At 43.3% G+C, this 144,179-nt stretch overlaps 3 protein-coding genes and 1 long non-coding RNA gene across 5 annotated transcripts in view; 1 reads left to right on the top strand and 3 right to left on the bottom strand.

The window, feature by feature from the left end:
- The window catches only part of IL20RA (interleukin 20 receptor subunit alpha), a 9,703-nt gene extending 1,898 nt beyond the window's left edge, over positions 1 to 7,805 (bottom strand). Inside the window, exons 1-5 of the mRNA XM_009950030.2 lie at positions 7,678 to 7,805; positions 5,021 to 5,199; positions 3,845 to 4,020; positions 2,121 to 2,265; positions 1,524 to 1,663 (exon numbers count right to left, since the gene is read on the bottom strand). Of these exons, the coding sequence (XP_009948332.2) occupies positions 1,524 to 1,663; positions 2,121 to 2,265; positions 3,845 to 4,020; positions 5,021 to 5,199; positions 7,678 to 7,751 (714 nt within the window). The 5' untranslated portion in view covers positions 7,752 to 7,805. The remainder of the gene's footprint in view (positions 1 to 1,523; positions 1,664 to 2,120; positions 2,266 to 3,844; positions 4,021 to 5,020; positions 5,200 to 7,677) is intronic.
- Positions 7,806 to 49,662: 41,857 nt separating this feature from the next.
- Positions 49,663 to 53,774, bottom strand: IL22RA2 (interleukin 22 receptor subunit alpha 2). Its single transcript, XM_009952695.1, has 5 exons — positions 53,711 to 53,774; positions 52,658 to 52,808; positions 51,664 to 51,842; positions 50,240 to 50,409; positions 49,663 to 49,818 (listed from the first exon to the last, which is right to left on the bottom strand). Exons 1-5 carry the CDS (start codon positions 53,772 to 53,774, stop codon positions 49,663 to 49,665), a joined length of 720 nt encoding a protein of 239 aa, XP_009950997.1.
- A 9,341-nt stretch (positions 53,775 to 63,115) lies between these two features.
- IFNGR1 (interferon gamma receptor 1) lies at positions 63,116 to 89,200 on the bottom strand. Of its 2 annotated transcripts, none has more exons than XM_086461201.1 (7): positions 89,169 to 89,200; positions 77,607 to 77,721; positions 77,031 to 77,203; positions 73,281 to 73,441; positions 72,369 to 72,546; positions 71,185 to 71,300; positions 63,116 to 64,592 (listed from the first exon to the last, which is right to left on the bottom strand). In XM_086461201.1, the coding sequence occupies exons 2-7, from the start codon at positions 77,648 to 77,650 to the stop codon at positions 64,098 to 64,100; spliced, it is 1,167 nt and encodes a 388-aa protein (XP_086317327.1). In that variant the 5' UTR covers positions 77,651 to 77,721; positions 89,169 to 89,200; the 3' UTR covers positions 63,116 to 64,097. The 2 variants fall into 2 exon arrangements, with proteins under 2 accessions (XP_086317327.1, XP_086317326.1); XM_086461200.1 differs by lacking the exon at positions 89,169 to 89,200 and adding an exon at positions 88,663 to 88,758.
- Positions 89,201 to 99,817: 10,617 nt separating this feature from the next.
- On the top strand, positions 99,818 to 120,523 carry LOC147416018 (uncharacterized). Its single transcript, XR_015184267.1, has 2 exons — positions 99,818 to 100,042; positions 120,403 to 120,523. It is a non-coding gene; the product is annotated as an uncharacterized LOC147416018 (long non-coding RNA).
- Positions 120,524 to 144,179: the final 23,656 nt, after the last annotated feature.

Here is a 144,179-nt window from a genome sequence, read left to right as displayed (position 1 = left end):
AAACTCCTGGAGTTGACGTTTAGTCTGCTAATCGAGGGAATTTTCACTAAGTAGCCCTTCACGTTCTTGGACTGTAAAGAGCTCTGTCCTGCTAGCTGTCCAGGAGAAACCAAGGTATCTACCCCTACCATGCCTTGCATCCCAGGATAAAGAATAAGAAAGACAGAGAATTATCACCAGGGCCTGTAGTGACAAGGGGCAACAGTTTTAAACTGAAAGAGGACAGATTTAGACTGGATATAAGGAAGAAATTCTTTACTGTGAGGGTGGTGAAGCACTGGAACAGACTGCCCAGAGAGGTTGTGGATGCCCCACCACTGCAAGTGTTCAGTGTCATGCTGGATGGGGCTCTGAGCAAGCTGATCTAGTGGCAGATGTCCCTGCCCACAGCAGGGTAGTTGGATTAGATGATCTTTGAAGGTCCCTTCCAACTCAAACCACTCTGTGATTTCACAATTCTGTGATAAAGCTGGTGCCTTGCCAAGTGCAGGACGTGTCGCCGTGCACATCTGAACACACTGCAGCCGCAGCTGCTCTACTCCTTTTGAACCCTTCTGTCTGTTTTGACTGTACACAGTCCCTCTGAGAACTTTTCTCCTACCACCTCTGGGCTGCTCTAGATTTCTTCAGAAAGATCAGCATGTTGAAACCAACTCCCTTATACCTCCCATCCCACGGTGTCGTGCAAATTGGATTAACATCAAAACGTTCATTCATTATTGTAATTGCATATTTATGATTGAGCAACTTGTTTAGAGATAGCTGTGAGAAAGCTCTGCTGGGCTTATGAGCTGGAAACAAGAAACATTTCTTAGACTTTATGTGTTCTTTGTAAAAACTAACGAACTTTGCAGCTCTAAGAAACTTGCAAACATTTTTGCATAGAAAGTGTATTTGGGCTGTCTAAATAACAGACTGCGTTTGTTCATACATTTTTGTGTGTCAGGGAATGGTGCAGTATTTGAAAGTATTCCTGAAATACAGATTAAATTATCTGTATGATGCACATGAGCTAAATCCTTCACAATCACAATTAAGTGGAAAAATCTGGTAATACACATTTATAGTCCAAGAAAACATCATGGGATTTCTTTTCTGCTTAATTATCTTCCCTTCTTATTTCTCAATTCAACCAATTAATAACTTTTGAACACTGCTTCTTCCTAGATAAATTTAGGGAGCACTGACTTCCTAACAGAGGTTGCCTCAGTGCACCTCAGACCTTGCTTATGGCAATGACTCTTCCGAAATGAACAGCTCTGTTCTGATCCTCATTAGTTCCGGTCATCTTTTCATATTTGGTCATCTTTTTAGACATAGTTGCTAAGTTGACTTATTACTCTGCTTTTCTTGCATTTAATAACCCTCAATGTGATGTTCTTTTCTTGACCTGAGTGGCGACTAGAGCTTTTATTTGCAGCTAGCCATGGTTTCCTCTCAGCTGACTCGGAGCCCCAGAAAATGCACAGCTCTACTGTGAGTGCCAAGTTTGGCAGCAACCTCCTGCAACAGAGAACACTTACCAGGTTTGTTGGATGCTTCTGCTTGCTGACATGAATATACCTGTGCACACAATAGCAGGTAATTGAAATAAAAAGGACAGCCAGTATGACAGGCAGAATATGTCCAAGTATGATCGTTATAGTCTCATCTGCTGTTTTATCTGTTAACAAAACAGAAGTTTTCATTGTACTGAGCAACTTTTTAATGTATTCAGATACTAATGTGTGCATTCACCACATTGCTTTTTAGATATGGGATGCAAACATTTCAGATAAACAAGGAATTTGCAGGAAATTTTTTTAAAATGACATTTGAGCTACAGGACACATTTTTATTATTACGTAAATTACAAATTAAATTCTAAAAAGAAATAACAACCCCTCCCTCAGGTTCTCCTGTTGCTAACTTCAGACTGACCCAGCTCTGCCACTCCCAAATCTCCTTCAAGGAGAAAAAAATATTCTCCATCCGCTACTACTCAAAGAATGCAGATCCTTTCCTTCAGAGGTACTGACGTACCTTCCAGTCAGTAGATCCCAGCTATGTTTTACTAAAGGCAAAAGATTTTTTCATCGGTACTTGCATCTTCTTTTTGTCATTTGCCAGCTTATACATACCTTTCAAGGTATCAATGCAATATTCTTTGGAGAACCCACTGTACAAAAGTGGTGTGGTGACATGTATCTGTGCGCTGACACAATAAGCTGTTCCCGGTTCTAACCAGGGCACAACCAAGGTGTTGTTGCTGATGGAGAACCACCACTGGAAGACACAAAAAAAGATATTTTTTTTTCCCCTTTAACTCCTCAGTTACAGAAAGGTAAAGATCTTATATACAAAATGTGTCACAAGCACACAAATTTTCTGGAAAGAATAATGATACTATAAGAACTGCCAGCTGCATCCTTTTTGTCTGAATGCTGTCACAACTCAAGTTATTTATTAGGTCATGTCCTCTCTGAATATTTTATCTTCCATTCAATCATTCTTCTACCACTACTGAACAACTTCATGTGTTGTATGAAGCAGGACCATGTGCCACCACTAGCCCACATTCTCATGTCGATGTTGCAATAGAGCTAAAGCATCACTCCAGCTCTGTCCTGACACATAGGCCGATAAAAGGCACAGAGTAACAGTTCCACAAAATCTTTCAAATTGGGATGTTCTGGTAAAGGAGGTAAAGGAGGCTGAGTGTTATACAGACCTTAGAGTCCAAAATAATTGCTATTTTTGTCTACCTCTAATTGCTGATCTTGACATTTTAATACCCCCTTTGACAAAAGGTGACCTTTTTGGCGTGAAGTTTCTGTGTCTTTTCAGGAAATTCAGAGATTTGCCAAACAGAGATTGTGACTGGACGATGGGAACAGAAGAATGAATGTTTTTGTAACTGATCACTGAACTCTTCCTCACCTACCGTGTTTACTCTGGGAACTACTACTTGCTAATGAAACGTAAATCTGCAGAGACAGACAAATGAAGATGTTCAGATGTGGTGACAAAGGATACACTTCATCACGATGTATTGTGAGTATTGTCAGTAGACTGACTGGCTGAGGATTTGTTCTGCTGACAAAGACTGGGGACAGGCAGCAAGCTGAACATGAGCCAGCTACATGCCCCTACAGCAAAGGAGACCAACAGCACCCTGGGCTGTGGTAACAGAAGAGGAGGTAGATGGATGAGAGAGATTATCGTCCTCCACCCAGGGCTCATCAGACCACATCTAGAATACTGTGACCAGTTTTGTTCCCCCCAATACAGGGAAGACCGGCAAACTGTAGTGGGTTTAGTAGAGGATCACCAAGATGGTTGGGTATGGGGCACTTGCCCTGTGAGGGGAGGCTGAGGGACTGAGTTTGTTGCACCTGGAGAAGAAGGCATGGCTTCAGGGGGACCTAACAGCAGACCCCAGGATGTCCCAGGGAGGTCATCAAGGAAGATAGAGCCAGGCTCTTCACAGTGCTGAATGGCGGGAGGATAAGAGACAATGGACATAAGTTCAAAAAGTGAGGTTCAGATTGGACATAAAGAAACACTTTTTTCCCTAAGAGGTAAGTCGAGCAGCGGAACAGATTGTGTGGTCTCCATCCTTGGAGGTTTTCAGGATGCAACTGGACAAACCCTGAGCAACCTGGTCTAACCTCACAGCTGATCCTGCTTTGAACAGGACTTTGGACTAGAGACCTCCTGAGCTCCCTTCTAACCTGAATGATCCTACAATTCCTATAAGGCTATGAATCCTGTTTCAACCCTTGCTGTTACGGACACAAAGTGCATTTCAGGAAGCACAGAGCACAGATTTAATAGGCAGTTCTACAGCTTTGTCAAAGCTTACCCGCTTCTTTGTTTTTTTGTTGAGGACAGACACATTATATTGCAGGCCAGGATACACTTGAAGCAGAGATACAGATTCTCCCTCAGGACTTCTCTTCCACTTCTCAGGAGCAGTGAGAATGACTGAAATAGACTTCTCGGTAGAAGATACACTTACCATGGGCGGATCAATTTTAGCTGGAAAAAATGAACACACACAAAAAGCAGTCAAATGCAGCAAAGGCACGCTGACTTGACCATGCAGTTTCTTGAAGTGAATGATATCAAATTTTTGTAATGCTTTGGGGAGTCTAAGTAGGACTTCAAACAATTCATTTATATTGGTAGAAAATTATTTTATCAGATAACTAAGAGGATCTTTACAGTGAGAAGGTGAATTCTGACTTGGAATTTTGCCTAGGAATTCCTGTTTCTTCACAGGATAAACAACCTTGAAACTCAATTTGCTAAAAGAAGCTAAATTACCAGTATGTTCTCAGATTATCTGGCACAGATAAGAGATATTATGCTCTGAGTACAACTACTGCTTGGTTTAATAGAGCCTTTTCAAAATCAGCGTTCCTTATGCTGTGGAAGTGCCACAGCTTTTATTTGTCTTGAGTAAAGCTTTACCAATGTATAAAAGAGTATTCATTGTATATAAGACCATGTATATAACATGCACACCCCCAAATTATAATATTATTATTCAACTACTTCTGCCAAAAGCATAAATGTGAAAAAACTGCAAAAAAATGTAACCTCATGTTAAAATTAAACTATCATATGCTATGAATCATAGAATCATAGAACGGTTTGGGTTGGAAGGGACCTCAAAGATCATCTAGTACTAATACCCCTGCCATGGCAGGGACACTTCTCACTAGAACGGGTTGCTTAAGGCTCCATCCAACCTGGTCTTGAACACTTCCAGGGATGGAGCATCCACAACTTCCTTAGGCAACCTGTTCCAGTGTCTCACCACCCTCAGGGTGAAAAATGTCTTCCTTGTATCTAGTCTAAACCTGCCCTCTCCCAGCTTCCCACCATTACCCCTTGTCCTATCACTAAATGCCCTTATAAAAAGTCCCTTCTCAGCCTTCTTGTAGGCCCCCTTCAGGTACTGGCACATGCAGTCTGAGCACACAGTATTAATCAAGACCATTGAACATCTGGCTGTGTGATTAGCTTTCCTTACTGTCTGTAAGAGGGTTGAATCGTGTGGTCTCTATCCAGTCAGAGCACATCCCATTTAGGAAGGCTTTAACGCTTGCATAGTATTGTTCTTCATAGTCAGAGGTCTCACTGGAGAGGTCACACCATGTTCTGTTGATATTCCTGCATTCTGGCTTTCTAATCCATTTGCCAACACCGTATCTATATCAAAAGAGAAAGGCACTGTACAAAAGCTACTCCCACAATATTAGTCACCTGATATAGCACAGACACCAATATTACGGCTGATACAACACTTTGCTTGTTTTGTAGAAATATGCAATTTCAAGGAATTCCCAACTTCAGCTGAGATAAAACACAGGATCTCCACAAGTTTTTAATGAAAAATAAATCACAGTAGACCCTATCCAGAAGAAGAGGCTTATTCTGGTTTTGGCTGGAATAGAGTTAATTTTTTTCCTAGTAGCTGGTACAGTGCTGCGGTTTGGATTTAGTGTGAGAATAATGTTGATAACACACTGATGTTTTAGTTGATGCTAAGTGGCACTTATCCTAAGTTAAGGATTTTTCAGTTTCCCATGCTCTGCTAGTGAGGAGGTGCACAAGAAGCAGGGAGGGAGCACGGCCAGAGGAAGGGAGCACGGCCAGAGGGAGGGAGCACGGCCAGGACAGCTGACCCACACTAGCCAAAGGGATAACCATACCACAGAACATCATACTCAGTATATAAATGGGGAGGAGTTGGCCAGGAGGAGTGGATCGCTGCTTGGGGACTGGCTGGGCATCGATGAGCGGGTGGTAAGCAACTGCATTTTGCATCACTTGTCTTTCTTGGGTTTTATTTCTCTCTCTTTTTGCTAAATTCATTTTCATTACTATTATTATTATATATTATTTTGTTTTAGCTATTAAACTGTTCTTATGTCAATCCACAAGTTTTACTTTTTTTTTTTTTTCCCCAATTCTCCTCCCCATCCCACTGTGGGGGGAGGAGTGAGGGAGTGGCTGCGTGGCGTGTAGTTGCCAGCTGGGGTTAAACCACAACAAGGCCATATGGAACTAACTGGGATGTTTCTGATACCAATCAAAGTCCAGTTTTGCTTGCATAGACCAGAGACCTCTCAACTTCAGTCTCCACAGCTTTAGTTTAAACCCTAAACACACGATAACAGAGTCAGGATAACTATTTATACAGAGACAAAGAGTTCTGTCAGAATGCTCAGTGGCTCATCCCACTGTACAGAGACAGATGATGCTCAGGGTCTCCAAGATGACTGAACAGGAGACTACTCATGCCTGACTGTTACTTCTCTTTCTCATTTAAAAGAAAGACTCCATTGGAATACAATGAACTTCAAAACCCTTCTAGTTGAAAAAGAGGCATATACCTGCTACCAACAATGTCTCAGTACTGACCAGCTCTTATACACTAGTAGAAGAAATAAAGATTTCATTGGAAAATTTCTGCCTGGATTTGCTCAGAAGCTCCAGCTCCTCAAATTCGCATCATTATGAATTCCCCTTTGGCTGCTAATTAGTAAGGGCATGTGGCAGCTCCTACATGACTGCAGGACAACATCTTCCACCTAGCTCAAGCCCTCACTTTCCTAGGTAGGTAAGGGCACATATGAATATTTTTGTAGTCAAATGTGAAAGATGGCCATACGTATGGCTACAGACTCTTCTGTGGACCAGCTAAGCCAGCATAGCTAGTGCTCCCTGCTCCTTTTACCTTCTACACAATTACCGTTCATTCCGTAATTACCAAGCACTCTCCCCTTTTCCAGGAGGTGGACTACGTAGCTCGTCTGTGAGCACAGAGGCCAAGATCCGAGCAAAAGATGTTGCAGTCTCTGACTGTAGAAGCAACTTCTTGCTTTTTTTATTAGCCAGTTCAAGTTACAGGACACTTCTGGAGATCTACATTTGTTTTAGTGTCATGAAAATAGAACTAGATGAAGGGAATGGAAGTATTAGGGGTGAAGACTGGGAGCCTTACATCCCACCCATGACAACAGTGTTACACCTATTTATAAAGTAAACTTCCAGCACTCTCCTTCAGAATGACCCAGTGTTTTCTTGGTGGGCATAAAGGAGATGGATGCTGGTCCTCACTCAAACTCCTTGATATCCCACAAAGGTGCAGACCTTGGAAAGTTAAGGGCTGATTCCAATCACATTACTTGTTTTTCTACAATACTTGATAACTTCAGTGGATTTTCTCCTAGACTAGAGGCTTGTGGGATCAGAAGAAACCTGTGGGCGTTGGTTCTGTTAGAAAAGACCAACAAAACACTGGGCACAGTTAATATACAGTAAAACATACTACATCTCCAGATCCATTTACATGTGTGCTATGTGTCAGATGCAAATCCACAGCACAGTCCTCCTTTGTCCTTCTGCCCCACTTCTCAGGAGTGCCCCTGAAAGCTTCCATGTTGCACCCTACTCTTCTTTCATAGGAAGAAATAAGTCTCCTTCAAATTTTTTTTTAACTGGACCTGAAGTAAGCAATACCAGAAGAAGAAGTTAAAAACCATATTGCTTAAGTATAACCCACATTTCAGTTCTCCTTTCTTTACTTTTTAGCAGCCCTATCTTGCATAAAGATTTTTTAAATTATTATTTAAAATGCTAGAATAAAAGCCAGCAGGGGCTAAAATAAACAAGCCAACTTACACTAGATACTTCACCTTGTAGAGTACTCCATCTCCCGCGCCTTCTGGTGGTGACCAGTGAAGGACATTCCTCATGTTTACAGATTCAAAATGTACATTCCTGGGGTTGGGCAGAGAACAATACAACTCTCCTGAGAAAGAAAATAAGAAATGAACAACATACACTAAGAATCTGCAAACAGATACGCTTCCAAGTTAACCAAAAAAGGTATTTATTTTAAAGCAAGCCATAAAATCCCACATACTGCGTTTCTTATCATTAAAAGCACAAGGTTGTTGGCCATGGAAATTAAGTTTTCTCAAAAGTGTCCCTAGCTAATGCAGTCCTCTTGTTGCCCCACAACACTGGTACTGGACCCAGCTTGTGAGACAACACATAAATTCCAGCCGTATGAGTGTGTTTTTTTCCCTAGCAAAAACGGCTTTGCCATTCATGACAGACATTGTCTTGGATATATCCAGGGACTGGAAGCTAAAGCTAGAAAAGTTTAGCTTAGAAGAGACACACATTTTTAAAATTGTAAAGGTATTTGAATATCAGAACAATTTAACACTGGGAACTATAAGAATATCTGTGATGCTTCAGTAGGACTTTTTGTAGCTGAGTGGACTTTTAAAAATCAAACTAAGTACTTTTAAAAAGACACATGGCATCTACTGCAAACACAGCTTTACAAACATAAGTATGACTTCACACTGGAGAATCAGATCAGATGATCACAATAGCCCCAGCGTCACTTGATCATCTGTGTTGACTCTCCAGAAAGGCAAAAGTGCACACCTACTGCTAGGTCACTTAAGTTGCTGTTCATTGCACCAGCTTTGGAAATGAATAAACAAGCAAGTCTGGGGTTCTTAAGAACCCCGTTTCACATCTTCCTAATACACACTCCTAATCTATTAAATTTGATGGAGACGCTCACATTGCTAAATTGCTTGCAAAACAGAGGCCCATGGGCAGAATCCCCAGCTCCAAGTTGTGACTCAATCCCCAGCACCTCCTGCCATGATAGCTGCGCCCATGGGAGCAACCCCGAGATAAGCCCTGAAGCTGCAGCTGCTGGCAAGGAGCTTCTCATTGCAAGCGGCCATGAGAGCTTAACGGGGAAGAGAAAAAGTGAATCTGTGGTTCTTCAGGACTTTTCAAAACCCTTCCTCAAAACCGTCAAAGCTTGTCCTCCAGGGATGCAATTCTAGTTCTTAAGATATCAAGAAGAGAAAAAGTAAGGGGGAAATAAAGCATACTAACACAAACATGGGAACCTGTATGAAAGAATAGTCCTTGACCTTTGTTACTTCCTTAAGCAGACCTTAAGGGGTTTTTGTACTATAGTAATAGTGTTCATCCTCCTGTACATGCAACATATAGTTGCTTTTTTAAGTAAAAGTCACCACCACTTTCCTGATTAACTTGCTGACTTCTAGCTGTCTTTGAGCCAAACAGGAAAAGCTTTTCTCTTCAATACATTTATTAAAACAATCTCCTTGCAATTCTATAGAGACCAATTGCTTTAAACTGTCTCAGTGGAAACTGTGGGTTTTCTGAGCCTCTAGCTGTATGTTAATATCCAAAACAAACTCTGGTATATGCCTGCATCTATATCTTCAGATCATAAAGCTGTTTATGGAGGGTACTTCTAACGCTCTCTTATCTCTAGCACTTACCTAGCGTTCAGTGGCTTTTAAATTTTTTCTAGTTGGAGAACAAGTTTCATCAGGTATAGTCCTTAGGACAAGCTTATTTATTTACAAAAAGTACACAGAAAGGCCCATTTCCTTCAACACTTGGACACAGAAATGCCCTGTGACAGTCATCTTGCAAGAGCTCAAACCATAGACTCAGTTACAATGAAATAAAAAAAGTTCCAGGATGCCAGGGCATGTGAAAGCAGCAGAAAGAGACCTCCAGGAATCTGCCTTACTCTAACATTTGCTTCCAAGTGGGAGATACAGAACCTAGAAAAGAAAAGGTTTTGATTTCCTCCAAAATAAATGTCCTCTGCAACTGCTTTAGGTGAAACTACTCCAAATATAAAGATAAAGCTGTCCAAGAGAGCCAAGAAAACAGCCTAAAATCGGCAACAATTGTTCAGTAAAACAGAGAAGCTCCTAATCCACTAATGTGCATGCTACGAAGAAGAACAAACCAAACCCAGCATTATATGGACTACAAGAAATCATCCATGCATCAAGTTTAATTCTTTGTACCACATCCCAGCACCAAAGCGTATGAGACTTCAAGAAACCCATCAACACCATAATCTACAACCGGTAGTAAGAGATTAAAAAATAAAAATTACATCAGAAGCACACAACGCTGCCCAAGCCCTGAGAAAGGCAGACAGGCAATCTGTGTAGAAAGGGAGGGAGGGACTTTCTGCTCCAATTCCCAAGTAGGAGGAAATACAACGTAGGTATTTTCCTAGATTGCTGGGAATCAAAGCTATAAAAGGCTTCTCCTTAAAAAACAATGAAGAAAAACTAAAAAGGCCAACAAGGAGAGATTTAAGAATAAAACAGAGTCTGGAGGAGAACACGGTATATACTGCACAGTACTAAAACCTTCAGAGGAAAGACTAAAAAAATTCTAGCCCTTAAACAGCAGCAGATAAGGAGGAGATTTGTCTCTGGTAATGGGCTGAGCAAGGCATCTACTTTGCAGTGGTCATAAAGTGCAGAGGAAGATAAACTCTTCCATAGGTTGGTTCATCTCTCTAGTTAGGATGGACCAGACTGGATGCATCTCTCCCTCCAGTGGGGATGGTGGTCAAACCTAAGCCCATCAGCTTTGATCTCTGCTTCCTTGGCAGTTAAACTTTACAGGAATGCACCTTGTCCAGGGAGGAGTGGCAGAGAACACTGTAAGTCTTCACATGAGAAGAATAATCTATCCTCCGTGTCCATGAATGGAGTTCAGTTTCAGCCAGATAGGTAGCACTGGGAGTAACCCCTTATGGGAAGAGAAGCAACACGTGAGGATGGGTCACCTAGGAGGGCTGCTGGATCTTTTGAAAAGCAAATTAGAGAAATATCTTCCAGAAATGACACTGATTTAGCTGATTCTGCCTAGGGGTAATGGGACAGATAGGGGGATCTCTTAAGGTTACTGCCAGCCCCATTTTGACAGGCCTTCTTACACTACCTAATAAATCTGGCTTCGCATTATGAAGTAATAAATTTGGCAGGGGTACTGCTGAATCTGGTGCAGGGCAGCTAGAATGACTCTAACAGGCCACTTTTCACACCTTTTTTTCCTTCAAAAATTTTTAAAATGTGTACTGCTTATCAGGCTAATCCATAGTCACCGAATTGAACTGGCTGGAGGCGGGGGAAATGACTTCCATTGGTTTTCTGAATAGTTTTTTGTTTGCCTGTACCTTTTGACATTGGGCCACGCTTGCATAAAAACAATTATATTCCTCGAGCACATTTTAAAGTAGCAAGAGTCATGCATTTGTCTGTTACATTAGAATAAATAGAATAATAGAATTAATAGAATTAAACTAGTAACATTCAAAGGTGGGGGTTTTGTCAATTTTTTTTTTTTTTTTAATTTTAAAATTTCCCTCCTCCCAGTGTGGTTTGTGCTGTGGTAATTAAAGATTCAAAACAGAAACACTGACTGCAGCAGATGAGCCAATCTCAGCACGCAGAACCCACAGACTGTATCTTTACACGATCTGAAGCATTATAACACTGCCAGCATGCTCCCACCTGCCTCCAGCTCAGTGTGATTTGGAAGGCAGAAGGACTAAGACCGTTAACTTTCCATTTGCTGCAAAAGCAGAGATTTGGTTTCTATTTCTGGTCTTGCCCCTTTAGTAAAGACCTCCATTTACCCTTACAACAAATCATACAAGTTTTTTTTTTTCATTCCTCAATTCTGCATCTGTAAAACAAGAATAAAACTACCGTACTCCCCTATTTCTCCACGAAGAGTTAAGAATAAACTCCTTCATGTCTATTCGATGCTTAATAGTATCAGGAAGCATGCATAGAAAATTGATTATACATGGAGCTTGTATGTTGCAGGGTTATCGTCAGGAAAGGACTTATGTATGTGCAGCAGCTGCTTATTTCTGTATCTTGTCTTTAAAAACAACATATCCAGTTATATTCTGACTTTGTTTCTATTAACTGGGATAAGGGCATGGGTGTTATATGGAGTATTTTCAGTTCGTACTGACCTATGTGAGAGGAGAAACCAGTCATGCATGTTGTTTTGCTAGGTGTAGTCTGTCTCATTGGTAGCCTGCAATGGCTGTCATCACTTCCCAGTATAACAAAGTCTATTTATTTCTTGCATGGAAAAACCTAGAGCCCTTATTACTGTCTTTGAAAACGCTGTAAATCAAACCTTGAGTAATATCATTCTTTCCATCTTCATGACTCTGCACACCTGGACTGGAAAGAAGGCAATAATATAGGCTTGCACACTGCAACACCACAACGAAGAGACAGGTCCTGATCTCAGAATAAGGTATTGCGAGACTCTCCAAAACAGACATGACTTAGCCCGAAAACACCTTCACGTGTGAGCGAAAAACCCCACTGACGTCAGTGAGATTATTCACACGAGTGAAAGAGTGCATGGCAGGTGCCTCATCTTCTCTTTATGAAAGTGTCTGCTGGGCTTAAAAACCTGGTCGGTTTTAATCGCATAGAGCCTTGCCAGGTGTCTGCCTTGCTCCAGACAGTACTGTTCAAAGCTGGGGTTTTGTTATAGCCATATCTATCTATCTATACACACATCGAACACACACACACATATACAAATACAACTATTAAACACACGTAATTTCCATGTTACAACTACTACCCGTTCAGTGTAGCTGCTCTTCATTTGCTAGGAGGCATCACTGCCCATCTCAGTGACAAAGAGCTGTGTTTAACGTCAATGCTGCAGAACAAGTACAGCTGCAGCCACCTGTGCCCTCTCGCTGTAAACAGATTTGTTAGCTTTTCACTCAGGTTGGGTAACTTATCAATCAGCTGCAAAGCATAAAAATACACAAAAACACAAAAACGTAGATTTTTTTTTTTTTTTTCTCTGTACACTGGCTAAAGTTCTGGGGTGGGGATAAGGCAGAGGAGCCACTGAAAGCTGACGTGTTGGCACAGAAACGCCTCCTATCTAAGTACTGTTGTTGACTGTACTGCTCTCAAGCAGAGCAATCATCTGCCGCATGTTACTGTGGCATGGCTACCAGGGCGCAAACACCAAATTACCCAATAAAACCAAACAACAAAGAAAGTCACAGGGCTTCTCTAGACAACTGTAATATGTACTTTAAGACAGTGAGTGATGTGGAAAGCACTAAGAGAGGTGAGCCTTACTGCAACACTGCTTTTCCCAATAGCCACAGCAGTAAAACCCAGGGACTCCTCCCCTACAGAGGAGTCTCAGAATTTAACAGAGGAACTCCTTTTCTGACAACAGAGACCTTGACTGCAATTTCTGTTGCATTTTCTTATACAAAAGTGGCCTTGGCAGCACCTCTGATGGAAGCAGCTCCTTTGTGCTGCGCACTGAATTTATGGACAATGCTGCAGGTACTCCCCGTGCCTCACCATTTGCAGCTGCCACGTCAAGGCCACAGATCTAATCCACACTTACACACCTCAGAGAGAAGGCAGCCTTTCAAACAGGCCGAGTCCCTGATTCACCTTCTCCCACTGGGAGCTTAGACCCACCAGTGAAGCATCAAGCAACTCAGGAGCAATCTAGGACACTAAATATCGCTTCTGGCAATGCTGTAAGCCACCGCCCTTTCTTTAGTCTTTTTGTTCAGCTTTGGGTGACCTCCACCAAACTCCTGTGAAATCTTGCTTGCTCCTTCTATGTTGCTGCTCTTCACTTTTTTAAAGAAATGTTTGCTCTCTTTTCTTCCTCCAGCTGGTCTGTTTCAATGGTTATGTCGTTCTCAGTGAAAAACAGTCCCTCAAACACATGCCTAAGCATAACACAAAAATGGTCATACTCGGTCAGAACAAATGCCCATTTGGCATTGTTTGGTGGCACTCACTAGCAGAGGGTTGGGCTGTCTTTTCCGGTACCTCTGCAGCCTCGAGCAAGCTGGCACTGGCCATGCAGGAATGCAAGGGAGTACACCAAACGGCAAAAAGGGAAACCGAGCCAAAATTGGAGATCAGAAGTCACAAAGAGGAAGGGAAACCCAGCAAAGCCAGGAATACATGTTAGCAAATGTCATTGCCTGCTATTAGTCATTTTAGCAACAATTCAAACAAATGAGTTGAGTTTTTTTAAATTAAGCAGGCTTGAAAGCTTTTCTCTATGCCAATTCTTTTAGACTCAAACTCGACAGGCTGGATAAGGAGGAGAGGCATGTAGGAGCCATTACAGCTTAGCTGCCTTTCTCCTGGTGGGTGGCTGGAGCTCTGGGACTGCCAGGTATGAAGTCAGGCTAGTGAAACCCTTTGACTTGAGCAGCGCTGATGGGAATGTGGGGAGGAGCACGGAGGTGATTTCCTGTTCGAGTCATAACAGCGCTCGAGAGCTAACCACAAAGCACACTCTTGCCCTCCCAGAACTGGAGCCTGTCACTCCCGTCACAGCCTGTTCAGCAGGGGCACAGGGGAGAGAGAGATGGGGACAGAAACAGAGATGTAAGACAACATGAAAACCAGGTAGTGGAGCAGATGGAAAAGCATGAGAGAAGAGGTGGGGAAACGTGGGAGAAGGATGAGACTGGAGCATGTGGGGTTTGCTTTTGAAGAAATAGGCAGGCTGCCATTGGAAACAGGTGACCCTGAGGAGGTCACGTGGAGAAAGAGCACACGTGGAAATACAGCCCAAAGAATGGGAGAGGTGCAGAAGAGGGACTGAAGCTGCAGCTTGCCCGGACGTGCTCTCCTCCTTCGTGTGAAGCCTCGTGTTGATTTATCTGAGCCACGTCCTAACTTATAAAAACACCTCTACAGAGACTATTGGTCAAAGAACATTTCAGACTCAGTCCAGAAAGACACAACTTCAGGAAGGAGGAGAAGGTCTTCCCAGTCTGTTGAAGGCTTGCTAGGAGAGAGCTAGAGAGGGCCATGGCAGCTGACATCCATTCCTTTTTGCTAACTTGTACGACAGAAATCAAATAAACTGAATTTTCTTCCTTCTGTGTTGAAGGTTTGCAAGCGCAAGAGTAGAGCTCACACTACCTAACCATGCCCTGCTGCAAAAACCTTTCCTTGATGTACTCCAGCAGGAGAAAGTTATTGTAGGTATGTTTTCTATTAATCCTGAGTGATAAATACTGGCCTGAAACAAGGTGAGTGAAATTCAAGGTGTGCTTGTCTAAAATTACTCACAACCCCTTCAAGGTTTTCAGAGTCATAATCCAACACAGGTGTTCGTTGGTTGTTTTTTTTTTTTTTCTAAATTATCAAATGGAATGAGTTTTTGTTAAGTTTGGAATGCAAAAAACATTTTTTTGTCAAAAAGACCTAAACTAATTTTAAAAGTCCACTGTTGACACAATTCCATGACACAATAGCTGGGTTTTTTTTTTTGAAACAGATGTTTTGAAGTTATATAAAATCTTAAAAATAGCCCAACTGCCCAGTGTTTAATTTTGAGGATTTTCTTTTCTCCCTAGAACATGTTTAGCATTACTAAGACTACTTAGATCAACCACAACCCAACAGCCAAGAAAATGAAAGCTTAATTCTAATTCTACCCCTGACATCTTACATTTGTTTTTCAAAATACCCAAGGGTTAAGTAAGGTTTCTGTTTGAAGCATTATAAAAAATACATTGTGTGACAGTTATCAGCTGAATCCTGATACATCACATTTTGCAACACTCCTAATCCATCCTTACATAAAATATTTTTTACACATAATGGGCAAAAATTAGTTTTGGCTTTCATCATTTAGTGCTGGCTAGTATCTATTAGGCAACAACAGTTCAATTAGAACTAAAAGCATTGTATTTATTGACTAACAGGTGCTGCTCCTTGCTTTTTGACCTACTGATGGCTTGTCTAGAGAAGGGATTTTGCTTTTCTTGCACTCCAAACTGATTTAATTAGTGAGATCCCCAATTCTAAATCTACATTCTCCCTTGAGCAGGAGATTGAGTGTGACGTCAACGGAAGATGAGCACTTGCCTTCATTTATGAGGGCAAGGCAATCCTCAAAAGATGCAAGTCAAACACTTTCTTCTGCACCCAAGATTTGAGAGGAAGGACCAACACACCTAGCAAGCTTACAATCAGGCTGCCAAAGTCACACAGCCACCCCTGTCCGAATGATCACAAATAGCCTATTTCCAGTCCCCAGCCAGTGCCTGCAAACACCAAGAGGCAATTTCAAGTTCACCCCGTGGGACAGCCAGCATGGCTCTAGGATTGATCTCTTGCACGGTGCTGGAGAACCAGCTGGCGATACCCTGGCAGACGTGAGGCAGCCTGCTGAGCATCTCTGTTACTTGAAGCACTCACAGAATTATTTTTCCCTCTCATGCCCCACATTTACACTTCTCCCCATGGATGACCAAGGAAGCACACACCTCTGGGAAGCATTGCTTGCAGAGAATTCACAAGAAATGAAGGTTTCCTGGGGGACCCACCCATTTTTGTTGGTCTCCTGTCACGTACCGGCCGGTGTTTGAGGCACTGCATGACTGTTCAGTGTCCCACAGTAATTTCAGATGTGAACAAGTCAGTATCTAATTATAGGTATAGTAGTATTTTTAGTAACTTTCCTGTACTGCACGAGCATTTTTTTTTGTTAAAACCACCAGTCATGATTTTCACACTTACCCACCTCTAGATTTAAAGTGATTTGGTGTACAGAGGAAGTTATTCAGCATAATCTTCTTCATCTTTTACACCTACGTTACAAAAGACTGCCTCAGAAATATCATTAAAGGCAGTAACTTGCACACCTGGATCCAAGGGACAGTGCAATGTCGCTGATGCCCAAGGGAATGGCCAACACACTTCGATAAGATCAGGAAGGGCCTGACCACTGCCGGGGCTGGGGCAGAAGCTAGCTCTCGGTCATGTTTGAGCTACTGCAAGTTGATTTAGACTCAGAGAGCCGAACAGGTCTACTTCTGTGCTAGTCTGCTACCTTCTCGCAGCCAGAAAAAGCCCTGTCAGCAAGTACACGTGCCACAGCCTTTGCAGGGCACAGTCAGTGTTCAGTGCTTCTGAGCCACATCCTGTACATTACTGGTTTGACTACAGTACCCCCTAAGAGCAGGGTACTGATGTACTTTCAGAAAAGACTAGGTAAGCCAAGAGAAAGCCAAGAGAAGTGAAGCCTTTTGCAAACCAGATGCAATAACAAACACTAGCTCATCTGCTCCCTCCAGCCTTTAAGAAACTATAAGGAACTATATGCAACAGATCAGCCTCTTCTCAGATCGAAAACGTTACCTTAAATCACCTTGTGTCAATACCAAAACATCTCAGCACTGCTCAGCCTGGAGCCAAGCATTTCACTTCTGTCCTTCACAAATTATGACTAGTGCTCAAAGGCCATGTATTCGTGCAGGAATAAAAGTGGTTGTTCAGACTCTGTTTTTATCAAAATAAGTTGAGCAAGTCGCTTCTGCTGTCCCAGTTTCTGGGGGGGATGCAAACAGCAGTTTCTACTCTCCTCTCGAATCCAGAACATCCACGCAGGGACTTCAAGTTTCTAAACCACTGTGTGTGTGCTGACCTCAGGAAGCCTTCTCAAGGATCCACTGTGGGTATGCGAGGAGTAGGAAAGGAAGTGGATTATTAGCACTGGAATATTGCCTGCCTTCTGGATGGTTTTAACATGATAAAATATATCTGGGCATCGGTGTGGTCCCTGAACTCCAGCTCAATGGCTTAACTGCAAAGCCCATATAGTGACCCCTTTTATTCTGTATTTCCCAGAACAACATCTTGATGTTGAGGGATGTTTTGTACATTTCAGTGTTCTAGTAACTTTAAAAGAAAACACATTGAAATTTGCTTATAGGGAGGCCTGAAGCTGCTTCTTAAAATGTAGATCTATTTATTAGTAAAAATATGATGAAGTGGAAGATGAAAGACAAGTAAATTAAATGAGGTGCATCAATGCAGACCAAGCAACTTATGTAACTATTAGAAAACATTAAAAGGGGGAAGCTTTCAAGGTCCCATCACAAGAAATGTAGTTGGTATAGCCACATACTAACTCCAGTGGGATCTAAGGCTATGTCTACATTAGGGAGTAACGCAACCCAGTATGAGCAGGTCTGTTACATGAAAATGTCGGTATTGAAAAAATCTTGTCTACACCATACACATTTCAGGTTTTTTCTTTTTAACATTGGACTAGCTCTACTTGCATTAGATATGCTGATGAAGCATATCTTCCAGGGCAGCTTCATCCAGAAGAAATCCAGCTTCAAGACTGCATCACAATACGGATGAAGGCACAGTAAGTGAAATGACTGAGAGATTTGCTTTCAAAGTCACGTGCCTTATCTGAATGAAAATAGTAAACATACCTTAAATATATCAAAATGCTTTATTTTTGCCGTACAGCATTCAGACTCATTTCCCCTTCTTCAGAATAAGTATATATCATAGTATCCGTTGCATTCTTTCTTCTGTATAGATCTACAGATCTAAAGATAGAGACTGGACTCCATGGGCCAGAAATTTAAAGGTTTCTCTAACTGTAGAAGAATGTGGTTAGGGAAACCTCCATGAAAAGCATGGGGAAGGTTTTAAGATGGAGTTTGGTAAATTAATAGATTAACATTCTACTACTTCCAAAATTCAGGATGTTCCTCCTATCCTTATTAGTTTCCTGCAAAACCAGCTAAACTCTCCCATGTGGTAGAAAGGAATATGCTACATTTCTTGATCCTGTTGATTAAACAATGAATTTTCCATTTTGCATTTTCTGTGCTTTTTCATTTGTTTTAGAGTACACATTTTTAAATAGTGAGTGAGTGAAATACCAATTTATAAAAATACCACTCAAGTGCAGCAACAAGTGAAATTTTTGTTCTGTGCAAACCCAGGCAATGCTCAGACAACCTGTGAGGTGGGCACAGATCGTTAGACAGAATGTAGGCAGAGACCGCTGAAACAGTAGATGTAATCCAGTAAGGATAAAATCATACCCACTAATGCACCACAGTGAAAACAAAAGGCATTTTGCTTTATGTTTGCAAAGGTCCAATTATAAGTTAGCATTTAAATGCTGCTGCCACAGAGTTCAGAAAGGAACTCAACAAGAGATCCCAAAGGGACGGGCACGGCACAGATCCCATAAGATGCAAGAATTTGAGTCTGTGAAGTCCTGCTGTAAAATTGCTTCCCAAGGCACTTGGGCCCTGGTATAATCTGTTCCTATTCCAGCACCAGATCCAGCCCTCCAAGCAACGACAGAATTTTCAGGACTGCACCTGCTTGCGACCAGCAACCTAGGCTTCTGTTGGAAGAAAGTATTCAAAAGGGACTCTTCTACCTGTCACCTCCCTTTGGAGAAAGAGCAGGAGCACTGCTCTCACAGTTCTGTACCTCACATAATTTTTTTCCATTATTAGCAAAATACTGCTAGGCTGAATTAAACCAGCTTTTATCATCTCATGCTGAAAGAGGTGAAAATGGAAGCTCTATGCCTTCAGTGAAAGGCACAGGTCTCCCTTCCATGCTGGTATTGCTGACTGTCAACAAACCCCTGAAATTATGTCCAGCTAAAACCTCAGGAATGTGCAAACAGATTCCTTGCTGCCTTGAACAACCATTAGACAAAACCAACATAACCCCTTCACATTTTTCTAAACCTTCTTTGGAACCAAACCCAGTGGTAATCAAATTTTAACTTTTTTTAAAGGGCAACTGAATGCCAGTTATATAGATTTTCCAAAACACTTGCACTGATGATCAGTAGACTTATTTAATAAGATGAAAACAATCTGGTCAGTTACCTACAAAGAAGCTGGCATTGGTACTTCTGAAAGCCACTCAAATCACTGATGCATAATGGAGTAGTTTGTCAAAAGAGTAATCTGACACACAGTACTTAGTGCTACTCAAGAGCATTCAGGGTATGAAGAACACTCCTTACTACCGTCCGGCTCTCACAGCATCTGGAAGTTCTGATGTGGATTTAAATGGGAGCAGCCTCTGTCCTTATGTATTTAGTTCTGGAGGCAACATTTGCAGCAGAGAACAAGCGCACAAAGACAGAGCAGGTCTCTCAGCAGAACTGCTAATCTCTGCGATGCCTTCCTTGGTTTTATACTCGAGGGATATGAAAAAAAGAAGTCGTGCATGATGTTTTTAACAGCAGCAGGGGACCCACCACGCACGCACACTCAACAGCTACGGCTTACAAGCTCATTCCCCTTGCCTGTGCCGGAGACAATTTGCTATTCGAGCTGCTCCCACAGTCCACTCCAGCTGCCACCTTTCCTGCTCCTTCTGCCTCCTTGTGCTTGGATGCGTCGCTGTCACCGGAGCAGTGCTCCAGCCTACAGGTGGGAGAAGGGAATCAGAGCACCTCAGGACACCGGCACAGGAGCTGCGTATCTCTGTCAAAACCACGTCCTGCCTTTTGTTTTAAACTGTCTCTTGACTGCTCAGGTAGGACTCCTGGGGATGGCGACTGTCAAGCACAAAGGAAAATACAAACACCATAGGTATTTGGGGAGTTACTCCCCCACAAATAACAAGGCCTATCTCAAGGGCACGCTATCAACTTACAGCTGAAAGCGTATTAACGTACAGCTTGGTAAAACCCAATTCCAGCATAACTACGGAGAAGAGAAAAAGATGAAGCAACACTACAGAAACACCCCGTCCCCTTCTTCCCGTTAAGTACTGGAGACCAGCAACACGAACACGACGCGGAGGCACTGCTGTCTAACACCAACGGCACCCAGCACCCGGCCCCGGCCCCGGCCCGGTGGCAGACCCGCTGCCCGCGCCGCCTGCGCGGGCTCCGGCCGGCCACGGGCAGCGGGGGCGCGGCGCGGCGCGGCACGGCACGGCACGGCACGGCGGGCCGGGACAGCTCTGCCTGCCCCGACCGGCCGCCGCGCCAGGATAACCCAGCGCATAGACGACGCCGGGGACCCTCAGGGCGGAGCCTCCGGCTCCCACCGCCGGCGCGGGGAGGGATGAGCATCCCCCGCGGGGCCGGGGCCGGCGGGCAGCGCCGCCACCTACCTGCGTGCGCCGCGGGGGCCGGCGGCAGGAGCAGCGGTAGCACCAGCAGCCAAGCCGCCCCCCGCCGCGGCTGGCCGGCGCCCATGGGGGCTCACATCTCCCGGCCCGGGGGCGCCCCGCTCCCCGCCGCCGCCGCCGCCGCCGCGCAGGTGGAAGGAGCCGAGCGCCGGCGGGCGGGGCGCGCAGGGCCGCGGAGGAGGAGCCGGGCGGGCAGCGCGGCGCTGCGCGGAGGGGGCGGGGGACCGCGGAGGCAGGCGGGGGGCTGCGGGGCGGTGCAGGGGGACGGCTGGTCCCACCCGGGCTGGGGGAGCTGCCGCCGGCTCCGTCTTCCCCCCGTGGCGCCGCCTCCAAGCCGAGGGACGGCTTTGGCGCACCCCCGGGTGCTTTCACTGATGAGTAACTCTCCCTCGAAGCCACCATGAGACGTGGGTGGGACTTTGTTATACCCCTTTTTCTGCAGAGGAAGCTGGAGGCCAACATGCTGCCTCTTTGGGTGTTCAGGTGTCTGATTTTTCCCATTACTTTGCATTAAATATTGTGTTTGAACCCGGGAAGAGGCTACGGAGTCTCCATCCTTGGAGATACTCAAAATCCAACTGGTCGTGGAGCTGAGCACCCTGCTCCACCTGACCCTGGTTGGACTAGAGGGTCTGCAGAGGTGTGGCCCCACCTCAGTGACTCTGGGATTGTGAGAAATAACACGGTTTTGTTGCGAACAGAGCTCTCGCTGAGTTTGTGTGAAGCTGCTCAGTCCAACCGTCAGAGCAGGAGGAGGTGAGGGAACCTGAAAGGCAGCATGCCATGTTGTGGGGTGCTATAGACTGAATACTTGGGGAGGCTCAAGCAGTTGGAAGTGCTGTGACATGAGCCCTTCTCCTTCCCTCAGATGGACCCCTGCCAGCTCTTTTTCTGTCAGCTGACCTAATTGCTGTCCGCCCAGTTGTTTTGTTCTCTTCCAGCTTATCTCCTCCATCCTGGCACCCTTTTGCCCGTTTTTGGGTTTTCAGTCCTTTCATCGTGTTTCCCTCCCTGCCATTTCCCTCTCAGGCTTTTCTGCATAAAAGGACGATCATGCAAGTAAGAGATGATACCCAACTCCTACATACCCATCCACTTCAAAGTGATGGTCAGCATGGATTGTGTTGACCAGTAAAATGAGAGACTGTGTCTGAAAATTAATGTCTTGCTTATTTATCTAATTCTAATTTGCAGAAGAAGATTAGAAACTAAAACCTGCATATGGTAAATATATGGTGCCTGTTACTATAGTGAAGCTCCTGACAGACCTCTCTCCCAGTTGCCACTTCCATGTGTTCCACACTGGTTTATGTCCCAACTAGCTGTTCCTGTCCCCTACGTGCAACTCCTGCAGGTTTGCCCATTGTGCCATCTGTGTTAGAAATGGTGCACTTGGTTGCCCAGGTACAAAGGCTCAGTCTGCTGGTGTGGTGAGAAAATGATGTTTCTAGCCTCAATTCTGGCTCCACGGACAAAACATAGCTTCTTCAAGTTCAAAGCCATAGTCATGAGGCAAGTAATCCTGCTTGCTCATGGGCATACATAAGGTGATGAGAGGACCTGTAGCGAGTTGAGGTACTCGAATGGACTCTTCTGCCAATGGACTTTGGCCAGATTTTTCAGAGACTGAAAAGGTACTTTGATGAAAGATCATACTGCTTTCTCTAACTGGAAATTTTTCTACATGCAGTTGAAACTTCTTGAACTCTTGTGGATAAACATTGTTGGCATTTTAAGCAGAAGTGGGGGGAGGAGACCTTCTGGTGTTTTTTTATTCCCTTGCCCTTATTCTTGGAAATGTCCCAGATGACTTGGCTGAAAGCCTGAGGAAGATTTCAGCCTGGCTTCTAGACTGGAAACCTTGTCCCAAGTGGTTAAAGTCTGTCAGTGTTATAAAGAGTGAAGCTAGCCCCTCAATATCAGTGTCTCCTTTTCCATTTTCTTTTTTCTTTTCTTGTAGGAAAAAAATAATACCATTTGTGTATCTTTGCTTCCTGCCAGAGTTTGGCACTGACCATACGCTTTGCTGACCATCACCTCTGACTGCCTCTGCCACCCATGGCAGTGGAGCTTTGTTTCCCTTTTAATTTGGCCTTTTTCTTCTCCAACTCCATTTTTTTTCTAAAATAAAGGACATATGTAACAAGTTGATGATGGAAGAATCTAATTTTAGTGGGACAGGGTCTCTCTCATTTACGTCATAGCAAATTTGCATTAGCCCTTAACGTCTCTACATTTACTCCAGGTCGATTGTACAAGAGAGTGGTTAAGAGCAGAATTTAACTGCTCTGCAAAGTGGCTAAAAGACTGAATTGGTCAAATAATTTTTTTCCTTATTATAAAGGAATATTCAAGAAGTAAAGTTATTTATACAGTGGAAAAAGTCAGAAGACCGTTTAGGATTATGTACCAGTTAATTTTGCAAAAAAATCCAATCCTTGACACGTTGATTTATACTCCTTTTTAGCTGTTGGGGCTATGAGATGGTGTCAGGATTAGCTCCTGCCTTTGTCAAACAAGCCTGGGAAAGAGATGATAATCTTTCCTGATAAGATGCTGTGTGACAGGTGTTAAGGAGCAGCTCGCTTCTCCGAGGAACTTGCAGGCAGGCCTGGCATGTTTCTTAGCTTCTTACCTTCTTCTCCTGACCTCCTCAGCCCCAGAAGGCCAGCAGGAGGGAGAAGAAGCCGCACTTGACAGGGTTGGGAGTGCATCAATCTGGGAATACAATTGTCTTTTTTTTTTTTTTCCCTTTCCCTGATCACAAGAGATGCAGTTGAAATCAAGTCATAGTTGTGCTTTTCAGCAATCTCTCTCTCATTCTGAGTACTGCTCATGTTTCTAAGAAGTAAGTTTATTTTATGGAACAGTGCGTGTGTATGCATGTATACATGAGTACGCACAGCTTTTGGCTTCAGCACTATCTGTAATCCTACGCTCCTTTCTCAGTCTGAGTTGCTGTTGGCTTTCATTGGAAATTTGCCTGAGGCATGCAGCGTCTGGCCTTGTGTTTATGCTAGGTGATGGTCATATGTTGACTACACTTGGGTGATGACTATTACTGAGGGTATTAACAGACAAAAAGTGAGTTAGATAGACTGCATAGATATTACTACAGATCATATTTATTGTCCACAAGCAATAAAAAACCCTGTTTGGACAAAACAGAATTTTGTTTTAGTCTAGAACATCGGGCTGCTGATTCATCCCCCCTAAATCTGTGCCTTCTATCAGTGAAGACAAAAAACTTTACTGAGACTCTTCCTCCCACCAACCAATAGAGAGATTGCCTCAGAAAATGAGAGCCTATGCTTTACTCTGTAAATAGTTTAACTCAGGAGTGTAAATAAAAAACTTGTTTCAATGCAGATAACATCAGACATTGACAAATGTATTCTTAAAGAACAACTAGAACACTAGGAGGGAACTGGAAAGTTCAGAGATGTGGCCATAATTCAACCCAGCCTTGCAAAACTGATCTTTCTGTGGAAATACTTAGATGGTTGTAATTAAACATGCAGGGAGGCTGCCTTGGCCATTTTTTAAATTATACATGGAAAAGACAAACTTAGACTGTTCCTCAGAAAACATTTCAGGAAATTTTTGCCTTTGCATTAATGCGATAAGACAGTAGCAGCTTAGCATTCCTCAGTGGAACTTCAATAAGAAGTGCTTGAAAATATTAAAAGATGCTATCAGACTTATGTTTTGAAATCCATATGTAGAACTGAGAAAGGTGTTTGTGTCTTGTGCTCACTGCAGGAACAGACCTGTGTGCCTTGTGTGTCCTGACACCAGCCATCTTGCAGTCATGAGTAAGAGCTTTTTTTTGGTTTAACCAGTTGATTTAGGGCTAAATTGGGATGCTTTTGTTCTGATAATGTTCAGTTTTATACCTTTCATGTTTGAAACTTCCTTTGCCTACTCATCAATTCTGTGCTGCTGAATCTTTATTCTGTTAGCCAGGTTAAAACTCAGATGCAGGCTACTGGGCTTTGCTGGGGCAATCAAGAGGCAATGGTCTTGCCCTTCAGCTCAGCAGAAGATAGATGGGTAAATGTATCTTTTGCTAGACCCTGGTATTTGTTGCTTTGCCAATAAGTGCCTCTGATGCTGTCTACATCAATGGGAAGGCTGTCTGACCGCTGCCTTTCCTACCCTCCTTTCTGTTATTTAAAAAATGGTAACAAGGAAGTATCCAAAGGCAAATACAAACAGAATTCATTAATTTGTGATTCTTCATTTCTGATAACGAAATTCAGTCACATTTTGAAAATAAAAAATATATACATAGGCAACAATAAGTTAAATAACACTTTTCCCTTCCTTGATATGTGAATGTGTCAGAAATTTCAAAGAGAAAGCTGAGGAGGGAAAAATAAAATTGTTCTGAGCATTACTGAAGAGAGTTTTGGGTGATGACTCATGTTCCTCCAGACAGAGTTTATAGGTTATTCCTCATGCTACTAGTTTCAGTGTAACAACAGTTACTCATCTTTCCCCATAAAATATTTCTTGTGAAAGAGATCCTTCATCATCTTGTTTCCTAAGATATTTTTGTCATTTACTATACAAGATTATATAAAAGTTCATGATTTCCAAGGTATGCAAAATAGCACCATTATTTTTAGTCGTAGGCTGAAAGAAAAGGATCAGATGTTTGTATTTCACTAAGAACTTAGGTAAGAGATCAACAGATCTCATTTAAGCAGTGTTCTTCTCCAGAACTTTGGAAAAATAAACATCTCAGAAGGTCCTGCTATTGCTCACAGTGAACTGGAACACCTTAAAAATTGCTTGTTGCATCTTCCTTTGCTCTTTGTAGATTGCTTGAGAGAACAAAACAAGTAATCTTAAGTTCATAAGTAAAACAAATCAGCATCAATCAAAAATAGTTCTTATACACAGCTGTAATTAGAAATACATCTTTACAGAGCACTGCCTAAAGCACAGGCTCAGGTGAATGAGACTAGTACGTGTTCTAAACCCTGGAAATTGTTAAACTGTGGATCTTTTGCAAGTGCTTTGCCTCTTGCCTCTTACAAGCTGTTGCTAATCAATGCAAACTTGACCAAGGAAAAAGTTCCGACATCCAAGATCCAGCATGTGTGTGGATGCTTTGCATACAGGCTCCCTTCAGTGAAAAGGGTGGAAATGGAGATATACCTCCTTGTCCACCCCTGTCCCCTTCCACAGCAGCCAGAGTGGCAGTGCTGTCTGTGTCAGATGAAATGGTCCCACCTGCAGCTGACCCCCATCTCCTCCACGTCATGGCTGAATTGAAGTGAGTCTTCCTCAGGAGACTCTTGACTGTTGCAGGTCAGTGCAGAGATAGCTGTATATACACTTTGTTATGGATTTTTATCAACAAGGAAAACCCAAAGTAGAAAGTCTTCTCCCAGGAAAATGCCTCAGACTAATGAATCGACCATGCTGTTAATAATCCCTATAGACACAAACTGCTTCTTGTAAGGACTAACAGACCAGGAAAGCATGGTAAGCCTTCCAGTGACCACACTTGCTAATACCTTTACTAGACTTCTTCTCTGTCTCTGATTCAACTAAGAAGACTAATTACGATTCATCATCATATTATCTCAGGTGTTATATGTAGGAGGATATAGCACATGATCGTGATTTGACTCCATCTACTGATATTACCAAAACCTGTAAAGTTAAACCATTGCAATAAGGGAAGTGAAAATCATTCTTCCACCCTCCAAAGTCACAGCTGCAGAGCTATTTTGAACGGTGTATTTACAAATCCTGATTTGCATAGTCCAGACAGCAGGCTCAAGCACTAATCACAGCCAAGAGCACTCTTCCTTTTGTGTAAAACCAAATCCAAGATGAGTTCACTGAGATGGAAATATCTAACCTAGACAGAGAAGTTATAATCATAACAGCACTGTCCCCAACTGGGACACTCACTGAAGCATAAAGAGTTCTGAGAAATATTTGAGCCCAACAGTGTGCAATATGAAGTGTGCCTCTGAGTTAAGATCCTCTGGTGGAAATCAGCTAATGCCTCCTCAAGAGGAAAACTGACATCCTTCCTGAAGAGACTTAATTTATCATGTCCTCAGAAAACAACTCCCAGAATATCAGAAGATTGCACCCAAGGATTAAGTGGTATCAAGAGCAGCCTGAATGAATTGACCATGAATTGCATGTCATTGTGCTGTCTCTTGGTGAGGGCTTAGTAGAGGAACATAATGATTCAGTAAGTCTTTTGTATGCATAGGTCTCACTGACGTGGTCAAGCTATTTTATTTCTTTCATCCCCTTCTCTTTATTAGTTTATTGGATAATTAAGCAGTATAGTGATATATAGCAAGAGAAGTCCTGCTGTGCAACATAGAAAGGATCGACCTTGACTCTCAGGAGGTCTCTCATGAACCTTCAGAAAACCAGGATCATGGTATGCTGAAAAATGTGCCTGTCCTGCAAACCAGACTTCTTAACCCGTTTCTCAGAAACATTTATAACTTTAAGACGCAGCCTTGTAGAACAGAAATGAGTCTAGGAAACACCTGAAACAAGAGGGAAATGTATTCCTGCCTGGAGTACAGAGTACAACCTGCCCTTCTTACTATGGCACCTGGCCTAGAAAGTGCAGGCAGGTGTCTCAGTTATGTCCCCTGCTGCTATATGTATCATTCCTGGCCTGTGAAGTAGAAGGATGATGCAATATCTCAGCTGGGTTTAGGTCAGACATCTGCATTTGTGGGCTTACTCTATGTTCACAAATTATTTTTGAGCAGCTGCAGGTTTTTTAAGGCTGGTTGTTTGCATGGCCAACATGCCTGAACTTTAAAAAGTCTGATTTTCAATCACCTGTTCAAGTGTTCTTGTTTTGACAACAACTCCTATTCTAGATGTCTTCCTAAAATAGAGGCCTCCCATTCACTTTGGGAGATCTTGTTGTGATTAATGCCATTGCTCAGGTGGCTGGAAAGCCACACCTAATTATTAATATAGGTGCCCAGAGTCAGTCATGTCTTAAGTGGAGAAGACTGAATCTGGATAGTTTATACTGTCAGGGCACTTCGTCACACATGTCATAAGACTGGAGCCACCACACACAGGGCAGGGTTCACTGCAGACATGTAGACTGAATGGCCATCACACAGGTCGGCATGCATGGCACGTCCAGAATTGTACTTAAAAGTGTGCTTGCTGTGGGGATCACCTTTCACACCATGGCCTAACTTGGCGTGGTTAGCCCAGGCAGCACTGCCACCTAGGAATTACATGTGCAAAAATAAGTGCATATTCAAGTAACCATGAATAAAGAAGCCATGCATTTAAAGGTTTCACCATAATGTAATCAACGGAGATGTTATGTTGCTCTGTTACACCCCCTGGGAACAGAGTGGAAAACATCCCATTCAAAGTGATAATGATGTGTTATGATAATATAACAAAGAAAAAGAAAAACATTGCAAATACTTAATAAATCATAAGAGACAGCTGAAACAGCCATTCAAATGGTTGGAGAAGGCTTAGTCCCATATAAATAATGAACGGCTTCTCATGTATGTAAGAGGGAGCGGTGCCACTGTAGCAGAGTTTTGTTAAGGAAGGAGAGATGCCCAAAGGCAGGGTTTTGTCCTAACAGTGGGTAAAAGTGCTTCTCAGTGGAGCAGGAGCACACACGCCTGGTATGACATGGTACTTCCCAGCAGCTGTTTCGAGCTGCAGCGCACACCTGGAATGTGGCTGTTTGCATTAAAGGGTAGCTGGGTGCTGTTTGGCAGAGGAGGTGCCATGGCTGGCTGCGACACAGCACCTTACTTGAGTCAGTAGTGTTTGCTGGTTTGCAGTAGAAGTTTGAGGGTGCCTGAGACTCAGCAGAGGCAGAAGACCTTTGGCACTGCAATGTTGAACGCTGCTGTAGCACAGCGAGCAGGTCAGGAGGGTGGACTTCCCCCTGGGTCCCTCTGTCCGTTCTGAGTGGCAGCATGGTGAGTACCCAACTTGAGGTTCACAGGAGCTGGAGAGGGCCCTAAGAGGTGGTCCAATGGGTGCTGAGTGCCTCTGCACCACGAGTCTGGCCTCTCTCCGGGTTAGGGGTGAGCTGTGCGTCTTCACTCTGCAGGTACAGTGAAACCTGACCCTCCAGGATAATGGTCAATAAAACACTGAATGTTGAAACATATACATCCTGCTGAGAGTGTTTGGCACCTGCACAGACATTCCATCCTGGGTAAAGAAATTTAACTCCCTCACATCTTAAGTGGGTATGGTTCTTTCCGGATCAGTTGCCACCATTTCTGTGTTTGAATGAACTCAGCACAGAGTGTCACAGAATCAGAAGTGTTGGTTGAAAAAGTTAGATAGTAGAATCATAAAACCATTTATGTTGGAAAAGACCTTCAATGAGTCCAACCATTAACCTAACACTACCCAGTCCACCACTAAACCACGTAATCAAACCACCTGCGTTGGCATGGTCCAGCCTCCCAGGTTTGGCATAGTTTGAACACGCTTTGTTGCCTGGGCTCCTCCTGAGCACACATTTCCGATAGTCTTGGGTCAGAAATGTGTGCTTGGGCATCACCTGTCAGCAAAGGCAGGGATAGAACTGGACAGCTTCAAGCATCTCGTCATCCTGTACAAGTCAGGCTGACTTGTTCTCCTGAATCTAAACTGCTCCTTGGTTGCCAGGAGGGAGGTTTGGCTGGCCTATGGACAGCTGTAGTTGGAAGTAGGTACTAATGAACACGTGCAGAGGAAATTGGGGCAGGTCATTCATGAGGACAGCAGTAAAAACGAAAGATTTAAAAGGATGTTGAAATATGGTCTTTAGCTGGAACAGGGTTACCAGGAGGGGTGTCCCCTGCATTACTGCAGCAAAAAGGAACCGGGGAGACTCTAAGGTGTCTCAGCATCATCTGGTGGATGTAAAAGAACAGGTAACGTGTTTTGTGCTGGTTCCTGCAAAGTGTGATACGAAGCCAAGTACCCTGATGGCTACCTCTCCTGCAATGTGGACTCTCTGAGATTATTGCCTAAGTCCAGCCTGCGTTTGCTGTGTCTAGAGGTAATAAGAGAGTAGGGCATTTAAAGTAACTGGACAAGTGCTAATTGGCCTAGAGTTTTAATAAAGCTCCTTGGATTTGTCTTTCATGATTATTTTTCTTTACCATTAAACTCCCTGACTGCAATAAGGTTTTGCCTCCAGTATTCTGATAATGTTTTGGATCCAGTTTAAGGAGGTGATTTACTGTCTTTCAGCTAGTGAAATCCCTCATGAAGCCTGCAGCTGGATGTCTCAGGACAGTCACACCCATGTGATCATGTTTCTTAGGAACAGGACACGACTCACTACTCCTTGAAGACAGCTGGTAATTTGCAAATATATTGGTAATGATCACAGGCATCTTACTTGTGGACAAACAAGGGAATTGTAAAAAATTAATAGATTAATTATTAGTCTGTATTCTACTGCCATTGTATGCAATAATTGTTACTATGATGCAAGCAAGTTCCTTGAAACCTATGGGAGTGGAATGTGATTTTGAAGCTCACAGAAGCAGCAACACAGTGAATGTATGCGTACGGAGAAGTTTAACACTCTGAGTTTAATGAGTCTACCGGTTAGAAATTAGGAATATGAATCACAGCCTTGTTTTTTAGAGGCTAGAGGATGAATTTGCATTTATAGTAGTAACAGCGATAACCTAAATGGAAATTTTGCTTCCATTACAGCTGTTCAGAAAATGAGCAAATCTCATAGCTTCTGAATAAAGTTTATGTTGATTTTCTCTTCTCTGCTGAACTCCAGTATCAGCCTATAAACCCTTGAAATCAAGTTTTTACAAATAGTTTGTTGTTGTAGGAAATTGAAAGAAGAAACAAGTAGCCTATGAAGAAGCTGTAATGGTATAATTTTGAAAGCATTAGCTGTAACTCAGACTGTTAACTTCTGAAGAAAACGAGCATTATTGCTACTTGATTTCCATGCAATGGTAAAGAAATCAATATGACCACACAAATGTTCAATAGCATGAATACTTGAGTCATTGTAAATTCTATTAAATCTGTTTTTTAAAATGTCAACAGTTCACTCTCTGCAGGAAACTGCAACAACTGCATTACATTTATCAACATCTATGTCATACAAAACACACTAGAACATCTTAGCTTTAGAAAAATAAGTGCTAAATTTGTATATGCTACAAAAATATCAAAGAGTTTAAAGATAAATTTCATTTGTAGTTGCTTACTATACCAGCTCTAATTAAAAAAAAAATGAATAGAAGAATATCTGTATTCATTGCTCTGGAAGCGTTATTTAGGGAAGCTGTACTCAAAAAACCATCAGCTTACATTTAAAATTATTGAGAATGGATTTGTGGGCTAAGCTGACTTCTCTTCTTTGCTGTTTGATGTGAAGAACTGTCATTTGTTTTTCATTTTTGCCTTTCCACATAGACAATCCTTTGGTTTGTGACTAACAAACCTCCTGCTCTCAAAAGCTTACATGCCAGTTTGAGAGTGATTCCTGATTTCTGCTGGACTTGCAGAAAGCCAGCGAATGTTGTTGAGTTCACATTTGCCTAACTGTGTGCATTTGACTTTGTAACAAAGTGGTTTATTCCTGTAACCCACTCTGTCACCATAGGTTTTGGTGCTCAGTTCGTATGGAGTTCACTCATATGGCTCTTTCTCAGTGCAAAGGTTTGCAATAGACTAATCCATGAAGAGGTGTTGAAACTCCTCCTGCTAATCCCCTGTTATGCTGTTATATCAATTACTTTCATCCCATAAAATATTTTCGCAACTGAAAGTGGAAATGTAGTTAAAAATCTTTTATAAGGACACAGCAGGACTTCATCATTTGCTTTTTCTTTAGAAGGCCCATGCCATGAGGTTTCCTCCACATGTACTTTTTTCTGAGATGGAATCGCTTTCTCAACCAGGAGTCTTAGAGTAAAGGTTAGAGTCTCCTACCTTGCTTAGATAGATATGTCGTCTCAGGATGGGCTTCTAGCGTACAAGGTTTTTTCTCTATCAGTACCCTTGCTGCTTTCCCTCTTTTTGAAATGTCCAAATGAACTAAAAAATTTACCTAACAAGCAACTGGATGTCACCATTTTCTCACAACATCTGCTACGCCTTTTTACTGCAGTGTTGTAACTCTTGTGGATGGCAAACGAACCTGTAATGTGAGCTTAAAGTCAAGGCAGACTGCGATACTGCATCCCTAGCAATGAGGTCCTTGGGGACTCACTTTGAAATTAAACTAAAGTAATTTTCAATATGGAATCATTTTATTGTGTGGGTGCATCTGCACATAAACTTTACATTGGGTTCTGAACAGCATATAAAGGCTTGCAAGAGATAAATTAGACTAAGTAAAGCACTCATCATTAATCAGGGTACTAAACAAGCATGAGCGCTAGAGAATGAACACAGCTGCCACTTCATTTATCTTGCTGTCAGAAGGTAACTCTCCTACAGAGAGAAGCCCAGAAGTGGTGGCTTAGGGTCTTTTGTGTGTCTCAGCTTGCAGAGGACATATATGCTCAGATATAATAAATACATATCTACAACACATGCATATATGTTTTTATACACACAGACAAATATACCATACATAAGCACATTTTTGTTCTGGTGTGTGTATATTGATGTATGTGTTCTCAATAGTCCTAAACGCTAGTTTTGAGCTGAAAAGTGAGTGATATGCCTCTTTATTTCTGTTCACACTGAGTATTCTAACTCAATAACAGAAATCTTGGCTATAGTCTTACTGTAGAGTTATCAATCCCCCCCCTCATGAAGGTAGTAAACCCTACTTTCTCATTTGCTTTGGGGAAAAAACAGATAAGTGAAGTACAAGTCACTGAAAGTCTTCAAGTGTTATTTTTATAGTAACTTCTCTGCTGTCAAGGGATATTTTGAAGACAAGCTAACCAATGGCTTGTCAGATACTAAGTTTACAGGGCAACAAACTCCAGTGGCTGGTCTTCCTTAGTCTGACCTTTTGCATGAAAGCAATAAATCAGCTAGCCTTCCATGCCTCTCGTATTGTCCTGAGCTCTTGGGAAAAGGATGATTGAATAGGAAGAATTAGTGCTGCTGCATAGGATTTAGCATAATGGACAGATCATTAACCTTTTAAGTCTGGTATCCTGGCTTCTGCACTGGCCTACCATGGCTGCTTCAAGTAAGCAAAAATCTCCGTACATTGCAGGGATGGTTTGTGCAGGGAAGGGGAAAGATTTCCCAGGCCAGAGTCATGAGAATGAGGATGTGTGCCTCAGGTTTGCAGTTTCCTGTACCTCAGCCAAGAATTTGCAGGAGAAAAATACGACATCACCTAAGAGGACAGAGATATTAATATGCAGCACTCTGGTAGCTGATAATATTAGATGCTTAGGTTACCATGCCCTTGAGTATCCAGGACATCTGCAAGAACAGGTATAGGAAGACCTATATGTTACAGGAAGACCTGAAGTCTCTTTTGCAGTGGCAGCTAGAGGCCAAGCAGGATACCCCCAGTACCTAAAATGTACTTGCTGCCCTGATTTAGGTAAGTACATCCTGCCCCAGGTGTATGTTCATAGTGGAGTCCTATTAAAATTGGAATTAATGAAACTTCTAGTCTCCTGTGTGATGTTTGGTCTGAAACGGGCTGCTCAATTGTATGACTTCAACTCCATTTGATTTGAACTTACCTCATAGGATGTGTTTCAACATTGGAAAACATAGGTCAGAGGACTCAGCTTGACAGGGCTTCCTGTAAGAGAAAACAGCTAGATGTGGACAAAGATAGGTGGGTGACGCATAATCAGATCAACCCCAAAAGTACCCATCAGCTAAGTGCAATCTTAATTTCTGGTAATATTGATGAGCCCACACTGAAACCATGTGTGCATTACATAGTTCATCTCTGTAAAATCCTAGACATTATGGTCCAGGATCTTTAATTCATGTCTTAGCGACACCCCACAGTGATCATTACAATGCTTTGTATGTCACCTTGCCATCTGCCTACAGAGAGAAATTACAGTCCCATTGCATTGTACTGTTGGGACCATGCTAAAAGGTTAAGAAAATATCTGAGGAGTTTTCTGCTTGATAGGTGCTGTAATGATTTCTCAAATAATAACAAAGGTAGCAAGCATGCCAGTTTGAGCTGACTTACACCTCACATTCACCATCTCCTGGAAATCTCAGCGACATTCTGTACTTCCTCCTTTCTTACTGTATGTTGATGACAAGCAGCAATAGCACAAGGGGTCAGAGCGACAGGCTGACTTTGAAGGAACTGAGAACAGACATAAACTTGTTTCCAGCTGTGGTGACACCTCCTTCCAGCAAATCACATGGCAAAGTGGGGGATTTACAAATGGACAAAGCTGGAGACTGACTGGGATGCCAAGACTGCCTGCTTCAGAGGTGATCAAGTATCCAGTCAGCTATTTGGCTGCCTGGATTGTGTGCTTGTTCACAAAACCCTGTAAAAAACCTCCAGACATATATTAGAAAGAGGTTTCTCTTTCAAAAATTGGCTTGTTCATGACTAACCCAAATCTCATGTTTTATTATTATTGCCTTTATATAGTTCCCTGAGCTTTGTTATGATCAAACAGTAGTTATACTGTCACTTGCCCATTGCCTGACAAATCTCACCTCAAGAAATCTTCAGTGATAGGTACTGTTTCTGTATTACACCCAAGTCATGTCCTTACTGGTCTGGTTTCTGCTTTGGAAAAGTTTTTGTCAGTTTTACTAACAGTGTAAAACCAAATCATTTAGATAGCAATAAGCATCGTAAACATCTGAGTTTCTACCAGTTATCTTCTGTCACTGGCTCTATGTGTACTCATAGTGTAAGAGGTTTCACCACTGGAGAATCAGAATTTCAGCTTCTACATCTGCTTTGTGGACTGTTAATGTAGTGAAGCAGGGAGGGAGTCGAGGACCTGTTTGTCACATAAACAAACCTGAAAAAATTCTCAGAGTGTGGACCTAGTTATAAGGGGAAACTTGACAGGTTTAAAATTCACAGATCACCCACTGAAACTACCCTGCATGGACAAGGTGTGAGCGTCAAGAAACCAGAGGACTGTCACATTGTCACTGCCTGAGTTCCGCAGTCGGCCAGGCAGCAGGGATGTCCGCTGCACTCCCCCTTCCGAGGACAGGCAGAAGTTCAAGAGGAAAGCGAGGCTTTCTGCCTTTTCGAGTTTCTTTGGAAAGATCGTGGACACTGTGTGTAATGGCCAGATTTTAAATGCTCACAGAGTTTTCAAAGCACGTTCTCATTTTCAAGCATTTAAGTGGTATGATTTTCAACCTGACACTCACGTGTATCCATAGTGCAAATGGCAAGATGCTCTTATGTGGTCAGCAGTGGTGGGGTAGGTTGCCTTCTCTGGGTGACCTAGCCTCCTCCCGTCTGCTTCCTGCAGAAGGTTGTTAGTCAGGGCATGGCTCGTGTAAGCCTTTGTCTAAAAAAGCCTTCTGCACTTCTGCCAGGGCTCCATGGGGTAAGGAGACAAACAGGATTCACACATTGCAACGTTCAGCATTGCCCCGTTCAGCATTGTAATATTTAATTTCTAGGCATTGTGCCTAGCACGGTGCCCGATCTCAGGTGAAGTGCCCGGCTTGCTGGGGAGGTCTCACTGCTGTTACCATCTCTTTCTTATTGCCCTACTCCCACGCTGGAATTTGTCTGTGTCTTGCCTCTCTTGTTATAGTCTGATCTGTTGGTATTCCCTGACTGCTGCTTCCTTGCCCTACCCTTGCCTTCCTGGCATGCTGGAGAGCCTGGATGGAGCCTGAAGATCTCCCTGCAGCAAGCTGTGGAAAGGGAAAGGCAGCAGTGCAGGGCCTTCAGCTCACCCCTGCTGTTTGCAGGGCCAAGAGTCCATGGACGCTGGAGGGATGCTACTGCTCCCCTACGGTGCAGCCTTTAGCACAGCCTGAGAGGAGCTGCTGCACCGCCAACTGCTCATCCCTCCATGGCTACTTGGAAGGTAAAGATGGGTGTCACCGAAGTCAGGCTACTGGCACTGTGGCTGTGCCAGGTGGGCTGCCCCTGTCCCTGCTGGGCTCCCGGAGGGGTTGAGTGGGCTCCTCTGGGATGTGGGCATTGACTTGTACAGACCAGGAGGGTGAAACTGGGCTGCAATGGCCAGGTAGATGTGTGTTGCCTGGCAGGGCTTTCTCTAGTCTCTGCAGTAACATAAAATACCAAAATAATTACTAGTGCAGGGGAGCACAGTACTATGTGAGCAGCAGAAGCACTGGGCTGTGAAATAGCTTTTTTCAACTTTTTCATCTCTCGCCACGGAAGTTGTAAATGTATTAAAGAAATGCTTATTTACACTTTCTCACCTCAGGTGCACTTCGAGTGTTTTACAGATAATGCTTTTTATTTTTCTTGTGAGTAAGCTTCAAGCCATTTGGTATTTGTATCTGTATTTGTTCTGGCAAATGACATTTATGCCAGGATAGAAAGGAGAATTATGCGTGAGGCAGCGGTAGGGATGTGAAACAACTTTGTCAGGTGCCAGCAGCCATAGAAAAATTATTCCTTTTACTATAGGTAATAATACCACATGTAGTTGACTTTAGGAAATATTTCCTAGTAAGAAGAAGAGGCATTGCCTGCTTATTTCTGTAGATTGCAAGTTTCTTGCAGAAAAAGTCATGGCTCTTCTGTAGCTGTATATTCCCCTGTGCCTGAGGAGACAAGTACTGTGCGAGGTACAAATAAATTCACTTCAACATGAAGTTCAGCAAAGTAAAAACTGCTGCTGCTCCATGCAATTCACTTACTATATAATAGTGCCATTGGTAGGAATGTGTTTTTAATTACAACAGAGGTTAAAAAGTCAGGACATAGCTGTTAAAACATCTCAAGACGTAGATTGGGAATCCACGTTTTTGGTGACCTGAGAAGCAAATGAGTGGGCATTTTCTGCCGAAGTAGGAAACATACTTTTTTGTTCAGTGAAAATGTTTTGCTGCTTGTTTAGTATTTTCTTCCAAGTAGCAAAAGAAGGGATGTGTATTTAGTCATTCAGGGTGGACTTAGAGAAAGAAGCACCATGTCTGCTGCTGAGCCAGCTGTTCTGTAGCTTTCTGCATCTTTTGAAATGCAACATGCCAGAATGGATATTTCCCCTTAAAATGACTTGGCACTTATGATTCAGTCTGGCTGTTAACCGCTGAGTCTGTTGACTGTCATATAAACATCATCATTATCTTTATTGCAAAGGAAGACGTTTGTTTAAATTTGACATTCATGTGTTTTTGAGTGACAGGCAGTGACACAGCAGACTAGTATTTGAGATCCTCAGAGTAGAGAAACCAAGGTCCAGTTCCCTGCACTGCCCATAATCTTAGCAAATTGCTTAGTTCAAAGGTGGTTGGGTTTCTGTATATCTTTACAAACATCTCTGAATATCTGTAGAGGAGATTAGAGCCCTTCCCTGTTTCACAGGGATACTGAAAAGATACACGCATTAAAGGTTTTAATGCACTCTGAAACTAGGGGTATTTAAGGAGTAAATCCCATTGAAGTCAATGGTTTCTGTTGTCCACAGGAATGTGTTTCCTTTTACTTAGGATATGTGAGCTCTGCTAGCTTGCTGTTTAAATGAATGTGATCCCTGTGGTCATACAAAGAGGCTCCATGTTTGAAACTTTTCTGATAGCCCAGAAAGAAGGTTACAACCAAGTAACTGCAGAAGTCTTCCATCTCATGCAGCTGATGGTGTGGTGGAACTGTGATTGGTCAACCTTGATTCACATCGTCCTTTACCCCTGCCACAACTGTTCTCTGGTTAGGATGAGTTGTAGCTCTCTTGTACTAAGTCTGATTCTTGTGATTCCATGGATGGAAAGGCTTCCTAAGCCCATGCTAGAGGGAAAAATTAGTATCAGAAATCATTAGAGGGAGGTGACAATATTTTATTATGAATGGCCTAGAGCATTTGCTGGGAAGACAAAGGGGGAGTTCCACCCAGTGACGAAATTACGTTGGGAAAGAGAATCACATGATGACCAGGCTCACAGTATGTTTTCTTATTTGAAAAGGCTGAAGTTGTTAAAACTGTGATTCTGAGCTCTACAGACTGAGGAGGTCCTGCCTGACTGCCTGTCACCATGGCCAAGGGGACTTTCAGTCCAGATGACTTATTCATTGCCACAGTTCTGGGAATTATTTTGCCTGCATACTCTTTATCCTCTGAAAATGACGTGTCTCAGGTCACAGCTTGTGCCCGAACTTTCTTTCCAAAAGCATCAATGATATAGGAAAGATTATTCAACTGAGTCATTCAGGGATAATTTTTTGGAAAACAAAGAGCTTTCTGGATGGCCAAAATCTCAGAGGTTGGAGACCTCCAAATGCACAGCTGCGGCTTTGTGGCGTGTAGGGTTTTCAGCTCTGCGTTCAAAGACAGGGAGGCAATCTGCTCTGCCTCTCCACAGCTGGATGAGACTTTTCACTATGCTAAGATGTGGAAACGACTCAGTTGTTCCAGATACCATGGCTGGAAGCATTGGAAGGATCCAGTGGCGAGGTCTTGCTTATATGTTTTCTCATGATCCTTGTTCCTGTCCTCAGTCTGGGACTAAGGCACCCAGACTTTTCTGTTCCTCAGCTAGAGGGAGAAGAATAGCAGAGTAGCTTATGGTCACAGAAGCAATGAAGGCATTGCATTACTTGTGTCTTGCCACAATATGTCAGTATAATCCTGTGTATGGTTCAGCCAGACTGTTCTCTTTATAGTTCCCTGGTTTATTTAGAAAATGTTGCCTTCAGATTTGGGACTTGCTGCTGTTCTTTCCAGCTTGGTTTGGGGTTTTGTGGTTTTTTTTTGTTTGTTTGTTTTGTTTTGGGTTTTTTTTGGGTTTTTTTTGTTTGTTTGTTTTTTGGGTTTTTTGTTTTTTTTTAAATCTGTGGAGAAACAGCTGTGTGCACTGAGTAGAAATGTACATCTTCTGAGAAAAGAAAAGCAGACCTGTTTCAGGAACAAAAAACCTACTTAAATTTGTTTCATTCTCAGTTTTTTTATGATTTTTCTTTAAACAAATAAAGGAATTGCAAACATTCATTAAAGCCTCAGTTCTGAAACGCCCTTTTCCAGGCACAGCTCATGCCAAGCTATATAAGCTTAGCAAATACAAAGAAATTGTACTTGTGACTGTGGTTTAATTTTTTTCCCCCCCTTGTATTTTTGAAATGGGGTTTCTCTTTACCAAGCAATTCTGATTTTTCTATGGCAGTGAAACGTTCACATCTGGTGTTTTTACACAGACCATGGCTAAGATGCTGTCTCTAAGCAAGTGAATGCAGATGGCCTATGTCATTCTGTGAAGTTAGCCATCGGATTGTGAAAGCTGGTTCAGATTTTGGCACAGCCTATAGCAAGCAGAGTCTGTCCCTACTTGTGCTCCACAGCCTCTCTGCAATAGCTGGGGTGCCAACCCAGATTTATGATCATCCACATCCATTATGTCCAGTACCACTGACTACTACCTGCTCAGTCCTTACCTGGAAGCTGTTCTTGCCACATTAGTAAATTGCTCGTGAGGGTTAAGTGTGCAGCCCCCAGAATAATGACAGCCAACCAAGATAGCCAAGAGGGAAGAGTGAACCTCTCACTCTTTTCTCCTACTTGGCCATTAAGAAACTGTTAATAGCTCTGGGGATTTCTGTGTTCTCCAGATCCCAAGGATGTCCTAGGACTTGCACTCACTGGACTGGCTGACCTTCTTTCAGTGAGCTTGTCCATGTTGTTCTCCAGCTAACAGAAATGCTTTAGGGCTGGTAGGGACATAATCTGCAGAAGGTCTTGATAGGTGCCTCAAAACCTGTTTCTACGTAAGAAATATTACTATCGATATAGTATATTCATTAATACAAGCAGCTGGTTTCTGTGTTCTGTTGTGCCTGCTTGCAGGTTGCCAACTGGGTAATGTGGGTGTAACATCTTCCAGGCCCTTCTTTTGGCCCACTGGTTGGTCATACTTCAGTCTTCAGCTTGCTCAAGTCTTGAAATTCGTTAGAAATACTAGCACTGCCATTTGGATTGTAAACATTAAACAGGTGGTTTCAATCTTTATTGATTATCGAGGTACACCCTGCCCTTTTCTGCACTATTCACCAGCTAAAATGAAATGCAGAGTGAGGAGTTAATACTCAGTTTGCTACATGTAAACCTCAGTAAGCTCTCTGGACCCTTGTGATAAAAGAGCAGGAGTTTCTTGGGCATTGTTTCTGTTGTTTTGCTCTTTTCTAGCCAGCGCAGCAAGGAATTGAGGTGTTGCAAGGTGTACTTTGTGAAACGTGCATGAAGTGAGCAGGAACCCGACTGCACCAAGGTGGGGGACATTCTTTGGTTTCATATCAAGGTAATGCTGATATGTCAGTCTCTGCTAGTGAAATCACAGGGGTATAACTAATAAGAAGCAGAGGGTGACTGAAGCAACCTCAGCTTCTGATGTGAGTGTCCCTCTTAGGACTGAAGGCTGTGCAGAGCAATGTCCTCTTTCTTACCTCCTGCCCCACATCACAGATGTGTGCTGCATTCCAGGAAGGGTTACTGAGTTATCCTGCTTTCAGAGAAACAGCACCTCATTGAAAGCCTTCCCAAAGGCTACTCATTGGAGTATGAGCTCTGACTGGATGTGTTAGATAAAGATTGATCAGAACCATCAAGGAAAATTTCCATTCCTGTCCCAGTCCAGGAAATTTAGACATGGCATTGGAAATCTCACAGCCCAGAAAATGAAGGACATGGGGATCTGGCCACAGAGAAAAGAAACTTGTTTTGTTTCTTCACTTGAGAAACATAATGTTATGAAAGATATTTCAATAAGGTTTTTTTTCTGTCAGTAAAATTCCAGTTTTTCATTAGAAATATTTGTCTGGAAGTGTTTTCATTGGTCCTGTTCATATGCAGTGCTGGGGCTTATGGAAAATCAACTGAAGGTTGCTGCTATTCAGTTTGCCCTCCCCTGTTTGGCTCATTTCCTAACCTTATACCATAACATGACTGGCTATCACTGGACCTTAAGAGGTCATGTTTCTGGCCATAGCTCACCAGACCAGGTGCTGGGTTCACCAATGCATGGCTCTTTCCTTTGATTGTGTTGATGGCCTAGCTCTAAAATATTAAATATTATTTTTCCTACTTCATCTGGAAGTAGCAGGATTTTTTTTTGTTGTAATGGTCAGTCATGCTAAATAAACAACATAATGTTCCTTTAGATGGCTACTGTTAATAGGAGTTGGTGCTTTCTGCTGTCTTTAATATACAGCAGATATAAAAATTAGGGAAAAATTCTTTCCCAGTCTAAGCCATTTTGGCCAGCTTCACTCCAATGAATCACAGATACTACATTTGCACACACTAAAGGAGTGTGCAGATGCAGTAGCTCTTGCTTGTTTGTGGCTCTGCTTCTTTTTTGAGGTGGTAGCACAGCTTGCAGAGCAAGGAAACCCATGCCTGGAACATATACAATAACAGATCTCCCTTCGTCTCCCAGTTGGACTTCCTCGTCTTGGGGGTGTCCTGCTCAGCTCATCCCACTCTTGCTTGATCCCAGCCTCTTCTGTTTCAAAACTTGAGGACACAAAGTACATTACACTTTATGTCATTGTGTCTCCTGTTATTTCCAAAAATCTATCTTTTTGTGGCAGATATCATTAAGGAGCAAATTGCTGACCTTGTGTGCTCAGGGATGGCATTACGATACATCTTGTTGTGCAGCCGCAAGGGTCTCACGTATTTAACCCTTTTCTGTACTTTTGGCATAATTTTTCATGGTGTTTATGAGAGTGGAGCAATATTTCAGCAGGTGAGAGAATCAGCTTCAAGAAGTATTCAGAGTGAACATGCCATAAACCAGTACCAAACTGGGATCTCATTCAATTTCTGCAGTCTCTTCACATTCACTTTTCAGAGTTTCACTTTTCCTACTCCACTTTCCACAAGATCATTCAAGCGTAAAAGGCATCATTCAAGTGGAAATGTAATCACTCAAATGTAAAGAGAAGGCCCTTGGCGTTACGTGCCCAAGGCACCCTGCAACTCCGATGTATACACCAAGGTTTTCTCATCTGTGTTTCATTCCCATAACCAGGTTTTCTCTTCAGATTTGTTGATGTAACCCTACAAATCATATACACATGACTTCAGGGTTCAGCTTATATCTGGTAACTATCACATTAACATCTCAGTAACTGGAGCAGAGCTTCAATCACCCAAGCATAGATGTGTAGTGCATGTCTGTGGGATGCCCCCTCATGACTTCAGCTGCCACCCCGGGGAGGTGAGGGTCTCACGCAGATTGCTTGCCCTATCTGCCAACCACTTGTTAAGTGTTCTGGAAACTTGGAGGTATCTTAAATGTTGAGGCACGTATGTTGAGGTGATTGAGTCCCACCGTGTCTATGCTTGTTTCCTGAACAGTTGCAATGACTAAGCCTTTCCAGTAATTGCTGCTGCTTCTTCCACTGATAAATTTATCTTGCCAACTTTTGAAATCTTCTTTGGTAATGACTGTTTTCCCTCTAAGATTGCTGCTGAAATAGCTGAAATCGTCTCTCTTAGCAGAATATATAAACATTGTGTCCTCATAGGTGTATCTCCTCCTTGGCTGTCCTCATGTATAAAATAGTTTTGCTCAATAGAAATACAGCACTCCTTTCCCAAGGCAGAAACTGCTTAGTGTCTGTGCTAGCAGCTATACTGTGTTGCTGGCCAAAATGCTTTGCTCCAATTTTGTAAGCTTGTTGATATACACATTTCTGCTCTGCTGCTGCAGACTCTTTGCTTCCCAGCTCCTCTCTGTGCATACTTTGTCTTCTTTCCACGTGCTAGCTGCTCTGCTGTTCTGCAGACTCTTTCTAATTCTTCAAAGCTTAGATCAGCTTTTTCCATCAGTTTCTTCCCCAGATTTTTCTCTCTGATTCTCATTCAACTCAGGGCATGATTAGTGAATTCACAGACCCTCTGAAATGGTTTGATTTAGCAGAGACAACCGTATCGGTTTTCTTTTTGCCGATATCTTTTAGGAGCTTTATTCTTCCCAATGTAAGAACTTATAGTGATAATTTAGCCCAGAAATAAGAGCTTAGCCCAGTCCTATAACAATCACGTGCTTGTCAGCTATTAAATAAACCCAGTGTCCCATAACAAGCAGTGTTAAAAAATACTTGTCTGTTGTTACAAAATGAAAAACTAGAACTTGTGGCTGTTTATTGGAAATAGTTATGATTTGTATGATTTCTTACCCCCCCAAAAAAAACGAAAAAAAAAGCTGTGTCAGAATGACATTGCCTGAAATAAATCAATTTAATGATAATTTTCCAATTGTTCTTTTGTAGGTAAAGCAATTAGCACAATGGCTCTTCAGTGTCATCCTGTTCCTGTGTTTAAAAGTAAGAACATCTCTGAAGAACTTAGTCACAGAATCACAGAATGGCAGGTGTTGGAAGGGACCTCTGGAGAACATCTAGTCCAACCCCCTGCCAAAGCAGGTTCACCTACAGCAGGTCACACAGGACTGCATCCAGGCGGGTTTTGAATATCTTCAAGGAAGGAGACTCCACAACCTCCTTGGGCAGCTTGTTCCAGGGCTCTGTCACCCTCAGAGTGAAGAAGTTTTTCCTCATGTCCAAGCGGAACTTCCTGCACTCCAATTTGTGCCTGTTGCCCCTTGTCTTGTCACTGGGCACCACTGAGAAGAGCCTGGCCCCGTCCTTTTGACACCCACCCTTTAGATATTTATACGTGTTGATAAGGTCCCCTCTCAGCCTTCTCTTCTCCAGGCTAAAGAGCCCCAGGTCTCTCAGCCTTTCCTCGCAGGAGAGATGCTCCAGTCCCCTCATCATCTTCATGGCCTTCCGCTGCACTCTCTCCAGTAGCTCCCTGTCCCTCTTGAACTGTTGAGCCCAGAACTGGACACGGGACTCCAGATGCAGCCTCACCAGGGCAGAGTAGAGGGAGAGGGTAACCTCCCTCAACTTGCTGGCCACACTCTTAATGCACCCCAGGGTACATTAAGTCCTCAGAGTGTGATACCATTGGGCTGCATTTTGTCAGTACTGAGGGTATTTAGGCAACTCATCATCAGATCCCCACTGCCTTAGCGGTTAGAGCACAATATTTAAAAAATTAAAGCTGTTAGTGGGTCTTCAGTATTTACCTCAGATGATAGAGCCTTTTCAGGAGTTCCCTTTTTGAACTTTCCCTGTAAGCATCAGGGCTGGAGCTTCACATTTTCCTCCATCTCAAGCCAGAATTCTGGCAGCAATGTCTGCTTGAGCTGGGCCTTCAGCAGACTCAATGCATAAGACTTATAATAAAACAGCCAGTGATTTCGTCATTTGGGTAATTAAATTTTCAAGTTTTTTTTTCATTGGAAGCTCTTTGTAAAAGATTCTGAAAGCAAGTTGCAAAGGAGACTGTAACTTTCCTGACAATGAACACCAGTGTCATTTCTTTCCCTCTCCTTCTCTTCAGAAATACCCTTGTTTTGTGTACTGCATCCTTTGTGGCAAACTAACTCTCAGGAGTTTGGGGTTTATTTTCTTGTTTCTTCTTTTTTTCTCATCAGACAGATTTTAAAGATTAGTATCTTTGAGGCAAACATTGAAATCCATAGAAAATCCACAGAAACCCCCACCTATTTACAATTAATTCCCTGCAGTTTGGAATACTTGATAATGTCTGATAGATCTGTGGCAAAAGCCAATGTAATTTCATAACAGCACCCCACCCCTTGGCCATGAGAGGAGTGCTTAACTGAGATCAAGTCATGCAAGTAAATAATCCCCAAGTCCACGTCTGATTAGAGCAGATATATGGGACGTATGAACAGGACTGGCCAGATGTTAGACCATATGATAAACACCGAGGTTCATGGTATCATATAAAATTGGGCGTTTATATGGTACAGCTGGCTATGCATAATCTTCTAATTTATAAGGCTGGAGCATCTGGTCCATTGCTGTTGCTCTATCAGCTTTTCCGGAGCCCTTTTCTTGAATTTCTGGTAGTTGGATACTGCTTTTCTGAGTGCCAGTGGAATGGGAAGTTAAAGCCATTTACAGTGGGAGATAAGCTCTTACTCCATCTGACAGAGAATATAATGTTCAGCCATCATAATGAAAAAAAGAAGGGTAGGTCCTTGTGTGATGGGCTCCACTTCACACGAAGATCAATCACTGTGAGCTCTGAAAGACTATTTCTTATTGGCAGGACCCTCAGCCATGACACAAGGACTTGGCCAGATGACACCGTTGCGACAGGCTGTGCCTGTGACTGCAGACAACCCCCCATGATGCGGCAGGCAAGGGCTTACAGAATAGGTTGCACAAGTCCTGCTTTTGTTACAGTGTTTAGTCTTCCCCATCCTATGCCATAGCCCTAGAAGTCCGCGTTTATTTCTCACTTTCCTGAAACAGAAGCTGGCATTTGGCACGTTCTTAGAAAATGCTCTGTAAGTGACTAAAAAAAACCCAAGGGAAAGGTGTCTTCAGCTGGGCCTTGCAAACTTATGGCCAGAAAGAGTCAAGCTGATGATGTAAAGGTGTCCTGTGCTGAGTGGTGTGGATGTGCACTAACCACGGTGGAACTCTGTACCACCCCAGACAGCTCTGGAGAGGTGGACCCACAGCAGATGGTCTTTTTGTGTCCACAAGGAGGAAGGGGAAGGAGGGCCAGAGCTCACTTTTCCAGGTATTTCCAAACTGCAAGAAAGCCCCAGCTGTAGTTTAGAGCCTGGGAGAGCTCCTCCTCTCTTCTCCCCCTCATGGAGACGTAAACAGCATTGCAGCATACAGGCTAAGTCACCAATGAAGTCGTTTTTGAAAACAACAACACTACCAATGCTATCTAGAAGCTGTGGGTGCAGATCACCCCACTGGTATATGCTACAGCAAAGTACCTCTCCCTGCAGAAGCCCATCCTGTGAGCCCAACAGAGCATGTCTTAGGAACATGCTACTACTGCTGATTGTGGAGAAAAAAAGAGAGCACCAGTCATTTTGGCAAACCCTTCCCTGGTAAAATTACATGTCAGAGCAGAGCCAAAAGGAAATTTGAATTTCAAACGGAAAGAGCAAATTGGCTTTTGCAGAACATCATGGGGTTGGCAATAATAAATCCTGGTGCTGTCAGAATGGAAGTGGGTTGCTCCTGCAACTCTTGCATTGCTTCTTGTAAGCCTGCATTGTTGCTGAGGAAGTGAAATCTGGTTAGCAAACGTAATAGTGCAGGATTTCTTCAGACCTTTTATTGTCTTTCCCAGTATAAGTGCTGCATGTTTTGTATAGTTTTAGCAAATTGAAAAACTTTTGGATTTCCAACCTTTCCATAGATCCATAGCATAGTAGCTGCTGAAAGCTTCAGGCACCCCTATGGCTCTGCTTCTTTTTTTTTTTTTTAAACGTCTTCTTGAAGATTGGAGAGCCCTAAACAATTTCATCCTCTGCATCTGACATAGATGCAGTAGCCAGCATTGTCAGGGTCTGTTCGCTGACTAGGGTTAGTAGATGTTACCTTAATATGGCTCTATCTTTGCGTAACAATGGCAACATGAATCGCCCTAAGGAAAGAAATGATTTTGAGAAAGAATTCTTGCAGATACTGTTTTCAGGCTGTGATAACCCACGAGTGGATGAAGTCACCACCGCTGAAATATAAGACAGGCTATTTCTTAACAGTTTGCCTGGATAGTTTTATTGTGGTTCTGCCCAGTTCAAGAGTGATGGCGGGGCAATGCTGGATCTAAGACTTGTCATGGCACTAGGTACTATACAGGTATTTAGTAAGTCCCATTTCCCAAAGAAACTTAGCTAAATTAAGAAAGTGTGTGATATGGGTGGGGTAAGACAAGTGGAAGAAACGGGAGAGGAGCAAAAGGGGAGGAAACCTGGTTTTATGGACTAAATACGTGGACATAGCTAGATGCCTGCAAATATAGTCATTCAAATATATCATGTATTAGAATCAGACTGTGGAAATATTTAATATGTAATACTCTTTTCAATTTTGGTGAAGGTGAGAGTGACCAGCATTTACTTACTGAAGCAGAGCCTCTTCCCGAATGCCAACTGCCAGCATCCTGATGCAGGTCTCAGCAGTGCTGCCTCCAGGTGAGGTGTTAGTGACAGACCATGAAAAATGCTTTGGATGTCGCTTAAGTGAACTCAGGGTCTGTTACTTAAACTGAACCGATCCACCTTTGTGTATGTGAATTAAGGGAAAAATGGAGAGTGATTATGTAACAGGGAACTCCATTTTTCCCAGGGCTTGCTTTGCCCTCTTGTGTCCGGCCCACTCTCACCTCCCCTCATTTAATTTGCAGTAACAATGCAGTTAAGTACTGAGATTCTAATTACTTACAGATCTTGCAGATCTCGAAAAGCCACTTCACTTCTCCATCCTTGTGTGGCTTAGTGGATATCTACCCAGAACTTGACCAAGAAACTTTTTCCCTTGTGAGGTGAAGACTAATCGGAGTAAAGTTGTCACAGGAGATGGTCAGCATTTGTTCACCATTTACTGTGTGATGGTTGAAACAGAGGTCTCTTCCCTTTAGCTGTCTGTCATGGACCAAAAGTGAGGATCTTTTCTGTTTCAGGTTAAATGAGCTCCTGCCTAATCACATACTGGTTTCACTATCAGAAATGTCATGTTGAGGGCACTGTGTGAGTGTGGGGTATACTCCTCTACTGTACAGTTCTTATTTTAAAGAAAGGATACTTTTATCATCTTCTGGTGCAACCTTTGTTCTAGAAGAAATAAAATACCTGAAACCTCTATTTTATGAACTGTATTTTAATTCCAAGGCTTAAAATAGAAAAATCCTAGAAACAATCTTAAGGATATTTTCACAAATGCTTTTTGCGAGTGTTTTTTAATATTACAAGACTTCTTCCTTTATAAATGCTAATATATACCATCGTAAAGTGTAGCATAGGACATACAAAGAATCCTTGGCCTTCGTGTGGCATAAAATGCGATGAATCAAATAATTTAATGCAGCAAAGGTTAATTTAAAAAATATCCAAGTATGTATTCCAGAGATAGACCACAGATTTTGATTTACAGCTGGATCTGCGATGGGAGGCATCTTCTGCCATTACCCCTGTCACTGGGAAGAAAAAGAGAATTGCTGCTGAAGTGCACATTTAAGCTGGATGGTATTCAATTTAACTGAAAATGCAACACATGCCATTTATCCTCATCCCTCCTGTACTTCTGCAGGTTGTTCAGAAGTCCAGCTTTAACCTGAGCTTCCAGCCTTTTACAGTACTGGGAAAACAAGCAAAAATGCAGGAAAATCACCTAGAAACTGTCTCTCTCCTTAGCCTAAACCCACTGACTAAGTCTCAAGAGACCAATGTTATGCATCATATTATGAAAGCAGAGAAAAAGAAAATCTTTTATAGTTAGCATACTGAACTGCCAACAGAAGCACAGGTTCAAACTTTGATGCTTTTCCAGTTTTCCTGTATTACTTCTAGGAAGGGTCCAAATCTGAGCTTGCTAAGGCAAATGACACTGAAGGCAACTTGGGCTTCACTCTGTGCCTTGGCACCTGCAAGGCCAGATTAACAATAAATCTCTCTGCTGTGCATATGATATGTCAGGATAGTCTAGCGGTTGAGGTAAGTAAACAAACAGATCTTTTAGGCCAACTGATTGAGCTAACTCTTGCATTTTGGCCATGGAAACCTGTGAAATTTGACAACTTCTTTTTAAACATATTGCAGCTGAAGAATGGCCATGAAAAAGGACAGGCTCATTTGAACTAAATATATCAGATAAATTTCTGAACAGAATTGCAGAACTTGCAGCAGAATTGCATGTTGACAGAGTTGGAGGTCACTCATTTTCCTGGTTAGTTATTACCCAACATCAATAAAAACTGATGAAAGCAATACTAGGTATAACTGTGTTTCAACTGGATTAGAGTTAATTTTCTTCCTAGTAGCTGGTACAGTGCTGTGGTTTGGATTTAGTGTGAGAATAATGTTGATAACACACTGATGTTTTAGTTGTTGATAAGTAGTGCTTATCCCAAGTCAAGGATTTTTCAGTTTCCCATACTCTGCCAGCGAGGAGGTGCACAAGAAGCTGGGAGGGAGCACGGCCAGGACAGCTGACCCACACCAGCCAAAGGGATATTCCGTATCACAGAACTTCGTGCTCAGTATATAAATGGGGAGGAGTTGGCCAGGAGAGGTAGATCACTGCTCAGGCATTGGTGAGTGGGTGGTGAGCCATTGCATTTTGCATCACTTGTCTTTCCTTGGGTTTTATTTCTCTCTCTTTGTTATATTCCTTTTCACTACAATTACTACTGCTACTATTATTACTACCATTATTATTATTATTTTTGTTATTAAACTGTTCTTATCTCAATCCACGAGTTTTATCTTTTTTTCCAATTCCACCAGGGCAGGGGAGGAGTGAGCAAGTGCTGCATGGTGCTCAGTTGCCAGTTGGGGTTAAACCATGGCAAACTAAGGAAAGGGAAGAGGGAGGTGTTTCTGAGGACTGTGCCAGCGTGCAAATAATTATCCAGCCCATTCCTCTCGTCTCCTTGGCCATATTATTCTTACCTGGTGTGAAACTAGGCGAGAATATGTAAGAACTCTGGCTAATATTCTCATATGGGATGGAAGTTTTAATGCCACGCCCTGTTTTCTTCTTTTGGAGAGTACCTGCCTTTCGTGAGGGGATAGCTTGGCACTTCCAGAGTCATCTCAAGTTGCAACTGGTGACTTACCCATCGCAGAGGTGACAGCTCTGTCACCGCAGCACGGTGCATTGCCTGCTGCTGTAGGCACTGCTGCGGTCCAGCATTGGCACGTATGTTTTAGCCACAATGCAGTAGCTGACTCCAGGCCTCAAACCTTCTATTTTAATAACCTTGTCTTTTCCTTCGTACACCAGGTCTCTGTGTTGCTTCAGAGCGGAGTAAAAACAGCCAGTCAAGCACATTACCCTAGCAAGTGTGTCTGTGAGTAAAGTTTGATAAGACCAGAGGATGCAGAGCAGCACACGAACTTGCACAGTCAATGCATTAATAATTTATTCATGATTTTAAAATGAAATTCCCCCCCAATTCCCTTCCTGTCCCCATTTTTTAATCTAGGTCTGAGTAAGATGCATACTAAGTTGATGGAAAAGAATAAAGGGAGGAATTACAACTCAATTCAACGAAATTCAATTCCTGAAAAATAAGCCTGCTTTGTTTTCAAATACTTGCACAGCCATCAGTGCTCTCACAACCCCAGAAGACTATTTCAACTGTAAAACAAGAATGGTGGGTCCATAATGCCTGTCTTTTCAATGGTAAAGGGTTCATACCTGAATATGCACTTACCTCATCTAGAAAGTTGTTAATTATGAAGACTTGATATAGCAGATCATAATAATTTGTCATCGGTATCTTGCTGCCTTTCTTCCTTTTATAAGGAGAACGTGGAGCCTGGAGCTTTAATATTATGGATTTGTTGCTATGAATCACAGTTACTGTCGGAGGTCCTACCATAGCTAAGGAAAAAAAACAAAGCTATGAATCAATCATAGTTTAATAATGTTTCACAGAATGCAATTTGAAACAATTCAACAATTCAATGGTCTTGTTACCAACAATATATTATGCTATATTTACTGTTAAAGTGCCACTTTGTAAATCCTTGCTTCTTAACGGTTATTGCTTGGGGCATTTTGGGGGTGACACTTCCTGCGTTTGTAAATCTATCTTTGGGACAAACTTTTCAAAATCCCTCAGAGCTGCATGTTGCTGACTGCAGGCTGATCAAGCAAAATGCTTTGGATTTTTTGCCCTGATTCCCCCCTACATTTATCTATGTCCTTGGACTGCATAAAACAGCTCTTTGAACCATTTCAGTTATGCCAAGGATGCAGCTTCAATCATTACTTTCAAATCTTTTGCAATCTGCTTGATTAAACACAGCTAAGGGTTCAAGCTAGTGCCTGCATAGCTGTGCGTCCAGCCCCAGAGATGTGAGGAGACAGGACAGCAGCTGCCCCATGAGTCCCTCCAGGAGGAAGAGATGGCAAAGGGCAAGCTGGGCTGTTGCTGCTGCAAGGTACTACTTTACATCAAAGTTTGTGGTTTCATCGGTACAGGAGGCTCCAAGGTAGTTTGCACTTCAGGGCTGTGAAGTAATCTGCATTGACATTCACAGTTTAATTTTGCACTGATCGGTGAGGCAAAACTGGTTAATTCACAGGGAACTTACAGGTAAGTACATTGGTATGTTCAGTGCTTTGACAGTCCTCCAATTTCTAACATACTGTGGCATTATAATGACTGTACTAACTAAAAGCTTCGCACATGTCCTTTCTGAGTACGCTGCAGTCAGCAAAACATGTAAATGTGAGAAGAATGGTGGCGCCACAGCTGCCAGCTCTCTTCTTCCTTTTCCCCCCAAGCAGAGAACCTTGTGTCCAGTTCTTCCAGCAGCTCTGAAAACAGCTGAAAATAATTTGTGTAGTTCCATGCCTTGAGGAAGAGCTTGAGTTAAAGGGAGCCGGGGACTTCTGATTCCCCAATTGTTGATAAGTGGCTTCTTACCCATAATTGGTTTGTTTTCAAGTGTGGGGAAAATTATTTTATCACAACACTTCACCTGACAGCTATTGACTCACAACTTCTTTTGGTACAGCTCTGTAGCTAGTAAAGGATTACTCATGTTTGCAAATTTTGAGCAGAAATTATGTATTTCATGCTACAGAAAATGCAATTCCTTTCTCAGAGACCCATATGGTTGCACTTACTTTCTCGCCAGGGAGTGAATCTGCAGCTGAGGCTCCAGTTGGAATAGATGCCAGCTGACGCGGCTTTTACTCTACCATAGTAAGGCTCTTGGATGTCAGAGGTCTCATTTGTTAGGTCACAGACATGGTTTTGAATCCCCCAGCAATCGTCTTTGTTTCGCCACGTGCTCTGCCCATACCTATGGAGAAAGAGGAGGAAGGATGTAAGCTTTAGCCATTGCCGATTGGATCTGTACAGTCTGTTTCAACTCGGCAGTACTGGCAAGCGTGCTGCCGTGGAAATTAACTCCCTTCGAATCAATGACAGGGAAGGCTGATGTCATGGGCATTTGGGAGCTACATGTTTCTGTCTTTTCTGAAAGAAACCTACAGCATGGGTCACCAGCCCTGTAGGAAGCCATTGCCTACTTGCTGCTTGGGAGAGGGAGGTGAGCTTTGGCTTAGCCAGTGTGTTCAACAATGGGTGAACGTCGGTTTCCAGCAGCTAATTTCTCAAAGGCAATGGTGACTTCAGGTGCTTACCAGGTGTGCCAGGGGTGGGTGTGTACCTCCTCTGAGGACCAGCCCCTAGTACTGCCTCAAGTTTGCCATGCGAGGCACCCTGCAACACGGTTGCGGGCAAAGTGGGCCACCAAAATACCTTAAATGCCCTATTGCAGAAGTACCTGACCTAGCTAGACCTGCTTCAGGCAGGTGGTTGGACCTGGTGACCTCGAGAGGTCCCCTGCAAACTCCATTTTTCTGCGACCCCATGGTGCAATGAGGGTGCAGTGTCTATTGCTGGCGGCGCTTATTCCCTGCCTGCCTTGGGCTGTTTAGCTGCACCTTATGGGCTATTGATAAGCGCAGCAATGATAGAGCTGGCAGCTGAGCAGGACATGGCTGCTCCCCAGGTATGGGGACAATATCCCATGTCACCTGAGGAATCCCTTTGACGTGCCAAGCAGGGCTCGGCCCCAGCCCAGCAGGAGGCTAGAGTTCCCCCAGTACTTACACTTTATACTGCACAAAGTAGACCGTGTCTCTTGCCTCTTTGGCCCTCCCAGGCTGCCAATGCAAAGTGCTGTTGAAGTTTAACGAACGAAACTCTACCTTCTGCGGCTTAATCAAATCTTGCAGGTCTCGGTTTTCCAAAACTAAAATCACTGCAAATAGTAAGGAATGATATCATAACGTGTTTGTCACAGACAGGCTCCTTCATATTGAAATCGGGGGGTGTTGCTACAGCTCATTTGGTTTCATGACTAGCAGACTGCAGGGAAATTAAATCCTCTGCCTCTCATGTTCAAAACTTTCCAAGTCACAGTCACCAATCTAGCAGTTACACAACAAACATATCTAGTATTATGAAAGGAACACTTTCATGTGGTTTGGTTTGGGGCTTGTTTTCCATTTTTCCTTAGTGAGTTTACTGTTGTGAAAGATGCCTAATGGACATCCCACGAAAAAACCCCTTTGGATCAATTCACAGAGCCTGCAGTAAGCAGCCCTATCAGTAGTTAAAGTCAAGTGCTCTTTCCTCCACATCTCAGCTTTAACCTTCAGGGATTACAGTGGTTTTAACTGTTGCCACAGCCATGTTTATTAGCTCTTGCCTAATAAAAAATAACCTGAGATTCACTGCTTTTCTGGTCTGCACTACTGGAAAAAGCTGCCTGACAATTTTCAAGTCTGTTTTCAAACTGCAACAGTTACTGATGACAGGATCAGTTAACAATCTCTCTGAAGCATCCAAATCCTAACATTTTTCTGGGTTTTGTGACCCAGATGACTGCAGCTTTATCACTGGCGTATCACAGAATGACATAAGACTTGTACTAGTTGAACTGAAGCTGGTAATACAGCCATGAATAAATTTAACGCGCAACACGCTTGTTTTATCTGCATTTCAGAACCTTGAAAGACAAAGTAACAAACTAACTTGGAAGTGACTGGACTTTTGAAACCCACCAAAAAATCCAGAGATTTCTTGAGTCATCCAGAGATTCAATAACAGACCCAGCACCCCCCTCCCCACACACAGAAAGAACAGAAAGCCTTTACTTACTAGTTATCTCATCCTGAAGCAGGTGCATCAGTAAGCAGAGGGAGGAAAGCGTGATCCCCCTCATGCTTAGGAGAGCAGCTCCATGACTGAATAGTATGTCTCTTCCTCTTGGGCATGTCTTATGAGGAAGTAATTGTTCCCCTTATTTACAGCAGTTTCCAAAATCCCCAGTTTGGCTTTGGTTTAATTTAACCGAAAAACGTATCAGCTGCTCTAAATTAAACATAAGCAATTGTTCATACTTGGCAGCTGTGGTCACTCTGAGGTTTGGAACGAATTATGAAGTGAAACAGAACGAAAAAGGTCCTTTTTCTTTTTTTTAGCACTAATTCCCAAATGATGTCTGGCAATATTGCTTTATCCCATAAATTTGTCACACAATTTTCTTGCTTGCCATGCTAGCATTTTATTTATTTATTTATTTATTTTTCAGCTCACTAGTCTCTCAGAGCTCAACACAAGAAATTTCGCTGCAAACAGGTAAAAGACCTACCCATGGAATGACATCTGACTTGGTGGCCTGTCTTTGGGTTGAATGCACGTGGATGGAGTTGCAGGTGTGATCGCAGCAGGACGTCATCTAGGAATATACCATCAGAGGAATGAGAGGCCACGAAATCGCTGCCAGCCCTGCCATTGGGCAGCGTGTCCACACCACGCTGGCTGCTAGAGAGATGCTGGGAAGCCAGGGCAGCTGCAACACTGCCAGCCTCCGGGCAGGGAACAGGGAGGTGAGCCCAGCTTATTGGGCCAAAGTGCCTCTCTGCGTTGGACTTTCAGACTGGCAGGAGTCATACGCAGCCGACTGGTGCGGGTGTGCTGTGACGCTGTCTGTGCAAATATTGGAGTTGGTCGCCACTGTCCTTTGAATTCTGCCTTTCCAACCTGCGCATCCCTGCGAGCCTGACCCTGGGCTGGGGATGCCGGGGCACCCCAGTGAAAGTGATCTCACTTCGTGCTTTTAGATGCTTTAATGCCACGCGTATGCCCGCCTGGTGGGAGCCAGGTCTTGTGCTTCTGGGCTGTACAGAAAGCTCAGCCAAATCAGTGGCTGGTGGTGAACGTGGTGCTGCTGGAGGCAGCTGGGAGCCTGCTGGCCCTCCTGCCCAGCCTTGCCCCTCACTCTTCCATCCCCAAAAGCTCCCCGGTGCTGACATACACATGTACTTCACTGCATCTGAGCAAAAGTCAGGATGCATTTTCCTTTTGCAAGCTCACATTGACAAGCAAGAAGAGAAAACACAAATTTTTAACAACATAGCACAGCACCACGTAACGATGCCCACCAAAGAAATAATAGACATGAAGACTAGCTGTCTGCAGAAATAAAAATTTGCCTAACAATCATTACTTTGGGAAAGGTGAAAACAAAACTCCTGTCAGGTCAAAAAAGTGCAAGCTCTGGCTCAAATGAAGGTATTTTTTTATTTAAAGGCGACTGGTTATACTCCGCAACCTGGACACCACCTAATCAAGAAGGTGGCCTTGGCCAGATTCATGGGCACGGGCTCTCAGTTCAGCTGACCACCTCTAGCACCGAACCTGCAGCAGATCTATTAAAATGCTAGATGTGTAGCTTTGATAATTAACTAGTTAACCCAATTAAGGGAATTAAAGAACTGAGAAGAAATGCGGAAAAAACCCCAAAACCATAACGGAGGTAGAAGGCAGAAAAGCCACCCTGCCATCACTGGCTGGGAATTTTTTATCTATCCGTTTCCCAAACACATTTTCAAAATCCAATGACCTTTAAGTAGTTCCTCACACCAAATGCAATTAGTATTTCATCATGCTACATGAGCTCAAGTGCGGGAATAGGGAACTTTTATAAACCAATCACCAGACTGAAATGTCATCAAAGTTTAGTCACAGTATTTGCTTACTTGAATTGTACCAACACACCTTCCCGTACCCCATGTAATAGCCCATTGCCAGAAGCTGAAGTGTGGAGCTTTGCCAAAATTGCTTTTGGTGGTGCTTCCTCCTACAAACGCAGAGCCAAGGGCCAGCCCATCTCGTGCTGGTGGGGCTTCGCTTGGAAAAGGCTGCTCCGCAGTGGTGAAATGGGGTAAAAAAATCCTTATCCTGTGGAAAAACTTGCGGTTTTCTGCACCGCACTGAGCACACTTCATCTGCAGTTGGGCTTGGCCCTCTGAAGTAATCAGTAACTCTTTTTGTGATTATTGAAACAGCTGCTGGTAATCCCCAGGTTATTAGCTTTCATGACATTGTCCTACTCTTCAACTTCAGTCATGCTCCTTTAGTGCTTTGTGTGATAAAAATAGCTACAGTCAAAGAAGTACCAGCCACACACGCACATATACAGACACATACATACATACATGTCTTGAGTTTCACAGAATACACATATAATACATTAAAAAATGTAAACAATTGAGGAACACTATAGGATGACATGCACTGCAATGCTATTTAAAATACGAATGAGAACTTTTAAAAAACAGTATTATTTAAAAGCACTCTGAACAGCACTTTATGAAGAAATGGGAAATTAAAATTTCCCCAGCACAGTCCACACAAGTAGTTACGCTACTAGCTCATCCTAGCTTACACTGAAATACCTCTTTGGTTCAAATCTTTGTGAAACAGCAGTACTCATGTTTCTGTGAACTGACATAAAACTGTGGGCATGAGAATTTTTTCCATTCCTGGAATAAAAACCTGAATGCTGGGTAAACAGACTTCTTTCTCTTGAGGACTGGATATTGCTACACAGAGGTAAGTCAAGTACATTCTTGCTGGAAGCCGCCTGACTCATCCTATCTGAAGCACCACCTCATTGGTTTTGGTTTTGTTTTTTTTTTTCTTCTTCCCTTGAACCAGTTGTTTCCCACCCATAAGAGGAGAAAATTTAACACTGCAACTGCTTCTGCAGCACCACCTTTGGCTTTTCAGATGTGAGTCTCTGATACTTGCAGTGGATGTGAGGGTGGGATTCGCTTACACACCTGGATGAGGGTGCAGGAAGATGAAGGAAGGGGAGAAACTCCCAAAGCAACATAGACAATACTTCTAGTAACTGGCAGAAGGCAGAAAAGTCTCTCTCATGTGTGACATTTCAGACAAACTGACAATAAAAGAATGAGTGGTTCAGATCATTCTGGACCTAAAGACTGTTCTCAATCAGAGCCACAGTTTTCAGTCTTTTACTGTTCTAAGCAGCTAGCACAGACTCACAGAAAACCCTGTCTCGGGAGGGGGCTCTGGAGGTCATCCAGCCCAGCCTAATGCTGAGAGCAAGGCTAATGGCAGTTTTATCGCACACTTAACCGCTTCCAGTGTGAGTTTTTCTGACACACATCTCAGCGGGATTCCCCTGCTGCTGCTTTTTGTGTTTTGATTGGGGGCCTCAAAAGTCTGTCTTCCCTGCAATTGATCCCCTCCCCAGCCATCACCTCTCCCAGCTGAAGCGACTGAGCTCGCTCAGCCGCAGGGCAGCCCTTCACCACAAACCGCCCCCCTCCCCTCACACCCCCCCCGCCCCCCCCCCCCCCCCCCCCCGGCAAAGAAACAAAGAAACCCCCCCCAAACCAACCCCACAGTCAGGCCAGGCAGGAGGGACTTCGTCATTTTTCTTTTCCCTGCCTTTGGGGAAGCGGAATTGCATCATACAGGTTCTTACAAAGACGTTTCTGAGGAAGCAAGGCTGACTTTCACTGCATGCTGCATGCCTTCCCTGCTTCCTGCCCACAGGTACGAACTGCTCAGCTCTCACTGTTCAAAGGCTTGGGTCAACCTTTTGAAGATTACGGTTAGAAATTCCCAATGCCACAGCCACACCTCAATAGTGAGGCATTTGAACCATATTAAAGATGCAAGATCTGCTGAAGGTTCTCTGTGTAGCACGTCATTATTTGCACATACATTACTTATTTAACGATGTGCAAGCCATAGAATTACACCAGAAAGTTAGTAACCAACACTAATGTTCATTAGGAACTGTAGGTAATACTAAACCCCAAGATAGCTCAAAGCCTTTAATTTAAATGACAAGTTTCTTTTAAATTGTCAGTTTTTCTCATTTGCAAAGCCGTATGATTATTTTTTCTACCACTAAGGAGTGCTGTAGTTTGTTTAAGCCCATTGAGAAAAAACCTGTTCTTTAGGTTGTTGGTCCCTCACCAAATCATCTACAGACAAAAACCCACCCGCTTAAGAGACATGTGGCATTAATATTCCATAGTTTGTTGGTTTTGCTCAGGAAATCTTAATAGTATAGGATCACAGGCGATCACTTGGCCAGCAGAAACCACAGAGAAGCCTGGAGAGGTACAACACAAACATTGCCTGTGCTTTCTTTGTCCACCTGCTAAAGTCAAGAAAGGAAGGCTCAAAGTCTGGTAGTGCCAATGCTCATTCTCCCTCACACCCTCCCACCAGAAGCAGCTGATGCAACACCTGAAACATTACCAATGAGGGTAGAATATAACACATATATTCGTTTTTTCATAGGCAGTGGTTGGAAGTCTCTGTGCCTGACCACTGAAGTCCTGGCCAGGGCCTGACTCACCACGCAGCATGAGAAGGGAGAGAGGCTGGCAGGTATGCATCAGGCGAAGAGATGGGAGGAACTGGGATGCCCGCCTCCACATGTAATCCAGGCTTGGGCTGCAGAAGGAGCAAGTGCTTCTGGTAGCTACTTTGGGCAATAAAACTTGGAAAAATGCAAGCTCCAGGGGTTTCCCTGGCCAAGGGAAAAAAAAGAAAAAGAAGAAAAAAAAAGAAACTGCCTTTCACTCATCTCTTGCAAGTGGAAGTTTGTAAGCATCACACTTCCCAGCCTGTGGCTGTCCTGTGGTTGTCTCTCAAATTCTCAATATCATCTCTGTATCATTCGATGAGTGCAAACTCAAGAACAGGACTCTCTTCTAACAACAATCTTCACCACCACCATCTCCAAATTACTATTGAATTTGTAAAATTTGTAAACATACTGTAATTTTACAAGTTTTTGTTGTTGGGGTTTTGTTTTTTTTTTAAATACAATGTCTCTGATCTTGTGGGGATACAGTCTCCTGGCATTCAGGAATCAGTATGCTGAGCTTTTCAGGACAAAATCCTCCCTGCTCAGCATAACTGCTTTTCACACTTCTCAGAGGTGTTAGTTTCAAGTTTACTGCAATGTGACCATTTAACCAGAAAATTCAGATCATGCTGTGGTACTTATTTGCCAAAAAGCTTTGTTCCATGTTCTTCTTATAGAAGAAATGAAATCTAGTGTGTCTCAAAATTACTAGTTTTGTTGCACACCTTGGAAGCAGTTGATAAAGTAATTGTTAGTAATTAATCATCCAAAATAACAGCATTTTGTTCCAATTTCTATTCAGATTCGGGGTGTATGCGTGTGGGGGGGTGTAGGGGAACAGGTACCATACCAATGCCTGACATTAGGCCAGACCGATTCCTGAGATGAACACACGCGGAAGGGACTGAGGAACAGCAAAGGTGCGCTCTCTGCCTCTTTGCCTCCACTGGCCTCTAGCCATTTGTGCTGATTTGAGCTAAACCAGAACTAAGACTGTTTGGTGATTTTACTTTTCAGTTGTTTCTTCTAACTAACTGCACTTTCTGAAATCAACAGATTGTTTTTCCAGACAGTGACTGCTTCTAGTAGTGACAACGCTTGATGTTTGTAGTTACTACCAAGGAATGGCATGCAGAGAGGCCCTGGCTTATACTTGCTCCTACAGTCACCAAGGCCACTGCTAAATCTTGTACTCTGTGCTGGGGACCTGTAAGTGAAAAGGGTCACAAGCAGGCGAAAAGGTCGCACCTGCAGGGAGGAGCGAATCAGACAGGTGACCCAAACCTGACCAACAGAGTATTCCACCCCATATACGCCATATTCAGCATAAAGCTGAGGGATCACGAGGGTTCAGTTCTTCTTCGACGGTCGACATCCAAGCAGGACTGCATCTGTTCTTCTGCCTTCGATCCCAATCTCTGCATCCCTGAGTCCAGCTCCTGCATCTGGTTCCCGTCTGCTGCCAAGTCCAGCCTGGGACTGCCCCAGTGCCAGCCCTGCAGCGTCAGTGGTGACGTATCGTCATCAGGGTGGGGGGAGTTGGTTGGTTTTGTTATCTATTTATTTTTTTTTTTAATTGTTACTGTTTCATTAAATCTGTTTTAGTGTTCTTTTACAGCGCATCAGTCCCTCTCCCTTGTTCTCTCTTGCTTCCCCTTCTGGGAGGGGAGAGGGATCAACAGCGAGCATCTGTCATTTGGTAGTGGCTGACCCAGCCTCAACCCTTGACGCTGTTCAGGCAAGCTTCTGCAACCCTTCCTTATCTGTTATAATTTATCTCACATTTAATCACATCTGCAGCAGGTTGCAATCGTGGCTGTTGTCCCAGGCCTCAACTCTACCAAACCTGGCAGCAGAAAGCACACACCGCTACATACCGTTCCCATCTTCTGGCACGGGATTGCACATGCCCTTCACCCTTGCTGTAATTAACTGAGCTGCTATTAACTTGCAAAAAAAAGAAAACCAAACCCAAAACACTCAAAACCCCATGTCTGCTTAGGACAGACATGCATACTTTTATGTAGCCCTTCACTAGTTAAGACTGTAGAAAAAGAAACTTGCATGGGAAGAGCTGTTTTTCTCAAGGCTAGAAATAACTGCTTGCTCTTAAACAGTGCCATGTGAACAGCTTTGTATTAATAAGAGCTATTAAATGCCTTTGAACCTGCAATGCTAGGCACTTTGATATCCTGTGCCAAGGTGCTACGCATGAATATCCAGAGGCTTATGCAAACTACTTCCTCACAAGAATATTAATTTAAACTAACTTAGCAGTTAAGTGACAATGCACAGACAAACACCACCTGACAGCTGCCGAACCACAAGGCTCAGACACTTGGTACCACAGAACTGAAAAGCGAGGCTCACTAGCTGTAACTGGAAAGGCACTTCCATGTTCCCAGCCCCAAGAAGTCCTCACACTGCAGGCTGTAGGATTGTATCCAAGCAGAAATACCATCATGCACCTGTCCCATTTTTAGGTTCTCTCTCAATACCGCTACTAGCGACTGCTGGAAACAAGACCCCAGGAAACAGAACTTATTGACCCAAGGAACACGTTCTTGTCTCACTGTGGCCTCACATTTTCAGCTAGTCATGGCTAATAAAAGAATCTAGTGCTTTGCACGCCCTTAAACTTGTTTCACAATTATAAAAGCTGCAAGTTGGCCTGAGCAATTTAAACATCTAAACTATCCCCATGCTATTGGCTTGTTAAGTACACAGCACACAGAAGACGTACCTGTGGGGAGGGTGACAATTCAATACAAATACAAAATGGGTTTTGCAATTACAGTTCAGAAATTTTCATTAAAAAATACATTTAGCCGTGTGATAGTTACAAGAAGAGGTCAGTTGTGTGCACATATATATGCTGCAGAGCACAAAGCACAGCTACTCCTGTGCTTGATTTCCAGCTTACAGAATAACAGTGCCTTTCCATTAGATGTAACTACTCACCATACCAAATTTTCCTCATATATGCTCATGATACATTTCTGTGTCATTTCTGATTGATCTTAAGATCCTTGCCCTCAATTATATCCTAGCACCTGGCTGGACCCTTTTACTCATAGGACTCCACGTGACTTGAAATATTCAAGACAATGTACAGTGCAGTAGTATTGCAGGGGGAAGAGAAAAAAAGAGATGGTCACTTCATTTTAAAATGTATCTATCTGCCCTCACACAGGCAAAAAATACCATTCTGCTGCCAGTGTGGCAGCAAAGGAAAACCAGAGCAGAAAACACTCAGTAATCTCATGTTCACACAAATCCAATAGGCTGAGTCTTAGTTAATCATTTTCCTAACAGCCCCAGTTTTTTAACACGCACTGTAAGAATGTAAATCTAACATTTCCAAGAAACTACATACTTCTGACAGAACAGTTTTGAGACAGATGTACTGAACGGAATGACTACTATGGCTAATTCCTCATTTTCTTGGAGAACAGCAATATTTTTTGTTCTTTGGACGAAACTGATGGAAGGAAAACAAGCTACCAACTGCAAGAAGATGGAATACTCTAAGCAGTGGCAAAGATGCTCGGCAAATTGTCTGATCAGAAACTTCTTCCAAAAAAAAACAAGGCAATCTCACAGTTTCTAACGCCCTATTTCTCCCTTCTGGGCCAAGTTTAAGTTAAACACTTACCTGACATTCATAAATTCCCAAAGTATTTATTGCAGTTCCCATTTACCAAGAAACCTACAAAACCTGAAAGAAATGGCATCAACTTCAAGCCCTGCATAACACGCAGCTGCTCATGTCCTTAGTAGACAGACTGCTAAAAGCACGCTTCAGTGGTGAACCATATTTTTAACTGGAAAGTCAGTTCAGTTGAAGTTTCAAGTGTAAGTTAGTTCTGATTTTTAAAGGCTTCTTGGAACACCAAGGGAGTAATTTTTTGCACTTCTGCAATGGAGACACCTACACGCTGTGGTACATCCTAAGCAGTAAGTCACTAGCATTGCCTTCTAGGAACTCAACCCAGAACAAGACATTGAAAAAGTTACCAGGGGGTCTCATTACATTTGAACATAACGAAGAAACAAATCAAAGCCAGCTAACATACTGCTATCTTTCTAGTCAGGCTTTCCACTACACCATAACTACAAAATTCACCTGTTTGTTTTGGTTTTCCTCAAAATTCCAAAACCCTGCAAACAGATCTGTTATCTTCCCATGGGTAAAGAAGGGAAAAACACCTATTGCCTTTAAATCTTTGGGAATTTAGTATGTACCGTTGTGGTTAATGTCCGACACCTGCAGGAACGGAAAAAGTCCAGAAATTGCTGTATAAACTAACTTTATCTTAGGAATACTTGTGCCACTGAGAAACTTAAGGACAAAAGTACTACAGTACTGGTTTTCTTTTCAAACCACCCACTGTAACATGCAAACATTTTTTTGGTAGGATTGTCAGAAATCTTTTAAAACAAAGACATAATTTTGTATAAATGCACCTCCTTGTGTCCAAAACATCCTTTTTCTCTGAACAAAGCTTCATTAAGAACTATTGTAAACATTTCCTGCAAACACAAAACACCCATCAAATCTCGCCTAAGGGGAAGCAACTGGATTGCAGACATTAGACTCAAAAGTTTTTAAATACAAAAAATAAAATCCTCATCCTTCAGTTTTCAAAACTACAATCTCATGCTACAAAATTCAGAGGGCTGTCAGATGACAACAACTTAAGAACTACAACTAACCACACTTCCATTGTTTTGAGATGTATTTCTAGAGTGAGGTAATTTGGTGTAGTTCCCAAGTTGTGTCATAAAAAGAGGAAAAACGGTAACCATTTTCAACCTGCTAGAAAACATGTTTGGAAGAATTCATGTTGATTTCTATCAAAATCAAAAAAAAAAAAAAAAATCAATATTGTTCTAAGAATTAGGACAAAAATGCTCTGGAGGAAAAGTAGCCTTTTGAATTTTGAAAACATTTGCTAAAGAATTTATGCAACCACCTGGTACACACATTATTTTTTTCCCCGATGACGACCAGCCAGCGCGCTAATGCAGCAGTTACTCAGAACGCGACACGGTTACACAACCTATCTAGGTGACCCTAACGGACACGGGTGTACACAAATAACAGCACTTTAAAAAAAACAGCTTTTTTAGTCACAGGACTTATATTACAAAGGAAAAAGTTTATCGTTTACTCACTGAAATGTACAAAGTAATAGTCCTGGAAGTACATACTTCTAGTTGCAAAAGAGACTACAAATAACTGGGTTTTGGCCATGGAATCAAATCCTTAATATATACAGGAAAAGGTTACAGGCATATTCTTACTTAAAAGAAACAGTAGCATTTTGTTTAATACAAAAATACTCTTCAAGAGTAAAAGACAAGCAAGAGAAAACCTCCAATAAAGGCAAAAACTCTCAAATATTTCTTGCACATCTCTACCATGACCAAGTAAAGGACTTCTTAAGCATTATGTTCATTGAATTAATTTTGAAAAGGATTTGAAACAGAAGGGAATAATGATACAGCTGCTGTTTTATACTCCTTCGTGAAGCTTGCTCTCCACACAACACTTAAAAAACCAGTGCTATTTCAGATAGGAAATAGTGAGTTATGGCATATATACAAACACCTCTAAACGCTGTAATTATGAAGTTCCGCCCCCACTTTTTATGCTGTTCTCAGGCACTACTTTCAGTCCCATTTCAGGATCCCACTATACTAAAGTTGTGTACTGGTTACTCTGGTTGGATCAGAACAAGTGCAACTTGTAGATGTTCGTAGTATAACACAGACTTCCCATATTCTTCAGTAATGCTGTCCTTCCTCAGTTCTGGTTAAACACTTCAGCAACCCTGGTTAGTCAGTTGGCCTGTAAGCAATCACAGGCTGTTCTTCACCAACATCTATCAACATATCTAATGGAACATGAGGCTTGTCATAGCCAGAAAACTTGAGACAGCTGCTTGGAATGACTGTTTGCTGTATTTCTGTGGCAGAAACCTCTGGCTCTGAAGAGTTACTGCATATATCCATTTGGCTACTGTCAGAAATGAAATAACTCTCTTTTACTTTGTGATTCTGTTCATCATCCGAAGATACCTCCTGTGTGCTTTCCTGCACAGACACCTCTTCTGCTTCAGCTGGTGCCTCTGGCAGAGGAACAGAAGATGCTCCTTCACTGGAATTCTCCGGACTAACAGTTTCTTCTTTTGGCTCTACCTCCAGCGAGGTTACTTCATCATTCACTGGCAACGCTGACTGGCCTGGCATGAAGCTTATTACAGATACGTATTTTGCCTCTGATTTTGATTCTAGAATGCTGCCTGTGTTCAGGTTTCTTATCACACTGACCTTAAATGGGGGGAAAAAAAAAAAGAAAAAAAAACCTTTTAGTTTCACACAATCTACTAATTTATTTGCTTTACCTTTACCGTCAGAGTTTAGAGGTTAAAAAAAAACCCAAAACAATACAAGTTCATAATACAAATTTAACATCGTTACAACCAATCCCAACAGAAATTAGCAAGATTAGAATCTGTCAAGGTCATTAGCATATGTCTATGTCTTCAACCGTTTCCGTAAACGCTGTCATTCAAGTTCTAAAAAATACTTTCTATGTGCAAACACTTGGAAGGGCCAAACCCTTTTCATGTCACCCACTGTACTTTAAGTCAACTGAAGCTGGCAATGTAGAGGAAGACAGCAAAGGAATAAAAAGCTGTAACACTCTTCAACTAGCTGGGAAAACCTTTCATACTCTACAGCTAATGAGTGCAACTTGCAATGACTAGTATTTCGTGGCAACTGTCTCAACTGGGAAAGAAGCGAACTTTGGAAAGAGATCTTTCAAATTACGTGAGAACCTTTATGTATACCCAGTAGTCATACCTATGCTGAAGTCTTATTTATTTCTCCTGTGTCACTAAACACTCCCTCAACACTGCGACATACTTTAGTGTTTCACTTTGAAATCCCCTACAGGAAGAACATGTTAATTTCTCCAACGGCCAGGCTCCAGCTTGTTTTAAACAGCATGCCTTCAGGCTGTTTAGATGCTTCTGATTTTTAATTTTTTTTTAAAAAGGTGTTTTCAAGAACACCTACAAAGAACAAAGTAGGGTAATTTTTCAGCTGTATGATGGTGTTCCCTAAAGCTGACAGAAAGCACAGGGAGAAAGGGTTACTCAGTTAGTAGTGTCCTTTTCCATATCTTGTAATTCACTATATATGCATATCACAGACTATCAGATACTATAGATAAGCTAATTTCTTATTAAAATGTACACCATCACTGTTTTTTGAGATACTTTGTAAAAAAATAATCTGACTGAAAATACAGGCTGAGACGAATTTGGAAGAAAGGGATGTACGTAGGAGGAGAAAAGGCAGATAAAAATAATGCTGTTTAAGAAAGCTACAAATAGGCAAAAAGAACCTTGCAGTCTGTATTAGTGTAAGAAGAGAGCACCATCGAAACCAGATGATCAAATCTGCCTGCGCTTTTCAAGAATCTTCCTTTACATTCATACCTTCACAGTGTGCTGACTTCCTTAGAACTTGCCTTCATTTCTCACTTCAGCCCCACACCCTTCCCCTCAGTTGCCCTGCTATCTGTTGATGGTACAGTTTTATGCTGGATTAATGAAACTATTAGAGTTTTAAAAAAAAAAAAAACCCACAACAAAAAAACAAACCAAAAAACCCAAAGAAACCCTCCCTGGAGAGCAGTTATTTGTAATCTGAGTTTTACAAACAGCTGTGTAAGCACCACTAAGGTGAAGTGATCCACTTGGGAATCAAGGGCTGCCACTGGAAAACTAGTAAAAAAAGCATTAAGGTGGCTCCTGACACTGAGAATATACTACACTACAACCTCGCTGTCATTCAGCAATCATTCTCTCTGGATGTTCATTTTCTGTTATGTGGAAACAGTCAGAATACTATATAAAGACTATCCAGAGTGATTTCCGTAAGTATGTATGGAAACCGCCTGCTCATAAAAAGCAGACGCTTCAAAGATAGTTGCAGAAACCAGAATATAATCAATAATGCATAGACTTTGAAAATGTTATGAACAGCTGATAGGATTAAAGTATCTTTTGAAAACCTGTTTATATAGATATATGAAAAAATATTGGATACTTATCTACACCAACACTGACCTTGAAGGGACCAGCACCTGTAGGTTTTTTTGGGGTAGCAAAAAGCTGACTCCAATAGTCACACAGTAAGTGACAAGAGAAGATAATTCTCTGTGTAAACTGGAATACTTGAGGAATGTGAATTAAAACAAAATGCTATAGAAACGATGGCTAAAGGCTGCATTTACAACTTCACATCTCTCTTCATACCAGTACATGCTATACTAAAGTTAAAATCAAAACCCAACGAGTTCTTGCTTCTGTCCTTTAAGGATTTTCGCGAGTCTAAAAATCACAGTCCTAAAATGTGTTAAGGGAACACCTCGTACTCTACACAGGTTCTGCATTTCGCAGTGGCAGCCGGCAATGCTTAGAGAGAGATCCTGAGGATAAAATAAGTATTCTCTACACAACTACATCCAAGACTTTTGTTCTCAAAAAGGAAACGCATTTTTCTCTTGGTGAGTTTTTGACCCCAGCAAGATGGTGCAAACACACTACTATTCCCAACCACGAAAGAAGGAAGCAATCAGCAGAAAAAATTCTCGTGGATTTCCTGGTACCAAAGGTTCTTTAAGAGTCACTGAGTCATGACTACACGACAATTTAGCAACCCATGCAGTTATTTCTAGCTTCAAAGAGAAGAATCGCGGCTTACTATGCTAACTGGAAAGCCATTCAAAGCATTTCAACTAGCAAGGGTAATTAAGACATGGTTGCTATTTGAAGAGAAGTATTTACTGTAGGTAAGTTAATATTTTTCTTTAGTGCACATTATCTAATACTAACAAACTGACAGCCAGCGAGCTTCAGCTGGATGTCAGCAGTACTTCCTGGCACATGCAGGTGCTCGGGGATCTCCCTGTCTCCGATGACAGCACCTGAGCTTTCAGGCCTTTCACTGTCCCAGCAGACTATGGAGATATACTGGTGGAAGCCAGGCTCAAGGTTACACATAAATAACATCCCAAGGAATACATAAGAGTTAAGGTAATCACAGTTTACTTCTTAACTTTCTTTTCTAAGGGTCTGTCCATCTATGAATTCTCAGTAATTCTCAGCTGCACACTTTCTGGAAGAGAGTTTGAGAAGTCCATTTCAAACCTTATCAGGACTTTGAAAGGAATTTGCATGGCCTTTGCATAGTTCAGGAATAATTTAATGCTGTGTAAACGTATAAATAGGAGACTATGTTACTGCCCTATAGATGCTCACAGGAAAAAAAAATGAATCTTCACAAAAGCTAAAAAAGCAGCTTCTCTCTTGTAAGCTGACAATTATTTGTGGCAAATATCAGTCAAAATTTACAGGAACAATTAAAATTTCTCCAAATCAAAAATACATGTTGTATAACCAAAAAAAGCTAGAGTCACAAAGAAAGTAAAGATCTTAAGTGTTTTGTGAATATCCATAAGTGTTCTACAAATATAGTGAGAGAACACAGCCTTGTCGTCCCTGTCAGGCTCAGAAAAAGCACCAGCAGATAGCAGAAAAGTTGACTTAAGTATGAGCTAAAAACGAAAGCTGATGCTTTTCAGTGAGTCTTTCTCTTATAGAGTGGGTGTTTTCTATCCATTAAAATATTTGCTACCATTTAAAGATAAGAGGCACTGGAAAAAAAAGACAGTGAAGCAGAGGGACATGCTCACAGTGCATGAGTAAATAAAGGCCAGGCTCCTTTTAAAGTGATTAAGCCCTTATCACAAATCTTCCAACAAAAAGCTAGCACAGGACAAATTATGCACTAGTTAAAGTGGAATGACTGAAGATGGTGAGTGGAAGGAGACGTCCTCTTGAAATACTTCTTGTGAGATAAACAAAAGAAAACGAACACCTAACTACAGCTGGACTGCTGAAACATCAGGTTTGTGTGATTCAGCAGAAGACCAGCATGATGTAGTAAAGGAATCTGGCCCATGTCACTAGATGCATATTCCTGGTAGGATCCTACTATGAGTAAGGATGTCTAAAACATTTAACTGAAGATTTTCTCTAATGAGGGTAGTCATTCAACGCCCATACTGAAAGAGAGTTGCACTGTGGAAGAAGGACCTGTACATGACTGACACGTTATTCTTGGGAGTCACAAACCACATAGAAAAGACAATATAAAGGTTTTTGAGATCTAAATGGCAATTATTATTTTTTTTTTCTTTTGGGTATATGAGACTCCTAGCAAATGCAGCTGCTTGATGGTTACTCTTTCTTATTTTTCCTTCTGTTGGAGAATTCCAGCTTACTGAAATTCACTCAAATGGTGTTTTAGCATCTACTTAAAGCTGCCAGGAAGCAGAGCCCTGGAAGGCAGCAATCCTAAGGTAGCCTGGCTTTTTAACAGATGAAAAAACTCCCTAGATGTTTCATTTTCAGACAAGCTCAGCTAAAGCATGATGGTCATAAGCCGTAAGGAAAGAAACATCTAGAACACATTGAAAGGTCAGTGACAGGCTCTCAGCTCCAAGAAGTCTACGGAGATAACTTTATGTCATTACACTTACTATTCATATCAATTATTTACATTTTTACTCATTATTTTAAATTATTGATTATTAAAATGATCAATAATTAATGGTAAGTTATTAATTATTCATTTTATATTTCCACATTATTTATATCATCTGCACAGAAACTATCTTTTTGAGCTCTGCAATTTATATTTGTCACTAGAGAGTTCAATGGAAATGGACGGAATCACAGAATATCCTGAGTTGGAAGGGACCCATGAGGATCATACAGTCCAACTCCTGACTCCACTCAGGGCAACCTAGAAGTTAAACCACACATCTAAGAGCATGGTCCAAATACTTGTTGACCATTAGCAGGCTCAGGGCTGTGACTGCTTCCCTGGGGAACTTGTCTCAGTGCTTGACCACTCAGGTAACAATCTTTAATAAATAGTTAGAGGTTTCATGCAGGGTCCTCAGCAACAAAACGTGACGTGGAACGTGAACCAGACTGTGGTATGCTGGAAGCTAGGAAACATGAGATAACATATAGCCCAGTAAATTGAGAATATGGGCACAAAATTGAGTTTCTACATTGTGAGCTAAAGTGTGAACTTGGAGCATGCATCAGGAAGCTCACGGGAGTTAAGCAGCACACATTCTATTTGTGTGACACACTTTTTCCTGATCCCTTAGATGCAATGCCACAATGGTATTAGAAGCCAGAATAACTATGGATCCATCCACTCAGCATAGCACTGCAATTCTGGATGAGCTGTCTTTTGCTATAATCAACGGTCTTCACCAAAATTACTCTGTGTGCACGTAGGACACAATGTTATGTATTCACAGTTACGTGCTGGTGTGAAGATGGAAAAAACCCAAACCTCCAGTGTCTCACTTCTTCTACAGACCTGTGTGTTTTCATATTGGGGGTCTAGCTGCAGATTCCATCAGACAGGTTTCTCTCATCTGATTTTTGAAGTCTACGGTGTGAATGGCTATCTCTGAACTAGTCTCAAGGCTCTGTTGCAGACCATGGAAAGAAATAGGTATCTTAGAGAGTGTTTTGTCTGACCAGAAGTGCATATTATTTTAGAATGAGATAACCATCTCATGCTGCACAAGTTGATGGACTAGATTACTGCTTACTACTAAGGGACCCACCTAGCATCACAGGCTTGTACATCTCCATTTAGTCAATCTCACCTCCTAATATTCTGTTCCAAACAATGCAGGATCCAGGAACATCTTAGGCATTGAGCTACCCCTACACGATGAAGGAGTCACTTGAAGTTGCAGGACACACAACTGAAGACCACTGTCTCTTCTCTCTAGAAGTCTTATGAAACTTCTTGCATCCACTGAGAAGATACACTCTTGATATGATTACCATTTACTATTGCCTCACAAGACAGTTCTTGAAAGCTGTTTCAGCTGCTGCTGATTGTTCAGTTGCTGCCTAACAAGACATCACGAGGACATTATAACAGTACTCGTCACAACACTCCGCTCTTGCCTGATATGTGAGCAAGGAATGCTGCTGCTCTTTAAGGAACACCCACTCTGTTTCCTAAGGGTGGCTACAGTGAGCTTTTAAGGTCAAGCAGCTGCTGATCTCTGTTCCCTGTGACTGCTCCGTGTGAAAACAGATTTCCCCTAGCTGTTCCTCCTCTTTCCTACAGCACTATTACTCCTCCCCTCCCCTTACACTGCACATCACTTTCAGAACATTGTAGCACTTAGCCTTTACCACAATATTAGCATGTAATGAAGGATTCTCAGGGTGCCCAGCCACAGGACAAGAGGAAATGGGCACAAACTGAAACACATGGAATTTTATTTGAATGTAAGAGAACACCTTTTACTGTGAGAGTGGTTAAACACTGGAATAGGTTGCCCAGAGCAGTTGTGGAGTCTCCTTCCTTGGAAGTATTCAAAATCCAACTGGACAAGGTCCTGGGCAACTTGCTCTTGCTGACCCTGCTTGAGCAAAAAGGTTGGACTAGACAATCTCAAAAAGTCTCTTCTAACCTCAGAAACTCTGTGGTTCTGTATCTCAGCTACTAGAATGAATACAAACCTCTCTATGTACACACATGGAGTTTTTGAGAACCAAGTTCTCAAACTAGACCAAATACAACTACCTCAGTTAAAAAGAGACTGAAGTCTAGCCCTAAAAGAAATACCAGGCATGCGGTTACAGAGGCTGTCAGAATATTAGACTGCTATAAACCCTATACATCTGTGAGTACATGGTTTAAAAAAAACCCAAACAAACAGACAGGGATAAAGATGTTATAGAACTTACCTAGTTGGATATTAAAAACCTGATGTAGATAAGAAGTCTGAACTTACCAAAGACTTAGGCAGTTTTATGTTCTTCTTCCTTAGTTTCTTGCAGCCACAACATACTGACAACGTCAGACTCAGGCTCAGAACAACACCACACAGAATGATGACATATTTTGTGCCTAAGAAGTTAGAGCAAAATCTGTGAGGAAGTTCAGAAAAATAAACCACTGCTGTATCATTTAGAATAACGTCAGAAACTGTAATAGCTCAGAATGCTCAACTGTAATGTGTGAATTTGTCAATCTATCACTGTTTTTCACTCCAGAAAACTTAATTTATAAAGCATTATATCAAGTAAATAAAAATTAGAATGACAGAAGATTTTCAATTTATAAAAATTGAAATAATGTTTTTACAGAGGCAAAGGAATTTTGTAACTTATTTTTGTTCCTTAGAAATGACAGATGGGGATGAACAGATTTGCACTTTTTCCATGTGATAGCATATTAACTGACATAATAATTACACATAGTCTATGTACAATGAAATTAAAATGTGAAATCTTCCAAAACACAGAATGGTTAACTACTACTAGAAAGATTCTACTAGTCTGACCCTCCACAACGTCCTTGCCCTCAATCACACCACTGCTCTTGTGCATTAAAAAAAAAAAAAGGCACAAAACTGCTTCTGTCAATTTTTATCTCTTTTCTCTAGTGAAGTTTTGGGCCATAATGAAGTAACATTAAAAAGTTTGTAAGAGGTTATCAGAGATATAAAGCTGGGTGACTAACTGCCTTTAATTAAGAAAAATATATCAAAACCTCAATTTTATGACTACACGTTTATAGTTGCTTCAAAGGCAAGAAAGTCTATACACATTTTCCTCAGCAATGACACTGAGCAAAAAGCCAATAGACAATGCTTCTGAAAACCATGTAACTCTGTGAATGATCCATTTGTCACTTCTTAATTACACCAAGGATCAGGTGCAATGGAAATAGGTTTTATAATACCAAGGAAGCAGGAAAAGCACCAGGGTTACTTGAAAATAATACATGATCTTTAAAGGTCTTTAAAACTGGGAAAGTACATTTAGAAGAGTATGACCATGCTTTCCCTTTTTTTTATATTCTCCCACAGGCATCCAAGTCATCCCATGGCTGTATCAGACCTCGAATACTTAGCTAGAACAGATCTCTGGTCAGACTCAGTGTGCTTTTACTAAAGTTTTAGCGTCCTCTTACTCGATGTGTCCTTCACAGGAATATGAATGCAGCTTTCTTCTGATGGGGCGCCAACCATCACATCGTCATATAAACTTCCCTGCACTGAAACACAGTAAGTGGAACCTTCGTCAGGAACTGGAATGTGGAGACTACATTCAGATGTCCAACAGTTGTCTTCACGGAACTTGTCTCTACTCTGCAAAAAATGAAAGTCACATTGTATCATTTAACTCAATACAACAACAAAATTGTTACATACCTTCCAACACTTCCAAAAACATGAAAACACAATTAGATGTAGCTCCTACGTCATCTATATGCCTTCCAAAAGCTGTGTGAACTTCAGCTATCAGCTTATGAGCTACCTTAAGATGTTATATTTGATCAGACCACGGTGCTTTCAGCTAAAATGTGTGCTGTTCGTAGCCTAGATGTGCATTCCTAATTAACTTATAAAACTTGTACCTGGATGCGTACGAAAAGGTAACTGTAAATAAACACACCTACTATCATTTTCCTCAAGTTTGCCCTTCATGACTGCTAAACAGTGGCATCAATATCTTGAAAGGCAATCTTCTTAAACAAAAGGTCTATCTAGGCAAATGAAAGGGCACAAGTAAAACTAACAATGTTTTAGCATGTATGCAAAAAAACAACAGCTTGGGATCAAGCAACTATCTTGTGTACAGCTAATGCAATAACCTCATTTTTTGTTATAAGATGTCCATCTGGACATGTAAAATCCAGACCTTTCAGTCACTCATATTTCACTGTGATGCACTTGACATTTTAGGGCTTCAGTACTCCTATGTAACGTTCAACTGTTTGCTTGATATTTGTTGGCTCTGTGCATCATAAGAGTGAACCGCCTGTTTATGTGTTTAAGGTAAACAAGTATTTTTAATTTGAAGTTTTCATTTTGGAGCTTACCTGATTTTTACTATCCCAAGTAGTCACCACATACACGAGCTCTGAAAAATCATCTCTGATCCAAGGAAGAACTTCATCAGATGGGAATGCAGGATGGTAAATATCAACTATGATTTTATCGCCATGCCTTGAGAGATTCAGTTTTGGTGGTCCTATTTTTCCTGCAACACATCGCACCTTTGCTGTTAGGCCAAAGCTTTTAACATAAAATATGCTATCTAGAGTTAGCTTTCCAAAATTCATCAGATTTGAGAAGAAGTACATGTTTATTTCAATGCTGTTAATACCGCACAGTTGTGACACTTAGAAGTAACAAAGGCATTTGGGTACATTCATGAATTTGCTAAAATGGAAACAGAGACAGTCCTGCAGAATTTCACTGTTAAGCAATCCAACTTTCCTATACGCATAAGGCCATAAAAATTCAGCCCACTGACAACAGAAAAAAAACTAACAAAGCATTTAAACATATATATATATATATATGAATGAGAACAGAAAACAAAACACTGCTGACTAGATCCCACCGTAAATCACACTCAGCTGTAAACAATGCTGTACTGAAACAAAGGCTATCTGAAAATCTAAACAAATCTCATCCTTAGCAACAGTACTTAGAAAGCCTGATTTCCCACTGTCCTAGGTTACAGTGTAAGATGTGCCCAAAAAAGTATTCTATTACCATCTTCAGGAGCTGTTGAGACCAGGTGGGGCGGTGCTCCCTGCCTCCTCCCTCTGGACTATCTTCTGTTACTGGGCACAACAATGCCTTATCGCCTGACCCATCGATAACTCGCTCCTGGACTATCTCCTGTTAATGGCCCATCAAGGAACTGCCTCACGACTCCCCATCCCATTGTGAGATGCTCTGCCCGGGGGGAAGGAGCCAAGCAGTCCATGCTAAATATAAACTGAGATCTCGAACACCCTGGCAGCCTTCTTCCACTGGATTCCCGGAGGAGTTTTTTTTTCCACTGGAGTTCCAGAGGACAAGAGCTACCTACCTGCCACTGGACCTTCTGAGAAAGACCAGACCCTTTTACAAGATCGCTGCTTCAACAGCACTACATCCATCGCTTCAGGAGGACTGCAGCCATCATCTTATCGGACTGCTACTGCCACTCTAACAGGGTGTCAGGTTGTATTTCTGACTCTGTCAGTGTAAACCAGTGGGGTTTTTTTTTCTGCCTCGTTTTTATATATATATATATATATATATATATTAGTAAAGAACTTTTATTCCTATTCCCCATATCTTTGCCTGAAGGCCCCTTAATTTCAAAATTATAATAATTTGGAGGGAAGGGGGTTGCATTTTCCATTTCAAGGGAGGCTCCTGCCTTCCTCAGCAGACACCTGTCTTTCAAACCAAGACACCCACGCAATGGCCTATGTGAATTTTTATTGTCTAACGATCTGATGAACATACGAGTTTCTTGTTCAATGGGAAAATGATTTTGTCTCTCTCCTCCATACATGGCTACCAGTCTTCTGCAAATGGTCAGACTCAGCATTATTACCATGACTTCTGTCCCTTTGTCAAACACTAGAAACGAGCCACTGATCCCAAGTCATGGGAGTACTGGGTGGGGAAGGAATCATGGCAGAAAACAAAGAGGGACTCCACTTCTTCAGCTCCAGCAATGGAGAAATCCAGCTCTAGCTAAAGCATAGCCCAAGTCAGGGAGAATCTCATGGGCAATGTCCTGCCTGAAACCTGTACGTTGAGAATCGAGTAAATACAAGAGGAAGTCTCTCTGTCTTTTCATACTCTGTTGTGTCTGCTTGGCACTGCCTGTGCAATGCTGGGGCCTGCTCCACTGTTTTGGACAGGTTGGCCTGGAGTTTAGACACACAATTTACTTTTACAATATTGATATGAAAAACTCTGAGTCTACTGAATCACAGCACGGCAGGGGTTGGAAGGGAACGCTGGAGATCACCTAGTCCAGCTCCCCTGCTAAAGCAGGTTCACCTACAGCAGGTCACACAAGACTGCATCCAGGTGGGTTCCGAGTATCTCCAGGGAAGGAGACTCTGCAGCCTCCCTGGGCAGCCTCGTCCAGGGCTCTGTCACCCTCATATTAAGGTGAAGCTTCCTGTGTTCTAGCTTGTGCCCGTTGCCCCTTGTCCTGTCACTGGGCAACACTGAAAAGAGCCTGGCCCCACCCTCTTGACACCCACCCTTTAGATATCTATAAGTGTTGATAAGGTCCCTTCTCAGCCTTCTCTTCTCCAGGCTAAAGACTCCCAGGTCTCTCAGCCTTTCCTCGTAAGAGAGATGCTCCAGTCCCCTTGTCATCTTAGTAGCCCTCCGCTGGACTCTCTCCAGTAGCTCCCTGCCTTGAACCCGTGAGCCCAGAACTGGACACAGGACTCCAGATGTGGCCTCACCAGGGCAGAGTAGCAGGGGAGGAGAACCTCCCTCGACCTGCTGGCAATGCTCTTCTCAATGCACCCCAGGATACCATTGGCCTTCTTGGCCACAAGGGCACGGTGCTGGCTCATGGTTCACTTGCTGTGCACCAGGACTCCCAGGTTCTTCTTCGCAGAGCTGCTCTCCAGCAGGTGAGCCCCCAACCTGTACTGGTGTGTGGGGTTATTCCTCCCCAAGTGCAGGACCCTACACCTGTCCTTGTCGAACCTCATCAGGTTCCACCCAGCTCTCCAGCCTGTCCAGGTCTCACTGAATGGCAGCACAGCCTTCTGGCGTGTCAGCCACTTCTCCCAGTTTTGGGTCATCAGCAAACTTGCCGAGGATACGCTCTGTCCCTTTATCCACATCATTAATTAATATGCTGAACAAGACCGAACCCAGTCCTGACCCCTGGAGAGTAACACTAGCCTCCAGTGGGACTCTGTGCTGCTGATCACAACCCTCTCAGCTCTGTCCTTCAGCCAGTTCTCAATGCACCTCACTGTCCACTCAACTACCCCACACTTCCTAAGCTTACCTATGAGGATGTGGTGGGAGACAGCATCAAAAGGCTTGCTGAACTTGAGGCACACAACATCCACTGCCCTCCCCTCATCCACCCAGCCAGTCGTGCCATCACAGTAGGCTATCAGGTTGGACAAGCATGATTCCCTCTTGCTGAATCTGTGTTGACCACTCCTGATAACCTTCTTTTCCTCCACGTGCTTAGAGATAACAGCCAGAATGAGCTGTTCCATCACCTTTCCAGGGATGGAGGTGAGGCTGACTGACCTGTAGTTTCCTGGGTCCTCCTTCTTCCCCTCCTGAAGCAGCCCAAAGGATTTGCATGAAGAATGAGCAACTGTTAACCAACTACAGAGGACTCCCATAGCTTCTAGACAGTATCTATATACCCAAAGCTGTGAGTACATGGGATTATAGTGTCAAGCAAGGCATCACCAACCACCTGAATACTACTTCAGTGATGCCTGAAGGTTCACAGCTTCCAGTGGCAGCTTCTTAACTCACAGCTGGTGTCTGGGACACCAGGGAAGAATATGGCAAAGATGCATAGAAAACACCATCAGCATCACTTTCTTGCCTTTAGAAGTCTTGAAAAAAATATTCAGATACCACAGTGACAGGGCCAACAAGTCCCTACAGAGGCAGAACTACAGAAATTCCTACTGAACAACCATCATGCTTCATTTAGTCCTGGACTCCTGACTTTATAATATTCCCAAATGAGTCAGAATAATACAGCAAAAAGGATAATAACTAACTTTTTAGATTTTGGGAAAAAATTACAAGGTTTAGTTTATGATGGAACTTACCATGCTTTCGCAAAATAAACTCATCTGTCTCAACATACTCAGACTGTTGTGATCCAACAATAGCTTTAACTCGAAGCCAGTGAGAAGTAAAAGCCCCATGTATTTCCCTTGAGAGATCACAAAAATTAGCCGAAATGTTCACACAAGATGAGACGGTCACATAGCGACCTATGCTGTAAAACAGATCAAGTAATAGTTAATACACTTTCATTTGCACAATATTGTACAACACACTGCCTGCGACAAAACATCTGTGAGCACTGGCACAGGTTGCCCAGGGAGGTTGCAGAGTCTCCATCCCTGGAGATATTCAAAACCCACCTGGACGTGATCCTGGGCAACCTGCTCAAGGTGATCCTGCCTGAGCAGGAGGGCTGGACCAGATGACCTCCAGAGGTCCCTGCCAACCTCAGCCATCCTGTTATTTCACAAATTTTGCCTTGATTTACACTTCAGCAACCCTCACCCTACATTACTTCACCACATACAAACAAAAGAATTTACCATGGACTGATTGCTTTTATATGCTTCTAGAGAATATCAGGCACACAAAATGACAAAATAGTAAGAACTTACTTGTAAGGTTTGATTTCCACAATAAAATGAGGCGTTTCAGACATAGGTGGGTACTGCCAATGCAATATGGTCTTGAAATTTTCGGATGTTACTACAATCTGTGTTGGTGAAGGCACTAGAAGAAATAGAAAAATTGCACTTTGATAAACAGACACAGGTCACACATAAGAACAGCCAAATAAATTTCTAAATTATTTGGAAAAGACAACACACTAGAAAAGACTGGAAAAATTAGACATAAAAATTGCAAATACTTCCCCCCAAATGGATTAGTTTGTTACCAGTATGACCACATATGAGCTCTGCAAGCCAATTTATTATTATTCTCTCCTACAGACACAGTTTTCTTCTTGTTTGCAACCAAGAACCTCAGATACCCATGCCCATTGAAAACAAGTCCATCAGCCCACATCAGGTTAATAAGCTGTGATGATTATACCCGTGTTGGTATTAGACAGATAGACCAGCAAGACAGATAGTAAGAATTTACTGAAGTTAGAGATTAGCCCAGCTCCTGTAGATTTCTCTCGCTCTTCAGAAACTGAATGAAGGGGGTGGGTGGCGAGACGGGGAGAGTAGGGAGAGAGCATAGCAAAACTGCAGTATCAGGATCTGTACTCCAGGGAAGTCCTACTGAATCCTACTGTCTCCTGACTCAGCCTTGCCAAAAGACAACAGACCTGCTGGGGAAAGCTTGGATTCAACACGAATTGTGACAATGCAAATTTTACCACTCCAGCAGTATTTTTAGAAAGCTGTGATGATAATAAAAAACAACTAACATTTGTGAAGAATTTAAACACTGAAGCTGTAATGTAGTTCCATATACACGAAAACATTTGAAGTACATTTAGTAAACAACATCAGAGGTAAGGTAGTAAGAGATACAAAAATAAAGGCAGCATTGATAGTTTCCTCATACAGAAAGTTTCTGATCTAAGCACCAACAGCGACAGGATATCAGGGGAGCAACTGCAGGGGGAGGAAAATTACATGATCCTGTAACTACTGAAGGCTGTCATGTGGCATTCAGGACAACAAATGACAGTCACTCAACTGGTTTTAAATGCTACTTCTTAGCCCCTCAATGTCTGCTTTGGCAGCCTTAATATTCTCTTAATAGAGCTTTTGTGAAATCTTGACGGGTAACTCATATTTTAGCTGCTCCAGACTGCTGCTTTTTCACAAAGCAAATGCTCCAACTTCACTCTGTGATATACTGAGGGAAAGTAAACAATTTTCACATCCTGAGAACAAGACCACAAAGATAACACTCTACAGAAAGTAATACATAGAGGATGAGATATGCTATTAACCACGAAGATTTGATACACATAACATACATCACTCTGCAAATGGTGCTGTGGTTTAGTTATGTTTTAATGTGTACAAAAGTGGTATTTCAGTTACTGGAAAAAAGGAACACAATCATCAAATTCTCAACCACAAGAAAAAAAGGTGACAAGTTGACAGAAGAGGTGTCAAAGCACACAAATTTTGCTTCAAATATTTAGTTTTAAGGCACAGTGTAGTAAGCCTTACAAAATTTTACTTCTGTGCACTCTTACATAAATAAAACTACACTTAACAAAATACTGAAAAATGAAATCCCAGAACATATTTGAACTGCCAGTAGAAGATACATGATTTTTAATTATGCAATTACATACCACTTTGCTTTATCCTCCCTCATTCTTCCTCCCATCCCCAAATTTTGTTTTATTTAGTACACAGAGTTGATACCCTGGATTTCAAGAGAAGAAACTTTAAGCTACTCGGGGGAGCCACTTAGCAGTGTCCCCTAGGAATCTGCTTTCGAGGGCTTAAGGGTCCATGAGTGCTGGTCAGCTTTTAAGAACCACCTTTTAGAAGCACAGAAGCAGGCAATCTCATGGTGTTGAAAGTCAAGCAAGTGGGGCAGACCAGCTTGGCCGAACAGGGAACTCCTTGGAGAACTCAGGAGGAAAAAGAAATTTTATGATCTCTGGAAGCAAGGCCAGGCTTCACAGGAAGATTACAGAGTCATGGTTCACAGGTGAAGACACAAAAGGCCAAAGCTGAACTAGAGCTGAAACTAGCTAGTGTGTTTCAGATAACAAGAAGGGCTTCCCTAGGTACATTAATAGCAAGTGGAGGTCTAAGGAAAACATTGGATCAATATTTGGTGAAGATGGCAACCTGACTAACAGGAATGAAGAAAAAGCAGAAGCATTCAATTTTTTTTTTTTTTTTGCCTCAGTCTTTAAAAATACTGACACAGACCTTGGGATGCCTGGTCCCCTGAGTCAGAGGACTCTGAGTGCAGGAACAGTGACTTATTTGTGGACACTGAAATTTTAAGTGGCCAGCTGTATCAGCTGAGCATTCACAAGTGCATGGGGCTTGAAGAGATTCACCCCAGAGCACTGAAGGAGCTAGCAGATGTTACAGTAGGACCCCTGTCAATCACCTACCAAAGGTCTGGGGAAGTCTCTGCTGACTGGAAGCTAACCAGCACTATTCCAATTTACAAGAGGAATGTGAGGGAAGACCCAGGAAACTATGAACCTGTTAGTCTAACCTCAGTACCTGGAAAGATCATGGAGGAGAAGATCATATTCAGTGCTATTGAAAGACATTTAAAGAACAAAATCATCGGTCCCAGTCAATAGGGGTTCACAAAGGGAAAAGTCCTGTTTAACTAATGCAATATCCTTCTACGATAAGGTCACCCACCTACTGGATGAAGGGAAGGCGGTGGATGTAGTTTTTCTGGATTTTAGTAAGGCTTTTGATACTGTCCCTCACAGCATTCTCCTGGACAAATTGTGGAGGAGATGGACCTGGTATCTGGCGCTCTGCATGAAGAACTGGCTGAAGGGTTGTAGTGAATGGGGCTACATCTGGGTGGCAATCAGTCACCAGTCGTGGTCCTCAGGGATCAATTCTAGGGCCTACTGGAGTTGAATACACCATTAGCAACTTTGCTGATGATACTAAACTGAGAAGTGCTGTTGACACTCTCAAGGCATAAGAGGCCTTGCAGAGGGATCTAGATAGACTGGAGCATTGGGTAATGATTACTGTGATGAAATTTAACAAGTCCAAATGCCAGATTCTGCACTTGGGATGGAGTAATGCTGGGCACATGTATAAATTAAGAGAGTGGCATGGGAATGTAATGCTCTGAAGTACTTGTGAATGCTGAGTGACCAACTAGAACTAAAAAGAATCTACTAAGTCACTCCTTCACAGCTCCATGAAAGACTACTCAGCCTAATTCTCTGCTCTTCCATCCCAAGATGATTTTTAACATCTTCCAGCTCTGAGACTACAAAGAAATTAGCAGAAAACAAGCTTTCCTCATTAAAAAATAATTTTCTTCACAAACTATACCACCATATAAACCACCTTACCAGCCACCAGGAACATCACCATCACCATGTCCAGATCTACGATGGCACTACAAGTTGGCCTTGATCACTTAAAGGAACAAGTTTACACATATGATCAGCTCATCCTTTTCATCCCCACTTTTAACAACTTTGTTTCGCTGACCAAGTTAGTCAAGCACTATCTCCTTCTCTGATCCTTCATTCCATATCCTCAGACAGACCTAAAGGACACGTTTCAGCATAAGCTGAGAAGCTAAAAATCATTACTCTACTTACAAACAAAACCCAGTAAAGAAATACCTCCTCTTACCTCATTAACCTCTCCATGTTTCACAGGCCAAGAATTATCCCCCTCCCTTTTTCTAAGGGATGACACCTTATTATTCCTTCTACCACTTTCCTTACTCTCTAAAGGCACCAGTCATCTTGTCTCTCTAGTGGTCCAATGGTGTGGTGGGTTGACCCTGGCCAAAATGCCAGGTGCCCACCAAAGCCACTCTATGACTACCCCTCCTTAACTGGACAGAGGAGAGAAGAAAAAATAACAACAGGCTTGTGGGGTTGAGATAAAGACAGGGAGATCACTCAACGTTTACCGTTACGGGCAAAACAGACTTGATTAAAGGAAAATGTAATTTATTACCAATTAACTCAGAGAGGAGCAATGAGAAATAAAACCAAATCTTAAAACACCTTCTCCCCACCCCTCCCTTCTTCCCCAGGCTTCACTTTGATCCTGTTTTCTCTCCCTCCTCCCCCCCAGTGGCACATGGGGGGGAAACAGGGAATGGGGGTTGGGGTCAGTTCATCACACTGTTGTTTTCTGCCGCTCCTTCCTCCTCAGGGGGAGGACTCCTCACACACTTTCCCTGCTCCAATGTGGGATCCTCCTCATGGGAGAAAGTCCTCCATAACTTCTCCAGCATGAGTCCTCCCACGGGTTCAGTTCTTCATGAACTGCTCCAGTGTGGGTCTCCTTCATGGTGTGCAGTCCTTCAGGAACCGACTGCTCCAGCGTGAGCCCCCCTCAAGGGGTCTCCAGCAGCAAACCTGCTCCAGCGTGGGCTTCTCTCTCTCCACGGGCCACAGGTCCTGCCAGGAGCCTGCTCCGGTGCAGCCTTCCCACGGGGTCACAGCTTCCTTCAGGTATCCACCTACTCCAGCGTGGGGGCCCTCCACAGGGTGTAGGCAGTCATCTGCTCCACCGCCCATGGGCTGCAGGGGGACAGCCTGCCTCACCATGGTCCTCACCACAGGCCGCAGGGGAATCGCTGCTCCGGCGCCTGGAGCATCTCCTCCCCCTCATTCTTCACTGACCTTGGTGTCTGCAGGATGTTTCTCTCACACATTCTCACTCCTCTCACTCGCTGCAATTACTGCCGCGCAACAACTTTTTCACTCTCTTAAATACGTTATCCCAGAGGCAAAAAACGCTGTTGCTGATTGGCTTGGCCTTGGCCAGCGGCGGGTTCGTCTTAAAGCCGGCTGGCATTGGCTGTATCTGACATGGGGAAACTTCTAGCAACTTCATACAGAAGCCACCCCTGTAACCCCCCCGCTATCAGTTACCCGCAGACCCGTTACAAATGGATATGTAGTAAAGTCAAATGTAAATTGTTCTCAGCTTGTTTTTATTTCTGAGTTTCACTGGTTCTACTTTAAAGCCAAAGAAAGCCTGAAAGCTCACCACCTTTCCCCAATTACCCTGGTTGTTTTCATATAAACCTGCAAACCTTGCCTAACCAATCTGAGTGATCAAGGACCTTACTCTTCAGATCACTTAGCAATAATACATAGAAACTGAGCACAAGTGACAGCAGCTTAAGATGCAGAAGTGAGCGCTCAGCACTGCAACAGTTCAGAGCAAAGGACCTCAAAATGGACATGGAAAATGGATCAGCTTGTGATCACCCATGGAATGCCCAGTTTTAACGCCTTGGTCAGACAATTCCCTTTCTTCAGATTTGTCTTTGCCCCTGCATGCCCCTCCCCAACCAATCAAATAGTCTTGACTGTCCAGCTCACAGTCCTTTCACCTCAGGCTGTCTATCTAACAGTGTCTCCTCCAGCCAGTTAAGAGACACAGCCTTGGAAGACCCCAGCATCAAGACTACAGACCATATAGAACATTGTAGATTTTCAAAGTGCTAACATCAAATCTTCTAGATGGTATTTCTGCATATTGCCAGTTAAAATGCCATAATACATGACATGAACACTGTTTTACTTAACCCATAATGAAGCATTAATTTTTTAAACATGTAACACCCTGTTCTGTGTTGTTCAGCAGGCACAATTGGAGGAAGATGATAGTGGCTAGTGCCACAATGGCAATCTTTAAACACAAAACTCCTAATTTACAACAAACATAAATGCAGCAACACTCAAGGTGTAAATTCAAACAGTGGAAACTAAGTGCGGAAAAAGTGAGAAGAAAATTTATCGGCAATTCATGTTGTGATGTATGATACGGGACACTCAACAAGTTCTAGTTTGCCTCCAGTGCAAATGCAGTGATTTCCACCCACAGTTGGCTCTGTTCACCTTGCCTTGTAAGACAGCAATACTGGCTGACAGAAAGGCAACAGAGATGTCACTAAGAACAATTTTTTCCACAGAAATTGTATTGTGGAACAACATAAGAGAAATTTCAGACAGCAGCTCTATGTCCAGAGAATAAAGGAATAAAATGGAAAAGGTAGGCCAGTCAGACTTACTTTTTTTTTTTTTAACGAGTACTAAAGGAAACTAAGCATACCTGGATTTTGAGGATAAAGAACTGCAATGTCAGAAATCAACGGTAGGAGTAAGGGAGGGATAAAACCAAACACAAGAATAATCACAGGGTAACCTAGAAGTTGAGCATTTAATAGAGAACAGATGGGAACGCAACCATACAGTTTATCTCAGCAAACTCACAACTGCATCAATTTATAACCAGCATACATAACTCGGAGAGAAATGTGAATATTTATTTGCTCATATACCATCCAGACTAACTACTTCTTCCATATTGGTGGCAAGGATCTCAGCATGTGTGACTACTGTGGGGTGTGCGTGTATATAGAATCAAGTATTTTCTCAACGTGCAATTATCTTAACTAACGTATTTAACTTTTGGAGACATTTACATCTTCAGCAAACTTGCAGAGTGGACAGGAAGGAAATACATGTGGGAGGAAATTAAAAAACCAAATGCCACCGAAAGACTTTTGTTTTATGGCAAATATCTGCTACTTGGTTCTTTCTTTCTTTTAGCTACTTGGCTATCTTAGGCTGCTAAGAAATAAGCGGGGGGTGGGGCAGTGTTTTTTGGTTTTTCAAAGTAACAGAACATGTGTACCTAGTTGCATCTTTTAAGACCCAGGAAGTTAACTCACAGAACAAATCCACCAGTTGCACACAAAATATGATATAGTTCTGTTTCAAAAGCATCGCTCAAACGAGAAGATGCTTGCTTGTCTAACTTCTGTTTTGTACATTCACTTCCCTAAGTCAAAAACACTACACCGCACATCCTTCACAAATCTCAGCAGGGTCACAAACATGTACACCGAGAAAGATTTCTCTACTAGCTTGAAACTAGAGTTTCTTCTTCACTATATGAATGCTCCCAAACAATACTAGCTGTGGAAAGCACTCATGAAATACAAGTTTGAATATATATTCAATAAAGTCTATTTTTAAAGCATATATAGAAGGGTTTAATTTTTTTTTAATATATGTAGATGCCCCATCTGTTAATTGAGCCTCAGCCATGCATTGCCCAACACCAAAAATTAAATCAATGAACTGGAGAATGGGACATTTCAGAGACGTAAAAATGAGACAGCCTTTAAACTGACGTTTGTATCTTGCACAACACCAACGTTCCTTCTTGTTCTGGCAAAGGCCTCGAGGTATTACTGTATACACAGAATATTTTCACAGTGTGAATTACTGTTCATGGAAGCGGAATTTAACTGGAAGTGCAATAACGTATATAACAGAACAGGGCCTGCTGAGCGCACAATGCAGACTCTATGGTACAGCTATCCGAGATAATAGTGACTTAAAGAACTACATAGTTCATTCAAGTTGCATGTGCCTACTAAACATCATTTAGGCACTGAAATACAAATTGAAAGCACACACTGAAAGCTTAAAAACACAAATTGTGAAAAAAAAAAAAAAAGCAAAAACATCTTTTGAAAGTCTGCTCCTTTTTTGGATTTCCATGAAAAACAAACAAATCCTTATAATCCTCAAGTGATACATCATAGTAAAACAGCTTTAAGCTGTTTCAAAAGGTCAAGAGGGAAACAGTTTGAACTTTCCTGTGGTCTCATGCCAAGTGGGTAACTCGTCATTTAGCCTGTTAAAAAGACAGACAGATACAAAACTAACAAATCAGTCCCTTCTGGGCCCCCGACTTAAAAAACCGTGTGCATTCCTTATGCCAGCCCTTTGCTCTATCTGAAGTCATACACCCAGTTCAACAGCACCCAGAAAGGGCAGCGCTTTGGTGACTTCATGAATGTAAAAAAGTGATTCTCCTTAGGTTTCACCATCACTGAAAGAGAAGACAAGGGAAAAAAAGATCCGATAAATCTGCCCCACCTGAGAATGCTTCTGCAGGACTCCGCAGCAATACACAATGAAAAGAAAAAAAAAAAGGAAAAAAGAACAATGGCAAAAAGGCGGCCAATACCCTGAAAAATGGATTCAGAGAGTAGCAAGTCTATGTTGAGGGTGAAAAATAGCACACAGAAAGAGCACAGTCTGTTTCTGAAAGCTGCATTTCCTTCTGGAATGGTCCTCTAACCGTTTAAAGCCTCACTTCAGTCTGTTCTGAATCAAAGAAAATTGGCCTGTATTAGAGTACAGCCCTCTGGGGGCTAGGAGAGAGCTAGGAGCACTGCCCAGAACCGCAGGGCGGAATTTCAGCAGGAAGAGGTCAGTGCTCAGCACAGGCTGCAGCAGCACTAAACATGTGCCACATGGAGCACTGGGGAAATGACTCAGAGAGGGGGCTCTGTCCACCGCCACCTTCCCCTTCAGCGCAGCGCGCCTGGGTTAGCCCCCGTCCGTCTCTGCTGTGCACTTCTGGCAGGCCAGGCACTAAACAGCCCAGTTCCTGCTACTGTCAGGCTGCTGGAGGGGAGACTGCCTGCAGGCTGGCTTTGGCGGGGAGCTCGACAGACCAGCAAACACCAAGCAGCAAGGTGCTGAAGAATTTTGTTCCTGCTACCTGCCTGGCCTTCTAAGTGGCAGCAGCCACACAGCATATGGGGAAAGGTTTGCATGTGCTTGCCTTCGCCTGCTTTCATTTACCCCTCCAAAAGACACGCAGGATATACACTTCACTTGTAATGTCGCTCCTATACCTTCACAGTACTTCCTTAACAAAGTTATTAAAAACAAGTTTAAATTAGTGCATGTAACAGCAATTCTATGCAGAAGGTTCTACCAGAAGTTTTCAAAGGATCTTAAATTCAAAAAGGAAATCACATTCAATTTACAAATGAAGTTGGCAGAAAGACCAAGGGTAAAATTTAAAGCTATTAATTTTTTTAATATTTAGTGAAATTATCTTAAATGACTTCTCAGGAATCAGGAACAAACACTACATGTAGTATTTAGTGCATTTTTATAGCTTCTATTTGCAACAGACTTTTATTTTCTCAGGACTCAGAGGTTTGACACTGTTCCACAGCGCTTTTAAAACCATTGTTTATGACAAAAATCTATGCAAGGTGGTATGCTGTACTGAGAGGAGAGGCAGACCTAGATCACCATCTTAAAAAAAAGACCACAGTAAGTTGAACAAGACGAACATTTTAAAAATGTCTATAATAGTAGAAGCTGCATATTGTTTATCTATTTTATGACTATTCTTCCCTTTTGTTATAGCTGAGAAGCCATTATCATAATGACACCTAAATACAGTACTTTCTATCATCTAATTTGATTTTGTTTGCTGCTGGACAGACAACTGCTATGACTGCCAATAATCTGAGCCATAAAATAATAAATCAAGACCACCAAGATCATTACACACAACGGGAAGTCAGCCGCAAAAACGAAGTACAAGCATCGCCTTGGAAACCCGGCTTTCAATGTGCAAGAAGCACCTGAACAGTCTCCAAATCTTCTTTTTCTACTACTAGAATCTTGACCAGGGACCTCCTCTTCCAGGATACTTAAATGCAGACTGATAGTTCCCATCAACAGGTGCCCAGCTCCCCTGATGAGTCACAGGCCTATCAATACAGACACATTAAGCACCCAGCTGTAGGAAACACAGGGGGTGTTCAGCTATTCAGACTGCTGCTGTTAGGTTGTCTGGCTTTTCTATGGAAATTTGTGTCCTACAACAGAAGATGAAGATGACTAGGCATTTCCTCATTACACACTCAGTCTTGAGATATGTATTACATTACTGGCACACTGAAAGCCCTACTAAGACTTAAGACAAAAATAAATCACTGTATCACTGCAAACACAAACATGCTTTGGAATTCCCCTTCTACTTTCATGCTTCCACTGTAAGTCAGCATGTCTGCTTGCATCAATGTAATAATCAAGTATGGACATGGTATTAGTTTCTCATTACAGATATCACCAGCATTTTCATTCAGCTAATACACAGCAATTCATCACGTTTTTGTTCACTAAAAACCTAAGGTTTTGCTTAAATGATGAAGCCTCTGAAGGGTATGGTTATAGAGGCTGTGCCCAACCTGAGTGCAAGTCACCAGGAAAACTCTGCTCATGTTTTCAAAACCTAACTCAGAAGTATATTCTGCTTTTTCATCTGAGGGTTTGCTGCACTCATGCAAACAAAAACGAGCTTTTTGCTTCTATGCAGCTTGTCACATCAACTACACCACAGCACCGTTCTGTAGTCTTACACAGAGGTAGCTGTTGTGCCGAACTAGCTCCTAGTCCACACCAGGTACAACACCTAAGCAGTCTTCCAAAATCTCATATGGTGTGGTCTATTCCCAGGGGCAACCAAGTTCAGTCACTCCACCCAGGCATGGATCCAAACTGGACGCAGTCCCAGTGACTCTGCAGTATGCTTTTGCAGGATCCAAAGAGCCTGGGCACAGACCAACTGCAAGCAGCATTTTAGGTAAATACATCTTGCTTTGTGGGTAAAGCTCAGGAGAGTACTGCTGCATTTATCTAATGTGTGGACATGCTTCCTATTTCAAGCCCTGCTTCATGAAGGGTATAACATGCAACACCCTGTATACAGCTCTCAACAGCATTAAAAATTAAATGCATGTTCTCTTTTGACCTGCGCTATCAGACAGCAGTCTCTGTTTTTAAGAGCTGTTCCGGTTTGAACTGAAAGTTGCAAACCCGACTGAATATTTTTCATCATTTACTTGCAACAACTGTGCCCAGAGATCAAACTCTGTTCGCTGCTGGCAGGCCACCCCTCCTCCCCATCAGTGCTTGGCTGAAAGGTGCCCCCACACCTGTGGTCAAGCCATGATCCCGATGCCTTGTTTGGACTCCCTAGTCTCGCACTCACCATCTTTGCACCGAAATTCACGGTTTCTCTGCTTTTTTTTGGACATAGGCATTCAGAAAGCACAGCGCAGTAAGCCTGTTCGATGCACACCCTGCCCTTGCTTTACGTGATAAAATGGACGAACAGAAGAAGTAACGGCTGGAATTCGCCACCTTACCGTAAGGACTGTAATCGCTTATTACAGGCGCCATAAAGTCAGCGGTTACGCCTCCAACAGCGATCGGTCAGCACGCCGTTTCAAAACGCAGCGGTGCGCTGTGCTACCAGCCACGGTGCGCTGTGCTACCAGCCACGGTGCGCTGTGCTACCAGCCACGACCCGCATGACATTGCATCGCTTCCACGGCAAAGCCTCAACCCAAGCGAGAGCTCAACCGGTACCGGGTCACCGCGGCGGGCCAACACGGCACAGCCCCCGGGGGACGGGGGTGGTGAAGCGGGACAAAGCGGCGCTCGGTTCCCTCGCCGCCGCCCGGCCGCCGCTTCCCCCCCGCCCCGCCCCGCTCCGGCTCCCCGCGCCCACGGATGGGCGCCGGTAGGGACGTGAGACCGGGGCCCGCAGGGTGGGGCACTGACGCCGCCAGTTCCGGGCCCGCCGCCTCCCCCCGCTCCCCTCGGGAGACCCCTGCCGCCGGCCGGCCGGCCTGCCCGCCTCGCCCGTTACCTGCGGGCGGCTGCTCCCCGACGGCGACCGCGCTCCGGCCGGGCGCCAGCAGCGCCGCCGCCAGCGCCACGAGGGACACCGGCACCCGCATGGCGGCTGGGGGTGCGCGCGGGGCCCGCCCCGGCTCCTGCTCCCCTGCCACCCTCCGTTCGCCTCGGTTCTGCTGCGACGCCTGCGCGCTGCGGTCCCCGCGGGCACGGCCGGGAAGGGGCGGGCGGTGCGGAGGCGGGCGGCGGCGGCGAGGCGCGTCGCTGCGGCGCGGGGATGGGCTTCCTGGCAGGCTGCCGCGGCGGGGCGGAGCGGGGTCGGGCGGCTTGGGGCGCCCCGCGGGCAGGGGCGGCGCCGCCCGGGCTGGGGACGAGGACAGGGCCGGGACCGCGAAGCCAGGGTGGGCTGCGGCTTGGTGGAGCTGTTAGGCTCCGCGGTGCCCTGGCTGTGTTAGTGTTGTGGTTTGTTTTTGTTTGAGTGTCCAGTTCTGGGCCCCCCAGTTCCGAGGGACAGGGAACTACAGGAGAGAGTCCAGCGGAGGGTAACGAAGATGATGAGGGGACTGGAGCATCTCCCCTACGAGGAAAGGCTGAGAGACCTGGGGCTCTTTAGGCCAGAGAAGAGAAGGCTGAGAGGGGACCTTAGCAACACTTAGAAGTGTCTAAAGGGCAGGTGTCAAGACGGTGGGGCCAGGCTCTTTTCAGTGGAGCCCAGTGACAGGACAAGGGGCATCAGACAGAAACTGGAGCACAGGAAGTTAACCACTTGAACACGAGGAAAAACTTCTTTATATTAAGGGTGCCAGAGCACTGGAACAGGCTGCCCAGGGAGGTTGTGGAGTCTCCTTCCCTGGAGACATTCAAAACCTGCCTGGATGCAGTCCTGTGCCACCTGCTATAGGTGAACCTGCCTTAGCAGGGGGTTGGACTAGATGATCTCCAGAGGTCCCTTCCAACCCCTGCCATGCTGTAATTCTGTGAGTGCCAATACTGTCATATCTGTCAGCCCCAGCCACTGGAAAAGCGTCCTGCTCCTCCTTGTCACATTGGAACTTCTGCTCTCTTCCCATAAAAAACACAAAGCATTCATCCTGTGGAGTCTTTTCAGAAACAGTACCTGGAATTCATACCCCTAGAGGAACCCTAATTTATGCTGAGAGATTTTACTCTTTCTTGTAAACAACCTAAATTTGTATCCACTGCAAGAAATTAAAGTGCTGCCAAGCGAGATGGAGATTGAAGCTTTTTCTGCCCTCCTGTTTCTAAGTCTCCCACCCAGTGTCCCAATGCTAGATACTTCTGCACCTTAACCATTCAACCTCAGGGCCACCCTGGGCCAGATGAGGAGAAGGACACAGAAGAAACCTGCTCTGCTGCACACCTCTCCAGCTGTAAGGAGGATGTAGCAGCTTTGTAAGCTCCTGTCAGAGATTCTGCAAGTAACATTTTTTCTAGACCTAAAATGGAGGGAGCTTGAGGGATCCTTGACATTCATGCTTCTTCCCAGGAAGAGACAGAAAGGAGGAAACTTTGCTGCTGGGCAGAGCCAGCACAAACCTGAAGATAAGATGGGTACAAATGTCAACAGCAGCTGCAACTAGTCAAGATAACAGCCTGCCTGGGACAGTGAAGGAATCCAATAATGATTCAGAAGGTGTCGGAGGATCTCAGGCCAGTATCACTATTGGACCAAAGGGCGCGTGAACAGCTCATGAGGATTGCAGGAAGGGCAGATACATAGTCTGTAAGGATATAAATGCCCAGGGATTTCTTTGAGGTCCCTCTCTGGAGTCACCCAGCTAGAGCTGACACTGCTGCTGTACCGTTCTACTAAATTATTTATTTTTGTAAGATTCAATGCCTGACACTCCGCTTTGGGAAACCTAGGGTTCAGACTGCGCTTCTTTAACAGAGCCAATGAGCAAGTCTCTAAAAAGCTGCAGTGTTTTCAATGTAACAGCTGCTCTGCTGTAGCTGCTGCGTTGGTGGATGACCTCTCATGCTCTGTTACTTGTGTTTGTCTAATGCACGTGTGATCTGATATGCACCCCGAGACAAAACTAGCCTAATGGACAGTAATGCAGACCAGCTTCTGCATGACAGCCGGTCAGCTCTAAGACTGGGAGAGGTACCCGCATGGTTCAGAATAGAAAGGAGAGTCATTAATCTTTAGCAGTAAAAGGAGAAGGCCTAAGTTTAGCTGGAGCTCTGAATGAGGTAAAAGAAGACGACCCAGGAGCTTCTCACTTTGTTAAATACATTTGAGCATTCTGAGACCCTTGAGAGAAGAGAAAGCTAGAGGCAGTTACTGCATTTCGGAAGTGAGTTGTTTGCTTTGTTTTTTTTTTCTCCTAATACTATAGTCTTTTGTGCTTTATACAGGAAGTTATAGTGCAAACTTTACTGTGTGTTAGTGTAGTTGCTGGTCCCACTCCCAGATACAGGCCTGAGTAAAAGGCTGATCACCTTGCCTGGCAACAACAGCACTGTTACAGAAATGAGACTAATCTAGGCGTATTGGGTTTGCGTGGCAAGGTTTTGGTAGTGGAGGAGCTACAGGGGTGCCTTCTGAGAGAAGCTGCTAGAAGTTTCCCCTATGTCCAATAGAGCCAATGCCAGCCATCTCCAAGACGGACCCACTGCTGGCAAAGGCCGAGCCCATCAGCAACGGTGGTAGCGCCTCTGGCATAATGTATTTAGAAGAGAGGAAAGTTGCTGCACAAGCACAATTGCAGCAGGAGAGAGGAATGAGAATATGTGGGAGAAACAACTCTGCAGACACCAAGGTCAGGCAAGAAGGAGAGAGAGGAGGTGCTCCAGGCACTGGAGCAGAGATTCCCCTGCAGCCCATGGTGCAGGCTGTGCCCCTGCAGCCCATGGAGGTAAATGGTGGAGCAGATATCCCACTGCAGACTGTAGGACCCTACGCAAGAGCAAGTAGATCCGCCTGAACAAGGCTGTGACCCTGTGGGAAGCCCATGCTAGAGGAGGCTCCTGGCAGGAGAGAGGAGCCCACACTGGAGCAGGTTTTCTGGCAGGACTTGTGACCCTGTGGGGGACCCACACTGGAGCAGTCTGTTCCTGAAGGACTCCACCCCGTGGAAGGGACCCATGCTGAAGAAGTTTGTGAAGAACTGAAGCCTGTGGGAGGGACTCTCACTGGAGAACTTTGTGGAGAGTTGTCCCCTGTGGGAGGGACCCCATGGTGGAGCAGGGGAAGAGTGTGAGGAGTCCCCCCACAAGAAGGAAGGAGCGACAGATGTGTGATGAACTGACCACAATGACCATTCCCTGTCCCCCTGTGCTGCTGCGGGGGAGGGTGCAGAGAATTTGGAAGTAAAGTTAAGCCAAGGAAGAAGGGAGGGGTGGGCGGAAGGTGTTTTTAATATTTAGTTTTTATTTCTCTTTACCCTGCTCTGATTTGATTGGTAATAAATTACACTAATTTCCCCAAGTCAAGTCTGTCTTGTCTGTGACAGTAATTGGTGAGTGATCTCTCTCTCTCCTTATCTTGACCCACAAACCTTTTGTTATATTTTCTCTCCCCTGTCCAGCTGAGGAAGGGAGTGATAGAGTGGCTTTGGTGGGCACCTGGCTTCCAGCCAGGGTCAACCCATCACAAGAGGTAAGGAAGGGATATCTGAGCATGTCATTGGCTGAGCGTAGGAAGGACAAGCATGATAAACAAAATCATGGTGCAGTCAAAAGCTCTGTGCAATGCCATTGTCCACTTCTGTATATTTACATCTGGCTACACCTCCTAAGAGTTAAAGTGTAAACCAAAAAGTTCGTATCTTCTATAACTTTCTGGAAAAGCGTGCCATTAATCTACATGCAAAAATGTCTTCTGATGAAGAGTCCCATCTCATAAAGCAGGCTGGCACCGTAACCAGTCTCAGAAGAAAAAATGTTGGGTCCTTTGTTCTCTTTCGCTAATCCAATGTCTCTGCCTGATGTGGAAAGTCCCATGCAAAATAATTGCCAAATATTAGCTATGTTTTAGAGATACTACATATAGTGCCTTTAAAGACCTTTAATTATTGTATTATGCAAATCAATCTTAGACCACACTGTTGTTTGACAGACTACTGGAGACAAACTAAAGAATGGAAATTGCCTGTTTTGTTGAATGTTATGAATTTCTAAAAAGCATTTTCATAACATGAACGAAGCATCACAATGGGAAATACTGCAATTCTGCATGATACCTAGTGATTAAAAATTCATAGCAGAATCATAACGTATAGTCAGGATAACCATTAATCAATTCAATCCAAATTAAGTATAATTTCTTGTAAATCTGTGTAGGTACTATTCAAAAGCAGAATGGAATTAGATATCATGAGGAGATTTGAGAGTCGGCACAGGTACTTTCAACAATACATGTAATACAGAATAAGATATTTTGTGAAAAATAAAGTAAGAACCTAACTTTAAGGTATTTTTAAATCCTCATGATTTGGTGGGCTCTAGCTGAAAATTGTGTACACTCGTAATATTTGTTGTGATTATACTGATACTCTTACTTCATTGGAGGCCCTTTAATTTTAATTTTAAAGTCATCTAAGAAACATTTCACAGTGAGAGAAAGGTATGCAATATATTCTCTTTGCCACCGACCACAGGAACATGGTATCTGACTGGTTGTGCAAGGTATGTGGGCTGCTGAGCCAAGCAGCAGGTGTATAATTCATATTGGCCATCTAAAGTGCTGGTTTTGACTAGTGAAGGTCTCATAGAAGAGATGGTATGAAGATGGGACTTGGGAATCCGCAATATAAATTCATAGGAAACCAGGCTTCATTAATTCTGCTGCTCACAGAAAATTTTGTTGTGTGAGTATGTGTTTCCTGAAGCAAGTTCTGGTATCTGGAAAAGGAAGAGGCCAAAGAAACTGTAACTGAAATGGAAGTGGGGTCAAATAGAAAAATCAACATATTAAAGAGCCAGTGTATGTATGGATACCAGCCAAGTTTCTGGTTCTTTCTTACAAATATCTGAAGAGAATTAAACAGCTATTGCAATAGAACTCCCAGAGTTGATTAACAGCAAGAAGAAGGAGTTGAGGATTTCCAGGTACTACTTCATACACAATGTTATGCTGTTACTCTTAGATGGAGTTGACGTGGAGCAGGGGTCAGTTCAGAATCCTACAGGGAAAGTGAGTATTCCTGAGCCAGGATGCTGTTGGGCTTCTCCATGGACATGTGTGGCTGAGATACGTTTTGGAGAAATCTCAGATGACAGAGATTAGTTTTCAATTAATTTTTTTAACTTCTTTTACATTTGCTGCTGCCTTGCCAAATTTATCAGCAATCCTTTGTTACCTTAACCCTTTGTTAGATAGAATTTGTTGGGTTTATGCTTCTGTTGTTTAAAAATAACTAGAGCACATTTGATAAATTAGTGGTGGATCAGGAACCTGGCATATCAGCTGAAGCCAGAATGCTTGGTCTTCATTCTATATGATAATTTATTGTGTTGGTAAACTTGCTGTTACTGAGTTGTGTGCTACGTAACAAAACTGTAGACAATGGTATCAGGGTTTTTTTTTTTTTTAATCAATTATCAGGCTAATCAATTTTAAGTGTGTTGAATCCAGCAGAGAGACGAGATATCAGTTCCAGCATTTGAGGAAGCAGACAGATGCCTTCTGCAGCATTGCATTGGACTGCTCACCTCTGTCCCGAGAGGGCAAGTACAGTCAGGACCAGGTGCTGAAAGGAGCAGTTCTGATCAACAGTGGGTATCTGCTCTTCTGAGAAGAGGCTGAAAATGCCTGCTTGTCTAGTCTGGTGAAAGAAAAGGCTGAAAGGGGAGCTTCTCACTGTAAATATGTTCATGGTTTAAGCAGTCTCAGGTTTTTAAACCAAAAGATAAAGTTTACACAAAATCACAAAGCAGAAAAAGTTCCTGCCTGAATTAAAGCTGCAAATTAGAAGAAGATTTCTAATTTTCACAAGGTTAGAGCTTGAAACACTTTCCTGGTAAGATTAATGGGAATAAAAATGTAGCTAGTTTTAATTAAAGGATGTGATCATTTAAGAAAGAAATTACTGAACGAGACTACCTGCTATAGCAGTGAAAAGTACTCTGCTAATCTATTTGGATTACTAGTGAACTGAAGAATATATATAAATATTAACCACTGAGACTATTTCATTTTAGAACATGTTTTTCTTGTGAAGTACATTATTGGTATTCTCTCAATTTTTTTTTTAAGGTTTTGTAGGACAAAATTCAAACCAATTTGGTTCCGTAACCATGCCATTCCCGAAGCAAAACAGGATGCTGTCATTTGGACAAATCTTTGCACCTATACAGTGTGAGACAAAACTACCCACAGTCACATCGGAAAAATCATGTACCACTCTTTGTTCTCATCCAAGGTATTTATTTTTATGGAAGTCAACCAGGAAAAAAAAATCTTTCACGTATCTTGGATAAGAAGTGCACCTTTGAACTTCTTGTTTCAGTGCAAGTATTCAGTATATGAGTACGTGCATCTGTAAAGACACATGCAGGTCCACAGGCATATAGAACTGGTTGTAGAAAAGCAATCATTCTTGGCCTGATGATCTTAATTAGGGTCATCTACTGTGTCTATAACCATCCACGGAATAAAAAGGGAAGATGAACATGGAAAAATTGCCAGTCAGATGCACAAATCGCTAATTCCTCCTGCTGTCTGGATGAGAAACAAGGTGTTTAGGGATGTTAAGAGAGTGGTCACCTGCTCCACATGAGGCACTGCCCCACACGTAGGGCTCACATAAAATGCAGACAGCCAAGTCCTCCCACTCTTGGGCTGGCTGAGGCAGAAGGTCACTAGTGCAGGCACACATATCACACAGTCTCTGGGTTCACAAGCACATGTGTATTCGCGGATCCCTGGAGCACCCACATGACCCCTCTGCCTGCCCAGCACCCCTGCCTGCATCCCAGCCCCCCTTACCTGCCCTTCAGGTCTCCCGCTCACCGGTTGTTCCAGCTTGAGGCTCACTGCAAACACCCCCACACTCACACCCTCATCCCACAGGCATGCCATGTTCACAAGTCCCCCCAGCCATAGTGGCACTGACCCCCTGCCTGCCTGATACCCCAGACCTGAGGCCCCCTTGCTCGCCAGCTGGTCCAGCTTAAAGTTTGCTGGTAAGCACACACGTGCAGCCCCCATACACCTGGTTTGGGGAAGATACAGTCACTCGCCCCCAGCAGCTGTCACCAGGCACCTAGGCTGTGACCCACATCCCTCCTCCAGCCACTGGCACAGAGCCCCTCGCTTGCCTCCCTCACCCCTGTGAAGGACAGACTGTGGGGATTACGCACAGGGTTCAGCCAGACAAACGCACAGATTTGACCCATTTTACATCCGACTGGCCCCTTTTATACCCTTTTTTGCCTACCCCTCTCTTTGTTCCTCCTTGTGCCCCTTCCTCTCTGTGTCCTCCAGGGGTTTGTACAGCTCTGCCCATTCCCACACCCCTCCCGGTCCAGGTCTGCCCTGGGTTACAGTCCCAGCGGTTGCAAAGTCCAAGTTGATCTTCCTGGAAGTGGTGCCAGTAGTTTCTTGTTAGCCCATCAATTAGTGTGGTTGGGTTTTGTCATTGTTTTGCTAGATCTGTGTCTCTGTTATTTGTTTCTGGTTCCCCCCCTTTTCCCCTTAGTTTCCCAACTGACAAGGTCCTTGTTCAGATAACCTCCCACAGAATAAACCTCCCACAGAAGAAACCTTCCCACACTCTCACTTGCCCTCATCAATTAGTGTCACTGACCAGGTTTGGTTCCTATTAGTTCCTCCCTTACCGTCTGTCAGTCAGGTCTGTGTTCTAGTATGTCTTGTTTATGGCTTCATCCTTTTCTTATTATTTCTTTTCTTCATTGAAGAAGGTCCTTGACCAGATGCCTTTAAAAGAGCAGATGCTCCTCTCCCACTTACCATTACACAAGGATCAGAGTATACATTGGCAGATCTCCGGGACATAGAAAAGAATTATATTTTCTATTTCCAAACTAAACTTTATGGTTGTTATTCTGGAGTGATCTTCACAGTTACTATTTTTTGAAGTACAAGCTGAAGGAAAACTAGAGTGGCCTGCAGAGTCAAGTGTTGTCATAAAAAAAGTTTCAGGTCCAGCTGATGAAAGGGAAAAATGTTTCGGTTTGCCTTTTTTTTTTTTTTTTCCCTTCAGTTGTCTTAGATTGCAAATACATGGTAGAAATGTATATTCTTCGCGTCGTAACTTTGGCACGCTCAATAAGATTACACAGGAAAGGGAAGGTCCTTGCACCTTTTTAACAACTTGAGTTGGTGACTGCTTGCTGTAGCAACGACTTGCAGAGCTGGAATCTGGAGAAAAAGATCAGAAAGTGAAAAACCATCTCAGGTGCCACTTGTATTTACAGGAAATTGGGCCAGCTAACAACATTAGTTAGGACTAACAGAAAATTTTATTACTTGCTCATGAGCTCTTGCCTGTGAACACCCTGTTTCCCAGCAAAGGTGGCCCAGTTTTCCCACACTTAATTAATAGTTTGTCAAGACAGAGAGAATTCCTCTGATTCCTCTGTGAGGTGTGTTCAGCTCAACTCAACTTCATGGTGCAGATAAACAGCAGTGAAAATGAAGAGGAAGATTCAAGCTGTCAGCTGGAGATACGCAAAAGAACTTAATGTCAGAAAAGTGTCCGACTTACCCAGTCTGGGACCAAACCTTAATATGAACCAGAAATTAATCTGAAAAAAGAAAAGCAGTGTGGTTGATCTATAGAGAATTTTGCTTTTGTGAGATACTGTGTGCAGATGAAGAGGTCCAGATGGGACTGGCAATAAACGAAGGTATGTAAGCACACAGCTAGCTCTGGTAAGGTGCATTTTGGTCTGTTGAAGGAGGCTGGCAATGCTCAGACAGGCTCTGGAATTTGTAACAAACACAGTGGAGAACAAGAAAGTTTGAAGAGTGTCCTTGGGGATGTGTTGTTTCCAGATATTTAAAAGACACAAGGTATAGCATTGAACATTTCTGGTCAAAAGGAGTGGCCGACTAGGTTGCTACCACACTGCCATCTCTTCTGCGAATAACAGGATAATAAGTGTAACACTGCTACCAGTAAATCCAGAGCCTAGGACTCCCCTTTTCCTGAAGGAGCCTCACCACTGGCCTTCACAGCCAGGCAGCCTCTCTCCTGGGCCATATGCAGCTTCAGCATGGGGAAAAGGGAACAGGGAGTGCAACCCTCCTGAATCCTTCTGCATAGATGCCCTATTTCTGTCTGGATTGGAGTCCCTCTGTCAACAACAAAAGTTTTGCTCAGGAAAACGTACAATGAAAGGCTAGGTGTGGCAAGATGTCTGTGTGGGAATGCTCTTCTGGGTTTTGGCCTCTCTACATAGTTGCCTTTGTGCTATTTGTGATCTGTCGTTATTTCTTTTCCCTTCCCTTTTTTGGGCCGTACAGAATGTCACACTTTTGTACTTCAGCAGGAAGATGGGAAGAATTGAGAGAGAAGGTATTTTAATTATTGAGACTGCAAAACTTCACTGAGCTGGTGGACATGGCTGCAGTCCTGCATTGAGGGCATGCATGGTTTTTATAGCTGCGAACAGCAGGAGCTACTGCTCAAGCACAGGCCATTATGCGAGAAAGAAGTTGAGCTTTGTGAACGTGCTAGCAAGGGATATGTCGCCATGAGTAGATAACCCTGTGGAAACAATACTCAGAAGCACATGGAGAACAGGAAGGAAAAGTAGAAAAAAACCCAAACTATGAACAGAAGAAATAATTAGTAGGGAACATAACAAAGAACAGGAACATTTTAGGAAGAGCATGGCTTTGGAAAAAGCTTGAAGATATTAGAAAAGACATTTCTCTTTCTTGTTTGTTTCTTACTATGTTCAGGTTCTGTTAGAAAAGAAACCATAACTCAGTCTTAATTTCTGCTCATAAAGAAAACCAAAATCACTGTAACTTTCCACAAGTTAGATTCAAAAGGAATAATATGTTCTGTAAATAACAGCAGATATGCAATAAACAATGAAGACCCAAGATAGCCCTTCATACACAGTGGATCTTGTTAATATAAAGTAAATGTGAACTTTGCTTTTGCTTTACAGATCAAGGATGAAGCCTTTATTTTTATATTGATGTCAAAACACTAATAATATGGTAAGAAGAAAAAAATACTTGTTTAAAATTTTCTTTCTTTTTCTCCTAATGCTATGGATTTGGAGGAAAATTTAGTAAATGTTAAGACAACCCACTCAGATGTTAAACCATGACATCAAAGTGCCCAAGAAAAGACTCCCTTTCGAAGGATCTTCTTTGTCAATGCAGATATGTTGGGCCGAGGCTGAAGTCTGTCAGTAATTTTTGGCTGCAAAACTCCCTGTACTTTCTGTTAACTTTTTTTACTTCTGAATGGAGATCAAATGTGCATCTGCCTTTTTTTTTGCCTTTTTTTTCTGGCAGCCTGCCATGTGCTGAGGGGTTTCAGTATGTACTGCAAGCTAGCCTTGATGTACACCAGTGCTTTGAAGAGGGAGCATGAGGCATTTATGTTGTGCCTGCTGTGGCTGGGAGGAGACTGTCTTTGGCTGATAGCGCATGAATAAAGCTGTAGGATACAGATATGTGGAGTGGGTCTAAAAGGAAGCCAGAAATAGTTACTTAGTTTTTAAAGGCAGGGATGTAGTCCCAATGGACTGTGCTCGTTACCAAGTCTTTGAATGATTTTGACCAAAGAGGAAGTGGATATTTTTTACTCAAGAGACAGAAATGATAGACAAGGACTTGCCTATCCAGTTTGCTGCTATTCTGGAAGATCAGTGACTTGGCTGGCGAAATGGAGTCAGGAGGCTGAATGTCATTCTTTGTGCTGACTCTTCAAGGTATTAAGCTTTCTGCTGAAAAACAAATGTTAGCTACTGCTATGTTTCAAAGCATAAAAAGTAGATGATTAGATTTAATAATCTATCATAAAGTAGATTATTAAATTGTTCCTGTATTTAAACGAGTAGTTGTGATTGATACCCCAAGAGCTATAGTCTTGACATTTGTTGTTGGAAAAGGGAGGCAAGCAGGTAGCATTTAATGACTAAAAACAGCATACAGACAAATATGTAGGAGGAACATAAGGAAAATGAACATAGTAACTGCTCTTCTTTTTCTGTCTGAACAAACGGCTGAGTGTGAGTGATCTGGTTTACAGCCAAAGTGCTCCTCACAACCTGACCATAACAAAGGCTTTGCTGTGAGTGTATCTTGGGTGATAAACAGAAGTAGGTGGCTGGCAAGAGAGGGTCTCAGCGTTTTCCTGTATGTCTCTGTGTGGCTGTTGTGATGACTGAACATGATGTCTGCTTTCTTTTCCTTATGAGCTTGACAAATGAGTGATTTCCTGTTAATTTTCAAACCAGTGGTCGCCAAGCTTAGATACAATCTTCAGGACAAATAGAATTAAATCAGAGGAAGCTGTAAAGAGTCTGCTAGTGAAACAGTAAAGTGTACTAACACAATAATGCCCAAGCCAGCCTCAGGTGCATGGTTTCAGAATAATTAAGACAAAAACATCTGGCAGCATGTTGACTGAAACAGTTCACCCTTCTAGAGGCAAGAGTTCAGAATAGGAATTTTTATGGGATTTCAAGAGCTGCCCAAGCATGTCAGTGAAAAAGCTAACTTGCTGGTATGATCTGTAAAAAGAGAGATATTGCTGCAAGCAGTAGTGGGGGTTTTGGTTGATTGGTTGGAGTTTTGTGCTTTGGTTGTGTTTTTTTTCCCCAGAGATGAGGAATGTCAGCCACAGTGTGCTAAGAAAATTTAAAGGAGAAGGCCTTGTAGATCTATTTGTTGGTTTCATGCTTTAGTCTTGCATACTTTGTAACTTTAGGTGAAAGTATAAATAATGCTTTGATGTGGAGAAATGGATAGCAAGTCCCTCTGATCAGCTGTGTCAAAGGTTTATATGGAAATCCCTAGGTGAGTGTGACTGCTAAGTAAAGGTGTAGCTGGCGACTCTGGGACCTTCAAAGTCAGAGACTTTGGGATCACATCCCAGGACAGGCACAGATTTATCAAGGATTACAAGGGCTTTTGCTCATTAGCTGTCATTTCGTCTGACTTGATCTCCTCCACCCTGTTGTGGTACAGGCAACTCATCCACACAGCACTGCTCTGCAACCCCTCTGGCTCCCTGCCAGCTCCTCCACAGCTATCAGCCTGCACAACAGCTTCTGCCACATCCAGTCACTGTGGTTTCCCCCTTCTGCTCCTAAAGGTCATTGCTTTGACATGGTGTGTCTTACAGGAAGGGAAAGGGGAATTAAAGCCCCTCTTCTATCATTTGTTAGTGGCTACAGTAAGCCTATGCAAGATGCCCAAGGCCTGACTCCTGTGAAGGTACACTTGGGGAGGCCTTCAGGACCAAGACTGGAGCAGCTAGCTCAGCAGTTATGACAAACAGAGTACTCCCATTTTTACTTCCTCACATCCAAGGGGCTTGGGTGTTGACATCTGGAGCGTGTTTGTTTTTAATCTCCTGCTGTGCTAAGGAAAGTCAGGGTTGGGGAAACATAGCTGATGTGTGAAACTGTACAACTGAAGCATCTTTCCTCCACCCGTAATTCTCTCTGGGGCTGCTTTGTTGCTATAGCCATTCATTCAAGATTGTTCTACCAACCAGCCACAACCAACTAGATACAGGTGCACAGAGAAGTCAAAGCTGTCTCCCTTCTCAAACCCTGCAAATTAAATCCCTGTCCTCCTGCATTACCATGAAAGACTGTGAGTGTTACAGTGGTCTGTTCCCTTTAGTCTGAGAAGGACTCTTAAGCCCTGCTGTGAAATCTGCTGCTGCTGAGAGTGACTGTGCACTGAGTGCATCATTACGTGGCTTTCTACATTATCATCCTTTTCCCCCAGAGGCACCTATCAGTTTGAACTGGAGAACTACTCGTACGAGATACACTATTTCATGTGGGATACAGAGATTGTTAAAAGCTGGAGTTCTAGTGTTGTAGCATTGATAATATGTCTAAGTAGAAAAGAAATAGCTTGATTTAGAGAGTAAAGGAGGTAGCAAAAAGAAGGAAAAAAGGAAAGCACTGGCCTAAGACTTAGGAGCCAGGGATCCATTTCTGGTCTTGCTGCTGGCCTTGTGAAATGACTTTTTACATGTTACATCTTCCAGTGCTTCCTTGGTTTTCACTCTTTCTAACGAGGGGAACTAATAGATGTTATTGTTAGCACACATGTCATACAGTAACTATGGAAGGAAACACATCTGTGTTTGAAAGGCAGTGAAAAAAACAGAGTTACATTTCTGTCTACGGCTAGGTGCCCTTGAAGTTTGCATTAAAAGCACACATGCAGGGAGAAATGGATGCACCTACTTCGCTAATGTGCATTTTTAACGTCGTAAAATCTGCAAGTTAAGCACTGAAGGGCTGCTAAATGTAACACAAAGGGCTTTACATCACATTTAACCTGACTGACTACAGTGTCATTACTTCAATGACATACAAACATTCTCAAGAAATAGTTTCTATTCTCAAAACAGGGACTGGAAGACTAATAAGATTCCATCGATATGATCTTCTGCAAGGTAAATGTATGTTTGGCTGAGATTACAGCAAGCCTATTTTATTTTTACTTCATATCACTTGCTTTCTGTTTTGTGTAAGTCAGAATATTATTGACATATATATAAAGATAATGCTGTAGGAGAACAATAAAGAGTCGGTGGGTAAATTCATAGGTCTTCCATCCTGCCAGTGAGCATTCACAGATCAAAATGAACTTTGCAGATCTGACATTTTGCCTTGCTAGCTTCTCCTTAAATTCAGTTATATTGGTTCCATCCAAAGTCAAAATGAAACTTTGTGCGGGAAGAGGCTGAAGCTGTCAGCTGGATGCAGTTTGCATTTAGGAAAATCTAGAAGTGTTATCATTGAACTTAATGTTTAGGGCATATGCTCATGGTGAGGATTTTTATTTAATTGAGGTCTTTGTACTACTTCTGGAAAAATTATACCCAAATGTCTTTATACCTTTCTTTTATAGGAAAAAAAAAAATCACATTTAGGAAAAAATGATCAAAAAATCACTTCTTCTCTGTCAAACTATGACTCTAGGACAGCATGTTTCTGAGGAAGATGTCCAGCATGCTGTTTAAAGTAACATCAAATATTTTCTTTCTTTTCCTTCAAATCAAATATGGTTAGCAGTGTGCATATCAGGTTGTTTGTGGGGGAAAATAAAGTGTTGCTGTTGCACATTCTACCTGTTTAGCATCACATGGTGCCAGCAATGGATCGGTGTGGAAAGCTTTGCTGAGTTTGCTGGTGAGGTACTTTACCCGATACTAGGTTGTGATATCAAGGAGAGGGTCTCTCTGTATGTGCCCTGTATCTAAATGAGTGCACATACCCTATTCTGAGCATCTACATACCCTATCCTAAATGCCACTGTGAGGATAAGGACTGGATGGACAACTGGTTTTACTTAGGATGCTCTTCTTATGAGCTCCAAATAGGAAACTGTGTGTCAGAGATCTAATACAACTCCAGAATGCATGAGCAGAACATCACACAAGCATAGAAAGGATACTGCTTTATAACCATAGAGAAAACAGTTGGAGACTATTTATGGTGCCTGGATTGCTTAAAAATTGCAGAGCATCCAGAAAAGAATAATCTGAGATCTGTAAATTCTTCCATGTGAAAAGAAACCAAAGCAAGTCAGTTAGTACAGTTTATCTGACAGAAGGCAAATTGTGATCTCCCTAGCTGTGGAAGAGGTTTCTGACAGAAGACAGATCTTCAGTCTGGAGAAACATTGTAAACAGATGCAATGCATATGTATTTTTTTAACAATATGTCTCATCAGAACAAATTATACAGGCAATTGATAGGATTTTTACACTTGATATTAAACCAAGAGCAAGCATCTTTCTCGAAAATATGCCATACTTAACAGAAGTTCTAGGACTAATGCAGAAACTAAGAAGCATAATGCAGAAACTAAGAAGTGCTTACACTGTGCACAGACTAGGTGACTGTCCTGGTTTGGCTGGGATGGAATCCCAGACCAGCCATGCCAGGCAGGCCGTTAGCAGTTTTGAGTCAGCCAGGGCAGCTGCCCTGAGTCAGCTACAGGGATAGCCCATACCAGAATGTCATGGTCATTGTAAAGCGGGAAGGTTTCCTAAGGAAGGAGAGTTCCTGCTGGGATTCCTCATGGGGTCTCTTCTGCTTCTACTCTTTCCTTTTCCTCCTAAGGACTGTGAGGGCCAGATATTCCAGGCTGAGTATAACTTTGTATACTTCGTTTGTTTTGCTGTTCCGTTAAACCTGTCCTTGCTTCAACCTTTGGATATCCTCTCCTTTTCCTAATTCCCATTCTCAACTGGGGAGGGGTTATCAGGTGATAGAATCACTGCTAGTTTAGCCTGGGTACAGGCTAAATGTAGATGGTGATCATGATGGTCTCTGTGAATAGTCAATTGTACAAGAGTACAAAAATTACCAACTATAATTGGTAAGATGATGCAAAAGGCTCATATTGTGCAAGAGTGCTACATGATACAGAACGTTTCAACTACCACTTCCCTGAAAGAGTTTTGAAATCCTTTTTCTATGTTATCTGAGGAACTGTAAAAATAAAAGAGAACCTCTGTTCCTAAATAAGCTGACATTACACACTACAGGGCATGTAGGAGATGAACCCTCGGAGATTTCATAAAATCCATTTCTTGCCTCTGCTAGTGCTGACCATGTCGTGCTGCCCCTTTTTGACCCAAGCTGCTGAACTTTGAATGCCAAGGGCTTCTAGTAGGAAGGAAAACTGATGACAGAGCAATTTATTTTCTTGACAAAATCATGTTTATTTGCAATAATGTGTCATAACTGGTTTGCTTTCTTTTTAAGTTGGGATATAAAAAGCTGGAGATAATATTCCTGTTTGTTGTTGGGGTTTTGTGTGTCTGTGTTCTTTTCCATCTGTTCTTGAAGAAATTGCAGTTGCCTCTTGAGACGAGGAGGGATCCTATGGCAATGGAGGGATGCTTGATGAAGTTAGTCAATAGTCCCAGGTGATTCAGATTACTGTGATGATGCAACTTGTGTTCATGCTGTGTAAGTGTACCTTTTGTACTCCTTTTCTGCTGGGAACTGTGCCTCATTGCCCAGGACTGTAGGAAAGTAGCTTGGAAGACCTTGTCCTCAATGCTGGCTTTGCAGAAACAGTGGAAAACACTAATGGCATTTGAAATGCCAGTATCGTGCCTGTCCCTGAGGATGCTGTTTTGCTACTAGCAGACCAAACTTACGCTGCGTCGCTGCCTAACAGGAGTTCAACACCTGACTCACTCGGCTATGTGTCCCAGAGTTGTTTAGACAGGTCTGAATAACTCAGGCAGCAGAGACTGGTACCCTGAGGCTACTGACATGCCTGCCTGGAGAAGATGGTACTAGCTCTTTCCTTACTCAGGTGCCTTGGAATCACAGCACAAGCAGGTACTGTGTATTTGCTCACAGCTGTTGATACTAAGTCCATAATCTGGACCTGATGTTCAGTGAAAGCTGACTAGAGATCCCTTTTCCTGCTAGCACAGCTATCTCGGGGCCTGTGAATGCCATTTGCAGCCCTTGCACAGCTGGGGGAACTGTGCTGAAGGGATATTGATGGCCCAGCTCACTCCTGATACAGCTGCCCTAACAGGATTTTGCACTCCGAATCCCTTGCAGCGTGAGAGGAGCTGGGTGTGATCAGTGTCTGGAGGGAGTGACTGTTCAGGGGGGCACTGCTCTAAAGGAGGTGTCCTACCACTGCAGGTGGGGCACTTGCTGCTGGTGCTGGGTGACTAAAGTGCTTCTCATCTCCTGTACATGGCTGTTAATCTATCATACATGACAAAGTATCCTGGTCCCACCAAAGCGTGCTGGGCTTCCTTGTTATGCACAACATCTTGTTTATGGGCAGAGGGGAAACTCACCTTCTGTATAAAGCAAATAATCTGTTGCTAGTATAAATCAAATCTCAGCAGTCTAATCCAAGAATTATTAGTAACTATTACAGAAAGGGAAAGAATACATTCTTGAAGAAAAAGTGTCAACAGTGACAACACAGTTAAAACCATTATACACACACTTCTTAGTTTCTACCCCTTTTTCTGATGTTTTGTTCACCCTTCCACTGTTTCTCTGGCTCCTAAGGTTGGTGGTTTGACTCTGGTTGTCGTGGAGTGGGTGTTAAGGAAAGTTGTCAGCATCTGGAGCCCTTTGCTGCAGGAATATCATATTCATATTGATGTTCATGAGGTTTCTGCTTCCTCACTCGAGGATCCACTTTAGGTCCTTTTTATATGCTTGCTAACATGTGTTTAAACCTTGCTCTTTCTCTGCTGGCCTGCAAATCCATGTTATGTCTGAATGAACTGTATCTCATGCCTTCTATGTCTGTTAGATACTATTTCTTTGTTCTCTTTGCTGCCCTAAACCTAGTTTTGTCCAGATCTGCATTTCTTTAACTTGATAAATTGTACCTGCAGGTTCTCCAGTCCCAGATGTCTGCCTGGTCTCATAATTCCGTGGCTGTATTCCTTTATGCCTGTCTCCACTTCTCAAGGCTTCTATTACCATACTAAGCCTGTATTTCTCTACACGACACATTATGTTAGATTTGTAAAAACACAGCAGTACCAGACAAAGATAAATAAAAATTTAAAATATTAGCTATAGACACATGGTGAATTAGAAAATTTAGAAAAATGCCCTTTTACTGGCAATAGCAATACCCTGCTGCAGGCTACACGGTTACACCCTTGTCCAAACTCAGGTGGTAGTGACCTTCTAGAGGGTCACAGACCAGAGGATTCCTGGGCTGGAATGGCTCCCTGGTGCTGCGTGGCCTGGACGAGGAAGCAAGGGGTTGCTTTGCCCATGCCCTGCCAGGGTCTAGGTCTCTGCCCAAGGGCACGGAGGAGGCAGCTTGCTGGCCGGGCTCCCTGCCAGTCCAGTGCAGGCTCTGAGAGGATGGTGGCTTCCAACATGCAGGGTCTTGTGACACGGACAGGGAAGTTACAGCGTGGTGATGGTGATAAATAGTGTTGATTAGGAAAGATCTGATGCAATGAGGTGCAAAGCACCATAGGTAGCTGCACAGCCTGAGCATGCTCCTGCTGAAGCGCACCTGAGTCATGAACCTTAACCTGCCTTCCAGTGTTGCTATCAAATACACAACAGGCATAGTCTGTGAGGTGTGATTCAACCCACAGCTGTATATTTTTTTTCTTGCGTGTAGTGTTTGAATGGTTGATTTCTAAATATGCATGCTTTGAAATTATCTCCATCAGTATCTGGAGCTAATGGGTGAAGCCATACTTGCTGTTCAGAAACATGAAATTTCCCTGTATTTTAACTGCACAAAGTAATTTGCTGTTCAACTTCTTAGACAGTTTTCGTTTTCCAGTACCTCATTTCATATGACTATTTCAGGTAGTATTTTCTAATATTCAGAAATTTAGAAGTAACACTGACTTGTGATCTCATTTTCCTGATGCTAACTGCACTCTGCAGCACACTTGTTTAGCCATACTAACCTACTATTTCTGCAACAAAAAGGTTTCAAAAGGGATTATTGTAGCCAAACTTGTCTGTGTAGTAATGAATGCACGGTAACTTAGTCCTGGTAGTATTAAAATTTTCAGCTAGATTCATGAGTTTAGTCCATCAGTTTCTTGTTCTGCCTTAAACCACTTTAGTCAGCATTATGTGCTTTAAGTACACAGTTTAAATAGAAGAGCGAAGCAAGAGTCAGAGGAAAACAGGAAAATACTCGGACAACAAACAAGAGGTGTTGGTCAGGAGGCAAGATCTTGTTTTGGAGATGGTATCCAGTGTCAGAAAAACTGGGAGAGGATATTGGGAGCAGTAGTGTCTATGCACACTCCCCTTTCCTTGACAGACCTCAGCTGGAGTCTTGAGCTTCTCAGCAGAGCCAGGAGTAGGAATGTTTCGCCAGTCTTCAGCTCAGTGGCTTCTGTTCAAGGTCCATTTAAGTAAATTGGTCTTGTGGAACTCTTTGGGATACTACAGCTTGTCTTGAAAATTATCTTCTCAGGTGTTTATCTCTAAGGTGATAAATTTTGAAGCAACAACTATAATTATTTATATGGATAACCCTTGTCATTATAGAGATAGGGCAGGAAAGAGAGCCTGGGATCAGAAAAAATGGGAGGGTCAGGGGTTTGTGAGAGACAAGGAGACACAGGGAGATATCTTTAACCACAGCTCACTGAAACTTCCATGTCTCTTCCTGGCCTACAAGCCCAGTCCTCCAAAGTTCATACTCGTTCCCATCAGCTTCCCAAAGCCCACCTGACCTCTCCCATCACATTTCCTTACCATCAGCTCCTACCCCACAGAACTGAAAGTGGAGGTTTGCTCAGCCAGGACTAGGAGGGTGTGAGCTGGTGCTGGAATCTGGTCACAAATTGCTTTGGAAAGCAGGTTTGGCTTGAGTGGGCTGTGGATACAGTGCTTATCACAGCCACGCATGGTGGCTTTACTGCTCACTGCTCAGTCTTCACCTCAATTAACTCAAATGTATTGTGCTGCAAAACTACGTCCAATAGAGAGGGAACAGCATTACAGCCATGAGACAGATAATTTCATCTCTGCATGCCTCTTCCCCATGTATCTCCTGTGTCTTCTTTCCTCTCTAAGGCTGATTGTGCTGTCTTGAAATTTTTTCTCTAATTCCAAATTGCAAGAGCATTTCCAATGAGCGTTCTTCTTGGGTGTCCACTTGTCTGGAATAGTTTACCACTCTAGATTAAATATTCAATGTATGTTGGTAGGAACACCTCCGAGCCAGTTTTTTTCAAGCTTTAGAAACTAGTTTCTACTCCACCATTTCTTATTAAAAGTGTCTGCATTTACTAGGACAAAATACAGATCTTTTCCCCCTTCTTCACGGCCAGGCATCCATCACAGCTGCCTTCCTTAGGAAACCTTGTCGCAGCCCCTCACAACAGCACACAACCTTTCCTGTGGCCTAAAGGCGGTTCTGGCACCAGCTATCCATGGGAACAAGAAGTTTGGTCTGCCTATAGAGGTCTTGTTTTTTAATTTAAAAAACATATGACTGTTGATTAAGTTTTTCCTGTGACCTATGCTTCTCCTTCTGGCTCTAGTAAATGATAATGTAAGTGTACCAGTCACTCTGAGAGTTGTTCTTCCTCAGCCTCAAAAATACATGATAGCTCTTAAGAATAAGTACATTGTTTTGAGGAAGAACAGAAAAATTACCATTAGCAGAGCAAGTAGAGTTCAACAGCAAGAAAATATGGAAATGAAATTTATACAGGCATCCAACACATTTAATATCAGAGTAGCTCCACTAAAAGGCGTAGGCTGACAAGTTCCTGTGCTCTGGCAACTATGATTTATTTCTTATTGTGCTGTGTTTCCAGCACAAACGTGGCATTTCCAGAAAGCAGTGTACCCTTTGGTAGAACTACAGGAAAACAGCATAATTCGTAGTGATCAGTGCCTGTTTTCCATCTTCTCTCCTATGGCAGAAGCAGATACTTCTCTTCTTGCAGGGACATTGTTACAAAATCATTTGAGAGCCAGCTGAAGCATTTGAAAATATTTCCAGCTGTTCATTATGACTTCTCATCTGGATGTTGCTCCCCACACAGCTGAGCTGTTGAAACAGCTCTGATGGGTGTTCCCTACATCATAAAACTGGACATATTAGTGGAAGCTTCAACAGTGGTTTCAACTAAGTAAACTGAATTTCTCCAGGAGCAGACTGGGGGTGCTCATACAACCCATCAGTGTTCAGCCCCTAGAGTTAGGGATTACATCTGAGTGAGGGGCAATCAAACAACTTCCGTTTAAAGTTTCATTTAAAGCGTGGGTGTTGGGAACAGCTTTTTCATCCTTTGTCATGAATAGGGAAATTTTGTTTAAAGGCTGTTTGTTTCTGGCTTTTCTGTTGTTGAGAACAGCCAGAGATTTCATTAACAAATGCAAAAACTGAGGGTACAGAGGACAACTGATATTTCTACATAAGCTTTGGCCTCTGCCCAGTCCTTCTATTCTACACCCAGGTTTCACATGCCCACACTTTGGGAAACAGCACAGTAGGGCCATTGTAGCCTGGCTGGCCATGGATCTGCATCTTCTCTGGTGCCTGATAAGGCTTTTCTTGCAATTGGAACAATCAGAATTTGTGTGTGTGTGAGTGTACGTGTCTCTCCCCTTTTTCCAATTTCTGATGGGTAACAAGTGTTGAGCCTGCACTGCAGCTTTTGTTTCATCAGTAGCTAGAATCTCTCTCTTTTCTATCTCTGCTTTTTTATTTTCATGATCTTTGTAAGAATTCAGATGGTATTTAATTAAAATTGTCCAATTCGTTGAAAAGTTATTGGAAGAGAGGCTGGCCAGTCATACAGAAGTACACATGGGGGGGGGGGGGGGGGGGGCACTGATGCATGTACATGCGTAACCCCCACCCCCCCGCAACCAAAATGAGGTTATAAATGATTTTATTAATTTTTTTTATCTACAAACTGTGCTTGCAGCTATTACAACAATTTCAAGAGGAAAAAATAAACAAACATAAGCATATGGGCAAAAATACAGCTGTTTTTCTTTGCTGATCCTGAGTTAAGTGGCAAAACCAGAAATCAGCGCTAATGCAAAAAATAAACATCCATTTAACCTTTTTTGTTGTTGTTCTTGTTCTGCTCATCTGGCATAAATTTTAAAAAAATAATACATCTTTTGGGGGCCGTGATTGTTTTAACCTGCCAGTAACCCCCTTGAGTTCATCAGAGCAAAAGACAGCAAAAGCCTGTTTATTGTCCAGCAGGCACCTACACATGTTGTAAGTGAAGTTCCATCTGGTCACAACATCGTGGATCATCTGGGTAACAGCCAGGCTTCATTTGCTTCATGTCCTGGACAGCATGGAGGCAGCCGAATAGGAATATTAAAATGACTGACCAACCGCAACTGAGTTTGCCCCTGAGGATTCGTCTAATAATGGCTCCTCACTATGGAGCAGTAGTGGTTCTGTGAGATGTTTTCTTTTTTAAATGACTCAAGCTGGGCTCTGTGGAATGATTTAGCCTTTTCATTAGGTGCTGACAATTTACTGCAGACATGGTCTGGCTCTTAGCTTGGGAGACCTGGAGGTGGATGTTTACTGTGCCTGAAATTCTCCCCGAAACATGTTTGTAAGCAAAAACCTGGAGAAACGCAGACTGCAGAGTGCAGCTGTTACCCGGGGCCTGACAGGGTGCTTATACGGCATGTATTACACACCTATGTGGAGGGCATGTAAAGCACTACCACCTTAGAATTTTCCAGGCATTTGAAATCATTCACACCTGTTTTGCACAGGGGCAAAAGACAGAGAAAATGGATGCATCGCTTAGTTCTGCTTAACCCATGACCCGAGCACCTCAGACAGACTTGGCAGCTGGCACTGCTGCCCCGAAGGCAGGGGCGGGCAGGCAGGGACCCCAAGGAAGCACTGCCTCTGCTGCCAGATCTTCCCCAGCTCCCCAGGCTGGGCAAGATCAGGTCAGTGCTGGCCCTGCTGCCTGCAGCCACAGTGGGATGTCCTGCTGCCAGATGTGTGTTTCTGTTTGATAACTGTTTTGCAGATCTAGAGGTGGGTGCTGGGCTATGAAAGGCTGCAGACATATGCAGTTTCAATAACAAATGTTGACACAGGCAGTGCTGGCTCGGTGAGTACACTTCTCCTGGGATGTGCCAGTTTTTTCCTCATAGTAGCTAGTATGAGGCTATGTTTTGGATTTGTGCTAAAAACAGTGTTCATAATATGGAGATGTTTTTGTTACTGCTGAGCAGGGCTTACACAGATCCAAGGACTTTTCTGCTTCTCCTACTGCCCCGCCAGTGAGTGGGCTGGGGGTGCACAAGGAGTTGGGAGGGGACATAGCTGGGACAATTGACCCCAGCTGACCAAAGGATATTCCCCAACATATGACATCATGCTCAGCATATAAAGCTGTGGGAAAAAGAAGGAAGGGGGAGACGTTCAGGGTGATGGCGTTTGTCTTCCCAAGTAACCGTGACATGTGACGGAGCCCTGCTTTCCTGGAGATGGCTGAGCACCTGCCTGCTGATGGGAAGCAGTGAATGAATTCCTTGTTTTGCTTTTGCTTTGCTTATTAAACAGTCTTTATCTCAGCCCACGAGTTTTCTCACTTGTACTCTTCCAATTCTCTCCTCCATCCCACTGAGGGGGAACTGGACAAGCAGCTGGATGGTGCTTAGTTGCCAGCTGGGGTTAAACCATGACATGGGGCTAGGAGGATGCGCAAATCCCAGCATGCTGCATGAACAGTAATAAGTGCTTCCAAAAATTTGGTCTGTCTGCAAATACCTTATTGGCAGTGCCCAAAGAAGAGTTTTTAAGCACAGTGAATCTTTTGAAGTTCTGTAGGTGGCTCACTGCTTGTTTGTGATAACAAACTTAGGCAACGAGTGATATGGAGATGTACCTGAACTTACCTTCAGAGGTGGCTGTGAGAGATACTCCTTTCTGCTTTAAAATGCAGGCTTCTTCTGTAAAGATGCCATTCCTGTAAGATCCTGGAGTAAAAATTATCCAGGAAAAATGGTTGAGGTACCACAGTACCATTTATAGGGACAGTGCATGGGCCATTCCTTTCAGAAAATCTCAGGAAGAAAATACCTAGATGAATTAGAGGGGGCAAGTTCTTACACAGTTTGCCGTTAGTTGCTGCGGAGTATTTTGGGAATTTCACTATCCCGCAGCTGGGCACAGCTGTGCCCACCTCCTCCCACAGCCAGCGGGGCCACCCAGCAACCGAGAAAGATGGGCTTAAAAGTTCACAAGACTAGATTTCAGACCTTTTATATCTATATCTCTCTCTAGATCCTTTATTTAAAGGTTCTAACGCAGGCATGCAAATAAACAGCTTCCTTCAGCTCAGTAACGTCAATAAAATCCGTGTCGCTACTCGCCAGATAAAGTCGCGCCCGAGCAGGTAAATGGTAAAAATTTGTTCAGTCTCATAAAACCGCCCCAAAGTAACGCTTCTTCTCAGGCACGGCAATAGCTCCGCAAATCCGCTTGGAGTCACTGCAGCCCAGCGGCCGGGACCGGGACCGCGTGGGGGGGCGGCGGGGGCTGCCCGGACCGGGGAGGGGGCGCTGCGTGGCCCCGGCCCCGGGCAAGGGTGGGCGGCCGGACCGACAGCCCGGGACCGTCTTCTCCGAGTTACTCCCAAAGAACTGACCCCTCGTTTTACATTTGCGTTGGGTGACGTGCCGGAGTTTGAACGCGGTTACGAAAGCAGATACTAACATCGTGTATTTCGCCAGATATTTGAGGAGTATCTTCACGCTTTGCAAAGTGCTGTAAAAACAAAGTGCTGATCCGTTAGGGAAAAAAAAAAAAAAAAGAAAATTATTTCGTACCCACCTGTGCACGTGTGAGGTGCGCGGTCCCGTTGAAGGGATGGGGTTGCTCCTACCCTCACGTGGATGTGCAGATGCACTTCTGCAAGGCTGGAAGCTTTGGGGAAAAAAGGAAGCGCGACTGGGAATAAAACAACGCTCTCAGTGTCAAATGAAGGTTGCAAAAATGGACAGAGACAGGCAGAGCATGGCTGTCGAGAAAAGTATTGGCCTCAGGTTGTGAGCTACAAACAGCAAATGGAATATTTTATTTGAAGAATTTTATTTTAAAACTTCCATCTTTTTTGCACTACTATTCTACAGAAAGTCTCACAGATGCAGCAATGGTTAAGAGAGACTAAAACACAAAGCGTTTTATACACCAGTCTCAATCGACACGAAATATTTTTAGCATGCTGTTTAACAAGAGGACATGCTATATAACAAGCCAACATAAGTAATTTACAATGATACAGTTGGCAGAGAGGTAAAAAACATTCTAGCTGTAAGCAACAGCATTAAAAGTCTATTCAGTGACTACCACCAGTTTCAGTGACTAATAATGACTTGAACAGACATGAATCTGTTGCAATTTTGTAAAGAAATTTTGCGCGTCTTTCAGAGATGGGGTGATTTTCCCTCTGCAGGAACAGCATAGTCGTGTCTGTCAGGAAATATTTTGCAATCCCCTGCCCCTTCTCCACATTATCATTTACAATCCAGATATTTAGACTGTGCTGAAGTATCAAATGAGACGTTTATGGTAGCACTGCTGCCCTAGTTGCTACATTTCCTTTTGTCTCGAGCATTCTTATTTCAAGGGTGACGTATTTGTTTCCAAACAATATCCTAAGCCACCAGACAAATGCATATTGAGTTTGTTTAGCAAAGGATCGAACCAGAATGCAGAACTGATGCTGAGCAGGCTGCGGTTGCAGGCTGCAATTCTCTGGCCAATTCCAGAGAGACTGTGGCAATTGGTGTTTAATAGCATTTGTTGGAAGGGTGAACGTGGTGTAAAATGCTGAACAGGAAGAAAGCTACTGCCATTAGCCTATTAATGGCAAGGGATGTTTTGAAACTAACTTAAAAAATACACATCAGCCCTTGTCATTGTGAATAGATAATACATTGTATTTCTGTGTAAGACTGATGACAAATATAAAATAATGATTAAAAAAAATCATTTAACTCACCAAAAACCCGAAATACTTTTAAACAATAATCATCATATAATTATATCCTCACATATATTTACTTTACAGATGAACATTGTTTTACATTTAAGAGTGATTTATTGATTTGAAATCGTTTTCAACACTGAAGTTTTAATGATTGTCATAACACTGATCTTGCCAGCAGAATATGCTGAAAGAAACCAGAGGATTCTATCTTGAATATTTCCATAAACGTACTTACTTACCACAGAACAGGACACCGGTATTTTGCAGTGTTCCAACTGTAAAACAGCGTGCTGTTCTGTGCAGGACGACATCAAAATGGACACCTCCACAGCTTCTGGAGGAACCTGAAAACCTTTCCCACCTAACTATCCAAGAAAAATGCTGTATTTTGCTCCTGCCTGGGTAGGATCTCAATCCAGCTCCTGTAGACCTGAGTCTTAAGAATGCAAATAGCAGACTTTAATTATATCATTTTTTCCTTCAGCTACTTACCTGACCTAAATTATGCTTTCCATCTGAAGCCTAATTTGTCTCTCCTGAATGGCATAATTTCCACTATCTGTATAATTTAAAATGAACAAATGCACACTTAAGAGTTTCCACTGTGGCAAATGACATTTTTCATTTGGTTTATTTACCTTCATTCCATCTGCTCAATCAGCCCCAGTTTACATGCTATCTATTTCTACAACAAACCCTCTGCTGATATATTACATACCTGGAGGTGGTATATAGTATTTGTGACTTGCTTTAGACTTTTGGGGATTTCATAAAGAGCCTGAATACAGAGTAGCTGAAGAATCTGAAATATTCCCAAGAAATATGGGCCCAAGCAAATGTGGACATTTTAAACTTGAGCATTTTTAAAATGAAGATAAACCCTTCAATAAACTTCCATAATTATGCAGTCACTTTTCCAAGAAGTGCTGTTGCAGAAACTGTATTAACTGTAATTTAGGATTGTTTATACTATAAATGTGGTCATTTGGCTCTTTTTAGCAAGTGGTGACAGCTTAAAATTATCCAAATGAACTGTACCACAGCATTTTTCAAGGTAATTGTTGCACTAATTTTTTTATTTGCTAGATAGAAAGTACTTGATGTTCAATAAAACACGACTTCAAGGAATTCATGAATTGGTGAGTACTGTAAATACATAAAAACTTCTCTTTAACATCATCAGAGGCACTGTCTGACCTGGAAGACAAAGAGCTAGGTCAGGTAAATTTTAATATATGCTGCCGATACCTATCGTGCCATGAAGGAGTCTTCAGTGCAAAGCCTGGATTCTAGTAGCTGGCAGTGAAACTGCTCCAAAATCCAAGTAATTATGTTTTGCTCTTGCTTCTGTGGTACTTTCTGCATTAACCCACTGACATTAATTTAACCTGAAAATTGCTGTTAGATTTTAGGGGACTTTTGAGATGTTAATAATTCAATAAAGGGCAACCATTCCCTGTGTTGCCCTCCCTAGCAGAAACTTTCAGGAGCTTTTAAAGCTCAATATGGAACCACCCGCCCAGGACATTCCCCCAGGACTCCTCTGGGGTGATCACTGACCTGCTCTGCAGCAACGAGGCTGCTCCCTCCTCTTTGCAAGGAGGAGAGCACCTCAGATGACCCCTTCCTGGAAGCAGAAGGAGGATTAGTTAATTAAGAATTGAGAAGTGTCCCAAAAGGGTGAGGACACTGCTTTTGGCTTTTCATGGTCACATGAGAATGGAAGAGACTGAAACGCAGCCCAGGGACCCCCAGGAAAGGACAGGTCTGTGAGTGCTGGTGGAGAGGTGTCACCAGCTCCCAGCTGGTCCTCCCTGCCCACTTTTGGCCTGCTCAGCATTGCCAGGGGGAGAGGAGACCTGACCCTGGAGTGGGCGCAGGAATTTGTGGCCATCCGATGTGGCCCCTCAGCAGGGACCCCCCCATCCCAGAGCACCCTTATGGGACTTGGAGGAGTAAGCATATTTTGAATTCAGCAGAGGATGGATGTGCCCTGAGGAGGCTAATGTTGCCGTGGCACTGCTAGAACATCTGCTCTGAGTATTACTTCGTGGTGTACGACGCATGAAGCAGGAATTACATTGCTCCCCTCCACCTTGGTTTGGAAAATGTTTCAGATAGGCTCATTTGCATGCGAAATCTCATGGTGCTTCTCCCTGTTGAGCCGCTCAGAAAGAACAGGCTGGGCTTTATGATGGTGGAATGAAAGCTGCCTGAGTCCATCAAAGCACAGGATAACCCCTTGTTTTGCTAGGGAGTGTGTCCTTGTGCCTTAGCCCCTCAGCATTACTATTATTGTACTTGAGTTGGACTGAGTGTTTGGTTTTACACTGTCTAGCAGCAGGGCTGCATTTTGCCAAAAGCCCTTCAAAAAGCAGACTGGCCTGCCAAAGAGACAGATACCTCTTCCTGAGACTTCAGTAAGGTGAAGGCTCAGTCTAAGGGTATAATCCTGCACCCACTGGAGTCAGGGACAAAAGTCCCCATCATGCCAATAGGACTGGGTTAAGCTCACCAAGTGAAGATTTGGAGATTGTTCTCCCAGGGACTAAGCAGCTACTGTCACCCGTGACTGCAGAGACAACAGCCCTGGTGACGGTGGGAGTAGTCACACTCCTGACAGAGCAACATGAGGGAGATTTTCTCCCAAAAGACATGTATTTTACTTTGATTGCTTTAACTTTAAAAATATTACCTCATGTATTTGGGCGCTCTTCTGGAAAAAAGAAAGAAAGAAAATGAGAAAATAAGAGAAAACTAACCTGTTGGATATTGGGTTTTTTGAGTGTCTGCTTTATTTGCTTTCCAGGTTTTTAATATGGTAATAGTGACAACGACCTTGATAATCTTACCTGAAAAAGATTACTCCTGCAGAGATTTTCAGTTAAACAAAGCCAGCAAAATTAATTTTCTACTCGTCTATCTTAGGTAACTGAAGCAACAATATAGATAGTTTATCTTTGGTAGCTCAAATTGTTCAAAGTGCTAAAAGCCCTGGACTTGTTATCTCTATATAAAAATAATTTAAGGGACAAAAATGTTATTTATATTCCCATGTAACAAAACCAAAGCTCTTCATACCAAGGTTAGCTCTTGCCAGCTCTAGCATGAGATTGCTTCTTCTACCTTGTATACGTGTGGTTTGGCATGCATTACAAATACCAGGCTGCCATACAGATTTGCAAACTCACATGATGATCATAAATTCTGTGTCCCTCTTCAGTCTCCAGCAGCCTTTCGCCATACCCTTCCCCACCCGTCTGCTGCCCACTAGCTCCTCGGTTCTCTTTTCCAGCGCTGCTGGTTGCTGTGATGCTAACACTTCTCTTCAAAACACTCACTCTGCGGCAACGTGAACACAGCAAAGCCTCAGCTGCCCCTTCAAAGTGAGACAGGATCTTCTTCTTTCTGCAGAGGTGGTGAAAAGAACATTGAAAAGTTGGCCTCTAAGTTCTGCCCACCAAAACACCTCCCAGCACTTTCACGGACTTTAAATAATGCTTATAGTATTGCTCATTTTTAAGCATTTGGAAACACCCATTATGGTTTGGTTTGGGTTTTGGGTTTTTTTTTTTAATTTTTTTTCAACAGTTGATGGCCCAGGGTTCTTTTTATTATTTCTCCAAGACGCTGAGGACTCAAATGTTTGCTAATGAGCTATTCCTGTCTTTGCTTGGGATCAGTCCGACAGCTTTGTTCACATCTGCCTGATATCATAAACTCTTTCATTGCTTTCTGTTATTCATCAGTGTGAGAGCTGAGGCAGATATTTTGCAGTTCTTGGTGTTTATTCATAAATACCTGGCAGACTAGCCCATGACTTTTCACCTGGAGATCCCAAAAACAATTTATGGAGACCAAACTGTAACTTATCATGGATATCAATAAATAGAAATCTTTGTCATTGGGGGAAGGTGGGGAGAAGAAAAACAATGAAAACACTGGAGAAGGGAGTTAAAAGCTCTGCAGATAACCTTTCTTGTTAGCATGGTGAATATGAACAATACAGCAACTTGCTGACCTTATTTTATGAATCTTCCTGTAAGCCTTCACAATCAAACCTGACAAAAACCAGCAGCCAAAGCAATTGTTTTGAGTCTGGTCTTTTGGGCAGACTGGGCAAAGGCAGCTGTCTGAGAGAGCACCCTTGGGAAGTCTTTTTTAATCGGACTGTAACTACATAAAGAGAAAGCACATTCCCAATAGTGCTGCTAAACAGTGCTAAAACTGACTTCAGCAGTTCTGATGTTGAATGGCACCGAAGGCATGGAAAGACAGTTTTCAATATCTCATCATTCCCTACTGATCTGAAAAGGTAAGAGAAAGGGAAGAGGGGAGCATTAGGATGGCCATTTATTCTGCAGGGAAAGGAAAAACCTCTGATTCCTGTCAAAAGCCCCAGAAAGCTTGGTTACTTTTCCTTAATGCTGTTTCACACATTTTTGCTGCAGGGTAGGCTGAGCACTCTTCCCATTTCGTGGCCTGGGATAGTTGTTAAGTACCATGTCCCACATAGCTGTGCACAGGGCGAGTTCTCACAGATCAGATCCCATGGCTGGGGGATGACATCTCCAGGGACTGGGAGAAAGTCGAGGCAGGTTGAGTCATTCCCTGGCTCCTCATCCTGCTCAGTTGTGTCTCCTGCTTGGGCTCCTTTCAGCCTTATTCATGAGCAGATCGCTGAGGGAAGGGGACAGGGACAGGGAAAGTTATTTGCATTCCAACATTACATTTAAAAGCTATAAATTACTAACAACTATAAACAATCTCCCTGGTGACAGCACTGCTCATAAAAATCTGGATTTGTTATGTGTTGCATTCTCATGTGCGTGGGCATATTCAGCCTCGTGGGATTTTTCTCCTGGTTATGACAACAGTATTAATTCTTCTGGGCTCTGAATGCAATGCCTGATGCAAAGAAGATTTTTACTGCTTTTTCTGGTTTGTCATAGATCCGGCTGAAAAGTAGAGTCATTCTCACTGCTTTGAGTTAAGTTTTGGCTTTAAACTGGAAGAAAAGATTGTGGAGACCTTGGCTAAAAGCTATGCAAATGGCAAAAATGCTTTTGAACTGGTGATATTTACTCTAGCCAGAAGTTGTACCCACTCCAAGTTACTCATGAAGAGGAAAAAAGGTTTAGGCAGAGAGAAGAAGGAGAAGAAGGGCAAAAATATATTTGCTACGTGTCTACAAACAGTCTGACTACCGAGCACTTTGGAGTGGGGTTTGCAAATAAAGGGAAATCTATTTCTGTCACTGCCTCAGCCTAAAGATGTGAATGTGAGAGTAAATTGAGAGTGGTGATGAGAAGAGGTCTGTATCTTTGCTCTGCAAAAATCTGTTGGGCATTTATGAGGGGGTCACAGCAATGCTGTTATCCTTCAGCCTGATGGGTTCCTGGGATCCAGTGTGCTTTTCAAAGCTTGCTTATGTGCTCAGTCTGGTGCACAACAGAAGGAATGAAATTCTGATGGAAAAAAATCAGTCTGAGTGTTTAATATACATTTTATATGCATTCTCTTAGGTAAATGTACAATAATGAACTGCCAGATTTTTCCCTCGTGGGATTTAATTCTTGGCATTGCTTCATCTTGCAGGCAAGTGTAATGTCCCCAGGCTGGCGGAGTCCTCAGTCCTTGTGCTTGGGAGTTTTGAAGGCTTTGACTGTCACACTCCATTTCTGCAGCAAGCAAAAAAAAAGAAGAGAGATATATCTATTGCTGTTGCAACAGACTGAGCGTCATCTGTGTACATCACGAGTGAGCTGCATATGCTGGGCTGGCCTGACTGATGGCCAGGGAAGAAGGAGTGTTGCAGCCCACCGTTTCATAACCAGATAGGGAAAGGCAAGAGTCCTGTGGGTGCACTGGGGGCATTCATGGCAAGGATAGCAGTCCAGAAGAGTTCTTGGCTCAGGAATAGCTGTGGTCTGGGACATTTTTTCCTGTGGTTTCAGCTGAGTGTGGTTAAAACTAGCTGTAGAAAAACCATGCATAAAACCCTGTCAGGCCAAGGTCACAAGGAAAGGATGGAATTCCACTATGAATAACAAAACCTCAAAGTAGGATTAGTATTTTCAGCCTCCAAATAAGAAGACCCTTTCTGTCTCCAGCTGACATTAGGTACAGTGTCATGGCTCCTCTGCTTCAGTGACATGGAAGTCACCGAGCATGCACTGCAGGTCCTAGCACTTGTGTCCTAGCTAACAGGCAAGTTGCTAGTGAAAAGCCACCTGGGAATTAGTGCCAATGCTGGACTAAGTGTGTATGTCCCCATCGCACCTTTGGAACACCTTAGAGAGAAGTAGGGCCCAGGCACAGAGATGGGAGAAAAGAAGAGGTGGGGAGAAATGATGAAGGAGACAGGGAGAGCATGTACACTACAGCAAACTGCTGCAGAAAAGGGTTTGCTGTGCACTGAGCACTCTCTAAACACAGGGCATCACCCTTCCCCTGTGCTATGGTCCCTTCTAAGGAGAGGATGGGCAGGAGTTACATGTGTCATCTCACAGACTATTTGGAGATGTGGTTTTCTTCCTGGATCTTGTGGCCCAGCAGCAACATTTGTTGGGTCATTTCCCACACTTACATCAGGCAACTAAACCTAGATTGGGAGGCATGGCGAGATTGTGTCTGCCCTTCGCAGGGTTGATGCCGTGTGCTGGACACCCATCGGTGTTTCTCCAAAGAAGGAGGTATTGGCTTTCTGGGGAACATCCCTGGGAAAGGCAGGGCTTTCCTTACTGTGCAAGCTATGCTGAGGCCCAGGTAATTCATCTCATTGCAAGCCAAAATTTGGCCTCTATCAGCTCGAGGCAGTTTCAGGGCTAGTGTCACTGGCAACTGCCCCCCCTTCTGTTTGGATCTGGAATGCTTTGAGATAGCAGCACAACAGGAGCATGAGCGTGAATGCTGGGCATCTCCAAGTGGAAGCTACAGTTCATAGAGTGTTTCTCATATATATATACACTTGAGAATATATATATGTATAAATGAGAATATATATACTCTATATATTCTCATAGATTATATCCCTTCAGCGCTACAGCCCTACATTACTGGAAGAAAGCAGCAAAGTGGAAATCAAGTGAGCAAAAGTAAGCCAGGCGGGTGTCTGCCTTTCGCATGGCGCTCTGATTTTTTCCTGAGGTCATCCGTTGCTGTGCTGCTGCTCTCCACATCTGCCCACAACATCAGACTGAGTCTCCAGTGAGGTTATCAAGGTCTGATCTCCCACGCTGTGGATTAAAGAATGTAGCGTCATGCGCACTGGCAGATAAATGTTCCTACACAGGTCTGTGGCTGAAGGGGATGCTGGCGAAGAGCACACCATGCTGCCATGGCTCCCATGCCGGGTGGAAGGGACTGGTTAAAAACCTGAAAAACCACAAGCGGGTCCTGGCCAGCACTTTGTGGGCGGTGCAGGGGAGAGAGCAGGCCCTATAGATCTCCATGAGAAGCGCCACTCGCTCGGCAGGGAGAGCAGAGCAGGCTATGCCTGCAGTTCACATCTCTTTGTCAATGGCATCCAGCCCCTGGCCTTGGGAACTGACTGGCGGCAGTTTGCAAATGTATGTGCTTGGCTGGGAGCCTGCAGTTCCCTTTGTCCCAGCGGCGCAGGGGGGCTAATAGGGAAGCCGGAGCGTGTCATCCCTGACTGCCAGAGCTTCCAAGCAGTAACATGACGGGCAACTTTTCAGACAATATCCAACATGAACATTCAAGGCTGAGCCTATTCTTCTTCTAGACACCGGTACTGACTGATTCCACATGCTGTTTTCCAGACTCTGTGGCCGTAACAAGCTCCAGTCCTGAATATGGACAGTCCTCCCACAGAAAAGTCCCATTGAATTCGAAAGGGTTGAAACCATTTGGGATCATTAAAAGCTGAATGTCTTTGAATGTCATATGTAATGCTGTAGATGTAAAGAAACAAAGTATTTGTACAGAGTTTTGTATAACGTACACAAAATTACTTGTATTCACTCCTCTCTGATTCTTTGCACACCCCACTCCTGCTGCTTACGTGCAACTTGTATGGATGTGTATGCAATTAAATGGTGCAGTGCCGCACCATATTTTAAGGTGAAATAATTACAAGTTAGAGGGTGTTTGAGATGGGAGTGATAATGACAGAAGAAACATGCACCTCCTCTTCACTCACAGGAAAATCTGAATCAGGTGGCAGTAGCAAAAAATCTTTTGGGACTTCCATTGAACTTCGAGGTTAAGGTGAGAAATTTTGTGTTTCTGGAAGGCTAACTCTTCTGGGATTTGCTAATGGGCAAAGAGAGAACTTGTGCTTCTCAGATTTGATGCTGGATCCCACAGCTTCCAGGTAGTTAAGCTTCAATGTTGCCCCTGCCTGACACTGTCATTGCTTGTGTTCCAAACTGCGTGCTGGTGGATCGCATGTCATGAAAACAAGACAAATGGAAACATTCATAAGGACACAGGTGGGTTGGAGACTTATGGATGAGATGTATTTAGACTTATATCTAGTCTTCTGATGAGTGCACAACTGCCATGGCTGACCTGATCCAGTGCTGGTGATGGTCCTGCTTTCAGTGGGGGACTGGACAACATGACTTCCAGGGATCCCTTCCAACCAGCATTTCTCCCGTCTGTGAGTCCATGATACTTGATTTGGTAGAAGTATGTGCTGCCTACATTTGCAATAAGGTGCAATTCCCTTAAACAAGCAGACAGTATTTGTAAACAGCTTGGAAGTTCTGCTGAGTTGGCACTTTCTTACTGCTTCTTTCCTTATTGCCAAAAGATAAACATGAGAGCATCCCAGGTCAATTTATAGCTCAAAGACTCAGTCAGCTGGGAGTGGTTTCTCCAGCACTGCTCCTCAGACTCCTGAAATGACTCCAGTGGAGACTAGCCTGTATTTCACCATTGCTTCTCTGGAAAAAAAGCTGCAATCTCATATCCCTGCCTGCAAATGCTGTCAGGTGACTGTGAAAGACAGACGTTTTTCAGTACTGCAGTTACAGCTCTGATTTCTTCTGCCAGAAACACAGTAGTGGTAACATTTGATTTGCAAATCTGGCATACAGGCATCGGCCTGGTTGAAAACAATCAACAGAAGCCATTTCCTCAGTGCAAGTAAATATATTGACATGTGTTGACAATAAACTGATTTTGTGCACTTTTGGAAAGGCAGACGGCAGCTCACATGTTTTAACTGCTTAGCTCCTCTAAAGCAGTATGCAGAAAAATATCCTTTCATAGGCTATATAAAGCAGTTCATCTTTCATATCTTTCGAGCTGTCATGATGTCCTCCAATTACAAGAATATTTTTACAGAGTATTCATGCTGCATTGAGCATGACAATAATATGTAAAAAAGTACGTATAAAGCATATGTTTTAGGATGTGTAATGGAGTTAGGTTGTTAAATAATAATTTTTATCCTGTTACTTCCAGTTAAAATATATAAAAGTATTAGTAGAGGTTTAGAAACCATTTGCTCTCTTTATTTTGACTATAGTGCATTTGTTCCTTGCTGAATGATTAAACAGCATAAACATCCTTCCACTGTTGTCAATGATCAAGAAATACGTGACTTTGTAATAACTGAGGCCTTGATCCAGTGAGGCCCTAAATCTTGTGTTTAATTATAGCGCTCTTGCTTCGAGACAGGCTGGTGGGCAGGCAGGCAGGCACTGCAGCATGGCTTTGCGTGGCAGCCCAGGCTGGTGGGAAGTGCCCACCGTGCCCGGCTCTGGCAGGGCAGCGCTGGCAGCAGGGCTGAGCCTCAGGACCCAGACCCCTAAGCCCTAGCTCCTGGAGTAGTGTCACTGCCTGCACTGCCATGTGGGGCCATGCACCCCCCAGGCCAGCAGACCCACCATGTGAGCACAGGCACAGCTCCAGGGGAGATGCCAGCATTGCCCGAGGTGTGCATCATGTCAGTGGGAGGGTGAGCAGGGCTCGGCATCGAAACGCCCCCCTTTTCTCAGGGACATTTTCAGACTGCAACCTGGCAGCAGCCTGCTGAAGGGGGAGCTACCTCATTACAATCACGAAAAGACCAGCAAAAAAAAAAAAAAATTATTATTATTATTATACAGTCTAGTGCTTCTCATCATTAGATTTCAAACTGCGTCTGTCCACCCAAATGCTCACCTCCATGAAGGATTGTCTTGATGCCTTGAGGAATCAAAGAAAGAGCTACTCACCTGTCTGGCGGATTTAGGAAGCAGACCCTGAGAGAATGGCTACTGCTTGGTGGGTTTTCTGATAGAAAGCTGATCAAGAAAAGACTGCTGGATCCTGCCCAGGTCTCTGATGGAGCTCCCAGGGGAAGCAGAGCTCTGCTGCTCTAATTGCATGCTCTTCCACCAGCATTCACCTGTCAGCACGAGGTTGTGCCAGCACATCTATATTAAGTGGAAATTGGAACAAAGTTATGCCAGCATGTCTATACTAAGTGGAAATTGGAACAAATCCCTAAAATACCTCTCCTCTGTTGTAGGGATGCTGTGCCTATGTGCCTTTGGGCTCCCAACTGGTGGTTCCCAACAGTGGTTTTTATGGTGAAACTTCTATCATTTATGGTCAAAGAGGTGAAACCTGGGAGAAACTTCACTAGAAGGAGTCTTGATGTGGGGAAAATGACCTGCCATGACAATGGAGAGAAGTCCTGGATGTGAGCCTCTGACTTCAAATGGCCCAAAATCTGCTTGCATCTCTCAGGCTCTGTGGACATGAACATGTTAGCAAAGTGATGGGAAGAACTCTAACATTGCAACCAAGGCGTCCCACCTCTGGTTTTGGACAGCGTTTGAAGATAAGGGAAGCAGACTGAGCATGCAATCGTGTTATCTGAGACAGGGAGTCCCTCTGCAAACAGGGTGTGATCCATAGTGATCATAGTGCTGTTTTCTTATGAGTAGATTTTCCTGTAAGTCCCATTTTCTCATTCCAGCTTTCATCAGGGTTCACAGCTTTGGCTCTGCAAGAGGTTTTTTTTCTTTTATGGCAGCATAGGAGTTTCTTCCCTTTCCTCTCTTCCAAAGAACGCAAAAATTTAGTCACTAGAGTAAAATAGATGGGTTTTATCCACTTTCCCTTTTCTGTTTTAAAATTTTGTTTATAATATGGAGGTTATAAACTGCTCAGTGAAATTCTCATTTACAAAAAGATGCGATCCTATGACCGTCCTCTGCTGCAGCTGTTCCTGTACAGGCAAAGAGCTCCCCACGCAGCGGCTGCTGCACTTGAATGCACTTGCCGAGACAAAGACCTAACGTCAGCCTCTGATTTGGAAGTCAGGGCTTTGGTGGCTGCTGTGCCAGAGAGAGATGTGTTTAAATAAAAACAGTACCTTAAACACAATCTCTTTGCTCCTTCATAAGACCGGTGTAATGGCTGCTTATGACACTACTGCACAGAAGGGTAGCGTTAACTCACCGACAGCTTCAGAAGATTTTTGCCTCATTGCCTAAATCAGTAGTGACACAGGCAGTCAAACCTGCACCCATTGTATTTACTCCTCTAGCTGCTAATATTGCCTGGAGAGATCTGTGGAGGAAACAGACACTGAGTGTACAGGCAGGCTATTTGCTAAAGGCATTAATTTACTAATTAATGAAGTGTCAATGCAGCTATTCAGCATTACATTTAAGCTGTATTTAACTTCAAGCATGTGCTTTAGCCATTTGATGTCAAGGATGCTGCTAATGCTGAGTTGCCACCTGAAACTGTAATGAGCAATTCTGCATTGCGTTCTCAGAGTACTGGCTTTTTGCTCTGTGAACATCAAGAAGCATTTTCTGGGACACCTGTATAAAAAAGGGCATCACATTTTTGAAAATTTGGACCCCTATTGTCTTGGGCTGTATTTTACAAATAAGTTAAGGTAGACAGATATCTGTCAGCACAGATGAGTGGAAAATGTCAGTTACTTTTCCTTGCATTTTTTCTTCCTCATTTCTGTCATATTGACAGTGTTTTATGTTTTTGATGTCACTGCAGAACTAAAACTTAAACAGTAAATTCCTCAGTTTTCAAAAAGGCAATCTCAGGTAAACATTTTGACTGTGGATTAAAAAAAAAAAGTGAGTTCACTACAAAAAGGGAAATCTTACAGGATTTATTTCAATTTTGACAGTTTGTATTTTCTTCCGCTAAAAAACCAAAATACTGAAAAAGAAATTTTTCGGCAGTAACTTTATGTCTAAGAATCAGTTCTCATTTGAATTACTTTTTGAAAAAAGGAAAAATTCAGCCAGCTCTCGTTTCAAGCTGGCTGAGAACAAGTTCCTCACAGAAGAGAAAAAAAAAAAAAAAGTGTCTTTGAAGCACCAAGCTGAGGGGAATAATGGCACTTCTAGCCATTTCTAAAAGTCTTCCCCAGAGATTATGCTCTAATTTAGGAGCATTTCACAGGGCATATTCCCTCTCATGTTGGGCTTCTCCTTAAAACTAGTGGGTTTATCTCACTTGACTGTGCTCTGAAAATTGTGATGTACTCACTGATGACATCTTTTCATTAGTACAACCCTGACCTGCCCCGGTGTATCAGAGAAGTGCACGGCAGCCTGTTTTTAAAGACAAGGCCAGGCTGTAGCAAGCAGTTAACATTTTATGAACAGCACACTTACTGCTCACACTTTAATGGAAAATAATTGTTGAAGTACTGAATTTGCTCAGACGTATCCAAAGCAATTGTGCATTATTTTAACTTACATCTGGCCATTAATATTGTTGGCTTAAATGCTGTGTAACTCACTGAAAAAACACCAACCCAGTTAGAAACATTTAAAATATTTCACTGTGACTCTGCTTTGCTGTAGAACTAAGGGACAAAAATCTCTCCCAGATGTGTGAACTTGGCGTGATAAACCCAGAGCTCAACAGCCATTGCAGACAAGTGGAAATCCCGGTATTTTTATAAAAAGGACCATGGCTTTTAATATAAATTCCATTCTGTTATCATTTCCTCAGAGTTCATATTAAACAAAGAAACATGTTAACATTAGACTGAGTCAAGATTCAGCATGGATTTGTTTTTATGAACAAAATGGAGAAAAAAGTCCCAAATTTTTATTTTTTATAAGCACTTAACCATCCCAAATTACAGTGGTGGCTGTTTTGTTTCAGTCCCGTTGGCAGACACATTTAGTGTTACCCACACCCCGTCTCAAACGATGCAAATGACTTTCCCGAGCTATTTGCTAAGTGCATGAAATATTGAAAGGGATGCGGTTTTACTATTGGTACGATTGAATTATTTTGCAGCACAAGAAAGCAACTAGTTATTTTACCATGCCAGAAGATTGGTAACTATTTATTTACACATTTATTATCTGCTCCACTCTGAGAATAAAGAATGAGCCTGAACTACAAAAGCTGAGCCTGCATGAAGGCCCATCAGTCTCTCCACACTTCTGCTGTCAACCCTATTATGGAGGAAACATTATTCAAACTGCAGGCTCCAAACTCCCAGGTAACTAGAGACAGCAGGAAGCTCTGTTTGATATCAAGTATATTCTTTATCAACCTTTTTGTTGCGATGGGAAGAAATGATCGAACTTTACTTTCATCTTGCTCTGTCCTCACATCACCCAGTAGGTGAATTGCTTTATTGGTGAGCCTTGGCCAAAAGCTCTTTGATATACGCTGCCCTTTGCAACCATAAATTTTCCATCTTTCAGACAAGGTTTGAGACTTTCCCTGTCCTGCTATTCTCCCCCTAAGTGATTAGATGCTCTTTTCAAAATGAAAGATGAGCTTTCAGGGAAACTCTTGGCCCTCTCCTAGGTACCATAAAATAGCCATAATTTGATTTTCCTAGCACTGATAAAAGTTGCGGGTTTCAGACCAAGGCCCATCGTGTGGAAACGGGTTGGTGCTGAGCCTCACGCCAGCTCAGCTGTGGCACAGAGGGATGGCGAGCTCCTCTGCAGAGGCATGGCTGAGCTGAGAAACCAGGGCGTGCTGAGTGTTCCCTGACCCACGGGAAGGAGATGGAGGTGGCCCACTGGTCCCTGCCATGGGGAATAGCCAGCAGCTAGCAATCACCATATGCTGCACACAAGGCTTCCAGGAGAAGGTCCCCAGTCCTGGCACAGAGACTTGCCATGTGGCCTTGAGCAAGTCTCTTAAAACCACTCTCTCTTCAGCGGCAACCTCCAGGTCTTCAAAGATGCCAGCAGGAGCTCTGTGAGCCTGGACACTTCATCATCTGCTCCATTCTACCTCTGTAACATGAGGGACAGGGCAACTAACCGCTTCCTCTTCTGCTGTCTGGAGGGGTCGGCTATGTGGGCAGTGTCAGTATGTGAGCAGTCACTGCTTGTACAGGGTTTTGGACATGTGAGCACTGGGGATTGCTGAGGATTACTTCCCAGGGACATCAAGAGAAGAACCAGTGAAGAGCTGACGGCATCCTGCCTTCACACTAAGATGTCTGCAATTTAATAAGGACAGCTGGGGAATTCTTTATTTATTTCTCTCCTGGAACAGACCAATGAAACATTTTTTCTCTGTCTTGCCAAAATATTTCTTTGACAGCTTTTGAGTTTTCATTAAAAATGAAAACCTAAAATGTTGGTGCCTGAAATCTAAGCACAAAAGCCTTTCAAATGACAATAATACTAATGTAGGAACATTTCTGCTCAAACAGGAGTTGTGAGAGAAACCAGTAGGCCAAGCACCAACTGCATTATGCCCCAGACTCTCATGAGCTGGGGAACCCAAGGCTGTGGCCTGACATCCAAGCTGCCTTTATTTCTCTGTGGTTTCACCCTTGCTGTGACTCAGATGCTTGGTGGTGGCTGGGTGCTATAAGCACTGGTAAGCAAGTGGGGAGGTCCTGAATTAGGCTTCATACTCCTCTGCTCCAGCCCTGGCTGTGCACTGTGCTGATTCCACCTAGAGCAGCCCAAAGTCTGCTCCTAATTACAGTGCCTTACAGTCCTTCTTGAGGCTGTAAAGATGGGCAGGGATCAGTGAGTCAGAAATAAATGTGTTCACATGGTCTTTCAGCAATGGCACCAGAGAACAAGATGGGGGATGACAGAGGAGTTGACCCTCTTCCTCTGTGTTGCTGAAATGTCCTCCTGCACAGGGATCATGGATTTGATTAAGCAGGTTTTACCTGGTCGTGGTAAGGATGTTAGACCTTTACTGCTGAGTACATCTTTAAGTGTTAGAATTCAAACAGTGGTCTGAAATATAAACCCTCCACGCTCAGGGAAGGTCAGTTATTTGAAAATAAAAATGAACTAAATGTATCCTGACTGCTTACACTTGGGATGGCTACTGCTTGTAAAAAGAGGGCCAGATTTTTGCCCTGCACATCCCCTGACAGCTGACAACTGAAATGCCTGCACAAGATGCTCAGCTGATGCCCGGATATTCACACCGTGCTGCTTCAGCCCCTTCTTTCCCCAGCTCCCAAGCACTGTTTCAGCTTCCCTGAAAATGTGGATCGTGCCCTCTGTCCCCATGAGATGCCAGTGTCCTGTCAAAATTAACCTATTAGTTGATTATTCGCTTTTGAATGGGAAACGAATAGGAATGTCATTCAGTGTTTCCAAGCCGGAGCAGCAGAAAGGATGCTTTCCGGATGAATGGAGGTCATTGTGCACTCTCTCTGGCATGGGGTTGAGTATACACATTGGGGATTTTAAACTAACGTCCTTTGCTGTAAGAATAAGGGCCAGCCCCTTTGCTCAGGGGCGATGATGGAGACTGTCATACTTACAGCATCTGTTTTTCCTGGAGGACGTGGTTCTGACCTTGGGTTTGGCAATTCGATATCGAACTTAGTTCCAGTTAACTCAGGCGCTGGTGCTGGAGCAGAGCAGGAATAGAGGGGATCGGAGTGGGCCCACTGGCTGCCTTGTCAAAACCCCAGCTCTTTCAGCAGATGAGCTGCTGCTCAGATGAGGCTGGCTGTCAGCTGGCCGTGCTCAGCCAGACTGGCCGGTCTGACCCCAGGCGCGCTGCAACGAGCAGGGGCCAGCGGGCTGCCCGGTGCCAGCAGCACCCAGGCTAAGTGCCTCTGGCCAGAGCCCTCAAGAATGGAGTGGGTCCTTCAAAAGGAGACCAACCTTCGACCCGCAGTCATCATTTTGGCCATCAGGTCAACAGTTGTTCCACAGAACATCGGCAATTGTCTTTCTCCTTGTGTCAGGAGGCTCTTGAAACATTATACGAGGATAATTAAGTGGTGAATAAGGGTCAGCGTGGACAAATAAATCAAACTGATAGTTTGAACACAGACTGATTGAGCAAAAACAAGGAATTGTGCCATGCCTGTTAGCGCTGCTCTTGATGTTAACTGACTTTGTTAACATTACATCCAAAGGCAGCAAGTGGGAAAGCTTTGTGGGGAATCAAAAGCTGAGCAAAGAGACATGGGCTTTAATTGTTCAGCTTTATTTTTGAAATAAAGACATGCAGTGCATCAATTTAGCTGACTTTAATGGACCACAAAACTGAACCTATTCTTTAAAATGCTAATTGAGTTTGAAGATTCTCGCCTCTCGCAGAAGAGGGATGCAAGAAATGCCAGTGCCACATTCAGACGTGTCGAGAGCTGTCATACAGTTTCATTCAAAGCAAGCGGGTGAAGTGCATACCGTCGGGCAAGAAGAATGTGTGCATATAACAGGATCATCTATCCACAGAGGAGATAGATAGCATTCAGGCAAATAACATGTCGGTATACACAGCCTCATACAGAGGAATATGTCTTTATATGTACGATAATGTAAAATTGATATGTGGGTCTTTAATACAAACTCTGTCTTGCAAACCTGCAAGGTGCATGAAAGCTTTCATTCTCAAACCCACAAAAATAAAGGTCATTAACTTGTTTTAAGGAGCAAATAAAGGAACAGTCAGTCCTTAAAACACTTTTTTTTAGGGAAAAAATGTGTCCACAAGTTCATGTGTTTCTAAGGAAAAAACACAGTTGGACATGGCAATATAGAATACACATCTTACTCCGTCTTCACTGAAAAGAGCACCAGGTAGAAAGATAACAGTTCTGACTTCCAGGATCAGGGTGATGTATTTAAAGACAGAAACTCGTCTTTCCACACATGCTAGTAAAGTTCTACTAAAATTAACCGTGTGTCTTTCCACTCTGCTATCTTTCCTTATCTACACACATAGCAATTATTTAAGTAAACTATTCAAACCGGTAAAAAATCAGTTCTGAAACTGAAAATGAAGATAGAAAGAACATGTTTTTGTTCTCTTTTGTTTATGTAACATTGATCCTCTCTAAAGTAGAGTTTGCAGCCAGCATGAACAATGCCATTATTATTTTCTTTCTTACTTACAAGGCACTGTGCTTGGCACATTACAGACACATAAAATTTGTCTGCCCCAAATACTCTACAGTCTGGTTCAGACAAATTTAAAATATGGACCTAGCATAATAAAGTTCACAGATTTCATGTGGCTGGGGTCTGTTATTTTTCCACTACAGGTCATTACATAATATCTTTGTGTGTATTTATTTCTACGCTGCAGAAACTTCCCTTCTGACTTGGTTCCTAAAAATTTATTATTGCTGGGCTTTCACACTGCAAGGCACAGAATTACTTCTTAGGCAGGATGCTATGAATGCTTCAACATAGGGAGCTGACACTTCACGTCGCAACTGGACCATACAAAGGCAAGTAAGTTATAAGAGATAAATTTGATGATAAGCATGTAAAAAAATTCTATGGGAAATGTATCTGTGCGGCTACATGAATTACGAGGGTTTGCCAAGAAAGGTGTAATGGATTATGGTGGAAGATGAAGGGGAGCTCCCACCATATCCAATCAGCCTTTTACTTAAAGGTCAGGACATTCTGTCTGGGTCCACTTGAGTTTTTGATTCTGCCGTTTCACTATTCAGTGGCACAATGTAACTGTCAGTCTCAACAACGGTTCCTCGAGCCACTGGCTCCACTGCTCACAGGGCAACACACAATATTTCACAGCCACAAAACAATTCACTGTCTGCATAGGCAAACCATATGATTTCCATGGGGAGCAATATTGACACACCCTACTGAGCGCTCTTAAGGGGACTCTTAAAAGAGTTACATCTTTAAAAAAAAAAAGAAAAAAGGCCTATGGCTCTACTATTCTTCTCTATGACTAAGTTACCAAATAGCATTTTAATGTTCTGTCTCCATGAGATGAAGTTAAATGCAAATATTCTCTACGCCTTCTACTCCCTTTCTCATTTTACCAGAGGGAGACAGTTTTACTGCTATGCAAAGTCTTTCTGGCCAGTAAGTAGTCGCATGATAGATACTAGGAAAAAATTTAGCACATGAATGATGGTCTGTTTGGATTTTCCCCAGTGAGTATTTACTGTGTTATATTATTCATTTCCAGCCCTAAGATAAATCCAGAGACTTGTACAAATTTACAAATGCAGAGGACCCTGGTGATAGCGCATGAAGCGCTACAGTGCTGGAGCCCTAGTCTGCTTCTCACCTCCTTTGAAGGGAGTTACCTGCAGAAAGACTTGTGAGTACAGGGGGGCTTTGCTGTGACACAGCAGAAGGGTTGCCCTGGAAGTCAAGAGGGAGGAACCAGACGTGGTGGTAAAGAGTAGAGATACCAAGAGATGAAGAGTAAGTGCAGGAACCTGGGGGCTCAGCTGCCTTTCGGAAGCCCTTTAACTAGACTTTAAGTTTTAAAGTCCTGCACCTGGCTTATGACAGGCTTAACATGTTAGGTAGCGGGGAGTGCCACATGCCCTCGCCTACTAGGGAACCACTACCTGGGCAGGTTTTCTGTGTCAGTGCTCCTGACACTGCCATGTCTTTTTGGAAATTAATTTTCTCTCATTGTCCCTGCAGCACTTTCAGCTCTATTCAGATCATGCAGCCTACTGCAAAATGAAAAAGGTGTCAGGCCATTGTCGATGCCTCTCTCTGGCCTCCAATTTCAGGGGAAGCAACATCCCGATGCCACAAAATGGGGAGAAGGGTGGGGGCTGCTTCACCAATACGCGGGCGTGGAGGGCTGTGTCGTTGTGGGGTGAGATCCTGGGCACCTTGCAGGCTACAGCCACACTGATGCCATAAGCAGTTCAAGAGTCAAGCAGGCTCGGCTCGATGCCAGGTCTGCTGCCCTGGGCGGGCCACCCTTGCCATGACTCTGTGGGCTACAGTGCTTGTGAGCACTACAGAGAGATATTTCTTGCAAGATTTGCACTTGGGGGCTAAGCACGACTTTGGCAGGCACCTTTCCAACGTTTGCACACAGGGTCTCTCTGCTAGCATGGGGCACGGCGCAGCAGAGGCTGGCTGCTGTGCCGAGTGGTGCAGATGGAATGGAGCAGTGGCTGGGACTGGCCATGCCCATGCTAGCAGAGCACATACCTGGGGGCTCCACCAGGTTGCATCACTCTCAATGCTGGGAAGCCACCTTGCCTAAAGGGCAGGTAACCCAGAAGACCTGGGACTGCTTTGGCCCCCAGTCCTGGGTGTTTTCCCCCTGCCAGCTGCCTCCCTGCTATCTGAAACATCAGCTCTGCCACCTGGAGAGGACACGTGGTGCCGCACAGCTCCATGAGTGGTGGCAATCCACAGCCTCTCTGAGGACATATGGCTTTGCTGCAGTGTGGCCTGAGTCTTCAGCAAAGTCCTGACCCGCCCGAGTACCCCCCACTGCCAGCACTACACTATCCTATGGCTGAAAAGCTTCCCACTGTTAAAAAGGGAGAAAAAACCAGTCTGTCAGCTGCTAAGAGCCCAAGTGAGCCTGATTTGTTTAAAACCCATCATGTTCTGATGCTTCTAGAACAAAATACTGCAGGGTTGATTTTTTTTTTTTCTCCTTGCTGTTAAAGCTCTATACAGAGTTTTAGGATTTCCTGGGTTTGGGTTGGTTGGTTTTTTTTTCCCTGGAAAATTATTATAAAGCAGAAATTTTTTTCTCCTGATGAGCTTCGCTTGCATTTCAGCCATCTGTTGCCCGGACAGCCCCAGCCAGGGCTGGTGACAGCGTGATATAATGGTCCCTTCTGGCCTTCAAAGCTCTGAAACCAGTGTGGCATGATTCTGCTCAGCAGCAAGAGCAGGACAAACATATGGACCAAGCTCTGCTGCTGCTTCTTCGGTCATGCTGGACTGCTGCTGGCCAGCACACGCTGGCCTTACTTGGCATCTTGAGTCAAGCTCTATATCACGATAATTTTGCTTTGTCAAGCAACAACTTGATCCCTAATGTTTGTAACAAAAATGGGATTGCAGACACTAATGCAACAAATCTGGTTTAATCATCTGCAGACATTTTTTTTTATGTTCTCCCACATGCAAAGGACGCTGAGGCACATCACGATACTTCTTCTCCTTTCCATCAGGAAGGACTTGGCACAAAGGAAGAGAGTTTTGCATTGGTTTCCAGGTGAGATATACTCAGTTTATAAGAAAAAAAACCATCCATGTCCTTTCTCCTTTGCAAGCTATGAAGGAATGTGAAAGTTAGCCTGACTTCACAGTTGCTGACATATTTCCGCCAGTACCACAAAGAAGTCACTCCAAGCCACCTTTGCTCAGCAGCTTTCTTGGATGCACAGAATCCCGCCTCCTTTCCCTGGGCTGTGCTAATTCAGCACTGTGAGCGGGGGTAAAGCATTAGCAGATCTTTCTGCTCAGTAAAATCAAGACTATTTGCTGTTTAAAAGGTGTACTTAATACTCATGTGCTACTGTCAGATGGGAAACATACAGTCTGTGGCTGGATATAGCCTGTGGTTTCATCTCATCCAGCCCATCATTGGCTAGCAGAAGTGCCTCTGGTGACCACTGCCAGAACAGTGTAAATTAGATTAGCCCACAGGCTGCTCTAAATTTAGCCCGGAGATGGGACTCAGTAAGTCTTGGGGGTAAGCATGAACATGAGCATCTGAGATCTGTCAGTAACTCCCTAACACCTGCCTTTTCCCACTGTGTATAATTTGATCAGACGAAAAAATCTCACTTTACCTTGCAGTGACTCAGGATTACAGTGTTCGTTATTGAGCAATCAAATACCTCTATTGGCAGAGAATAGATGAGGTCAAATAGACCTTGAGGTCTGAGTCCTTGTAAAACTCCTCACAGCAATTATAATAAACTTACAAGTTCCCTAAGCTGCTTCTGCAATGGGAGGAAAGGAAAAAAAAGAAAATAAATTAGGATAATAAATAACACTAGAAGCCAAATACACATGTGTGTGCAGTGTAGTAAGGGCTGGGTTATTTATTAAAAGATGCTAGCCATAAATAGACTTGTTTCTTGTCAGGAAGGGTATGGTCAAAATATCTCTTACAAGATGGGAAAACTTGCATGTGCAGCAGTCCATGACAGGCACATGTTGTGCCAGACAGCCCCGCACTGGAACAGTGCTTGCCTGATGGACATCCAGCGTCGGAGTGATTTGTGATGGTAACGGCTCTGTCTGTCGCCTTCAAGCCCGGGCAGCAAGAGATAGATAGTGGCTCCAAGTGCTGTAACTTATTTCTCCTCGGCTGGGAGCTGCTCAGCCATGCTCTCTTGGCCTGAGGCCTCTCCTGCCCCTCAGGTGGGTCCCACGGTTTTGCCTGGCAGAGTAGGAAGCTGGTGCCTATAAATCTGAATTAAAATTGCCCTAACAGATCTGAGAGGCTACAATAACACAGATGCTGCAAGCCTTGCTTCAGATTGCAATTACCTAAGCTTTCCTTGATTAGTAGGCAGCCATTAGTCCCAAAGGGCATCAAACCCTCCATGTATTTTTGGTGTGAATATGGTCCTGTGGCCACAGTCCTGAGGCACCTCACAACCTGCTGTATATTTTTCCTCACAGTTCCCCTGCAATGGGGTAGGACTTTTCTTTCTGGTTCACAGGCAGAGAAACCAGGGCTGTGCCTACACTACCAGCTAGCTTCAGGGCAGAGCCCCAGGTTTCCCTGTTGCTGAGGTCTCTGGAAGAGACAATTGGGGGTTTTGGCTGATTTCTATGCCTGTCCACACACCCTTGATCATTTCAATGTATGTGTGCACGTTAAATCCTCATGCATCCCCAGCTTTTGCAAAGTGGCCGAGCAGGGGCTCTCCTGTCCTGGGTTTGCATCCTAATCCCCTACTTTGCAGACAGTGCCTTCCACCCTAGGATATAATTTGTGCTTTGTCCCCTGGCAGAGCAAAGAGGAGCAGCATTGCAGCATATCTCCTGTGCAGAGGGAGAGTCCCTGGGACCTGCCCCATGAGGACAGAGCTATTCAGCCCTAACCAGATTCGGGGTGTTATTGCCAACGTGCAATATGCTGTGCCCTGCACAGCTTTGGAGTGTGCTAGATGTGTGATTTCAGGCATACTCTGAATTATTAATTGAAGAACAAAGAATAGCTCCAAGCTGCAGACCCCCAACAGTCAAGGGAGCTCTGCCATTATCTTCCCTGAGAGCAGAATTGGGCACAAAGTGCATGTATCTGTTTTCACCATAATTTTTAAATGCACACTGATAATCTACACTACAGAGTCCTTGCTATGTATGTGTTGGCAATGGATTATCTCAGTGTATTTGTGCTTCACAGTGTCACAGATACACAGGAATGATGAAAAAGAATAGGATAGATACATGGCAATGCTCTTTTTAAAGCCACATTCATGTTAGTTCTCATCATGCCTTCCTCCAGCGAGATGACAGAAGCAATCATAAATCGGGCAGTTTGTTTCCCTCTTTGTGTGCCTATTCATTAAAACCAGCCAAGCCTTTAAAAATGCTTTAAAAACCTGTGAATGGTAGGGGTGAGAGGGTGGGAGGTAAGAGGAGGGGGAGAAGAGGGGTAGAAAACTCCCTAGGAGAAAAGCACCAATTCTTCTCCTTTGCTTTGCATGTTCAGCCTCAGGGACAAGTGAAACTTTCATTTATACTCCAAAGGCAGGTAAGCGGGGGAGCTGCCATGCAGCAGGCTAGTCACTGGGCAGCACTGCACTTCAGCTGGCACCGTACCTCCAGTATTAGCTCTGGGAAGACTGAAATGCCAAAGAATATCATATTTCAAAAAGCAGTTTAATCTCTCACATCTGTATTCCCTTCCCCAGCACACACTTAACACTTCCATGAAAGTAAAATGTGGTGATGAAATATGTTGATCTGGAAAAATTGGAAGGTCTGATTTGCAATATCAGATGTATTAGTTTGGTTTTGATTATTTCTGTGCTGAATCAAATATATATATGGTCGCTCTGTCCTTCTGATTTAAACATATGATTTCTATATACACTAAGGATGCATTAGACCACTCTGAAAGCACAGAGGGGCCTTAATATGTGAGTAAATTATGTTTTATACCCACTTTAAGGTCTATTTATTCTCATTGAGCAAAATCCTAACTCTACTGGAAATGAGTGGGAATTCTGCCATTGACTTCAGAGGCTCCGGGATTTTGCCCAAGCACAGTGTAAAATGATTTATATAGAAGGGGCCACCAGCCTTTTTCCTAGAAATTGTGATCGAAAGGTTTGAAACTCCCCTTCTGCTGCAGAAATGAAGCAAATGTGCACTTTATTCTTTTTATGTGGTGCTGGAATATTCACTGTTTTCCGCTTTAAAAAGAATCAATTAAGTTTCAGAATATTAGCAGACTCCTCAGTTGCCCAGCGGGGTGCAGGGAGCAGGGAGAGGGAAGAGAAGCTTGTTTGCTGCTTGCATCAGAAGATGTTCTGTGTACAATACTGTACAGAAAAGAATTTACAAAAAAAAAAAAAAAGTTGTTAAATTTAGCCCATAACACAGTACAGGAAAGAATGTCTCCCCAGGGCACCTCTATGCCAGGCTACAGAGTACCATCCCCGGGCTCTAACAGATGCCCAGCAGAGAAGCTCCAGGCCCTAAACCTCACCGTAGTCTCTTGTGTTAATGAGGACTCTTGATGCAGTTTAAGGTACACTGGTGAGCGGCCCTAAATCAGAACTTGTCCTGCTGAGGAAACGTCCCGGCGGCTGCGGAGGCGGGTCTGTTTGCATTCCAGATGTGGCGCCTCCAGCCTGCCTCTGACCAGCATTCATTTCTGCACTCCACAGCTGGTCCATGTAAATGTGCCATATTGCAGCCCATCTGCTCAGAGAGTGCACAGTGGCACATCTCTCTCTGACAGTGGACCATTTTATTGAACGCTATAAATATTGAAATTCATAGGCATGAAGCAGCAGATTTTTAATGTTACTTAGAGAGACATTTGAGCCACAACCTTTGGCAGCAGCACACGCTGCTAGTATCTCAGTACACTGCACGCCATTTGGTTCAGACTCATGAACAACTTTTCCAGAGATTTCATGGCTCTCCAATCCCAGGTAAAATGGAGTACAGACCCTGTGGGATGATATTTAGTGTGAATGTCACCCTGCATACAATGTGCATTTGGGATATGGACTTTCCAGCCCTGTGCTGTGTTAAACCATATGTTAATGTTTTCATACTCAGAAAAGATTAGATCGGGGACCAATAAAGTTTCAAAACTACAAATAATAGGCTAACCAAAATGAAATGTGAGGTATTCTGAAGCCTGAGTGTTGGTTTTTTCCTCCCAAAGTCTCTACAGTTTTTGTTTTTCAAATGACAACACTGTATTTTGCAACAAGAAACTGGCATATTCATATTTTATAAGCTAATACATGTAAATTTTGTATTAGCAAGTAAACATCACTATTAATTTGAATTTCATGGCATCTGATCCGGAAAAGAAGCAAAACACCACTTTGTGGTTTTCTATCTGTCAAGTAGTCCCTAGTAAGTGTTCAGTGAGCTGGAAAGAGCTGAACCCCAAACTAGGATAAATGTATATAATTTTTTTGACGGATTTTTTTCCCTCTTGCCAGCCAGCAGTTCCTGCAGAGCATCAGGAACCAGCCTTTTCCCGTTTGGAACCAAAAGGAATTTTTCCATCTACATTAATTAGAGAAGGATCAGACCCTTAATGAGAGAAACTGCGTTAAAAAGGGAGAACATATTTGAAATTCTCTAAAATGCTTTGAAAAAAATCATGTTCATTTTTATGTAGGGTGTTGAGCCTGCCATGACATACGTGATGTTTTCCACTCCTGGAGCTGTTCAGACAATAAATAACATCTCACTTGGCGGGCGGTATCTCCGGGAGCGAGATGGAGCATTCATTTTATTCAGAGGTGTGTATCCCAGCTCCTGTGACAAATAGGCTAAAAAGTTTTCTGAGCATGTGGAGTAAAGTGGAGACTGGAAAAAAAAAAGACAAGGCAAAAAAGATCTGCTGAGGATATTGTCTTGGCACATACGTTTCTCAAAACTGCACCACTTTTTAAGTTCGCTTCATTATCTCTTTTGCAGTTGCTCCATTGTCTTCATTATAATTTAAAAAGAGGGAGGAAAGACGGCATCTTTAAATAGTGAAGTCGTACTGTTTGGACAATAAGCTGTGTCACTGCTCAAGCCGGTCCCCCAGTTCCCAATCAGCAGTGTTATGTAAGGTGGCAGGTTAATAAATGCGACACACTGAAATCATTTGTACCAGATTATCTCTCCTTCCAAACTCTGACAGATGCTAAGTCCAGCTGGTAAAAAAAGTTTATAGGCGAGTTGGATCTGGGGCCTTCACACACTCCACAATGTTGGCTACCAATGCTTGTTTTAATGAGTCACGAATTGCCTGTTTATCTTCTGCTCCCTGCTGTTTCTGCATTTTCTCTTCCAGAACAATCCTAGAAACACATGCTGCTACAGACGCTGGAGCAATGTGTGTAGACATTTGAGCCAAATTATTATAAAGAACTCTTTCTTCTCGGATATTAAAAAAAAAAAAAGGCGAGAATTGCACATTGCCTAGCAAATCGTTATCTCAGATGTTCGCTGTGACATGCTCAATATGGCCTACCAGAGAAAGTTGGAGACATTTGAAACCTTAACAACTACACAAAATGACACTGTAATTGGCGGGTTTTGTTGTTCATGTTCTGGCTCTGTGAAAACTGCTCTAAACACTTTGTTTAATGATGTTACATTATGACAACACATGGCTTCTATAGAGCAAGTCATCAGGTTGAACATGCGACATCACAGGAAGGGGAGTGGGGGGCCAGTGGGGCTCAGCACTGAGGAGAGGGGCAGGGTGCCCACGCGTGCCAGCACACACGTATGCACATGCAGGGAAAGGGACGGCCCAGGCCTGATGCACTTCCATAGACAGGCTCCTCTGCCTGTCCCAATGGCTCAAAGCCAGCTGCAATGTCTCTCCAGGAGAGCTGATGGCTGTGGGGTGCATGGGGGTACCTACCCCCTGTGATGCAGCAGCCTCTGACTCTTCTGCTGCCGTGGTTGTAGCCCTGTTGTTTGGACAGGACAGGCTGACTCGACAGAGCAAAGCCCTGATGCAGAGGGCTCTCTGGGCAGAGACATGCGCCCCACAACGCAGCTAGGCTGGGAGCAGCCATGGTCTAGAGCTGAGACCATCTGTGCCAGAGACAGCTGGGCTTCAGAGCAAGCCACTGCATGATGTTTCCATGTGGGTCATGTTTCCCCACAACATAACCTGAGGATATTTAGCTGCCATGATCCAGTTTAAAAGACATTCTCCTTACACTCTCTGAAATAATGTACACGCATGGTATGGGATGCAGGTGCAAGACAGCCCCATGTCCACAGAGATGCCCTGCGTGACCGCACGGGGAGCCCCAGGACAACCCTGACCTGAGCTCCTTAGCACAGGCAGGGGAACTGCTCTCCTCATGTGGCGTGGTGAGGTGCTGAATCCCTCTGGTCCTGCAGGAGACCTTCTGCCCAAAGCTACAGAGGGTCTCCATGTAGCTACCAGGGCTACGTGCAGGAGGGCAGTGGCATAGGGTACACCCAGGAGGGCTGGCTGGGCTTTGGGTAGATTCTTGGGGAGCAGAAATGGACATGTAGGGATTGTTAATCACATATTACAACATGATCCTGCACCGCCTCCGTTTTGTCTATATGTGCCGAGCACACAGGGGCAAACCCACCACGTCTGATATCTTTGTGGAAAGGGGGCCCAATGCTGTGAACCTCAGTGCACCCTCAGCTTCCCTGGGCGCACTGGAACAGCTGTATGGAGCATCTCTCCAGTGGCATGGGAAACTTTCTCTAGCTGTGGCCACTGCATTTAGCGTGGCTTTCATAGGGCTGAAGCAGCGGCTCCCTCGTTTGCAGGTTTCCCAAGGTTTCTTTGTGTGTTGGCTGCCTGACTGAATGGCCTCCCTGACATCTTCAGAAAGAAAACAGTGAGGAACCCATTTTTGCCAGTGCTTCTGGTTATTAATAGAATGTTTCAAATTTGTCTATTCTTTGCACATGGGAAACTGTATGGTCATTTGGCAGATGTTGAAACTCACCGATTTTATATCCAGCAGCTTGGAAAAACAATGGATGTCATACTCTGTTTAACAAAATATATGCTAGGCAGAGTCCATCTTCTGTGCTAGCAAAGTGAATCTTACTCCTACCAATCATTCACTGTCACAAAGCCTAAGGAACCACTGTAATGCCGTAAGATGGCTTGTTTGCAGTTCTAGCTTTCACCTTAAAACGGTGCAGTTCTCCTATACAGCCAAGACGCAGTTATTGCCAATGTTACCTTACATCTGCCTTCTTTTTTTATTTAGCTGGTTTAGCAATATGCTAATGACAGGAAGAAAACATACATATAAAATGTTGTAAGCATCAAGACATGGAAGGAGAAGGTAAATTTGGCTCCCAACCATGAAATCTTATTCTGCAGTTGCCTTCTTAATGGCATCTCTTGAGGTCAGTGGCTTTGAATTCTCCCAATTGTATAGGGTCACTCTGGCAGCATTGACCAAGTAGAAAAGATTCAGCCAGGGGAAACAATGGCAGAAGTCACCCTTTAAATGTCCTGCCTTCTATATCATGCAATTGATTCCAAGGCTCCCCACCACGATGTCACTGTTTGACCAGTTTGCTTTAAAACAGCTTAATTAGCTGAAAGGAAAGCTATGTCTGAGCATGTTTGTGAGAAAAAAACAAAAAGCTCTCGCCTTTCAGAAAGCTCATGCTCTGTCTTGTCGGAAATCTCTGGTTCTGAAACGAAACAACATTCCTTTCATACGGAGTTAAGTCCCTGACAACAAATTTTCCCGGACTGGGGAAACAACTGGTTGCGCCGTGTGCTGTAGTCAGTGGCACTGGTTTGGTTTGGTTTGGGGCCTGAGTGCTCTGCACCTCGGTTAACTGCAGGGTTGCTGCAGGAGGAGTTTGTGGGAGCCATAAACAGCTCCATTGCTGCTGGTCTGAGAGGTGGCTGTGACTGACTGCTTCAGTACTTGCAACTCATCTGTTAAGGTCCAGGCCATCAACTGGAAAGGGTTTGAATATGCAGGAAGGAGTAAGAGAGGCCTTTAACTGTTTAAGAACAAATTTTCTTTTAGAGTTCTTAATTTTCCCAAACTCCCAGTGCAAGCAAGCCCAGAAAGTCAGTGGGAAGGGAACTTATAGGAGTAGGAGGCAAGGCACCTGGTGTCTGCCAGGAAGAAACCAAAACTGGAGGTCCCAGTCCTGCCTTCCTCAGCCTCACCCACAGAAAGTGGTGCTGCCTCGAGGCCTGGAGGCATTATTTTAATGCATTATTTTAACTCAATGTACCAAGTGATGCAGCTGCTGAAGTAATACAGGCAGAGGGATGTGCCACACTGCCTTTGGTTTCCTCATTTGCTTTCTGAGCTGCAGCATTTGCAGTAAGAAAGTCAAAATACAGCCTTTGGCCTACCACATGTTCTTTCCGGCAACCACTCTCCTCTGAAGGAAAGAACATGAGCATTTAGGGGCTTTGTTCTGTGATAGTCATGGCAGCTTGTCGGTGTTACCAGGCTGCTGAGCAACTCTGTAAGAACTGCTGCCTCTCCTGAGGGGTAGAGAGAGATTTGAGTAATTTGCCCAAGGCTTTAGGGAGAATCAGTTTCAAAGCTGGATCTGCTATGCAAAAAATAAAGGCACAGTTTTTCTGTTCAGTCTCTTAATCCATGTGTTCTTGTCAGGCCTTTTTGCATGTGTATTTGAATGGTGTGCCTAGCACCAGTCCTGATGGAAAATAGGGGAACCCAACATCAGAGGTGCATGGGGGAGTGAAGCACATAAAACCAGAGCAAGTCACAGAAAGAGCCATTTAGACGGAAAATAGGATTAGGTTAACACGCTCCCTGAGACTGCCTGCACATGGTGATTTTATGCATGTACGTAGCCATACCAGGTTCAGCGAAATTATGTGCTAAATGTATTTACAAAGGGGAGTAAAACCTTGCAGAATCAAGGTCTTAGTGTATTTTGTAACGTTTTGACAGCTTCTCATCCCTGTCATACATTTTCCTGCACGTTTATGAGAACTTTCGGTCTATTGGAGTTCATTTATTCATATCCAGA

The sequence above is a fragment of the Leptosomus discolor genome, chromosome 2, assembly GCF_034619465.1.
Source record: "Leptosomus discolor isolate bLepDis1 chromosome 2, bLepDis1.hap2, whole genome shotgun sequence".
NCBI lineage: Eukaryota > Metazoa > Chordata > Aves > Leptosomiformes > Leptosomidae > Leptosomus > Leptosomus discolor.
The sequence above is the reverse complement of the archived record's forward strand: the minus strand, read 5'-3'. Positions and strand labels throughout refer to the sequence as shown.

What these genes read in the sequence shown, in the direction of transcription:
- IL22RA2 (XM_009952695.1), bottom strand. Translation starts at nt 53,774, where the DNA reads ATGAGGGGGATCACGCTTTCCTCCCTCTGCTTACTGATGCACCTGCTT. An exon ending in ATTCACTCCCTGGCGAGAAA is followed by an intron (nt 50,410 to 51,663) that starts GTAAGTGCAACC and finishes TTTTTTCCTTAG; the next exon opens with CTATGGTAGGACCTCCGACA. An exon ending in TTAACAACTTTCTAGATGAG is followed by an intron (nt 49,819 to 50,239) that starts GTAAGTGCATAT and finishes TCCGCTCTGAAG; the next exon opens with CAACACAGAGACCTGGTGTA.
- IFNGR1 (XM_086461200.1), bottom strand. Translation starts at nt 88,696, where the DNA reads ATGGCGCCTGTAATAAGCGATTACAGTCCTTACG. An exon ending in AAGCGATTACAGTCCTTACG is followed by an intron (nt 77,722 to 88,662) that starts GTAAGGTGGCGA and finishes TATTTCTTCTAG; the next exon opens with TGCCTTCACCAACACAGATT. An exon ending in CTTGGGATAGTAAAAATCAG is followed by an intron (nt 72,547 to 73,280) that starts GTAAGCTCCAAA and finishes CATTTTTTGCAG; the next exon opens with AGTAGAGACAAGTTCCGTGA.